The sequence below is a fragment of the Pongo pygmaeus genome, chromosome 15 (assembly GCF_028885625.2).
Source record: "Pongo pygmaeus isolate AG05252 chromosome 15, NHGRI_mPonPyg2-v2.0_pri, whole genome shotgun sequence".
Lineage (NCBI taxonomy): Eukaryota > Metazoa > Chordata > Mammalia > Primates > Hominidae > Pongo > Pongo pygmaeus.
In genome coordinates this window covers 104064698-104184649 of record NC_072388.2, presented here as the reverse complement: position 1 = coordinate 104184649, position 119952 = coordinate 104064698, and the positions used below count along the sequence as shown (strand labels likewise).

The 119952-nt window shown below is 54.3% G+C and overlaps 4 protein-coding genes across 15 annotated transcripts; 2 read left to right on the top strand and 2 right to left on the bottom strand.

The window, feature by feature from the left end:
* Positions 1 to 8246: 8246 nt before the first annotated feature.
* Positions 8247 to 19792, top strand: CDCA4 (cell division cycle associated 4). Its single transcript, XM_054447805.2, has 2 exons — positions 8247 to 8541; positions 17738 to 19792. The coding sequence occupies exon 2, from the start codon at positions 17744 to 17746 to the stop codon at positions 18467 to 18469; it is 726 nt and encodes a 241-aa protein (XP_054303780.1). The 5' UTR covers positions 8247 to 8541; positions 17738 to 17743; the 3' UTR covers positions 18470 to 19792.
* A 1319-nt stretch (positions 19793 to 21111) lies between these two features.
* CLBA1 (clathrin binding box of aftiphilin containing 1) lies at positions 21112 to 43966 on the bottom strand. 6 transcript variants are annotated; one of them, XM_063652094.1, is made up of 6 exons: positions 42835 to 43271; positions 40626 to 40771; positions 38124 to 38253; positions 36913 to 37029; positions 36012 to 36155; positions 34194 to 35108 (listed from the first exon to the last, which is right to left on the bottom strand). In XM_063652094.1, exons 1-6 carry the CDS (start codon positions 43255 to 43257, stop codon positions 34947 to 34949), a joined length of 1122 nt encoding a protein of 373 aa, XP_063508164.1. In that variant the 5' UTR covers positions 43258 to 43271; the 3' UTR covers positions 34194 to 34946. The 6 variants fall into 6 exon arrangements, with proteins under 6 accessions (XP_054303778.1, XP_054303779.1, XP_063508164.1 ...); XM_054447801.2 differs by having other exon boundaries at positions 36012 to 36062; XM_054447803.2 differs by lacking the exons at positions 34194 to 35108; positions 36012 to 36155 and adding an exon at positions 21112 to 21354.
* Positions 43967 to 51035: 7069 nt separating this feature from the next.
* Positions 51036 to 91628, top strand: AHNAK2 (AHNAK nucleoprotein 2). Of its 4 annotated transcripts, none has more exons than XM_054447795.2 (8): positions 58588 to 58952; positions 69349 to 69397; positions 71705 to 71763; positions 71869 to 71967; positions 72688 to 72789; positions 73746 to 73896; positions 74238 to 74422; positions 74580 to 91628. In XM_054447795.2, exons 1-8 carry the CDS (start codon positions 58791 to 58793, stop codon positions 90816 to 90818), a joined length of 17046 nt encoding a protein of 5681 aa, XP_054303770.2. In that variant the 5' UTR covers positions 58588 to 58790; the 3' UTR covers positions 90819 to 91628. The 4 variants fall into 4 exon arrangements, with proteins under 4 accessions (XP_054303768.2, XP_054303770.2, XP_054303769.2 ...); XM_063652092.1 differs by lacking the exon at positions 58588 to 58952 and adding an exon at positions 66904 to 66965; XM_054447793.2 differs by lacking the exons at positions 58588 to 58952; positions 69349 to 69397 and adding an exon at positions 51036 to 51276.
* On the bottom strand, positions 91585 to 104459 carry PLD4 (phospholipase D family member 4). 4 transcript variants are annotated; one of them, XM_054447800.2, is made up of 11 exons: positions 104348 to 104447; positions 102105 to 102194; positions 101465 to 101658; positions 100399 to 100582; positions 99904 to 100024; positions 99223 to 99350; positions 98388 to 98588; positions 97420 to 97559; positions 97130 to 97295; positions 96952 to 97048; positions 91585 to 91715 (listed from the first exon to the last, which is right to left on the bottom strand). In XM_054447800.2, exons 2-11 carry the CDS (start codon positions 102192 to 102194, stop codon positions 91669 to 91671), a joined length of 1368 nt encoding a protein of 455 aa, XP_054303775.1. In that variant the 5' UTR covers positions 104348 to 104447; the 3' UTR covers positions 91585 to 91668. The 4 variants fall into 4 exon arrangements, with proteins under 4 accessions (XP_054303775.1, XP_054303773.1, XP_054303774.1 ...); XM_054447798.2 differs by lacking the exon at positions 91585 to 91715 and adding an exon at positions 96070 to 96541 and having other exon boundaries at positions 104348 to 104459; XM_054447799.2 differs by lacking the exon at positions 91585 to 91715 and adding an exon at positions 96081 to 96541 and having other exon boundaries at positions 96952 to 97001.
* Between the last annotated feature and the right edge of the window lie 15493 nt (positions 104460 to 119952).

Sequence of the window (119952 nt, the reverse complement as noted above, 5' to 3'; positions counted from 1 at the left end):
AATGTTTGCTCATCTCATCTCACAACAGTGTGCCACTGTTGAATATACCCACCTCCAGTGTCCATTCTCTTGGGGACAGACATTTGGGTTGTTTTCAGGTTGGAGCTTTCACTGGGTGGAGTGGCTCGCGCCTGTAATCCCAGCACTTTGGGAGGCTGAGGTGGGTGGATCACAAGGTCAGGAATTCGAGACCAGCCTGGACAACATGGTGAAACCCCATCTCTACTAAAAATACAAAAAATTAGCTGGGTGTGGTGGTGCACGCCTGTAACCCCAGCTACTCAGGAGGCTGAGGCAGGAGAACCGCTTGAACCCGGGAGGTGGAGGTTGCAGTGAGCCGAGATTGCACTATTGTACTCCACCATGGGCGACATAGCGAGACTCTGTCCCCCCAAAAATAAAAGTTTAAAAAAAAACAGAGAGAGTTGAATCTCTAAGTTTAAATAAAAGGTTGTATTTGGGTGTAAGAAGTAGGACTGCAATCTGGGACATACATACAGACCATGGTGGTCTCTGGTATGTCCAGAGAACGAAGGGAAAAGGTTAGGGTTTTATTAGGGAAAGTGTAGGCTACACAAGTTATTTTGAAAGAAAGTATATTGGAGCTGGAAGCGTCTTATAAGAGCTGGTGAGTTTTTATTTTTCATAGTTTTAAATTAAATTCTTTTTTATAGAGACAGGGTCTCACTATGTTGCCCAGGCTGGTCTTGAACTCCTGGCCTCAAGTGATCCTCCCACTTAAACCTCTCAGAATGCTGGGATTACTGGCATGAGCCACTGCGCCTGGCCCTGAGCTGGTGAGTTCTGACTGGCAAGTGTTGGTAGTTGCTAGGTAGGACTTGTAATCTGGGAGTTGGCTAGGCTCTTGCAGTTTTGGATTGGGGTTGTGAGGCCACGTGTCAGGCAAGTGTTGTTGTATAAGCAGCTAGCTGTCCTTGTGTGACTTGTGTAGTGACCTGTGGTTTGGAAACATCTCATGATAGTTCTTGTAATCAGGCAAATCGTACATGGGAGACCTCCCTTCATGCCCTTCCCCAGCTCCATTTAGCCAGGGGATTGTCACAAGTGATTCCACTTTGAATCTGACAACTTTCACAAGGCTACTATGAATAACCCTGCTATACATTTTTATTGTATAAATCTTTTTGTGAACATATGCATGCCTTTCTACTGGGCAGGTCCTGACAAGCAGTGCTAAGTCAGAGGCTCGGCGTGTGCTCAGGTCTGGTAGATCCTGCCACATACATCTCCAGAGTGATTGTCCAGCTCACCACTTTCTTGTTTTTCAAGGTTGTTTTGGCTCTTTCTGGCACTTTGTATTGCCCTAAAAATGTGAGAATCAGTTTGTCAATTCCCATAAAAGGTTGGTATTTTGACTGAGATTGCTTTGAATCTGAAGATAAATTTTGAGATCTCTGATATCTTTACAGGAGTAAGTCTTCCAATCCATATGCCTGGTTTCTTCCTCCATTTATTTAGATTTCTCTCAGCAATGTTGTGTAGTATTCTGTGTAGAGGTCTTGCATATTCAATGTTAGATTTATCCCTAGGTGCTGATGTTTTTAGTGGTTTGCAAATGACATCATTAAAAAAGTATTTTATAATGGTTTCTGGCTTTTTTTTTTTTTTTTTTTTTTTTCTGAGATGGAGTCTCGCACTGTCGCCTGGGCTGGAGTGCAATGACATTATCTTGGCTCACTGCAACCTCCACCTCCTGGGTTTAAGCGATTTTCCTGCCTCAGCCTCCCAAGTAGCTGGGATTACAAGCACCCAACACCATGCCCAGCTGATTTTTTGTATTTTTAGTAGAGACGGGGTTTCACCATGTTGGCCAGGCTGGTCTGGAACTCCTGACCTCACGATCCGCCTGCCTCAGACTCCCAAAGTGCTGGGATTACAGGCGTGAGCCACCACGCCTGGCCAATGGTTTCTTATATATACAAATAGAATTGATTTTCCTGTATTGGCTATATTAAAAAATAAAAATCCAAGACAAGTTAAATATAACTGAGTTTAAGTAAGCAGAGAAAACATTCGTGTACCTGGGAAACAGTCCAGACTGAAAATGGTTTAGAATGCATCATCCAGCAATCTCTGCAGGCTATATTTATAGCCAGAGAAGAGGAAATGACATACAGAAATAACCTGATTGGTTGCATTTGGTGTTTGCCTTGTTTGGTCATGTTTTGGCAGCCTTCAGCCTCTGACTGGCTGGATATTCAGCTGCTATGATTGGCTGAGACTCAGCTGCTTATTACAAACCCATCCATCCTCTTAGGTTAGTATACAATTTGTTTACACATTAACTTTTTATTAATTTGAACAGTTTATCTGGGGATTCCCTCCCTCCCTTTCTTCCTCCTTCTCTCCTTCCTTCCTCCATCCCTCCCTTCCTCTCTCTCTTCTGAGACTCTTTCTTGACAGAGTCTTGCTCTGTCACCCAGAGTGACAGTGGTACAGTCATGGCTCACTATAGTCTCAACCTCCCAGGCTTAAGCAATCTTCTTGCTTCAGCCTCCTGAGTAACTGGGACTACAGATGTGCATCACTACACGTGACTAATTTTATTATTTTATTTTGTTTTTCTTTTTTTGAGACGGAGTCTTGCTCTGTCACCCAGGCTAGAGTGCAGTGGCACAATCTCCGCTCACTGCAACCTCCACCTCCCTGGTTCAAGTGATTCTTCTGCCTCAGCCTCCCAAGTAGCTGGGACTACAGTTGCGTGCCACCACACCTGGCTAATTTTTGTATTTTTAGTAGAGACGGGGTTTCACCGTATTGGCCAGTCTGGTCTTGAATTCCTGACCTCATGATCCGCTTGCCTTGGCCTCCCAAAGTGCTGGGATAACAGGCGTGAGCCACTGTGCCTGGCCCATGTGGCTAATTTTTAAAAATTTTTTGTAGAAACAAGGTCTCACTATGTTGCCTGGTCTGGTGTCAAACTCCTGGCCTCAAGTGAGCCTCCTGCCTTGGTCTCTCAAAGTGCTGGGATTAGAGGTGTGAGCCACCGCGCCCAGCATCGTTTGGATTTTCTACATTCAAATTCCAACTTTCTGAAATTAATGATAATTTTAGTTCATTTTCAAACCTTCATACCTTTTCTCTCTTTTTCTTGCCTTCTTACAATAGCTAGGTCCTAGAGTACAACGCTGGGTAGAAATGAGTCAGAGCGGAGATGAGTCAGGAGATGAAGAATCGTTGTCTCGTTACTGGTAATAGGAGAAACCTTTACCATTTTCACCATTTCACTATTCATTTTAGCATTTCCTGTGGATTCTTGTAGATAGAGATGATCTCTGACTTATGATTGTTTGACTTACGATTTTTTGACTTTACAATGGTGCAAAAGCAATACGCATTCAGTAGGAACCGTACTTCCAAGCACCCATCCAACCATTCTGTTTTCAGTTTCAGTGATGGTGAAAAAGTTGAAAGTAGGGTATTCAATACATTACATGAGATAGCCAATATTTTATTATAAAATAGGCTTTGCGTTACATGGTTTTACTCAACTGTAGGTTAAGCTAAGTGTTTTGAGATGTGTAAGATGGGCTAGGCTAAGGTATGTTTGGTAGGTTAGATGTATTAAATGCATTCTCAACTTATTTTTGATATTTTCAAATTACAAGGGGTTTTTGAAACATAATTTCATCCTAAGTGGAGGAGCATCTGTATATATTTGTTTAATTTTACTACAGTATACACCAATATCTGTCATTACTAAGTATATATTTAAGTTTACTTACAGTATGTTCAAGTATGTGGTAAGATGTAGTAGACTACAGTAACGTTTGGTTAGGTGTGGTGGTGTGTGCCGGTAGCCCAAGCTACTTGGGAGGCTGAGGCGAGAGAATCAGTTCAGCTGGGGGAGGTCAAGGCTGCGGTGAGCACCACTGCACTTCAGCCTGGGCCACAGAGCAAGACCTTGTCTCAAAATAATAATGATAATAGGCTGGGTGCAGTGGCTCACGCCTGTAATCTCAGCACTTTGGGAGGCTAAGGCGGGCGGATCACTTGAGGTCAGGAGTTTGAGACCAGCCTGGCCAACATGGCGAAACCCTGTCTCTACTAAAGATACAAAAATTAGCCAGGTATGGTGGCGGGTGCCTGTAATCCCAGCTACTAGGGAGGCTGAGGCAGGAGAATCGCTTGAACTCAGGAGGCAGAGGTTGCAGTGAGTTGAGAGCATCACACCATTGCACTCCAGCCTGGGCGACAGAGTGGGATTCTGTCTCAAAATAATAGTAACAATAATAAGGTCCTCCAGGGAATTGTCATGTCCACACTGGCCCTAGGCTTGGCCAGATGTGTTTTGGCCACCTGGACATTGGCACATGTGAGCAGAGCAGAGGAAAGTATAAAAAGAGCCCCTGTATTGGTGCCGCCGGCAGGTCTCCTGCCTGGGCTGGCCTTCCGGAGGATGACAGAGCAGAGATAAGTCAGTCATCTCTGCCAAGACCCAAACGCTTGAGTGAGCTCAGCTGATGCCTCATGAGACACAGGATGCTGACCCCAGCCGAAATGCCAACCGCAGAAATGCCAGCAAATAAAAGGCTGCCTTTTGAATCTACTAAGTTTGGGAAAGTGTGTCACACAGCAAAAGGTAACTAATATAGAGGTGGGTCTCCTCCTTAATACTTTTCTTTTTTCTTACTTTATCTATAGGCTAGGCTTCCACATGTATTTCTCTAGATTTTTATTTTATTTTTTATGTTTATTTATTTAGTTTTTGAGACAGAGTCTCGCTCTGTCGCCCAGGCTGGAATGCAGTGGCGCAATCTCAGCTCACTGCAACCTCCGCCTCCTGTGTTCAAGCAATTCTCATGCCTCAGCCTCCCGAGTAGCGGGATTACAGGCACATGCCACCACTCCTGGCTAATTTTTGTATTTTTAGTAGAGACGGGGTTTCACCATGTTGGCCAGGCTGGTCTCGAACTCCTGAACTCAGGTAATCTGCCCACCTCAGCCTCCCAAAGTGCTGGGATTACAGGCATGAGCCACTGTGCCCGGCCATTTCTCTGGATTTTTAATAGCATTTTGTGAGGTTTCAAAAATATCCTGGGATTTTGACTGGCAATAGAATAAATGTATATATTCATTTGGGAAATAAATGAACTCTGGACTCAGGCCCAGTGACACATTTTCCCCAGCAATACCACTATCTATGACTCCACTAAGAGGACAACTGGAGTCTCTGCATGGCCTCTCCTGGCCCCTGCCCCATGCACCTCTTCCCTTGGTTAATTTTAATGAGACTTTTCATGGTAATAAACCATCACCATGAGTACAATAGCTTCTAGGGAATTCTCTGAGTCCTTCTAATGAATTTCAAATTTGAGGGTGGTCTTGAGGCTGTCCCTAACTTTGTACTTGTATATTTAGTTTGCTAAAGATTATACCATGAAGGGGTGTTGAATTTTACTAGATGCTTCTACACTGAGATTTTCATACTTTTTTTCTCCTTCATTCTATTCTCATGAATCATGTTGAGCTTGCAATGTGAAATCAACTGTACTCCAGTTCCTGGAGTACACCCAACTTGGTTGTGATGAGTTACCTTTTTTACATTATCATTGGATCTGATTTGCTAATATGTGGTTTGGAATTTTAAACAATGTTCATGAGAGAATAGCCTGTGTGTTTTCTTCCATCATGTCCCTTTCGAGTTTTAGTATCAAATTTGTTAGCCCTGTAGAACAAATTGGTAAGAAGAGTTCCCCTTTATCATTTGGAAGACTCTGTGTAAGACTGATGCTATTTCTTCAATTTGAGTCTTTTTTTTAATGGATTCTAGTTCTCCTTGTCATCAATTTTCCTGAATACATTAGTTATTACTGAAAAATATGACTCCAATCCTGGTGTAACCATAGACTTCTTCTATGTTTTTTCTGGTCCTATGTCCTAGCAAGCCTGTTAATATTTTATGACTACAGTTAACAGTAACTTACTGCATATTTTCTAATAGGTAGAGGAGAGGATTTTGAATGTTCCCAACGCAAAAGAAATGATGTTTGAGGTGATGGATATGTTAACTGCCTTGATGGATCATTATACTTTGTATATATATGTCAAAATATCACACCAAATCTCATCTTGAATTGTAGCTCCTATAATTCCCATGTCGTGGGAGGGACCCGGCGGGAGGTAACTGAATCATGGGGCAGGTCTTTCCTGTTCTGTTCTCCGGATAGTGAATACATTTCCTGAGATCTGATGGTTTTATAAAGGGGAGCTCCCCGCACATGCTCTCTTGCCTGCCGCCGTGTAAGACATCCCTTCACTTTTCCTTTGCTTTCTGCCATGATTGCGAGTCCATTAAACCTCTTTTTCTTTATAAATTACCCAGTCTCAGGTATGTCTTTATTAGCAGCATGAGAATAGACTAATACGCTCTGGAAGATATTATCTTACTCCAGACATTATTTTAGATCTTTGCCAATTTGACCTGTGGCAAACAGCACTCCAGCATAGCTTTAATTTCCACTGCTCTTGTTCTGATTGGGGCTGAGCATCTATTCGCCTGTATAGGAGCATTTGTATTTTCTTTGCTCTGAACTGTGTTTATATTCTATGCCCACTTTTCTTTTCTTTTTTTAAGAGATGGGGTCTCACTCTGCTGCCCAGGCTGGAGTGCAGTGGTGCAATCATAGTTCACTGCAGCCTCCAACTCCTGGGCTCAAGGGATTATCTCACCCCAGCCACCGGAGTAGCTGGGATTACAGGTGGGTGCCACTATTTCCAAACCACTTTTCTTTGGTGATCTAGATTTCATTTGCATTTGCAGAATATCTGTATATTAAGGAATTTAACCTTTATGTGGGATACAGCCAGAAAAAACTTTTTTCCTCATTCGCCTTTTCACTTTGACATGCATAAACTTTAAATTCTCAGGCAGTCACTTTTATCAAGTTCCATTTTCTTTTACCTGGGCAGTAACCTAATGGGATTTTCTACTTCCAGCCTTCCTGCCACCTCCTCCAAATCTATTACCAACAGTGATTCTTAGTGGTTGTGGTGACTCATGCCTGTAATCCCAGAACTTTGGGACGCCAAGGTAGGAGGATCACTTAAGGCCAGGAGTTGGAGACCAGCTTGTGTAACAAGGCAATACCGTCTCTACAAAATTACCAAAAAAAAAAAAAAAAAAGTTAGCTTGGTGTAGTGGCACACTTCTGTAGTCCCAGCTACCTGGGAGGCTGAGGCGTGAGAACCACTCGAGCACAAGAGTTCGAGGATACAGTGAGCCATAATCACGCCACTGTTCTCCAGCCTGGGCGAAAGAGACTTTTTTTTTTTTTTTTTTTAAATAAGAACAGTGATTCTTTTCAAGCACAATTCAGTTCCCAGTTCCTTCTCTGCTGACCATGCTAGTAGTCTCCATCCCACTCCCAGAATAGCCCAAAAGTCCCTCCACCCCTCACACTTAAACTTTCCCACGAGATCACAGGGTTCTTTCTCACTGCACTGAGACGTGCTCCTGCCTCCTGCCCCCTGCCCCTGCCTCGGGCTTTGTCCCAGCCATTCCTCTCCTGGAATTCTCTTCCACTCTTCCTTTTGGTGCTTTAAGACGCCCCTTATCCTAGAGACCTATGTGAGCAGCGCCCCCACGTCACTCCTAGGTTTCCCGACAGCATTTCAGCATTTACCACCGACGCACCTGCGGATTCATCTGAGGATTTCCCCCCCCAACTACCAGCACTCGGTTCTCAGCTGCAGCCACGCCTGCCGGGCCTGCTGCAGGCGCTCAAAGAGTATTACTTAAGTCAATGATTGCAGGTTCTTGCATCCTATTTAAAACCTTTTCCACTAAGAGATTTAAAATACGTGTCCCCTGCTTTCTACTTTCACGTTACATTTCTTACGTGTAAACCCAGGAAGCCTTTAGAGATAACCCCGGTTTCTGGAGAGGCTTGGATAGACCTCGGAGCCCAGGCCGCCCGGGAACTGCCGTGCCCGGCTCCTCCCGACCCCGGCACGGATGCCTAGGCAGAGAAGTTGAGGCAGGAAGAAGCGAGAGAGTCCAAACCTCTGTTGGCCCCGCCACGCCCGCCCGAGGGCCCCACGTGGGCCCCAGGCGCAGGCGCGTTCAGTTCAGGGCCAGACGCGCGGAGACCTGGGAGCTGACGGAGGAGACCTGGGAGCTGGCGGAGACCTGGGAGCTGGCGGGGCGGGGCCGGACTGGGCGCGGGGAGACCTGGGAGCCGGCGGGGCGTGGGCGTGGCGGGGCCGGGCGCGGGGGCGGGGGCGGGGCAACCGAGGGCGCGCGCGAGCCCCAACGGCCGTAGCCGCAGCGCGGGAACACGCGCCACAGATGCCCCGCCCGCGTGGGTTTGAACAAGAGGCCCCGCCCCCGGCCCGCGAGTGGCCAATCAGCGGGCGCAGCGCGCGGAGAGCGCAGCGTCGACCCTTTGTGGACGCCGAGTGGCGGTCGCACGCCCCGCCCCGAGCCGGCGGGCGCTCCTCCCTCAGCGGCGGGAAGCTGGCGGCAGCGGCGGTGGCGGTGGCTGAGCAAAGGACCTGGCGGGCGGCCTCGCGGGTCAGGTGAGCGGGCCTGGCGGACCGCTAGGGCGTCTACGGCGGCGTGCACTTTTGTGCTGCAGGGCGCGGAGGAGCCTGGGGGCGGTGCGCGGAGTCCGTGGCTCCTGGCGCTGGGTCCGGGGCGGAGGCGGCGCCCGGGACTACCGCTGGGGCTGCCGCGGCGCCCTCGCCGCCCTCCTGGGCGCTGGTTCCCCCGCGGGGTGGTCGCTGCTGAGGGGGTCCGGGGAACAGAGGGGCCCGGGCCGCCGTCTGCGTTCCTTGCGGAGTGCGGAGCTGGGGCTTTGCCGAGGCCTCCGGGCGGCGCCACGCGGGAGCCGCTTCACGAGGGCCCGGCTGGGGTACGCAGCGGCGTTTGCCGTACCTCGGCTCTAGTTGCAGCGGAGGGAAAGCCAGGCGCGCCCCGCGACGGCCGCTCCCGCCCTGCCCTGGGCCAACCCCGCTAACCGGGCCGGGGCGCGCCGCAGCCCCCTCAATTGCAGCCCGGCCGCGGAGAGGGCCGAGGGTGTGGGAGGAGGCCCAGACCCCGGGCGGGTCGGCCAGCGCCGTCTTCCCTGGGCTCCTCCGGCGGTCCGAGGTGGGACTAGGGAAAGTCCCCGAGACACTGGCAGAGGTCAGAGGCAAGCTTCCCTCCGCGTTTCCAAACGCTTCTCGTCCCGCAGACAGGATCGTCGTAACAAAGGCTCCGCCAGCTTGCTGGAATAGAGGGTCTCCGCTGCCTCGTCTGTCCTGTGGCCTTCGTGGGGGACGCACGAGACGGCAGGACCCAGATAACCGTTCTCTCAAAGTGAACCACAGAAAAACATGGCCTGTTCACAAAACTTACGTTTTCTCAACTTTCTACGTACAACCACACTATTTTCAAGTGTCACCGTGTTTTATAATTAGGGTGGAAATCCAGAATACAAAGTGAGTTAACACCCTTTTTCTAGGAAGAGTAGTAGGCTTTATCTTGGAAAAGGGGCTAGGAAGTTTCCCTCAGCTTGCCATTGGAACATGTTTTCAGGGAAAAGAAGGGGTGTGTATCGTTCCAAGTAACAAAAGTACCTGCAATTGGCTGGGCGCGGTAGCTCACACCTCCCAGCACTTTGAGAGGAGGCCTAGGCGGGTGGATCACCTGAGGTCCCGAGTTCGAGACCAGCTGGCCAACATGGTGAAACCCCGTCTCTACTAAAAATACAAAAATTAGCTGGGCGTGATGGCGCATGCCTGTAATCGTAATCCTAGCTACACGGGAGGCTGAGGCAGGAGAATCGCTTGAACCCGAAAGGCAGAGGTCGCAGTGAGCCGAGATCATGCCATTGCACTCCATCCTGGGCGACAGAGCGAGACTCCATCTCAAAAAAAAAAAAAAACCAAATACCTGAAATTAACATATCAGTAATTGTTCATGAACAGCCTCCAGCAGACTGTAGTGGAAGGTGGAGCTCCCACTCAGTACTCAAGACTGCAGACATTGCTCCTCTTCTCCCTGTTTTTTCAATAAAGTATTTCAAAGCTTATCTGATGTGTGAGAAATGGAAATTGTTGATTTGCTTAAAAACCCGAAACTTCGAAGTGGCTGCAGGTCCAGCTGTGAAGGTGACAGGTTAGGTCAGAGTTGAGTCTGTCCCCAACCGTCCCAGCCCTACTGATCAGAATCCGGGAATCTGCATTTTCAGCCAGCCTTGTGGTATTGCTCAGCCACGAAGGCGTGGCCACTGTTGCTGTAGTGAAGGACCGGTCCCCGAGCTGTACTCTGCTTGCCTGAGCAGCACTGCGGGGCCGCTCCCTGCTGGCCTCTGCCTCGGTGGGCTTAGGTTGCTCTGTCCCTGGTGGCCTGTTGGCTCTTCCACCTGCCATGTCGGACATGTCCTCAGTCCGTCTGGCCCTCTTCGTTTTTCTCTGTCTGGTCGGTGCTTGCTTTAGAAGCCTGAGGGCAGTGCTGGGAGTTGACTGAGGGCTTGGCTCTCCTGGTGACACCCTGTGGAGTTGGTGGGATTTTAGGCATTTAACTAGATGTGTAGAAAGAGCTTCAAAACTGAGCAGGGGCCCAGACATGGTGGCTCACGCCTGTAATCCGGCACTTTGGGAGGCCGAGATGGGCGGATTGCCTGAGGTCAGGAGTTCGAGATCAGCCTGGCCAACATGATGAAACCCGGTCTCTACAAAAAATACAAAAATTAGCCGGGTGTGGTGGCGCGTGCCTGTAGTCCCAGCTACTCGGGAGGCTGAGGCAGGAGAATCGCTTGAACCTGGGAGGTGGAGGTTGCAGTGAACTGAGATTGCATCACTGCACTCCAGCCTGGGGGACAGAATGAGACTCTGTCTTAAAAAAAAAAAAAAACTGAGCAGGGAGCTAGGCTCCACAGCCCCACCGGTATGGTATAGGGCCTTTCCTCATTCCATATTAGAAGGAGTTAAGCAGCCTCAGGCCAGAGTCACACAGGAGGCCCTCAGGGAGCTGGGCCCAGCCCAGCCATCCCTCAGGGCTGGTTAAGACCATGCTCTTGCTGACTTTGTCTCAAACACAGATATAACCCAATTCAGGGTGATCCTCACAGGCTAGCTTCTCCAGGCCCAACCTTATCCTCTTCACTCCTCAACACGTGTTCTGGGTGAGGGCTCTTTGGGGTCATGCGACTGTAAAAAGCACCTGTGAGCTTTACTCTTTTTTGTATTAATAGTAATAAACTTGTCAGCATTTTAAAATACTGGGTACAACACAGAATTAACAGCTGCTGGAGATTTGGAACATTGGACAGGAATGATTTGAAGTGACTGAACAGGGATATTCTCATGGTACCAGAATGGGATCTGTGCATGGGATGGGATGCAGTGGAGGATGATGGGGATTCTCTCTCGTCCCTTGTAGGACTCGTGTAACCCAGGCACATCTATGCAGGTCTCTGGGTTACACAAGTCCTAGAAGGAGCGAGAGAGAATCTCCATCATCCTGGAGGATCCTTTCTGGCCCCTTGTAGCATTTCCCACCCCGAGGGTGGCTGCCCTCCTGTGTTTTCACAACTTGGATTAGCTTTGCCTGTCCTGAAGGTTCAGGTCAATAGAGTCCTACAGTACATATTTTTGTGTGTGTCTTCCTGCTTTTATTCAGCATAATGTTTTGAAATTTATCCATATTGCATAAATCATTGAGGTATGTTGCTGAGTTGCATTCCTTTGTCAGAATACACCAGATCGTATACGTTCAACTTGTTTTAAGTGGTTTTTTTTTTTTGAGACGGAGTCTCGCTCTGTCGTTCAGGCTGCAGTGCAGTGGTGCAATCTCTGCTCACTGCAACCTCCACCTTCCGGGTTCAAGCAGTTCTCCTGCCTCAGCCTCCCAGGTAGCTGGGACTACAGGCATGTGCCACCACACCCGGCTAATTTTTTGTATTTTTAGTAGAGACGGGGTTTCATTGTGTTGGCCAGGATGGTCTCAATCTCCTGACCTGGTGATCCGCCTGCCTTAGCCTCCCAAAGTGCTGGGATTACAGGTATGAGCCACTGTGCCCGGGCTGTTTAAGTCCTAAAAGAATGCTTGTGGCTGGGTGTGGTGGCTCACTCCTGTAATCCCAGCACTTTGGGAGGCTGAGGTGGGCCAATCACTTGAGGTCAGGAGTTCGAGACCAGCCTGGCCAACATGGCGAAACCCTGTCTCTATTAAAAATACAAAAAATTAGCTGGGCGTGGTAGTGCATGCCTATAATCCCAGCTACTTGGGAAGATGAGGCAGGAGAATCGCTTGAACCTGGGAGGTGGAGGTTGCAGTGAGCCGAGATTACACCACTGCACTCCAGCCTGGGTGACAGAGTGAGACTCCATCTAAAAAAAAAAGAATGCTTACAACTGAGAGTGATGAAACTAGGCCAAGGACTGTCCCCCCCCTCCCCAGGAGCCTTTCTGGAGGCTCACACTTGCTGGTCCTGTCCTTGAATAGACAGAAAAAAGGTTCCCCTTGTTCTCTGAATTTCCTTTCCGTGTGATAGATCTCATTGCCTGTGCATTTAACACTCCTAAATTTTATAAAATGATTATTTCTTTGGCATTTATCCAAGAGAAATGAAAAACCAATGTTCATGCAAAAACATGTTCTAGAATGTCCATAGCAGCTTTATGTGTAATAACTCCAAACTGGAAACAAGGAAAAAGTCCCCTTCAACTGGGGTGTGCTGACACTCTGCTCCATCTGTGCCTCCAAATCCTACTCCGTTGTGAACTATTGACACACAAGAGTTTGCAAGGATCTCAAGAGAATTATGCTGAGGGAGAAAAGCCAACCTCAGAAGGGTGCTTGCTGTGGGATCCCATTTATGCCACATTGTTGGGCTGACCCAGAGCTGAAGGGTGGCATGGCCAGAAAAGGACCTACACAGGGAGGCCGGGGTGTCTGGTCCTGGCAGAAGAGCAGCTGTGGAACAGGACAGGAACGCAGATGTGGAGCTCAGTGGAGGAGGGAAGGAATGCTTAGCTGTGGGGCTTAGAGACTTGGCAAAGCAAGAGGAAGCTTTACCAGCAAGTGTGCAGAAATTAGTGCAGGAGAAAGTTGGTGGAGCGTTCCACTTTCTTAGGATGCAGTTTAATAATGTTTATCAAGCCTCTTAAAAATGTACCTGTGCATCACCCCAGTAAGTGAAGAGTCGAGGTTAAGGAAGCCAAATGCTAGAAATACCAAAGCACCTAAAGTTAGAAACTGGTATCATTTGTGATTGGGAAAATTGTCAGTAGTGTGAAACTTCCCTCCCTTGTGCAGAGAGGAAAGTGCTGGGAGAAACGACTGGAAAGGAGGAACCCAGGTGGTGACTGTGTTTTTCTGAGTGGATGGGATCCTGGGAGAAAATTTGTTTTATGGTTTTTGATGCTCTTCCAGATTGTCTATGGTGAGCTGTGGAAATAAGCAACCAGGTGAGAACAGGCAGAAGCTGTTTATCCAGAGCTTCCCCTAGCAAGGGTGCGGCCCTCCTCTCTCATGATTGGCAGAAACTCATAGGCAGGCGAGGGAACAGGAGAGCTTTACAGTGGAAACCAGGGAAGCTCAGGGATGGCTGATGGAGGCTGCTGACTTGGGGGACTGGGATGGCCAATTAGAAGTGGGGCTCCTGGCCTGGCACGGTGGCTCACGCCTGTAATCCCAGCACTTCGGGAGGCCAAGGTGAGTGGATCACCTGAGGTCAGGAGTTTGAGACCAGCCTGGCCAACATGGTAAAACCCCTTCTCTACTGAAAATACAAAAATTAGCCAGGCCTGGTGGTACACCCTTGTAATCCCAGCTACTCAGGAGGCTGAGGCAGGAGAATCCCTTGAACCTGGGAGGCGGAGGTTGCAGTGAGCTGAGATCATGCCACTGCACTCCAGCCTGGGTGACACAACAACAAAAAAAAGAAGTGGGGCTCCTGTGAGATGGCTTAGAACACGTTTGGCTTTCTCTGGTTGGTCCTAAATTGGAAGCAGGGACAAAAACTGGAGAGGTTGTCAGTTACTAATCATGTCTTGGCCATTTTGGGCTGCTTGCTATGGAAATGATTGTTTAGCTTCCTGGATTGTTCCTAGAGAAAGCAGCCAGGCTTCCTGCAGGTCTGACTAGGGCAACCTGGCTTCCTGGCTGGTTACTGAAGGTAAAGGGCTGGTTTCGGACTGATTGCGGCAGATAATGGCTGAGAGTTCTGTTTTTGTGTGTAGTTCCTGGCCGGTTACTGTAGGTAAAGGGCTGGTTTCGGACTGATTGCCGCAGATGATGGCTGAGAGTTCTGTTTCTGTACGTGGTTCTGCCATCGTTTGTTCGTATATTCCCTCGCTTAGAGCAGATGTTATTAGGGTGATTTCCGATGGTCACGTATTGCTAGTGCTGCCCTTAGGCCTGCTGACAGCACCAGGCCAAGCACTGAATTCATCCTCTTAAGATCCCCAGTGGGAGGCTTCTAGTATCCATATCTGGCTTTCAGAAAAGGGCGGGAGGGTCTGTCGTTGGGTTTGGACTCATGACCTGGCATTTCTAAGGACTCAGAGGAAAGGAAAGTGGAACCTGGAGGGTCCTAGGAGCTTGGGACAGCTTCTTGAGCTGGTTCCCAGTGTGGTTGTGGGTCTTCTTGGTCTGTCCCATTGGTATTCTTGTTCCTTCTGTGAGTTGCCCTGATTGCCCTGGTCAGTCGTGCTGACCTCCTGTAGGCCCCACATTATGGGGGTTGTGCTGCTGGGTTTCCAGAGTCAGGGGAGGCAGCCAGGGGTTCTTCTGTCTGTCAACTTGGGCTTAATGCATGCTGTTCAAGAGGATTTGGTTTGGGTCCTAAATTAATCCATTGTTACGCAGGCTTGGGATTGAGATAGGTTGAAAGAGAAACTAAAAACCTAAAAGGTATATTGACTTCCCACAGAGGAACCCGTGGGACTTAATCTTTTCCCTAACGCAGAGTGTCCTTTGTAGTTTGACATAGCCTTATGCTAATTCTCAATATACTTAGCAGTTTTAAGCCAGTGATTTAAACAATGGATTGGGACGAAAACCTTTGAAAAGTTAAATTTGTGGCTGACACAAAGGACTTGAATATTTACCAAAAGTAATAGAAATGTTTAAATGTGTTTTGGTGGTAAACTGTCCTTCATTTAGAATTAGTTGAGAAGCTGGTGTATGTGGGTGTGAGAGGCGGTGCACAGCCTGAGGGTTGTGCCTGTGGTGACCTGCATGCTGCTCTGGGGAAATGGGTGCTGTAGGGGAAATAAGCTAGGGTTATATAAGTTTTCTTTTAATTTTAATTTTGAAATAATTGTAGAACCAGGGGAGGTTGCAGAGCAGTGTTCAGGAGGTGCCGTGTGTCCTTCCTCTGCTCCCCAGGGTTGGCATCCTCGTAGGATGCACAGCCAGGCCCCAGGTCCATGTGATCACACGGCTGCTGCAGGCGCATGTGTGCGTGTCTGGTGCTGTGCAGTCAGAGTAGAACCACCCCCACAGCCCAGGAGCAGAAGGGCCCCTCACCCCCGAGATCTCCCTGCGCAGGTTCCTTTCTAGCCGTGCCACCCCTCAGCTCTGGGTCAGCATGACAATGTGGCATAAATGGGATCCCACAGCAAGCACCCTTCTGAGGTTGGCTTTTCTCCCTCAGCCTGATTCCCCTGTAGAAGGATCCGTCCTGTGTATCAACAGTTCATTCCTTTCTATTGCAGAGTAGGATTTGGTGGCATGAATGGAGCAGAGTGTGTGTCACTGTGCCCAGGTGAAGGGTACATTTTCTTTGTTTCCGATTTGGAGTTATTACAAATAAAGCTGCTGTGGACATTCTGGAACATGTTTTTTGCATGAACATTGGTTTTTTCTCTGGGATAAATGCCCAAGAGGTCACTTAGTTTTATAAAATTTACGTGTGTTAAACGCACAGGGGATGAGATCTATGACACTGAAAGGAAATTCAGAGAACAGGGGGAACCTTTCTTCTGTTAATTCAAGGGGAGGACCAGCAGGTGGGAGCCTCACAGAGGGGTTCCTGGGAAGGGGTATGGTTGGCAGCCAGTTCTCCCGCACTGCAAAACTTCCCATCCTTGGTCTCCAGACCCTGAGCAGAGACAGCATATGCCTCCCATACCCCAGCTTTCCAAAAGCACCTGGGTATACCCTCGTCACAGGGAGCCATCAGACTGACTAAGAGAAAAAGAAGTTCCAAAGTTTGCATATTCAAAAGATTGTAACCCTATTTATGCATAACTTGAATTATTTGAAATAGTATTTCACTACATTACAAGCATGAGAAGAGAGAAACTTAATCATGCATGAGATGCTTGTCCTGTCAGACTCTGCCGGCCAGTGTGGCCCTGAGCCAGCTGTCATCCTCCCAGCTCCCCACAGGCGGCACTGGCAATGGCACCTGTCAAAAGCCAGAGCCCACCCTCCTGTCTGCTCTGCCTTTAATGCCCCAGAGATGTCCCAATTTAGAATCAGTTAAAAAAAAAAAAAAACCAGTTTGCACAGACTTGTACTTCTAAGAGTAGACATGGCTAATGTCCGTCTAGTGCATCCGTGCTGTGTGTCTTAGTGGAACCTGCCCAGCGAGGCTGAGCCTCAGGTGCCATCCCGGAGTTGCCCAGGTGTGGGGTAAGATCCAGGAATCTGCATCTTCAACCAACAGCGCCAATGCTGAGGCACACGCTGAGAAACGCTGCCTTGGCCAGCTCTGGGCTGCCACAACACACTGGTGGGGAACCCACGCCCCCTGCTCCAGACACGAACACACACACGCACCCTGCCATGTTTTGGTTCCTTTGAAGAGAAAGGAGTTGAGATGAGAGGGGAGGTGGCCCCTGAGGCCATGGTTGTACGAGCTCGTCAGCGCTCTCGAGTGGAGGGCATTGACCTGAGGGATGTCAAGTAGAAAGCAGCGAGGCAGAGCCTCTGCACCTTGGGAGAAATGAACTGGTAGGGGCGGGGGCGGGGGGGCCAAGGAATGGGTGTGATCCCTAAGGCAGGCAGCATGGGCGGGTGTGGGAGCAAGGGGCTGTCCAGGGCCACATGGGCTTGGCCAGGAGACCCTGTGTCCCTCGGAGAATATTGCACGAAACACAGCCCACTGGCTGCATGGGATGAGCATACAGCCCCGCAGTCCTTCCCCTGCACGTTCTTGGTAGCACAGCTTTCCAGCGCGGCTGTCTGCGACATATAGAGGCTTTTAGTGGAAGCATTGAGTGGGGAAGGCACTAACTCTTCTGAACGCAGAAGTGACTTTGTCCGAGGCAGGATCCTGAGGGAAGTCAGAATGGTATGTGTGTGTGCCCGGCCCTGTCCGTCCCCAGCCCTGTGCCCTCTGCGGGCTGGCACAGTTCACGTTAATCTCATGTTACCCCAGGGTCTCTTCTTTTGTACACACCACAATTAGATTTTTTGAAACAGATTTTCAGCCAAGCTCTCGAACACTTACATTTCTCTTATATATTTCTCCTATTTTTAGTTCATTTATCTTTTTTGCTGGAGAACACTGTTGTGGTACAGTTTAGAGGTTTGTCGTTTCTAACAACGTGACTGTGCCTGGATTAGGCAGGATGGCAGCTGATCTGGGGGTGGGGGTCTCCCACTGGGCTCCACGTCTCAGCTCTGTTACGGAGTTACAGCTCTGTTACGTCCCTGCCAGTTACGGAGTTGCTGCTCCTTGCGTACAGTCAGGGCAGCCAGACGAAATCCAAGGGGCGCTGTCCGCTAGAGAGTCTGCCGTGTGCTAAGTGGTATCTTCCTTGGTTTCTGCAGGACACAATGTTTGCACGAGGACTGAAGAGGAAATGTGTTGGCCACGAGGAAGACGTGGAGGGAGCCCTGGCCGGCTTGAAGACCGTGTCCTCATACAGCCTGCAGCGGCAGTCACTCCTGGACATGTCTCTGGTGAAGCTGCAGCTTTGCCACATGCTTGTGGAGCCCAACCTGTGCCGCTCAGTCCTCATTGCCAACACGGTCCGGCAGATCCAAGAGGAGATGACGCAGGATGGGACGTGGCGTGCAGTGGCACCCCAGGCTGCAGAGCGGGCGCCGCTCGACCGCTTGGTCTCCACGGAGATCCTGTGCCGTGCAGCGTGGGAGCAGGAGGGGGCACATCCTGCCTCTGGCTTGGGAGACAGCCACACACAGGGTCCAGTTTCTGACCTTTGCCCAGTCACCTCAGCACAGGCACCAAGGCACCCGCAGAGTGGCGCCTGGGAGATGGATGGTCCTCGAGAAAACAGAGGAAGCTTTCACAAGTCACTTGATCAGATATTTGAAACGCTGGAGACTAAAAACCCCAGCTGCATGGAAGAGCTGTTCTCAGACGTGGACAGCCCCTACTACGACCTAGACACAGTACTGACAGGCATGATGGGGGGTGCCAGGCCGGGCCCCTGTGAAGGGCTTGATGGCTTGGCTCCGGCCACCCCGGGCCCTAGCTCCAGCTGCAAGTCCGACCTGGGCGAGCTGGACCACGTGGTGGAGATCCTGGTGGAGACCTGAGCCAGGAGCCCTGAGCGCTCACAGCCGCCTCTGACGCATTGACACGTGAGCACTGGCTCCCACGGAGGGTGTGCCGGCCGCCAGCGGCGCAGCCTTGCTGCCCTGTCTGCTGATTCTGAGAAATCCCAGAACAGCCCATTACCAGTAGGGTCTGCAGCCCTAGTCCTGTCCCACTCACTTCCCCCCTTTGGAGGGCCAGGCAGAAGCTGTTCTCCTGGAAGGCTTCTCGTCTCTGGGCCAGTTCTGACGTCCCCACAGCCTTGGGCCCCTCGTGTCTCTTTGTGTCCCCCACTGTAGAGGACGGCGAGCCACAGCTGCATCAACCTCCTTTACATTTAGCTAGGTGAATTTTTACAATTCAGTTTTACGTGTTTTGGGCAGTATTTTGTCTTAAGATATATTTTTTAAACTTTTTATACCTTATCTCTTTAGATTTTTTCAGCTATTTTCTTAAAAGTATATTTTTTCTATAAACATCCTTTGCTGCTACATTAGAACTTTTATAGCCTAAACAATTGCAGTTGGTGTGTTTCATTTTTTCAAGGTTTAAATAAGGGTTTTTTTTTGTTTTTTTTGTTTTTTTTTTTTGGCAGTGAGCATCACTACAGTCTGAGTCAACAGTGTGAATGTATCATGTTTTACTTTAAATGTGTGTGTGATACTTCTTCATTATGTTCTGTGCTACAGTGAGACCTGGGTGAAAATCAAGAAGCGCACACAGCTACACTTTTGTCATTAGAAAATCTGTGGGAGCCACATCTTCCTAGACTTAAGCATAAATTATGGAGGATTTTATTTATGTCTATTTATATGTAAATGTCATTGAAGACAAAGGTCAAATATTTGTCTGTTTGGAGATCACCGGCACCAGTTGGTCTTCAGGGACCTCATAGCCCCTCGGTGGTGCCTTCTCAAGGCAGTGTTCCTGGAGGCTCCCGTCAGGGTCAGCCCAGGCACCTGCCCTGGGTGAGGAAATAGCATTGCTGCTGGATGAGAGACGCCTGCGCTGCTCTGTTAGACTGGTGCTAAAACAAAAGGTTAAGGCTAGGTTGAAGTCTAGAATGAAAGCAATCTGAATTCATGTCATTCATAGCCCCTTGATCTGTAGCGTCATGGGTGCTGCTGCAGGCAGGGAGTGAGCTGGGGGTGCCTGCAGCCTTGCACTCCTGCCCCGCCTCACCCCCCATGCTCCCTGTTTCTCATGCTTTCTCTAACTTCCTCACCCCTTAACCAAAAAGGCGTGTTTTCTTTTGTGCATATAGCCGTTCTTAAATATTGGTGATGTAAACCTCACTTTATTAAAAAATTATCCAGCAAACAAAATGGGAATGTGGTGTTAGTTACGACCACGGCCTGACCCTCCAGCAACCTTTCTGCAGGATCAGTTCTGCTGTATTATCTAATGGTGCTTTGTAAGGTGGTGAAAGGAATTTCACTTGGCTGCATTAAATGGACGCTGGGTTACTTTTATCCCCCCCCTCCCCACACACACACATAGGGTTGCAGAGCAAATTCTTTTTACATTGTTCAGCACCCAGCTGGGGCTGGGGGTGTCCACGACCTCTGACAGCCCCCGATGTCGAAAGTTAATCCTCATGGACCCTAGTTTAAAGGGTATGTGTTTTATAGGAATAAATCTAAAGCACTATTTTGTTTCTGTATAGCATTTTTATCTTTTAAAAACATCATTTGTTCAGCATTAGTAGTAGTTGTAGTGCCTGTTTTGGTAGCCTTCAAAATTACAAACTGCTCAGAGAATGTGACTTGAGAGCTTTAGGGAGCTTGGTCGGAAAACAGACTGGGTGTGTGGAAGGACCACAGGGGCAGGAGAGAACAGCTGCCATGACTTAGAAGTGTAGCCGGAGCCTCATTCCCTGGACTCGCACCGTGTTCACCTGTGACACTATACCAAAGCCTGCTTGTTTCCGCCGTGGTGTGCAGTGGCTGAGTAATCAGCTGTTTTCTAAGCATTTCTCTACAAGTTTAGTCCGTGTGTGTGGCTTTTGTTTTTTGTTTTTTGATGGAGTCTCGCTCTGTCTCCCAGGCTGGAGTGCAGTGGTGCAATCTTGGCTCACCGCAACCTCTGCCTCCCAGGTTCAAGCAATTCTCCTGCTTCAGCCTCCTGAGTAGCTGGGATTACAGGCGCCCACCACCATGCCCAGCTAATTTGTTGTATTTTTAGTAGACACGGGGTTTCACCATGTTGCTGGGATGGTCTCAAACTCCTGACCTCATGATTCACCTGCTTCAGCCTCCCAAAATGCTAGGATTACAGGCGTGAGCCACCGCGCGTGGCATTCTTGGTTTTTTGACAGAGTTTAACTCTTGCTGCCCAGGCTGGAGTGCAATGGCGTGACCTTGGCTCACTGCAACCTCTGCCTCCCAGGTTCAAGCGATTCTCCTGCCTCAGCCTCCCGAGTAGCTGGGATTACGGGCATGTGCCACCACGCCCAGCTAATTTTTATGTTTTTAGTAGAGATGGGGTTTCACCATGTTGGTGAGACTGGTCTCGAACTCCCGACCTCAGGTGATCCACCCGCCTCGGCCTCCCAAAGTGCTGGGAATACAGGCGTGAGCCACCGCACCTGGCCATGTATGTGGTATTTTTAAGTGTGTAGGTACAAATTGACTTTAATTGGGAACAAATTTTCCAAGTGTTTAATAATTTTGTTTACAAAATGTTTATTCAGAAACAGAAATACAAATTCCAGTCATCTAAACTTTTGGCACTGTTCTCTGCAGTTTGCTTCTGGCCAAACTGAGGGGAGCGGGCATGTTAGTTGACAGTTTCACAGGGGCGTTTCCTGACGTGTGGTGGGTGCCCCTCACGTGCAGCGTGCCTTGCACACAGCTTCGGAGCCCCTTCTGCCTCAGAAGTTCGGTTTCTAAGGTTATAAAGTAATGCACATTTATTTGAAGACATGGAACCAGTATGAAGATAGCAGACTCCTCCCAGGGAACCCATCTTCCTTTCATGGGTGACAGCGCACCTTGGAGAATGCTGCCTGCTCTGCCCACAGATGCCTGTGCAGGATTTCCTTGGGGGCGGGGCGGGGGGGGCGATCTCCACAGGGCTGAGCCCAGCCCTCTGGGCCTGGATCCCTGCTGGGCCACATCTGGGCCAGGCGCCTTCTCCCAGGTTCACTCCTTAGTGAAGTGGGCACGGCAGTGATGGAAGCAGGACGCAGCAGCAAACTGCAGAACAAGTGTCAGCGTGCTCACCCTGTGGAGTCCGCGTAGCCGGATGAGCAGGCTGGCGGAGCCACCGGAAAGGGCCTGGCTGGGGTGGGTGGGTGGGTGTCTGAGGTGCGAACGCTTGATGTGTTGCCTTGGTGTCTACCTAAAGACTGAGTGGTGGGATCACGTCCCTCATAAACTCTCACAGTTGGTTTCTGGGTTGCTAGAAGTTTCTATCTGCAACCAGCGAGCCACATCCTTAACTGGGATTTTGCTGTGACCTGAACCAAGCTTTCCATGTGGCAGTGCTGTGTGTGCTGGGTCGCTGCATTTACAGGAAGGCCATTGTTCCTTCTCATGCCCTGTGTGGAGGTGGCTGTGTCCTCAGTGCCTGCTCAGGGTTTGTAGTGGAGCCAAGCAGGGAGGGGAGTTGTGATGTGTGGATGCCTGAGGGTTCGAGGGTAACCTCCCTTTCTCAGTGATGAACCTTTGCAGTATTCTCAGGAGTGGCAATCGCCCGTCTGGGAAGATGTGACTGCCAAGTGCAGCCCTCAGTTGAGGTGACACATGCTGCTTGGTCACTCCAGCAGACTTGCTGCAGCTGGACACAGTTTAAGCCCTTGGGGCTGCTTGCTGCCCCTTGCAGGCGTACACTTCATTGGCCCATCCCTCACTCTGCTGTGCCCCTGGGAGATAAGCCCCGGCTTCTCAGATCCGCCCCCCCCTTGCCTCCCACACTAGGCCTGAATGAGCCTCTGCACTGAGCAGAGGAGCCTGGCAGGAGCCTTGCAGAGGAGGCTGGGAGCAGCTCCATGGACTGTTCCTGAAGCTGTCAGAACCAGCTGGATGAACTGGAGGTGCACTGAGGGCCTGCTTCTTGGGTGACAGTTTGGTCAATGCCAGAACAAGAGGTTTGGAAAACCTAGAGAGCTGGAGTGGAAGGTCCAGGAAAGGCCCTAAAAATGATACGCTCTGAGCAGCCTGTTTGCCACGGCCACTGTGCAGCGGTTCCTGTCGGCCTGTAGACGCCATGCTGGGTCTCACTGCCTGGCCCAGCCCTGCCACCTCTGGGGCCTTCAGGGACCCTTCAGCACCCTCATCTTTTTGTGAAAAAGCCCCAAATGTATAAACTACCCCCATCCCTGGGTTGGCCCGAGGCCCTGTGACCTTGCTGCCCCCACATTCCTGCAGACCATCGGACTGGAGGGTAGTTACACTGATCTGCTTGAAGGTTAGCAAGTTGCATGGAGCCGGGGGGGAGCGGGTGGGTGTCCACAGGCACCTGTTGGGTGGACGCCCAGAGTGGAGTCGAAAACCACCTCAGATTCAAAACAAAGCACCCTGGACAAGATGTTACAAACACGCAGCCTCTGCCTGATGAAAGCTCCTCTGTCCTGCACTCACACATGTGCCTCCCTGCAAGTGCCTCCATCGCAAGCTGCGGAGAAATCTGGCATGCCAGGCGAACCTGCCTGCCAGGCTGCCCGGTGATCCTCTTACTGGAGCTGATGCAGAGCACAGCCAGGCCCATGGGCTGCATTTGGTTGACAGGACTTTCATTACGGGTGGGTTCATTTCCCGCTGGGGTCAGAGAAGGGGCGTTCCAGGACCCTACAAAGAGCTGGGCAGGGCTGGGGACAGAGGGTACTGTGGTGCTGGGCCCCAGGAGGGGCTGCCCCACCATTGACCCCACCAGTGATGAAGCTGGGCAGCCTGCAGGGCAAGAGCCAGGTAGGGTGCTTGCTGCCCACAAGCTGAAGATCTGGTCCCAAGAAGCTCTCCCAGGGGTTCTGCCGTCTTCACCCTGTTCTTCCCACCTAGGCTGGTGGCCTGGCCTGTGACAGCTGTGCTGGACCCAGGCACCCAGCAGGACCAGCCACCCACTGAGGGGCAGGAGAACAAGAAGGGGCACTACCCAGCTCCGAGAGCTCCGTCGGGGCGGTGCCTCTGCCTCCCGACCCTGGCCAGAGGCCCAGCCTGTCCTGGGGACTGGCTGTACCGAGTCAGCCTAAGTCCAGTCCCACAGTGAGACGCAGGTGGAAAGGTGCTGCCTCCATCCTGGCTGCCTGCTGTGGGGACTGGCTGGGTGGTGTAGGAGGGTGTGCACGTGTGTGTGCAACTACATGTATGTGCATGTACAGCTGGAGGGGGTGCTGGGGGTGAGGGCCGGGGAAGTGGTCAGATCCCAGCCTGTTGGAGGATCCTGGTTTGTGATCCTGTCCCTGTGACCACGGGGCCACCACTCCTGCAGAGCTGCTCAGCCGTGGTCACACTGGGTGCGGCTGCCAGGAGCACGGGCCGTGCATTTTCCTCCTTGCCCGTGGGCCTGGCCAGTCTGGTGCCGAGGGTCACTGGGGACTGGGAGGGTCCCCAGGAGGCCACAACCCCTGCTACCACCCCAAACACTTGGTCCTCGACTGTGGCCTCATGGTTCCCCGTGCTTTGCCTTCTGGATGCAAGTTGAGGGCCAGGCAGAGCTCCCAGCCAGAGGTAGAGGTGCTGTCCCGAAGCAGGCAGGCTTGCTTGGGACAGTTCACACACCTGGAGCCCAGAGCTGGGAAGCAGGACACTGAGCCCCGGGTCTGCTGCCTGGGCTGACCAGGTATTAGCACTGTTCGTTCTTTTTTTTTTTTAAATTTGAGACAGAGTCTCTTACTCTGTCACCTAGGCTGGAGTGCAGTGGCGCAATCTTGGCTCACTCCTAGGTTCAAGCGATTCTCCTGCCTCAGCTTCAGCCTCCCGAGTAGCGTGGGTTATAGGTGCCCACCACCACGCCCGGCTAATTATTTTTAGTAGAGACGGGATTTCGCCATGTTGGCCAGACTGGTCTCAAACTCCTGACCTCAAGTGATCTGCCCGCCTTGGCCTCCCAAAGTGCTGGAATTAGAGTCATGAGCCACCGCACCCGGCCTTTTTGAGTTTCTGAAAGAATTTTAAAACAAATCCCAGATGTTGAGACATTTTGACCCTAAAAACACGTTAAACTTCTTTCCTTTTTTTTTTTTTTTTTGAGACTGAGTCTCCCTCCGTCACCCAGGCTGGAGTGCAGTGGCATGTGATCTCAACTCCTTGCAACCTCTGCCTCCCCGGTACGAGCAATTCTCCTGCCTCAGCCTCCCGAGTAGCTGGGACTACAGGCCTGTGCCACCACGCCCAGCTAATTTTTGTATTATTAGTACAGACAGGGTTTCACCATGTTGGCCAGGCTGGTCTTGAACTCCTACCTCGTGATCCGCTCGCCTCGGCCTCCCAAAGTGCTGGGATTACAGGTGTCAGCCACCACGCCCGGCCAGGTTAAACTTTTTTTAAAAGACTTTTATTTATTTATTTATTTTTTGAGGTGGAGTTTCGCTCGTCGCCCAGGCTGGAGTGCAGTGGCGCAATCTCAGCTCACTGCAACCTCTGTCTCCCGGGTTCAAGCAATTCTCCTTCCTCAGCCTCCCAAGTACCTGGGATTACAGGTGCCCGCTACCATGCCCAGCTAATTTTTTGTATTTTTAGTAGAGGCGGGGTTTCAACATGTTGGCTAGGCTTATCTCAAACTCCTGACCTCAGGTGATCCTCTTGCTTTGACCTCCCAAAGTGCTGGTATTACAGGTGTGAGCCAATGCGCCCGGCCAAAAAAAAACATTTTCTTACACAACCACAATACCATTGTGAAAGAAAAATACAATTTCAGGGCCCCCAAATTCACTATGCCAAAGGGAAAAATTAAGCTGGAAACTGACTCATTCAAGAAACCACCTTTCTTTTTGTTTCTGAGCAAACAGCTGCAGGTAGAAGGCCACAGGCCTCCACAGGCAGCTGTGCTTGTCTGCTGTATCTTACGAAAGCACAATTTGCTGAGCGAGAGACGACTGCGTGACGAACCTGGGAGGCAGAGGTTGCAGTGAGCCGAGATTGCGCCACTGCACTCCAGCCTGGGCAACAGGGCAAGATTCCGTCTCATAAAATATATGTATGTATTGAAGTCCCCAAATCTTGCTCTCTTTGGAAAAAGCACAGATCACAGACTGTTCCTGTGGTTTTGTGTTTCTTTTTCCTGGGCGCTGGCAAAATAAACCTCTGACTTGATTGAGAGCTGCCTCAGATGCTTTTTGGTTTATACAATATTGTAAGTGGAAAATTAGGGAGAATTCTTTAATATCTAACACCTGCTTCATAGTCAAATGTCTTTGATTTTCTCCCTAAATTGTCCTTTTCTTTTTTTTTTGGAGATGGAGTCTCGCTCTGTCGCCTAGGCTGGAGTGCAGTGGCACGATCTCCGCTCACTGCAAGCTCCGCCTCCCGGGTTCACGCCATTCTCCTGCCTCAGCCTCCCGAGTAGCTGGGACTACAGGCTCCCGCCACCATGCCCGGCTAATTCTTTGTATTTTTAGTAGAGACGGGGTTTCACCGTGTTAGCCAGGATGGTCTCGATCTCCTGACCTCGTGATCCGCATGCCTCGGCCACCCAAAGTGTTGGGATTACAGGCGTGAGCCACCGCACCCGGCCCCTTTATTTCCTTTTTAACTTTTAAAAATTGAGGTACATAGTAGAGTCCAGAACATGCCAGAATTGTCAGTGTCTGCTTGGCAACAGTTTACACGGGAAGACACCATGTAGCTGCTATGGGTTAAGGTAGGGGAGGTGCGTCCCCACTGAGCCAACAGGATTTGTGGGCCTGATGTGCTTGTGAATGGGCACCTGCAGGCCCTGGCCTTTACATGTCGTGACGTTTGCCCAGGTTGTGTGTGTTGCTGTTCTTTTTTAAAAAATTATTTTTTTTGGTCGGGCGCGGTGGCTCACGCCTGTAATCCCAGCACTTTGGGAGGCTGAGGTGGGTGGATCATGAGGTCAGGAGTTCAAGACCAGCCCGGCCAAGATGGTGAAACCCTGTCTCTACTAAAAATACAAAAATTAGCCAGGCGTGGTGGCGGGTGCCTGTAATCCCAGCTACTTGGGAAGCTGAAGCAGAGAATTGCTTGAACCCAGGAGGAGGAGGCTGCAGTGAGCCGAGATTGTGCCACTGCACTCCAGCCTGGGCAACAAAGCGACACTCCATCTCAAAAAAAAAACAATAAATAATAATAATAATAAATTTTTAGGCCGGGCGTGGTGGCTCATGCCTGTAATCCCAACACTTTGGGAGGCTAAGGCGGGCGGATCACGAGGCCAGGAGTTCGAGACCAGCCTGGCCAATATGGAGAAACTCCGTCTCTACTAAAAATACAAAAATTAGCCAGGCATGGTGGCCTGTAGTCACAGCTACTCGGGAGGCTAAGGCAGGAGAATCGCTTGAACCTGGGAGGCAGAGGTTGCAGTGAGCCGAGATGGCACCACTGCACTCCAGCCTGGGTGACAGAGTGAGACTCTGTCTCAAAAAAAAAAAAAAAAAAAATTAATTTTTAAATTGACAAATAAAAATTGCATGTTTATCATGTACAACATGTTTTGAAATATGTGTACACTGTGAAACAGCTAAGTCGAGCTAATTAATATGCACTGCCACATATACTCGTCACTTTTTGGGGTGAGAACACTTAAATCTACTCTCCTAGTGGTTTTATTATTTTTTTTGAGATGGAGTCTTGCTCTGCCGCCCAGGCTGGAGTGCAGTGGTGCAATCTCTGCTCACTGCAACCTCCACCTCCCAGGTTCAAGCGATTCTCCTGCCTCGGCCTCCTGAGTAGCTGGGACTACAGGCATGTGCCACCACACCAGGCTAATTTTTGTATTATTAGTAGAGATGGGGTTTCATCATGTTGGCCAGGCTGGTCTCAAACTCCTGACCTCGTGATCCGCCCGCCTCAGCCTCCCAAAGTACTGGGATTACAGGCGTGAGCCACCATACCCTGTCTCTCCTAGTGGTTTTCAATAATATAATCCATTGTTACTGATTACAGTCCTTGTGTACAAGAGATCCCCTGAGCTCATTCCTTCCAAATGAAATTTTGCGTCTTTTCACCACCATCTCCCCAGCCACCCTCCCTCAGCCCCTGGCAACCACCATTCTACTCTGCATCTATGAATTTCCCTCTTTTTTGAGACAGGGTCTTGCTCTTACCCACGCTGGAGTGCAGTAGCGCAAACGTGGCTCACTGCAGCCTCAACCTCTTGGGTTGAGTTTTGTTTTTTTTTTTTTTTTTTTTTTTTGAGACAGAGTCTCGCTCTGTCACCCAGACTGGAGTGCAGTGATTACGATCTTGGCTCAATGCAACCTCTGCCTCCCGGGTCCAAGTGATTCTCCTGCCTCAGCCTCCCGAGTAGTTGGGATTACAGGCACGCACCATCACGCCTGGCTAATTTTTGTATTTTAGTAGAGACGGGGTTTCACCATGTTGGTCAGGCTGGTCTCAAACTCCTGACGTCAAGTGATCTGCCCGGCTTGGCCTCCCAAAGTCCTGGGACTACAGCCATGAGCCACCATGCCCAGCCTTTATTTTATTTTATTTATTTATTTAGAGACAGAGTCTCGCTCTGTTGCCAGGCTGGACTGCAGTGGCCCGATCTTGGCTCACTGCAACCTATGCCTTTTGGGTTCAAGCAATTCTCCTGCCTCAGCCTCCCGAGTAGCTGGGACTACAGGCACACACCACCATGCCCAGCCAATTTTTGTTTTAGTAGAGACAGGGTTTCACCATGTTGGCCAGGAGGGTCTTGATCTATTGACTTGATCCACCTGCCTTGGCCTCCCAAAGTGCTTGGATTACAGGCGTGAGCCACCACGTCAGGCCCCGGCCTTTATTTTGTATTTGTGTAGAGATGAGTTATCACTCTGTTGCCCAGGCTGGTTTCAAACTCCTGGACTCACGTGATCCTCTTGCCTTGGCCTCCCAAAGTGCTGGGATTACAGGCATGAGCCACCAAGCCTGGCAAGTTTGACTTTTTGGGTTCCACATATGAGTGAGATCATGTGGGGTCTGTCTTTCCGTACCAGCTTATTTCGCTTAGCATAAATGCTTCAGGTTCATCTAGATAGTTGCAAATGAGAGGATTTCTTTTTTTTTTTTTTACAGCTGAATAGTATCCCATTGTGCGTATGTACCACATTTTCTTTATCCATTCATCTGTTGTTGGACACCTAGGTTGGTTCCATAGCTTGGCTATGGTGACTAGTGCTGCAGTAAACATGGAGGTGCGGGTATCTCTTCAACATACTGATTTCCTTTCCTTTGGATAAATACCCAGTAGTGGGATTGCTGGATGATATGGTAGTTCTATTTTTAACTTTTTCTGGCACCTCCATACTGTTTTCCATAACGGCAGTACTACTTTACACTCCCACCAACAGTGCACAAGCATTCCCATTTCTCTACACCATCACCGACATTTCATCTGTTTAGAATAGCCATCCTAACAGATGTGAGGGGGTATCTTATTGCAGTCTTGATTTGCATTTCCCTGATGATTACTGATATGGAGCACTGGTTTTGTATAGCTATTGGCCATTTGTGTGTGTGTATACATATATATATAAATAGATATATATATAAATAGATATATATATATTTTTGGAAAATGTCTGCTCGGCTGGGCGCGGTGGCTCACGCCTATAATCCCAGCACTTTGGGAGGCCGAGGGGGGTGGATCACCTGAGGTCAGGAGTTCGAGACCAGTCTGGCCAACATGGTGAAACCCTGTCTCTACTAAAAATACAAAAATTAGCTGGGCATGGTGGCGGCACCTGTAGTCCCAGCTACTCGGGAGGCTGAGGCAGGAGAATCACTTGAACTCAGGAGGCAGAGTTTGCAGTGAGCTAACATCGCACCACTGCACCCCAGCCTGGATGACAGAGAAAAAAAAGAAAAATGTCTGTTCAGGTCCTTTTCCTATTTTTTCAATCAGGTTACCTGGGTTTTCTTCCTGTTGTTTGAGTTCCTTATGTATTTTGGATATTAACCCCTTATCAGATATATGGTTTCCAAATATTTTCTCCGATTTCCGAGGCTGTCTCCTGGCTGTGTTGGGCAGAGGCTGCCTACTTTTCCTCGCTGTGTGTTATTGCAAGTTGTCTCTACATTTGGTTTGTTTGAATCAGGAGTCATGCGAGAGCCGCACATCACATGCTCTTACGTCTTCACTTAGGACCATCCCTTTTTCCTAGTATTCTGCCATTTTCCATTTTGTTGATTTTGGCTCTCAGTTTTATTTCCTTCTTTCTGCTTACTTTTGGTTTAATTTGCTCTTTTTCTTGCACATTAACATGAAATCTTAGGTGGTTTTGTACTTTTCTTACTTTCTAATATAAACATTTAAAGCTATAAATTTCCTTCTATGCACTGCTTTCACTCAGATTTTGATCAGTGCCATTTTCATTATTCAGTTTCAATTACTAAGTTTCCAGTGACCTCTATGGACCCACTGGTTATCTGGACATGTTCTCGTGACCTCCTGCTGTGTAGCCGCCATCACTAGCTTCACAGCGTGCAGCACCTACCATCTGTTACTGCCATGATCTCATGCCACGGCTTGGCTGGGCTCAGCCGGGTGGTTCTTGCTGGGATCTGTCAGGCCACTGCTGTCAGGCAGCGGCTGCAGCTGTATGCACCCCACCCTGAAGGCTTCCTTCCTCCCAGGGCTGGCATGCTGGCCGGAAGGCTCCAGCAGCTGGGTCCTTGGGCATCTGTCAGCATCTCTGTGGGATCGCTCCAGACATTTCTTCAGCATAGAGGCTTCAGGGTGGCCAGGTGTTTTGCATGATGGCCAAAGCCTCTGAAGGCCATGTCCCTGGCCTCTGATGTGGCTGACGGCTCAGCATCTCATCTGCTTGGAGAGAATTCCATGTCCGCTAGAAAGAATGAGCGCTTTGCAGTGTCACTCAGGTCAGGTGATGGTCACGTTCCTTCAGGGCCTCTAGGAATCAAAGGCCAGGATAGATTTACACATTCAAGAAGTTTATTTGGGGAAATACTTATGAAGGACAAAAAGGTTAGAAAGCAGGAGCAGGCAGACGAAAGCTGTCAGCCTCGATGCAAGCCTGGCATCTGCGGGAGGAAGGGCCTTTGCCACACCCATGGGCCCAGGACAGAGTGTCCATCTGAGGCTGAGGTGGGCAGAAACAGCTGGCTCTGCACCGGTCTATACTCAGCACTGACTGGGGACAGCTGGGAAGGGGCAGCAGCTGGCTGGGAGAGGGGGCTTCCCTCTTGGGTCTGGTCCTCTATCAGTATTATTTGGCACAGGAGCCCAGCATGGCACGATGGGCCCCAGCATGCCCCGTGTTTGCACTGGCTCTGCTCCTGAGCCACTCCAGTAGGGTGCTCCTGGGGGCACCTGTCCTGCCAGCTGTCCCTGCACACCAGCTCCAGCTCAGCTCCTTTGCCTAGGCCTGTTCCTATACAGTCACACTCACTGTGAAAGGCCTGCATCTCAGCCTGGGAGGGCAGGGGGCCTTGGCCAGGCCTTAATTCCTCACAGTACCTCACCGCCAACCCAGAGAAGCTGCTTTCCCACACCTGCTACTTCAGGGCCTATTAAGTAAGTCTTTATTGAAAAACGAAAAACAAAAGGCCAAGGCAGGAGGATTGCTTGAGTTCAGGAGTTCAAAACGAGCATGGGCAACGTCGCAAGACCCTATCTCTAACCCAAGCCAAACCAAACCAAGACCCTTTTAGTAGTTAACCAACTTTTACTACTTAATTCTTTTTTTTTTTTTTTTAAGAGATAGGGTCTTACTCTGTTGCCCAGGCTGGAGTGCAGTGGTGTGATCACAGCTCACTGCAGCCTCTAACTCCTGGGCTCAAGCAGTCCTCCCACCTCAGCCTCCTGAGTAGCTGGGACTGCAGGTGAGCGCCACCACACCAGGCTAATTTTTTTTTTTTTACTTTTTTGTAGAGATGGGGTCTCACTATGTTGCCCAGCCTGGTCTCAAACTCCCGGCCTCAAGCGTTCCCTCCACCTTGGCCTCTCAAAGTGCTGGGATTACAGGTGTGAACCACACACCGGGCCTAGTAATTCTTTATATTTTTTCCTCTTCAGATAACTGGTGTGGTTTCTGTATCCTGGCTGATAATGCCTTCATTTCTAAAGAATATTTTTTTTCTTTTTTTTTTTTTTTTTTTTTTTTGAGATAGAGTCTCGCTCTGTTGCCCAGACTGGAGTGCAATGGCGTGATCTCGGCTCACTGCAACCTTCCCCTCCCAGGTTCAAGTAACTCTCTTGTCTCAGCCTCCCAAGTAGCTGGGATTACAGGCATGCACCACCATGCCTGGCTAATTTTTGTACTTTTAGTAGAGATGGGGTTTCTCCATGTTGGCCAGGCTGGTCTCAAACTCCTGATCTCAGGTGATCCACCTGTCTCAGCCTCCCAAAGTGCTGGGATTACAGGTGAGAGCCCCTGTGACCAGCCTAAAGAATATTTCAATGTATGTGAACTTCTAAGTTGACCTTCCTTTTCCCTTCAGCACCACAGATGTGGGTGCGTGCGTGGCCTTCTGGTGGGAAGTGAGCCATTGTTCCTATCATTGCTTCTCTATATGAATCTCATGTTTCCACCCTAGCTGCCTTTAAGGCCTGTGGGATGTGTTCAGGTACGGTTTTCTCCACGTCACCTCCTTGCAGTTACAGAGATTCTTGGATTTGTGGATTATTTTCTTTCATGAATTTCAGAAAGTTCTTAGCGATTTGGTCTTGGAATATTTCTTCTTTATTCTCTCCTGTTCCTGCTCTGGGACTGCAGTTACACCCAGTTAGGCCATCTGACTTTGGCCCACAGATCTTGGACCCTCTGTCGTTTTCCCTCCCCTCTCTGTGTGTTTGGATCTTCTCTAGTGACCAATCTTCAAGTTAACTGATCCATTCCTCTGTGGTGTCCAGTCTGCTGTTAAACCCATCTAAAGATTATTCATTTATATACTGTATTTTTCATTTCTAGCATCTTCATTTTGTCCTTTACTGAAGTGTCCCTGTTTCTGCTGACCGTCTCTATCTCTTGGTGAATGTCACCCGCCATTTCCACAGGCCCTCCCCACCTCCCCAGAGTTCCTTCAAAGCCCTTGACTTCAGTTTTACCACTGGAGCTGTCTCTGCTTCTGCTGCTCACTGTAGCTCACGTTTTCTTGCCTTTTCATGTGTCTTGTAATGTAGGCTAGACAGTTCATATAAAAGAACAATCGAGGCTGAAGCAAACAATGTTTATTTCCAGAGAGGGGCACGTGCCTTCCATTGTGAGGTTGCCAGAGTGGGAACAGAGTTGTCCTTCCCTGTAATTGAGCTAGCTCTGGACTTCTCTGCAGCTGTAGTTAGGCCTTCAGACGCCCTGAGGGTGGCATCAGGGCACGGCTTCGGTGGGGTCTGAGCTCTGAGCACAGTGATTCTGGACATCAGCCTGTGTGTCGCAGCCAAGCCACTGGCTTTGGGGGCTGCACGACTTCTCCGTTCTTCGGCTGGACTGCCGTCCTTTTCGGCCACTGGAGGCTTCCTTTGCTCTCCATTCCAGCCCCTCGCCTTGTGCCTGGGGCGTCTTGCAGCCCTGCTGCCTCTTCCTCAGCCTTTGGGGGCTTGCCTTCTGCCCACTGTCCCAGCTCCCCTGCCGGGCCTCCAGACTTTGGGAACAAAAATTCCAGCATGTCTGTGAGAGGGGCGTTCTCAGGGGAGTGTCCGTCAGCTCCCTGCCCCCACTCCCAGCTTTTGGCACTTTCTTCCTGAGCACTCAGTGTGGACCTGAGGGAGTCCAGGGAGCTTTGGACTTGCCTGTTGCAGGGTCCTCCAGACCCTGGGGGCTTGGCAGCCGCACTAGTGGGCAAGCGGTTTGCATGTACACTGCCTGGTCCCTCCTTACCTGACTGTGAGGGGCCTCTTCCTCTCACTCCCCTCTGGGGACAAGAGCAGCAGGGCCTCTCTTCTCTACTGGGTGCCACAGAGAAGTCAGAAGAAAGGCTTGGCCTTCTGAGGTCTGTGGGTCACCAACGTCCAGCCAGGTGAGGAGGAAAGGCCACCACGGGTGACACCATGATGCCATGGCACAGTCTGAACCCGAATCTTGGAGTGGGAGGAGCAGGATGGAGTATTTTGGCTTGTTAAAAGTCTAACTTTTAAAGGTTAGGAAACCAGGGCATCTCCTGGAGGGGCTCTGCTGGCAGGGCCCAAAAGACAGTGCCTTTGAAGGAGGACAGTGCCTTTGAAGGAGGACAGTGCCTTTGAAGGAGAACAGTGCCTTTGAAGGAGGTGTGTTAGAAAAAGTCTCTAAATCCCCACTTTCACCTTGCTGAAAATGAAAATAAAGGCAGCTTTCCACAACATGTGATACCCAAAAACAAACAAACCAAAAGGAATGATCCTCATCACAGACCTAGAGCCACGTGCAACATGGTGCTGGCTGTGCAGCTGGGTGGCCGCGGCCAGGGTTTGTGCAGGGACATCCGCTTCCTCCTCCCTCACGATGGAATATCCTGCCCATCACTGCACACATCCCACTGATACCACGGTGACATGGAGGCTACGGTCCCCCGTGTGGCCTTGGCTGGAAAAGAGACAGCCAGGGTGGCTGCTTGCTTACACTTCAGGCCTCCCCTGGGGACAGGATTTCAGGTATCAGTCCCCCCAGATGAACCAGTGAGAACAGGCTTATCTAGGCGGTTTTATTTAATAAAATTTTACAAAAGTCAGGGCTGACTTCTTGGCTCTTCTCTTCAAAGAGCACAGTTTTCCTTAACAGATAATTAGGGGAAGCCACGGGCCCACCAGAAGCTCTCGCAGGCCAGTGGTGCGACCTCCTGTCCACAACCATGAGGGAGAAAGGCCCGTCCTTGAGGCTGCTGGGCAGGGGCCCAGGCAGTGAGGGCACCTGCGAGGCTTTGAGGGAACAGCACATCTGCACACCCTCATGGTGCCCTGACCACACAGCAGCCAGGGCAGAGTGTGACAGACAGAGGGCTTCTGAGCGGTCTCAACAGCTGTCTCTGGTGACTTTTCAGTGCCTTCCCCTTTTCCTCTGAACTCATGGATTTGACCACAAGTTGTTCCGCCTGGACTAAGCAGCCCAGAAGCCATCCATGCCCAGGGTCTATCCCTGGGCACCCCCCACCAGGTGCCAGCAGCATTCACATGGGGCAGGGGGCCCATGGGTGCCACCTGGACCCCGACAGCCTGCCATGGCACCCAGAAACCTCTGTCCCCCTTGGCTTTGCCAAGGACACATCCTCCATCTCCTGGTCAGACCTGAGACGAGCCCAGAGCACAGGACAGGTCCTGTTGGAGAGATCCCAGGAATGGGCCTGGGGTCTGGAAAACAGCTCCACAGACAGTTCTGGTTTCCACATGAACCCAGCCAGGAAGAAAATGAAAAATTCCTCATAAAGGTACAAAGTACTCCTGATTTTAGCAAACATCGCTATTAAAGAGTGTCAATTTGAGCTTGCGTGGAGTGAACATCTTTTTCCTTGGAATAGTGATGTGCTGGCCACCTCCGCATGAGGGGGTCTTCAGGAAGCGGCTGCATGTCATCAGCCTCCCCTGTCTGCTGCCAGGCCGCCCCGAGAGCTGAGATGAGAGGACAGCAGTCAGGCACGCGCACCCCGGGCAATGAGAAGCGCTCGCTTGGGCGTTTGCCCCTGGCCGCCCCCTGCCTCTCGGCCCCCTAGTGTTCTCTCCTTGGTTCTCCTCTTAGAAGCCTTCTCATCATGGGATGTCACCAGAGAGGTGCACAGGGAAAACATGCCGGGGCTTCCTCATGGTTCGGTCTATGGCTCTGGCCTGCAGCCAGCCCCGAAGACAGCAGTGGGCCCACATCTTAGGCGGGGTCTCTGGCCCTTGTGCTACGTGTCTGGCACTCCTTGGTGGAGGCTGCCACTACCTTCCACACTCACAGCCCTGCAGTGGCCACTCTTGGACTACACCACAGACTTCCCCCAAACAGCTGCAGCTGGACGTCTCCCCCATCGGCTGTTGTGAACAACACAGCCACGAACATTTCTTTACGGCCTGCTGCTCTAGGACAATCCTCCTGTGCTACGGTGTTTTTCAAAAAGATGGACAGCCTGTGAAGATGGCCAATGAGGGCCCTCTCCTGTTGCCCCATGGCACCTGTCACCGTCACCTGTGTGCTGACCATGCAGGGCACCCACCCCACGTCACCTGGGGACAGTGCCACATTCATGCCAAATTCCTGCCCAGAAGCTGACCCTGGCCGCCTCCTGTGCTATGCAACCTTCCTGCTGTCCCAGCTCAGTCTCAGGTCCTTGTCACCTCCTACCAGCCACAGGGCAGTACTTTACCCCTGCGCCTCCCTGCGTGTCACTCTTCATGCTGACGGCCGCCCTTGCGCCCCTCCCACCATCTTCTGGGTGTACACAATGAGCCCCGAGTGTTCCAGGGTCCCAGGTCTCCAGGGTGAGCAGGAAACCAGGTGAGCTAGGCCTGGCCATCTCACCCCTCCTGCAATACCTGGTCTGAGGGTGGGTTCCAGACTCCAGCCCAGAAAAGCTTTTCTTCCCCCTGATAAAAGAGAGAGCTGCAGGAAGAAGTCCCCTTCTCTGCCCATCCCCTCTTCCGCCTTGAGCCCGGCTGTGATGATGTGATGAAGTGACTCTGCGGCAAGAACGGCAGCTCATGAGAGAAAAGCTGTGGGCAGACCCTGTGTAAGGTAAGCGGCCTATGACTGAAGCCGCCAGTCAGATCCGTTCACGACAGCTGCCCAGGCGGAGTCAACATCCCCTGGCCCAACAGTCACAGCCTGGTCCTGCCTCATCCTTCCAGCCTCATCATCCACACCTGGAGTCTCAGCTTCCCCGCAGCTCTCTTCTCTGCCTGGCTTCTCCTGCCAGTTCTCCTGTGTGACCCACCCATATCCTGGGTCCTCTGGCCTAAGAGTCTTTCCGGATGATATTTATATTCCTTGGCACCCTGCAGTGGTGTTAACAATTTGCCTGTCTGCCCTAAATAGCAGAAATGTTTGTTTTCTGGAAATCCATAAGACTCAAAGGAAGAAAACAAGCAACTGACTCACATCAGAGAAAGCGGAGGGCTCCACATGTGTGGACACCACCAACGCAGTCCCCCGAGGCCTCTCCTTGCAGAGAAAGCGGAGGGCTCCACATGTGTGGACACCACCAACGCAGTCCCCCGAGGCCTCTCCTTGCAGAGAAAGCGGAGGGCTCCACATGTGTGGACACCACCAACGCAGTCCCCCGAGGCCTCTCCTTGCAGAGAAAGCGGAGGGCTCCACATGTGTGGACACCACCAACGCAGTCCCCCGAGGCCTCTCCTTGCAGAGAAAGCGGAGGGCTCCACATGTGTGGACACCGCCAGCGCGGTTCCCTGAGGCCTCTCCTTGGTGGCCACTCACCTTGGTCTGGATCAGGGCTTTGCAATGCTGGAGACAGAAGCTGCTGACAGTGAGGAGTCCTTCAGGCTCTTTGAGGTCACAATCTTCCATGATGTGGCCCTCGCCTGCAGAAAGGTTCTAAGGAGACAGACCCCATCAGACAGCCACTACAGTCACCATTTTGTCTCCTGTTTCCTTTTCCCCTGAGCCCCTCTACTAGTTTCACGCTAAAACTGCAAAGTTCTCTCAGGCCCCTCTGAAGGTCAGCTTACCAGTTTCCCCTGTGTAGCCCTGCCACTCGCTGCCTCATCCCCAGCTCACAGGCCTCGCTCCCCTTCAGGACCTCAGCGCCCCTCAACTGTTCAATGGGAATAATGTCTTCAGGGCCCCTTTCAGACACACCCTTCAGGCTGCTGCCACTCAGAGCTGGCCCGCATCTGAGGTTTCTATTCAGGCCTCCCCCATTTCCTAGCCTCCTGGTTCTCTGTTTTCCTCACACAATGACACAGTCAGGGCTGTTCTCACTGGGAGCCTCTCTGTTCCTTTCTGCCCTTCACTTCCTTCCTGGCCAGCCCAATGTGGCCCATGGGCCAAGAGGGCAACCATCTTCATGCCCGTCTTCACCAGGGCCAATCTGCCTGCCTGGCTGGCCCTTTTTGAGTTTTCCATGTTTGAAAATTTCCGTAATATTGAAGAATGAAGAAAGATCCTTGAAATCTAGATCGCTGAAAGGCGGCCCTCCCTATGACTGGCGTTTTCTGTGACAGCCCAGGAGCTTCAGCACATGCACGGCAGTCTGTGCGTGGCAGTGGTGCACGTGGCGGTGTGTGTGGTGTGTTGCGCGCGGCAGCAGTATGTGCACGTGGCGGTGTGTGCGCTCAGCAGCAGTGGCGTGTGCGTGGCAGTGTGTGCGCGCAGCAGTGTGTGGTGGCGTGTGTGCATCAGTGTGTGTGCACTGATGCACATCTCTGTATGCGTTGTCTGCTGCAGGCTCAGGCCTGTTTCTTCCAGAGCCTTTCCCTACCTCCTGCTCTAGGCTTTGCTGGCTCCTACCTCAAGCATTCAGGATTCATTCAATGGCCTTGACACGTTTATGGGGCCACCTAGTGGCTGTAACCCATCTGAACCCACACTTCTGCCTGCACCCACCCCTTGGGCGCAGCCAAGGGCCACTGGCTACAGTGAAATTCAACCACACTCCCAGGAGCCCTGTGTCAACCCAAACCGCCTACCTTCTGCGCAGCATCTATTCCGAGAACAAGAAAGAAGTTCTCCTGGCAACGGGACTCGCTCCAGAGGCACTGAGAAGTAGACGTGGTGTGTATGCTCTGAAGGGCTCTCCAGAGTTTTCTGGATTCGTTACTGGAAAACAGATGCAATTGTTAAAAGGTGACCTTGAAAGCCTTCTGAGGAGATCACGAGGCACGGCCTGAGGCACACAGTGGGGCGCCTGGCCTTTACCCGCAAGCTGAGAGGCACACAAGCCAAGAGGCGTATGGCTGTTAAGAACTCTAAAAACAGCGTTCCCGGGCTGGGCACAGTGGCTCACGCCTGTAATCCCAGCACTTTGGGAGGCTGAGGCAGACAGATCAGGAGGTCAGGAGTTCAAGATCTGCCTGGCCAACATAGTGAAACCCCATCTCTACTAAAAATACAAAAAATTAGCCAGGCGTGCTGATGGGCGCCTGTAATCCCAGCTACTGGGGAGGTTGAGGCAGGAGAATCGCTTGAACCCAGGAGGCGGAGGTTGCAGGGAGCGGAGATTGTGCCACTGCACTCCAGCCTGGGCAACAGAGTGAGACTCTGTCTCAAAAAAACAAACAAACAAACAAAAAAACAGCGTTCCCTGCAGGAGCACTGGGCTGTCTCATTTATTTGTTCATTTATACTTTTATTCAAACAACATGTGCCCCCTCTATCCCTCACAGCACCTGCCCTGGAGTAGCTTACTCACTGCAGTTACTATCTCCTCCAAGGAGTGGAAGCTCCATGATGGCAGATATTTTGCTGGTTTTGTTCACTCAAGTACCTAGAACTGTGCTGAGTACAAAATAGATGCTCACAAACTAAGAGTACCAGTGCATGCTTACGAGAACAAATGAACAAACCAACGATGAATGTCTACTATGTGCCACACGTCACTGCTACGTACTGTGAGGGACTGAGAAGGTCTGCCTGTAGGAAGTTCACGCTCTAGTAGGGAAGGGAAAATGAATGCAAGGGTAGGTGCAGCAGCTCACACCTGTAAAGCCAGCACTTTGGGAGACAGGAGGGCAAATCACTTGAGCTCAGGAGTTTGAGACCAGCCTGAGCAACATAGCAAAACCCTGTCTCTACAAGAAATACAAAAATTAGCTGGGTGTAGTGGCGGGTGCCTGTAGTCCCAGTACTCAGGAGGCTGAGGCGGGAAGATCGCTTAAGCCTAGGAGGCGGAGGTTGTAGTGAGCTGAGATCGCGCCACTGCACTCCAGATAAGTACAGAAGAAGAGCAGATGTGCTAAACACCAGACCATTTCCAAAAATACCCCAGTGTTTCAGAACACACAAACCACGCTCTACTCCACCCCCAAAGTACCATCCAGCCTTCTGTCCCACGAGTGTCCAGCCCTGCCAAGTCCTGACACCCAGGACTCCCCATGCCTCTGGGTCCGCGAGTCGTGCTGCTGGGGACAGAGATGTCAATACCGCCAGTACAGTGCCCACCCCACCGTCAGCTTGCTGGGACCACATTCTTGGCAGTTTTTCCCCAGGGATCATGCTTTGCAGAAGCACCACATACAGAGGGCACGCTGGCCATCTGGGCAACGCTGGTTGCGGCCTTCTGGGTTCCAGGCCTCTGTCCTCAAGCCCCTGTAGAGGGTACCCTGGGGCAGGCGCTGGGTTGGACCCCAGTAGAGGCCACAGTGGGCCAGGGCTGGAGCCCAGAATGGCCTGTCTGCAGAGCTCTCTGAAAGTCCAGGCCTGCTCAGAGACACAAAAAATCAGCAGGCTGACCTGGCTCTCCCCTGGCTGCTGGGAGACCCACTCCACAGACCACACCGAGGGACAGGGAAGCTAGCTCACCTCAACCTTCACTTCCCTCCTCCCTCTGGGGCCTTGGGCCAACTTACCTCGAGCTTCTCAACCACTGCTGCCTAATCCACTAGAGCACTGTTTGTCTTCAATGCTCAGTTGAAAGTGTGTCCCTGGAAAATGGCCATCTGCGAGTGACCACGGGTGCACTTTCCCCTAGGAGCCCGCGGCCCTGCAGGCAGCACCGGGAGCACCCCTGGGGCTGGGCCTGGGGCTGACAATGGGGCTCCAGAGTGTGGAATGTTTTCTAGAACTCTGTGGCTGAGGACCATGAGGCAGCCAGTGCCCACTCAGCCAAGTCCCCCAGAAGGCCCCTGCTCTGTGCCCACTGCCCAGGCCCACCAGCCACTCACACTGAATGCGAGGCCCCCACCCACTCCACCAGCACTGGCACTGAGACCCAAGAGGGGCTGGGCTCGGGTCCAGCTGCTCCAGGTGAACTGGGTGGGGAGGGGGATGAACAGGGCTCAGAGTGGAAGGCCACAGCTGGAGCATCAATCGTGCTGCCCGCTTCTCATAGGACCCCTATGACCCACAGATGGCAGGGACCTCAGGAGAGATGCTACTCTCTATAAAGGCAAAAACAAAGCCTCACACACCTACTTTTATCAAACAAAAGTACAAAAGCAGTTGCTGTAAGAAATATTTCTTAAGTTCATTACCACAATTTATGTACACATTCAAGGCCAGGTTTTTCTTCACTGCTTATTTCTAGGAAATGGTCTATGGTGGAAACGTCTTCAGCTGCCTGCTGGACTGTTATTTCTTGAAAAGCACACTTTAAAATGTTCTCATAGCTGAGAATGGGCTGAAAAGAAAAGAAGAAAAGCATACCAAAGTTAGGAGAAAGACGTACATAATGTTACCTTATTCCAAAGAAATAATTGTGATAGAAATGAAATTTGTAATTGATCATACCATTAGTGTTACTATCACTTGACATATTCATTCCTAAAAATCACCAAGTTAGCAAAATCACACAAAACCAGAGGACTCACGGGAAAGGTGGGGTTAGGGCAAAACATTCAAACTTCATCAGTGACACATGAAAAAAGATGGCCACCCAATAATGTTAGTGCTGTTTTCCATGTTTGGTTAAGAAATTACACATGCGGCCCGGCGCAGTGGCTCACGCCTGTAATCCTGGCACTTTGGGAGCCCCAGGTGGGCGGATCACGAGGTCAGCAGTTCGAGACCAGCCTGGCCAACATGGTGAAACCCCATCTCTACTAAAAATACAAAAATTAGCTGGGCATGGTGGTACGCGCCTACAATCCCAGCTACTTAGGAGGCTGAGGCAGGAGAATCGCTTGAACCCGGGGGGGTAGAGGTTGCAGTGAGCTCAGATTGCGCCCCTGCACTCCAGCCTGGGTGACAGAGCGAGACTCCGCCTCAAAAAAAAAAAAAAAAAAGAAATTATACATACTACAATAAGCACAGCACTTTACCCTGGAAAAGACGAAGGCTCGCAGGCTGAGTTAGTGTGAGGGGGTAGGAGGAGGGCGGTCTGAACCGGGCGAAGTCCTAACACCAGGTGTTGACAGGTGTGCTACATCGGGGCACTGAGCGCTGTGTGAAGGTGTGCGTGTGCGAGTCTCATGTATTCCAACGGGCCCCAGCTCAGCTGGGGGCAGTTTTCTGCATTTATCTACTCTTTCTTGTGAAATTTCAACTATGCTCAAATCGTTCCCTAATACATCAATCATGCTGGAAAACAAATCCTGTATTCAAAACAAGCATCACAGCAGACCTTACTCTATTAAGAGTGGATCTCATCAGGATTCCAGGGAAACTGCTTCAGAAAACAGTCTGGCCGGGCACGGTGGCTCATGCCTGTAATCCCAGCACTTTGAGAGGCCGAGGTGGGCGGATCACCTGAGGTCAGGAGTTCAAGACCAGCCTGGCCAACACGGTAAAACCCAGTCTCTACTAAATACATATATATATATATATATAAAAGTTAGCCAGGCGTGGTGTTGGGCACCTGTAATCCCAGCTACTCGGGAGGCTGAGGCAGGAGAACTGCTTGAACCCAGGAGACAGAGGTTGCAGTGAGCCGACACAGTGCCACTGCACTCCAGCCTCAGCCACAGCGTAAGACTCTGTCTCAAAAAAAAAAAAAGAAAAAGAAAACAGGCCAGCCCTGAGAACTGCAATATCTTTATTTCCTTCCTTAGTGGTTTTATTTCTTATCTCTCATAATGGGGCTTGGGATGAACCATTTGGGAAGAAGTGGCAGAGAAAAGAGGAACAATGGAAGCAAGAAGACAGGAAAAGAGAGGGAGCAGAAGTGTCACCAAACGGTAAACACCCGGCAGTCTGCTCTGAAAGAGAGCAGGGGGCAGGGGGCTGAAGGCTGGGACCCTGGCTCCTGGACAGGTCGGAATGGGCATCACCCGATTCATTACAAGCTCTCGGACAGGTTGGATCTGGCGTCACCCAATTCATTACAAGCAAGTTGAAATGTGATCACGTGATTTTAGAATCTCTGAGACTTCTGAACTTAGCAGATTCAGAATTCAGACAAAAAGCTCCTCCTCAAATGCCCTGAGCTGGGGCCAGTGCAGCCCCCGCCAATGGGGAGTGGACAGGCTGGGGGAGGAATGGTCAGAGAGAGCGACCCAGCTCAGGTGGCCCCCACCTGGCCTTGGTGTGACCCATTTCTGCAGCCTCCTCTGCCAACTCATTCCTTCCCTGGCCTCAGGATGGGACTGCCAACCACATGGCCAGGGACGAAGGCCAGGAGAGAAGCAGACGCTCTGAGGCTGTCAGCCCCCTCCCTGGCCAGCACGCCACAGCACTCGAGGGCTGCAGGCCTCTTGGTGTGTACACATCCCACTCAACATGGTGACCACAGCACAGTAGAAATACCTCAGAAGGTGAGACGGCAGAAGTTCCTGTCACCCAAGGTCCACCCTGGCATGGTTGGTGAGAACTGCACTCTTTTGGGGCAGAAGTGGTTTTCGGTGGCTGGGGTTCTGTGGGTCCCTCCAGGAGTTCAAGGGACTGTGAGAATTGTCCAGACTCGGCTGAAGATTCCCGAAAGCCTTCAAACTCCCCCCAAGTGCCGCTGTGTTCCCCAGGGTCAGGACATCGGGCAGCGCAGGTGGAACCGCCCTCACGGGGCATGGAGATGCTGGCTTTCCCATCCGACAGGAGAAGGTCGGGGCAGGTCCGTCTCCATTCCAAACTGTCATCACTCAGCCTCTCAGGTGCCACTCGGAGGGAAGCGCTGGCTGCTTCCTCCTGGAGGTCACTCAAAGGCTCTCCCCCCAGCTCCCGCCGGCCTTGCATCTTGGAGCCGCCAGGCCAGCAGAGGCCCGATGAGCAGCTGCTCAGGAGACATAAATGCCGGGGTGCTGGCCGCCCAGGACTGCCCAACCTTCCCCTGCCCTGGAGAGGGCCTGGGGACGCTGCAGGAGTGCCCCGGGCTGCCCAGTGGCTGACGGTGGAAAGTGCCCACGTGCTGCTGTGGAACTGACACAAACCACAGGCACGGCCCGGTCGCCCGGGAGTCCTGGCTTCCTCCCACGCGCGCGGGCGCGGAGTCCAACACAGGGGCGCGTACCAGACCCACGGCAGGTGTGAGAGGGGCGGCCCAAGGTGGGGCTCCTGCTCTGGAGAGAGCCGCGAGGGAGCCTGGGAGGCCCACGCTGGCCAGAGGAGCGTGAGCCGGGCGCCCGCGGGAGGCCCAAGTGGGAAGGAGTGGGTGCGGCGCCCCGGGGCCTCCCGAGAGTCCCTCTCGCACGCGGCCCGCAGGCAGCCCTGGACCGCCTGAGCCTGGACAGGGCCCGAGGTGGCCAGCTAAGCGCCTGGCCCACGGCTCCCGAGAGTCCCCGCGTGTCCTGGGCCTGGGCCCGGGCCCCGCACCCACCTTGGTCGCCGCCTCGGCGGGGCCGCGCTGGGCCAGGCCGAGAGAAACCTGCAACCAGCCGTTCCCTCCTGCCTGCGCCGCCCCGTTGCCTGGCAACGGCGTGCGCCAGCTCCGCTTCCGGCGTCCGCCGCCGTGGCGTCATCACGCATCCGGGGCGAGGCCAGCGCCGGCCCCCGCCCTCCAGGACCCGCCCCGGACCCGCCCTCCCTGCCCCGGGCCGCCTCCGCTGCGGGTGGGATCGGGCTTCCCCACTGGCCGAGCCCTGGGCGCCGGGCCGCTCGAGCTTTCTGTCCGTGCTCAGTTCGCCGCCCGAGTGGTTCTTTTTTTTTGAGACGGAGTCTCGCTCTGTCGCCCAGGCTGGAGTTCAGTGGCGCGATCTCGACTCACTGCAAGCTCCGCCTCCCGGGTTCACCCCATTCTTCTGCCTCAGCCTCCCGAGTAGCTGGGACTACAGGCGCCCGCCACCACGCCCAGCTGATTTTTTTGTATTTTAATAGAGACTGGGTTTCACCGTGTTAGCCAGGATGGTCTCGATCTCCTGACCTCGTGATCCACCCGCCTCGGCCTCCCAAATGCTGGGATTACAGGCTTGAGCCACTGTGCCTGGCCCTAGAGTGGTTCTTTCTTCCTCACGACGAACTCCCCAGGTCCGTCCCAGCGCACCCGTCACCCGCAGCCCCTTCTCCCGGCGCCCCGCAGCCTAACTTGCCGCGCCGCGGACCCCTCTGTGGTGCAGCTGAGCGACGGCCCCTCAGGACCCCACCTCTCCCTGGCGAGAGCCAAGTCTGTCTTGCTGACTCCTGAATCCCAAAACCTCACCCGCGCCTAACTCGTCCCCATTCCTGGGGGAAGGAGCGGCGGGGAGGCTCCACCCCTCCCTCGCAGGCCCCACGGAGTGCTCCTCTCCTTTGTCACCAGCCAGACCAGGGCAGAGCAGGGCTGGCGGAAAGCCCCTCTCCAGCCACTGGACGACCAAGGAGCTAGGCTGGCCTCTGCCAGCTCCCCTCCGGGCTTCCAGGCCTTCTGCCATCTGCCCTGACCCCCAAACTCAAGGAGTCAACCTTGACTCCATCTCCTCCCTGGCCTTCCCAGACTGGCCCCCATCACCGCCTCCTCTGGGTAAGGGGAGGGCCTGGCCCTGGTGAAGCCCTGAACCATGCCACCTGCTGTCCACCTCCTATCTACCTCAGGCTCGCTTTTCTCCCACCCTGGGGCCTGGGGCCCTGCCTGGACTCTGTCCTTGCTTGAATCACCCCTTCCCTCCCTGGTCCTTCTCAGCCAAGCTACAGAACAATTTAATTTTACAAATGACAAGATGACATCATTCTCTGCACCTTAGACCCAGCCTCCTGTCTCCGCTCCTTCCTGAGGGGCAGAGCAGCCAGGCCATGCAGTATGGAAGCTCTTTGGTCAGACCGTCCAGGACTGGACCTTGGCTTGGCCACCCCAGCACCGCAGTGACCCTAAGGATGGTGATCAGGAGCTGGCTGGGTTTGTAGACCAGGCCTGGGCCTGTCTTGCCAGCTTAAGGGCAGTGCCCGTTCCCACTGCTGCCCCTCATCCACTGCACAGTCCTTGCCGTCCTTGAGGCCCAGAGAGCTGGGAGGGGGGCAGGAGGAGTGTTGTTCTTGTGTACAGGTGGGGAAACTGAGGCCCCGCCCCAAAGGCCTGCATGAGAAGCAGAGCTGGGACAAGAGCTCCTCTCCTGGTTCTCTGCAATTCCCCACCCCCGTCTGGGCTTCAGCTTCCATGTGAAGTGCGTGGGGAGCATGGTACCCCCAGGATGGTTGGAGGATAAAAATGACCCATATGGGTTGAAGAGCTGGTGTGGCAGCTGGACAGGGCCCCACAGAGATGTCCACATCCTAATCCCTGGAACCTGTGGATATGTGACCTCACAGGGTCAAAGACACTTTCTAGATGGGCTTAAATTAAGGCTCTTGAGAGGAGGAGTGGAGCCTGGATGATGCGTGTAATCACAAAGGTCCTGAGAAGGAAGCAGGAAGGTCAGAGTCAGAGAGGAGACGCAAAGATGGAAGCACAGCCGGAGTGATACGAGACTGCAGATGCCTCTGGAGGCTGAAAGGACCAGGAAACAAACAGATCTCCCCTGAAGCCTCCAGAAGGCACACCGTCCTGCCCACACCTAGAACTGGAGTTGATAAATGCGCACATGCTGTTTTCAACCACTGTGCTGGTGGTATTTTGTTATGGCAGCAGCAGGGAACTAATATGCCTGAGTGACCCCTTGTAACCCACTGAGAAGTGCTGCCTCGGGGAAGCCAAGGTGCAGAGGAAATGGCAGTGGCAACCTTGACATCAGGTGCCCAACCCTGGTTGCAGGAGGAGGTGGGGGCAGCCCAGGTGGCTGCTAGGCCGCCGCTGGCTTCTTGGGCCAGCTTCTGGGCAGACCATCCTGCTTCATGGCACAGCCTGAAAGGCACGAGCTGAGGATAAGGCTTCCAGGTTGGCGATCGGAGCAGGCACTGCTCAAATTGAATTGGCCCAGCTGCTAGGGGAGACTGGGCCAGAGAGGGTGGGTTCCCATTAAAGCCTGGGTGTGAGGGACATTAGCCATGACTCCCGAGGGCCATGGAGGGGGCAGGTGGAGTGTGGTTGGGACGAGGAGCCCATGTGGCCCTCCCAGGACCTCTCCAGCCACCTCGGTCCACCCTGAGCCCCAGCCCTGCTCAATGGGTGTGTGGGGAGCACCTCCCCTTCTGCAGAGGAGCCAAGCTTTCCTACCCTAGTCTCAGGAGGAAGGGGCCAGCCTGGGTCCTGGGGCAAGTGCCACCTACGCACAGAGCCCCACAGTCACCTTGGGATCTCCCAGCATCACCTGATGAGCAAGGACTGGCTGGGGAGGGGTCCCCGGAAGCACCCAGGCATCCTGGTCCTCTGGGATCCTCAGCCCCAAGTCCCTAGGGCAAGTTGGGGAGTGTGCCTGTCCTCACCTCCGGCAGCAGGAATGGCAGGGCTTGCAGGCGGCAGCATGGGAACCTGCTGCTGCTCAGATCCCAGGCTAGCCCACATGGACTGCTGAGCCAGAGAGCCTGATGAAGACATGGGTTGAAAGAAACCCATCCGAGTGGAACGATGGCAGCACCCTGACATGCCCCACTACTGCCAATTTCCTGATCCCAGCTGTGTGGGTGCAGAGGAAGTGGACCTGGGGACAATACCCAGGCCTGAAATGGGCACCCGGCTTTGGGGGAGAGTGAGGCGGTTAGAGGTCAGGAGTCAGTGTGGTCAGGCAACAGTGGGAGGCAGGGTGGACAAGTGTCCCCCACCTGGTCACAGGGGTCTTCCCCCATCATCTCCGTATAAAAGACTGAGCAGGGGCAGGCGGCAGCTGAGACAGTCCTAGATGCTCCCACCTCACCCTGCACCCCTCCATCTGGGCACGAGGCTGGGCTGGATGCAAGGCTGTGGCTGGGGCGGGGCAGGGACCACAGCAGAGCTATTTTTGCTTATGTTGCTGCAGCTGCCGCAGCAAGCATCAATCATTGATGCTGTGGGCATCCCTGCCTGCAGAGGATGGAGGCAAGCAGCGCCAGTCAGGCTATGGGGGCAGGGCAGCGGCTTTGCTGATGGTCAGGGCCTGGGGAACCTCGGCTCCTCACCCAGGCCCCGCCAGGGCTTGCACCCCAGGCCCTGGCACCCAGCCTCAGGAAGGCTGTGGGCAACCAGTGGGCTGGGCCAGTGTCCCCATCTCAGTGGTCCAGGGAGGAGGTGGAGGCTGTGTGCACAGGACAGAGCATGCGACGCCCTCTCCCTGGGGGTGACACCTACAGCAGGTGTGGGGCCTTGTATGTGCTAGAGGTGGCTGTGAGTTGGGCTTGTGTCCAAGGATGCTGTGGGTGGGGGCATGAATTCCTCAGCCCAGGCCCGCTTCTGTGGTCCTCCCTAGCTGGGCATCTGTCCTCAGAGGGGCACATGGGGAGGAGACTGGAGCTGGGCGTGATGACAAGAGCACAGGCTTCAGCTGGCGGGGAGGGACCGGGATGGGGGCTGGCAGCCCCTCTCATCTTCTCCCCTGCTGCCACAGCTGTGACCCTGGAGCCCTGTTTCAGCTGCTGAGGCCCTGGTGGGCGGGAGGAGGGATTCTGGCTGGCCCCCGGGGAGCCAGTCCTCAACTGCACATAGCCGCAGCCTGCCTGTTTGTAGGGGTACACTGCCCAAGTTGCAGGCCCTCTCAGTGGCATCTGGAGTGAGATAGAGCTCTCAGGACCCCAGGTTCCCCGAGGTGGGGAAGCTCTCTGGACAGACACCCCAAGGTGTCTTACTCAGAACACTGTCAGCTTAACCCTCAAGCTAGGAGAAGACCCCCAGAAGGAGAGTGGGAGGGGCAGTCCCCCGCTCCCCGACAGTCACAATCAGACCGCGGCCCCAGCACTCAGGGCCACTGCAGAGAGACACCAGCCCTCTGTCTCAGAATGGGCAGGAGAAGGGAGGGACGGCCTCCGGGTGGAGCAGGCCCTGCCCAGACTCCATCCTGAATTCTGGGGCCACAGGGGAGCACGGCGCAGCTGCGTGTGTGTGTCTCTGCCTACCTTGGAAGTGGGCAGCCCCGTGCAGGGCAGAGGCGAAGTTCCTGGACCTGGGCAGCCATGGTTGGTTCTGGGACCATTTCTTAGCCAGGGGTGGACAGGCCCAGTGGACACAGCTAGGGGAAGATCTCAGCCACCCCATGCTGAGGGGCAGGACCAGGGCAAAGTCCTCCCAAGTGTGGGGTCCCCACACTCCCGTGACGCCACGCTGAACTTGCGCTCTCACTCGGCCCCCACCAAGATGGCCTGGAGAGTTCTCTCATCTTGCTGAAGGAAAACAGAGGCAGGGGCAGCAGGTAGTAGCCCAGGGACAGGAACATGTCGGGGGCAGCCCCGGCTTCCCCACCCAGGGCTCCATCCTCACCCATCCTGCAAAGCCAGGGGGAGTCCCCATAGCCCTGTGCAGATCATGCCAGACAATCAGGAGAGGGGCCAGTTCATTTGGATGGGGACGCAGGAGGCCACATGACTTTGTATGCACCCGGGCACCCTAGTGGCTCTCTCCCTGTGCCCAGGGAGTAACTGATTCCAGGTTAGCAGAGCAGGGTGGGCTCCTGGGGAGGGAGGTTAGTGCAGGGCCTCTGGACCCCAGGCAACACTGCTCAGCCCTGAAAGAAGGACACTGCGAGGGGGTGGGGTAAGACCTGCGCCAGGTCCCCACATGAGGGAAAAGGTTGTGCCCATCATGCCTGGGCTCATTGGCAGGAGGCTGCCAGGGCCTCTTCCCGGCAGTGGCTCTGGCGTCCGTCTGACCTGCTGCTGGATGGCTGCCCGGTGGCTGCAGCGCGGCTAACGGGAACTGTCTAGAGTGAGTCATCGTGCCCGGGTGGCTCACCTGGGCCCACTAGCTGTGCGTGGTCTCCAAATGAGCCCAGGAATGCGTGTGCCCCTGTGTGTATGTGTACACGTGCATGGGTCTGTATCCTGGTGTGGGTGTTCATGCATGCAGGCCTGAGTGTATCAAATATCCCAGGTGGCCTCTGTCTGTGTCTTGGTGAGTTTGTGATCTTGTCTATGAGTGTCTGTGTCTGCCTGGCCCTTCCGGTATAGCCTGGCCTCTTCCCACCCCAGGAAAAGGTGTCCGTGTGTGTGTGTGTGTGTGTATGACAGAGCATGTGTGTTTGTGTGTGTCTCTATGTGTGAGTATGTGTCTGTGTGTCTCTGTGTCTGTGTCTGTGTGTGAGTGTGCCTCTGTGTGTACCTGTGTATGTATCTGTGTGTCTGTGTCTCTGTCCATGTGTGTCTGTGTGTCTCTGTGTGTATGTATGTGTGTGCGTATCCGTATGTGTGTCCGTGTGTGTGTGTCGGTGTATGTGTGTGTGTGTGTCCCCGCATCTGACCCACACCACTGGACACTGCCAGGCAGCTCCTCATGGAGGTGGCGGTCCTCTCCTGGGTCTCTTCCAGCCCTGCCTCCCCCCACAATCCCTGCAGAACTCCACTCCTTCTGGGGTGTGCCCGGCTCGGGTCTACACCAGGCCAGGCGTCACCAAACTCTTAGAACTCCCTTGGGCCCCTGCCCTCCCTGTCCACACCCCCAGGTGTGCTGCCTCTGTGTGGTGCCCAAGCTAGATCCCAGGGAGGCTCCCACCCTCTGCACTCTGATCCTCACCAAGTCCCCTCTGCCTGAATATCTTTTCACTCTCTCCCACACCATGGCCCTGGTTCCACTGCTCCTGTTTCCAGCTGTGCCCCATGCCAACACCCCAGCCACCTGCGCAGTCTTTCCTCAGCTCTCACCACGCTCAGAGACCCTGCTTGGAGCCTTAGGTGACACCTCCTACCGACAAGACCCCCCCTCAGCCGCCTTGCTGCCCTGTCCCCGCCCACTGGGCCTGACTTTCAACCCCAGCCCTTTTGCCCCCATTCTCTGCACGCAGGCTACTCTGTCCCCTCTCTCCAGAACACTCTTCCTACACTGCCTGGCACATGCCTCACCCCTAAGGTCCCAGCTTACACTGTCAGGAGCCTTCCAGGACCCCCGTTCCCCCGCCCCCAGGGCAGTGCCGCCCTGCAGAACGCCTCATCCTTACAGGCTTGATTGTGTCTACACCAGACCTGGAGCCCCTGGGGCAGGGCCAGTGGGGTGCTGGTTGCCGCTGTGTCCTAGGCCCTAGGCTCTTGACAAGAATCAGCAGAAAGGATGACTCTGGGCGGGGTTCTGGCTCCAGGACGGCCCCTAGCGCTGGACGCTCCCGCACGCAGCGCCCACCCCACAGCCCTGCCCGGGGCGCCCTGTTCCCGCTGCACGCTCTCAGCCGCGTCCTCGTATCTGCCACCCACCAGCCCCTGCAGAATTCTATCTTGTCCTTATGCTGCCAGATCACCTCCTGCGGTGCCCGCGACCACTGTTGTCCCCGCAGGCTGCCCCCAACCCCAGCTTGTGACTAAAGTGTCTGTCTCCCCCGGAATGGGAGGTGAAGACAGCGGCAAGTCCAGGGGCCTCCGTGCGGGGATCCAGAGGTCGCTCCCTGGCGGGAGTCCAAAGTTAATTCTGCGGACGCGACAGGCGGGCCGGGGGCGCGGGGTGGGGCGGGGCCTGGCCGGGAGGGGCGGGGCCGCGGCGGCGGCAGCCAATGGGCTGAATGAGGCCGGCGGCACCGCCCGCGAGCGCGCTCCGCAGTGGCCCGGCAGGGCTGGGCGGAGCCGGGCGGGGTCCTCGCTGAGCGGCTGGGTAGTCTGGCGCGCGGTGTCCGCAGTCCGAGGTCGGCCGCCCGCGGCAGCGCAGAGCAGCCGGGCAGAGCGCGGCTCCCGCCCGCCCGCCCGGTGCGCCGGAGCCGGGACCAGCGACTGGACGCGACGGGCCGCCAGGCCTGCACCGCCTGGCCGCCGCGATGTGCGACTGCTTCCACATGGTGCTGCCCACCTGGCCCGGAACCCCCGGCAGCGGTGCGCCCCTCCCCGCCTGCAGCCCGCTCCCCTGGGGCGGGTGGGCTACGCGCGAGGGCGCGCGCCGGGGCGTGTCCAGGGGCGCGCAGTGCGGGCCTTGGGGGCGGGGGACTCGGGGACGCCTGCGGGACTCGCGCGTGGTTCTGGGCCTTCCCGGCCGCTGGAGTCTCTTCTCCCGTGCCTCGCGTTCTACCTGTCCGCGGCTGTAGGTCCCTGCTCCTCTCCCAGCCTCTGAGGCTGTCTCTGTCGCTCACTGTTTCTCGGTGGCTGACTCGTCTCTGTCGCTCACTCCCTCTGTCACTCGCGGTCCCTGTCTGTCTCTCCTTCTCGCTCCTGCCCCACTCCTGGGACGCTGTCTGGTCGAGAGGCGGCCTCCTGGGAGGTGCCACCGCGCTCTGGAGCAGGGCTGGTGTCTGCAAGGGGCGTGAAAGCCGGGGCCGCCGGGACCCGGGGCACCTGCACCAGGCTTGCCCTCTCACCTGCTTTGGGGGAGAGCAGCCAGGCTGGTACAGGAGTCTGGGCTCTCCACTTTGGTCCAGGGCTTCCAGGCAGGGCTGGGCTGCGTCTACTGTGTGGCTGTGTGGTGGGGTCGCTGGCTAAGTGGAGGCTGTGGCAGGGCTAGGCCTGAGGTCTGGGGCCTGGTGAGGGGCCTGAATGGGGTCAAAGTCAGGCCACAGGGTCCCACAGTGCTGGGCAAGGGAAAGTGGTTGCTACCTACTGGCATGCCCCCAGGGATGGTCAGTAGCCTCCCTCTGAGCCGCAGGCTACAGAATGTGTACCTGCTGCTTTTTGTGTGTCTGTCCCTGCACTGGGCCTGGTTCCAGGGCCTGGGTGTCTCAGCATCTTGGAGGGCAGGGCTGGGGCGGGGGGCAGTCCCTTGGGCACTGGGTCTGTGCTGCTGCAGCTGACCACACCCAGGGCATTGGCAGTTACCGGCCAGGGGGTTGAGCTGGCTGGCACTGGTGCAGGCTGGACCCCACTCCTTGGGGAAAACAGGTCAATGCTGATGGTGCCCACAACGCTGCAGGTGCAGAGGGGTGCCCTTGGCCTGGGCATGCCCCCCAGCTGCAGCAGGCACTACCAAGGCCCCTGCTGTGGCCTGTCTGGTGCACACTTAGGGTGGGAGGCTTGTCTGAGGGGCTCCAGAGCAGGGAGGCCCCTACAGCACCTGCTTCACGGTGTCGCAGATGGGAGCCCAAGGTGTCTGGGCACAGCAGCGGGAGGATGATGGCTCCGGTGGGCTGGAGGCCCCTGGCCCCCTCCTCTTTCACTATGACTGGCCCTGCCCACATGGCTGCAGGTCGACCTCCTCAGAGGGAGAAAGGCAGGGCCCCCAGGCATGGGACCACTACCCTGCCCCCAGCTTCCCTGCACAGCCCTTCTGCTCTGCTTCCTCCTCACTCACGGGCACCCAGAGACTCCCAAGCTGCAGGGTCCAGGACCATCTCATCCACCCCCTGCCTCCACAGAGGCTTGTGCTAGCTTCGTGGTTCCCAGCCCGTCTGGGGCAGTCCCTCCCTGTGTCCAGCCTACGGAACCATCCGCTCTTCGGGAATAAGGTCAGTGGCTCTTGCTGGAGCTTTGGTAGGAGACTTGCAAGATCAGAGCCCTTGGGAGTTCTGTCCAGCACACCGGTTCCCAGACCCTCCCCAACGCTGCAGCCCAGGAATGTGCATTCCTGACAAGCACCCTGCCATCTACTGCCTTTCCCAGCCTGGATTTGGTCCAGGCCTTTTCCACCTGCAGTCCCCTCTCAGCAGGCTGGAGATGGGCGGACTCTCCCCTGCTCTCGTCTTCCTGTCTAGTCCAAACCTGCCCTCTGCCAGCCACACCAGGCACCAGCCCGGCAGGGAGCCATCTCCTGGGCGGCTTTTGTGCCGAGGCTGCCCCCTGGTGGCCATGCTGGGACCACCCCACAGAGCGCTGCCGACTGTAACACCAGCCAGTTCACTCCCAGTGGGCTCTGGGTGTCACACCCTTGCCTACTCCACGGGCAGGTTGCCTCTTTCCCAGGGGCAGAGCTGGGCTCCTGATAACTGGGGAAACAGGGAACCCCCACCTGGCCCTGGCCCCAGCCCTGCACCTGCTGCCCCGGCGTGGTCTGAGCACCTCCCACGACCCCCCCAGGAAAGCACCACCGTGTTGGGAAGGCCGCAGGTGGTGGTACCATGCGAAGATGTGTGTGTGGTCTCTTCTCTAGGGTGGCAGTCATGAGATGACTGGGCCCTTTCCCAAGAAGAGTGCAAAGCAGGGCAGCTGTGGAGGTGGTCTCGCTGTTCTGTGCCTCGCTGGTGCCCTCTTCAGGGCCTCGGGCTGCAAATGTGGGTCAGGACCTCACATTCGGGGACAGGAGTGATGCAGCTGCCTGTGCTGCTAGCTCCATGCAGCCAGGGATGCCGAGTGACAGCGCGGGCGGGCCTGTTGCCACCCTGGTGTCTCCCTGACTGGGTCGTCCACACTGGGGGAGGGCTGTATTCCCATTCTGCAGACAAGGACACTGAGGCTGGGGACAGTGAGGCAGTGACTCCCTGGGCTCTTAGGGGCCAGAGCAGAATGTCGCACGCTTTGGTCGGTGACATGCTGTTCTGACAGGTGCTGGCTCTGCCCTGCCCCACCAGGCAGGGTGACCGCAGGCAAAGGAGCCCCTCTGTAGCCGCTAGTGGCAGGAATGGGCCTTGAGGAGGAGGCAGCAGAGGGCATCCTGGACTGCCCTCCAGTGAGGTGGCCTCTCAGAAGCCACCGACAGTGATGCTATAAGTGTGTTCCTAACAACAACCCCAGCTCTTTCCCTGGTGGGGAAACGGAAGCTGGGCTGCCTGCTGGCCTCTGGCTCCTGCCCCAAGCCTCAGGCAGTACCCACCTGGTACAGCTCAGGGAAGGGGATGAGGCTCAGAAGTGGACAGGAGGGTCAAGCCCGCAGAGCCTCCAGTTCCAATGCCCCAGGAGCCCGCTCCCTCCCGGCCTTCTCCATGCCCAGGAAGCTGAGTGCCCACTCCCATCTGGGCTCATCGTGGCTGGGCCTACAACAGGAATGCCCTCATTGCCTTCTCTCCATTTGGCCAAGCTCTGTCCTGGGCTGGGCTAGGAGCTGCCTCTTCTGGGAAGCCCCCTGGGTTGCTGGGCTCACTCCCAGCTCTCCCTTAGACTCTGGCCCGCTCTGTATCCTTCCTCTTGTGACACCTATGCGGAAGGCCTCTGTGTTTCAGGCTCAGCTAGGGGCTGGCTTGGCCAGATGTGGAGAAGTATAGGTGCTGGGGAGGAAAGGCCCCCAAGCCCCAGCAAGTGGGGGGCACTGGCCATCTGGGGGTCCCTGCCACCCACTTCAGGAGTAAAATGCCACACTCTCCCAGCTTGGTCTTCCGGCTGGCAGAGGCAGACCCTGCACTCAGGGATGGTGTGAGCTGTGGGGGTGCTTCCCTGTCTGTCTGGCTGCCTGTTCACCCATCCTTCTGGGTCTCAAAGCCACCCCGTGAGCCCTGGGACTTGGGAGGTCATAGCTCAGCAGAGCAAGGATCCACCCACTGTTCAGTCAACAAATGTGAATCCCATTTTTGTGGCCAGTGCAGCCTTAGGGGGCACAGAAGGGCCAGAGAGGAACCCCTGGAGGACAACTGGCCCAATGGAGACCGGGACTGGCCACGAAAAAGAAGCGGAGGCAGAGCAGGAGGAGCTTGCAGAGGCTGAGGGCGAAGTCAGGGACCTGCAAGGTGTTCAACCCAGTGCATCTGGGACGGGGTGGGGTGAGGATGGAGAGGTGGCAGCGCCAGCTGCTGGAGGGAGGGCTTTGTCCTGAGGGCACCGGGGAGCCCCATAGGTCTTAGGGCAGTTTTGGTGGGAAGGAAGCTGCTCCGTGGGGGACGTGGAGGCCAGGTTAGCTAAGAGAGCTTAGCGGAGTCTTAACTGGGCACACAAGGAGGACGGGGCATGCTCCTCTGCTCCCCTCCACCCCCTCTAAGGGTGATGGGATCCCCGGCCACGCTGTGAGCTTGAGGGTGTCTCCACCAGGCCCCACCTGCACTCAGCCTGGGCCTCCACATTTCCCTTTATTTTTCTTTTTTTGGAAGTCATAGGCTGGCCGGGAGTCAAGGCCTTCCTTGCTCGGATAAATATTTAATAGTCAGAAGCACTTTCTAAAATGGAAACATGGAGCTGGGCCCAGGAGGCAGGGGGTGGGGAGGGGCTGGGACGGGAGGCGGTACTCCCCCATCCCCGCACCCCACAGAGGCCCGCAGAGGTTTTTGCAGCCACCGCCCTCCCCTGCCCTGCCAGCTCTGCTGCGCAGACTCGGACTTGCTGACCCAGTGTGTGCTTGTGAGGGTGGGAGTGGCATCGGGGCCTGCTCTCTGCAGAGCTCTTGGGAGGGACTCCTTCCTGCAGGGGTGGCAGTGGTGGGAGGCTAGGCAATTGCACAGGCTGTTCCAGGCAGGAGTCCGGAAAGGGATCTCAAGCCACACCCCTGCCTGGACGCTGCTGAGGGTATAGCCAAGCAGGGGCAGCTAGGGGTGCCCGGGATGTGGCAGGGGCGGGACACTTGGGGGAGCCTCACTGGGCTATGTCCGTGTGAGCCCTGCCGGCTGGAGGGGCTGTCAGGTGAGGGCGTGTGGGTGGGCAGGAGGCCCCATGACTCAGCCCAACTGGGTGGAGTTAAGGCCCCTTTGTTTAGGGCTACAGCCTTCGGTCCTCGGCCTGCTCCTGCTGCCTGGCAGGCCTGGCTTCTGGGTGAGCCAGCACCGCGGGCTCCTTGGTGACACATGCCCTGAGAATGCCGAGCTTCACGCCTTGGCCTCCTCCCGGCTGATTCACCATCCACTGCCCTGCCTGACCCCCGCCAGCAGCCGAGTTCCCATGGCGACTCCTAGCTGCTCCTGGGTCCTAGCAGCTCTCAGCCAGGACTAGCTGTGCAGTGTGCATCATGGGACATGCCGGATGGCCTAGGTCTCAGGGTCTGTGATGTGGTGGCTTAGCAGATGCCCTGCTTGCCGTCCCTCCAGCTGATCAGACACCTGCCTGACCACTGAGTCCCACCACGTGGTGCCAGGGGTCCGGTAGGTGGGGCCCCCGGGAACCGAGGCAGGTGGGCAAGGCCCTGCCCAGCACCCGCCTGCTGGTGGTCAAGTGTGCCTCTTTTGGGACTGGGTAGCAACAGGGGCAGGGTGTGAAGCGTGGCTCTCCAGCTCTTACCCTTCCCAGTGAGTGGCCCTGAGCCAGAGCCCAGGGCCTCCAGCCTGACCCCATCCCTTGCTGTGTGTCTGCACCGTGCTGTGGGCACCCACCGCCCGGGGCTCTGGAGCCGAGGGCTCGGTGCTGACTGCCTGGCGGGGGAGCAAGTCCAGGATCTGAGCTGGGAGGGTGCCCCAGGCAGAGCAAGTGGCACGTGCTTAGAGTCTGGAGAGGGCCTGGGGCGGGGTGTGGTGCGTTCCCATGGCTGTCCGCGTTGGTGAGGGTGCCCCAGGAGGAGATCTCGGTCATGTGTTCCAGGGCTTGGCGGACCACACTCGCCGCACTGCAGGGAGGGTCTGGGAAGGGCTTGCGCGGCCGGCGCTGTGGCCAGCTCTGCAGGGCACCTCCCTCTGGCTGCTGTGAGGTGGGCGTAGCTGGGGTGGGGGCCCCAGCAAAGGCTCTTTCGGGGGTCAGTGCTGTGTCTGGCGTGATGGCCCCGCTCTGTGCCAGCGTCTCCTTCCTGTCCCACTCCAGCCGGGCTGGGCCTCTAGGTACGGCGCTGACTCAGCCAGCCCTGCCCTGCCCTGCCTGGCTGAGTGTGGGTGTCAGGTGGTAAACAGGTAAACAGCGTTCCCAGGTGAGAGCTGTCTGGGAGTGTCCCTGGAGCAGACGTGGCCAGCTTTCCTGCCTCCGTGTGAATAGAGTCGTTTTCTATCTTTGTGGCCGTTAGGTTCTTGTGTCGGCCTTTTTAGGGTATTGCAATGCGGGGAGGCCCAGAAGGGGCCTGGGATCAGGTCCCCGCCTTTCAGGACTGAGGAGCCCCTGAGGCCTCTCCCACCCCATTTGCCAGCCAGTGCCCCTACCCTGGGGCTGGGACAGAGCCTTCCCCGCCCTCGCAGTCCTCTGGCCTACTTGGGGACCCCTTCTCTCTGTGCCCACCTCAGGCCACCCTGGCATCCCGTGGCGGGGGCAGCCCTCCCAGCCGCACCTTCCCACCTCTTCCCATGCCGCTGGGGCCTGGTGCAGGTGCAAGCCGTTCCATTGCTGACCTCCCAGGCCGGGTCTGACCCCTCACTGCCCCTGAGGCCTGGGCTGGGCCTCGGCTGTGCGGGCCTGCTCCAGACTGCCTGTTGGAGGCAGGTCCACACCCAGGCTACGGGCACAGGGCTGTCACCCTGGGATCCCAAGGGGGCTACACATAGCACAGCTGGTTGAGTCCTGCTGGAGCCTCCTGGCTGCCCAGAGCAAAGAGGAGTGGGGGCTAAGGGCCCGGGGTGCAGCAGGGTGAGGTGACCAGGAGGTGGGCCAGGCAGCTGGAGCTCTGGATAGTGGGGGACTTGGGGTCATGGGACTCAGGTGTTTCTCAGCCACCACTTGCATTGAAATGACTGGGAAGGATGGGAGGCTTGTTAAAAAAAAAACGCTAGGCCAGTGCGGAGGCTCACACCTGTAATCCCAGCAGTTTGGGAGGCTGAGGCAGAAAGATCACTTGAGCCCAGGAGTTTGAGACTAGCCTGGGCAATACAGGGAGACCTTGTCTCTACAAAAAATTTAAAAATTAGCCAGGCGTGCTGGTGTGTGCCTGCAGCCCCAGCCACTTGGGAGGCCAAGGCGGGAGGATCACCTGAGCCCATGCGTATGAGATCAGCCTAGACAATATAGTAGGATCCTATCTCTACAAAAACTTTTTAAAATTAGCCAGGTGTGGTGGCGCCACCTGGAGCCCCAGCCACTTGAGAGGCTGACACGGGAGGATGGTTTGAGTCCAGGAGTTTGAGGCTGCAGTGAGCCATGATCGCACCACTGCACTCCAGCCTGGGTGAGAGAGAGACCCTGTTTCAAAAAATGCTGGTTCCTGAGCCCCACCACACCCTGCTTACCAGATACCCTGGTGCTTCGAGGTGTGGCGGCCGCTGTGAGTTTGGGCTGAGCGGGCTGAAGGGAGGCTAGGGTCGGCTACCCTGGGGGCTCAGGCAGGTGGCAGATGACCAGGCCCCAAGGTCACTGGCCCAGTGGGCTCAGCCCTGCCCTTAGGCTATGCCTCTCCTCCCTTCTGGGCCAGCCTCTGTCCTGGCCCCCATAGGGAAACTGAGACACAGGGCTTGTGCAGAGCCTGCCTGGGAGGGACCTGCCTCAGGCCTGTGTCTGTCCACACTGCAGGACCTGGCGCACACTAAGGCACTCACCAGACTGGGCTGGCTGTGTGACTCAGAGCGGTCTGTTCTTCTGCAGTCAGCTGCTCAGGCTTGGGGGGGCACTCAGGGTGGGGTCCCCAGCTCCAAGAAGCTGAGTGAGTGTTGGGGGCTGGCCAGGCTCCTGGCCCATCAGGGGACCCGCCTACTCCCTCTGGTGGGATGCGGGGGTCCTGGCAGGGTCCAGAGCCAGCCCTAGGAGCAGGCGGAGGCGGGACAATAGAGGGAGGAGCTGTGGAGGGAAGAACCGGGCGTGGCAGGGGGAGGTGGCCAGTTGGGATCTTCACTTTTGGGCCAGTTGGGAGAGCGTCTGTAGCTTCCTTGGTAAGTGGCTCCTGTGCCCATGCCCGGACACCTGCTTGCCTCACTCTTCCGCGGGTCTGTGGGGGCCCGCAGGCCACCAGCAAGGGGGGCTGGAGGAACAGAGCTGGGCTAGGCATCCCGCTGACCTGCAGCTGACGGACGGGCAGGGGTGTTAGTTCACCGTGGCTCCAGCCAGGGCCAGCGGGCTGGGCAGGGATGTCAGGGAGAAAGCCCCGGGGCCCCTTCTCCTGGGTCCTGGTCCCTGGGGTGCCGGCGGAGCCCAGGCCATGCAAGGTGTGTGGCAGGACACCGAGCTGTGGGCCCTGGGCAGGTAGGGGACAGTGGCTCTTGTTTCCAAGGAGCCTGGGTGTGGGGGGAGGTGAATGCCAAGCGCACCTGCACTCAGGGCAGCTGCAGGTCTGCAAGTCCCCAAGGTGGGCGTGGGGCCTGGGGAAGGGTCCTCAGATGACCCTGTGCTTGCTTGGTGCACAGGGGCCCTGGGTGGCTGTGGAGGGTGGTTGCTTCCAAAGGCCAGGTTTACTCTCCTGGGGGTGCCCGAGGTGGGCTGTGGGGGCCTGGGGCAATGGGTAGCCCCATCACAGGGTCACACTGCCCTGGACGTCTGTGGGGCCGGCCTTTCAGCCCAGGGAAACTGGCTCAGGCTAGCCCGCCTGGGATGGATGGGAGCATGGGGCTGTTCCTTTTGGCTGCCAAATCCCTTGGAGAGGTGGCTCATGTGCTACCCTGTGCCTCAGTTTCTCCAGGAGCAGAAGGAGATGAACTGGGCCCACCTGCTGCCCTCCCATCCCCATCAACTGGCTCCCACCCTCAGACTTTTCCAGGAGATCTGACAAGCTCCTTCCTTTTTCCCATGCACTGCCTGCACTAGCATTTATTATGCACCTACTGTGTGCCAGGCTCTGAGTGCTTGGTGAGCAAAGTGTTCTGGGGACCAGGGAGCAGGCAGTGTCCAGAAGCCATGGCAGGGTGGCCAAGCTCAGTCTGTGAATTTGCCCAGCAGAGAAGACAGCCTGGGAAAGCCCAGAGAAAGAGAGCCTGTGGCCCAGGCAGGCACAGTGAGGGCTGGAGAGGCTGGGGATGTCGGCTAGGGCTAGAGCAGGCACGGAGAGGCTGCCAGGCCAGTCTGACCGATGGACGGCACCAGGGAGCTACGGAAGGTTGTTTTGGGAGAGGGTGATGTGAATAGCCTCACGGGTGCAGCTGGGCTGCAGTGGGGAATGGCTGCTGGATGGGCAAGGAGCCCAGCTCCCAGGTCTAGGGGACTGAGTCTGGCTTCCCGGCCCTCCTGCAGCCTTGGAAGCAGACACAGGCAGGAGCGAGAGCCTGAGCTCATCCCGAGAAAGTTATCTCAAGAAGCATCGGGGAGGGGCGGGGGATGTTGCTCAGGAAAGTCTGAAGGTCTCATGACAGTCAGCCCGCTTGGCACTTTCTTCATGAAGTTCCACGACTGGGTGAGGCCCAAGTGCGGCCGGCTGTGTGCGCCTGTGTCTGGGTGGGCACCGGGCTTCCAGCCCGAGGGCAGTGACTCCCACAGGGCTGCCGCCTCCATGGCCTCACTCTGGGGTGTCCATGGGTGTTCAGAGGGAGGAGCCCAGGCCAGACACACAAGTGCACACACGCCCTAGCACCTGAGCACGTTCATCCTGTGAGCACACACGTGTGCACACACACCTGCAAACCTGGAGTGGGCCATTCATTCCTCCCACCCAGAATGGACTTTTCTGGCCACTGGAGAGCCAGTCTCCTCCCTGCCAGCCCCCAGGGGCCTGGTGACTTGCAAATGCACCCAACCATGCCCTCCCACCTGGAGGCCAGAGATGGGGCCCTGGGGCTGCCAGTTTAGATGCAAACTTGGATTTTTGTTTAAGCAAAATCCACCTCTTCCCCCCACGGACCTGTTCTGGACCCTCCAAGAACTCTCATTTAGCTGGTGGCTGGTGGGAGTCCTCAATTTGGACCCAGCTGTGGAGCAGGGGTGCTGGTAAGCCTCTGCCGCACTCCCCAGCCTGTGTTCCTTCTCCCCTCCTGCTCCGCCCCTCCCCACCCCCGCACCCCGCCTCCCGGCCAGGATCTGCTCCTCCCCCAAACACACTTCCTGAGGCCCCGCCTGCTCAGGCCCTGCCCCAGAATAGTCCAGTTCTCGGGGAGGCAGCTTTTCTGGGCCAGGGTGGGTGTCCTCTGCGGCTTTCACTGTGGTGCCACCCCCACCTGCCCTGGCATGCAAGGGACTGACCTGGGTCCTGGGGTCCCTCCCCAAGGTTCAAGTTTTCACCCGCAGGAATGTTAATGGTAGTGTTGAGGCCAGGGCGCTGGGGGCCCGGGGAGTGCGAGAAGGGCATTGGGGAAGGAACCAGGTGCCAACAGCCTGACCAGCTGGGTCTGGCTCAGGCAAGTCACCTCCACATTCTCCTCTGTGAAGTGGGGCTTTGGTGACCGTCAACAAGCAGTGTCATGATTCAGATGATGGGGCCACTTGCAGAGCCTGTCTGGGAGAACCGGAGGCGGGGCGGGGCCGAGGCGGCCTCCCCTGCACTCTGGGGCCGAGGCGGGGCTTCCTCAGGACCTCGGGCCTGGGAGGCGGTGCTCTTGGTGGGGGACTGGGATACTGGGGGACTTCCTCTCTCTCCCCACTGGTGCGGGTCCGAGGCCGGTAGCCTGGCTGGGCAGCCTTATCCCGAGGCGGGCAGGATTTCCCCCTTCCTGTTTGTGTTCCTGGGCCAGGCTCCTGCCAGCCCAGCGGCTCGAGGGGTCCCCACTCCGCAGCTCTGTGGCCAGAGGCGGGTCTGCCGCTCGCTGAGCCTCTGCACTCCATCCCCACCACAGGCAGCGTAGGAACAGCCGCTCCCAGTGCAGTGGCTGAGGGTGGGGCTGGGGACTGTCCCGCGTGGGCCAGCGGCAGGACCAGGCATGAGGGCCAGCAGGAGCAGGGCTGGTCACGTCTCCTCCTCCTTCCCCCACGCAGGTTCCCAGCACAGGGTGTGCCCAGGGCTTGCTGTCGACACCCTCCCTCACTGGCCCCAACACCCACAAGACTACCCTGGAGAGATTTGGGAGTGCAGCCGGCTGTGCCCAGCTTAGGGGCCCTTGACCGTGGTGCCCACCCCCAGCCCAGCAGACCTGTGTTTCCCTGCCTGGCGAGTCCCTTCTCCGAGGAGTTGCCCTTCTGACCCTTTCTTGGGCCTCACGGCAGCTGCCCCCCACCCCCAACCCATCCAGGCTCCTGCCTGCTGGGTGGGGCTTTTTGGCTGGGGAGGCTGCGGAGGGAGCGGGAGGCGGCTGGGTTTCTGGGCAGCCTCAGAACACCTGCCCCACCCTGAGTGCTGGGCAGGGCCTGGGACACCCGGTCTCCGAGGCAGTGGAGCCCCTCCCCACTCATGACCCCAGCTCCACCTGCTGGCAGGGGAGCAGCTGTGGGCCAAGTGACCCAGGGACCCTCCTCTGCCCCCAGCCCTGCTAGGTAGTTGCCCCAGCTCCACACCTACTGGCTGGGTCCCCTTGGGTAAGTGGCTCCCCTCTCCCAGCCTCAGTTTTCACATATGTTACCCATCTTGGGGATTGAGGGGCAGGGTCTGGGCAGAGCAGGAAGGGAAACTGAGGCCAGAGAGTGGCTTACCTGCCATTGCCCTTGGCTTAGCGGTGGGCAGGCTCTGGCCAGATTCTTGTCCCTTTCCTTGGCACCGCCCCGTCCCACGAATTTGCTGTGGGTTTGGTGTGGCTGGAGCTCCAGGCAGCTCCAGAGGGGTCGGGGTGGCCCCAGCTGGTGGTCCCTCAGGGTTGTGGGGTGCACTGGGGAGCCCTGGCAGGGCCGTGTGGAGGGAGTGGCAGGGGCAGGCGGGCAAGGAGTGGAGGGTTTGGCAGCCATCTGGGAGGCAGAGCGGTGGGGCTGGCCAAGGTCTGTCTGTGCAGGTTGGGGGTGCGTCAGGTGGTGGGGCAGTGTCTGAATGCCAAGGTGAGTGAGATGGGTCCAGGTGGCCAGGACAGAGCTGTGCAGAAGGGAGACAGGGCCTTGCCCCTTCACTGCCTGGTTAGGGAGAAGGGGCCTGTGGAGGAGATCGCGCCATGGGGTTGCCAGGGGTACAATTCTTGGGCTGACACCTTGCGCAAGGCTGGTCTGGCAGGTGGGGGAAACGGAAGTTGTGGCTCTGCTGGGAGGTCATGGAGGCCTGGGGTCTGGGGCTGGCCACCTGAGCAGTAGGAAGGTGGCGGGGGCGGGATGATGTGGGGATGAGTGTTGATGCCTCCTGGCACTGACCCAGCCCTGCCTGCCCTCACCTCCTGCCCTTCTCTTCCTTCGCTTGAGAGAACCTCCTCCAGGAGACGCCATCCTCCAGCCCTGCCAGGCCTGAGACCAGAGCCAGAGGGGACCTGGGCTGTAGGGCAAGGAAAGGCCTGTGAAGCAGCGAGGGAGCGGCAGGGGCCTGCGCAGGCAGAGGTGGTCTCGGGATGAGCAGGCATGGCCCTGGGGGTGCCTCTGCGGGAGCAGTGTCTGTAGCCCAGCAACCTCCAGTCAGGGCAGGCAGGGTGGTCCACGTATCCATGAGGGAATGAAAGCTCAGAGAGGGGATGAGCTTGCTCAGGGCCACACGGCACATTGGCCAGAGCAGCAGCCAGACCTAGACTACTGCCGGGACTGGGCCTCCCCATCTCTCTTCATGGGACAGTCCCCAAGGCCAGGACACCTACTGCAGGGGACAGGGAGCAGCTGGTCCCGGAGGCCAGAACACCACCCCAAAGGATAGGGACATGCTCCTTCCCAATCAGTGTCCTACCAGCAACTGGGTCTGGGGCAGAGATGGGGGCCTTAGGTCTGAGACCCTCCTCGTCACTGCAGGAGGGAGGCCCTGGAGCCCAGGCCAGGGCGCCAGAGTTGGTGTAAGATTGGTACTGTTTCTTCTTGGAATATTTAGAGTATAATTCGGAGTGGGGAATATTTAGAGTATAATTCGGAGTTCTTTTTGTGGGATGGTTTTAAATAAGGGATTTGATTTTTTCTTTTTCTTTATTTTTTTTTGAGACAGAGTTTTGCTTTTGTTGCCCAGGCTGGAGTGCAATGGCGTGATCTTGGCTCACTGCAACCTCTGCCTTCTGGGTTCAAGTGATTCTCCTGCCTCAGCCTCCCGAGTAGCTGGGATTGCAGGTGCCCGCCACCATGCCCAGCTAATTTTTGTATTTTTAGTAGAGATGGGGTTTCACCATGTTGATTTTTAAATCGTTACAAAACTACTTGGATTATCCATCAGGGGCGTCCTATCTTTTGGCCTCCCTGGGCCTCATTGGAAGAAGAAGAATTGTCTTGGGTCACACATAAAATACACTAATGATAGCTGATGAGCTAAAAGAAACAATTGCAAAGAATATAATAAAGTTTTAGGAAGTTTATGAATTTGTGTCAAGCCGTATTCAAAGCTGTCCTGGGCCACATGCGGCCTATGGGCCCTGGGTTGGACGAGTTTGGTTCTTCTTGTGGGTTTTCTAGGAATATATGCAATCAATCTAAATTTTCAGATTTATTAGTGTAAAGTTTATAATTGTGTTTGATTTTATATAGAATTCTAAAATTTTTTATGGAGAAAGGGTACAAACCATGGCACACCCAAGTAATTAGTCCTCTCCAGGAGACCCTGTCTGCCCGCTCCCCCTGGCGACTTCAGCCCTAGGTGTCCTGAGCCTGACTGTGAGCTGGATGTGACGGGCTCCCCCGGTACGAGCGCTTTTTATATCTAGCTTCTTTATTTCAACCTTGTGTTTGTGAACTTCATCCACGCTGCACGTAGGCACAGTTTATACCATATACTGTTCCATTGGACAAATACCTCACTTTTTTTTTTTATTCTACTGTTGATGGACATTTGAATCTCTAGTTTCTGGGTGCTGCAAATTATACTGAGATGGATGTTCCTGCAACCATCTTTTGAGGGACATATGTGTGCATATTTCTTGGCTCTGCCCCTGGCTATGAGTTGCTGGGCCACAGGGTAAGGCGTGTCAGGCTTTGATAGACTCTACCAGGCTGTTTCCAAGTGGTTGTGCCAGCTCACCCCCAACCCACACCAGGACGGAGTTCCGGCTTCCCCAGGTCTTGTCTCCAGGTGGTCCCCCTCGACTTTTCCATTTCAGCCATTCTCCTGGGAGGATATGGCACCTCGTAGTTTTGTTGGCATTGCCCAGATGACTAGAAATGCTGGCCATCTTTCCATATACTAATCGGCTGGTTGAATATCCTCTTCTATGAGCTAACTTTCCAGTGTTTTCTTGCCCATGTTTCTATCAGGTTGTTTGTCTTTTGGTTTGCAAGGATTCTTTGTGCATTCTGGGTTGGAGGCCTTTGCTTGGTAAATGTATTGCAGGTGTCTTCGCCCAATCTGTGTTTTGGGCAAAGATAGCTGCAATTTATCGATTTCATTTCCTTTGGATATATACCCAGTAGTGGGACTGCTGGATCAAATGGTAGTTCTATTTTTAATTTTTTGAGGAACCATCCATAGTGTTTTCTATCATGGCTATACTAAGTTACATTTCATGCCTTTAGTGGTGTTTTTTGATGAACAGAAGCTCTAATTCTTTTTTCTTTTCTTTCTTTTTTTTTTTTTGAGATGGAGTCTCGCTGTGTTGCCCAGGCTGGAGTTCAGTGGCATAATCTCGGCTCACTGCATGCTCCGCCTCCCGGGTTCACACCATTCTCCTGCCTCAGCCTCCCGAGTAGCTGGGACTACAGGCACCTGCCACTACGCCCGGCTAATTTTTTGTATTTTTAGTAGAGACAGGGTTTCACTGTGTTAGCCAGGATGGTCTCGATCTCCTGACCTCATGATCCACCCGCCTCGGCCTCCCAAAGTGTTGGGATTACAGGCGTGAGCCACTGCGCCCGGCCAGAAGCTCTTAATTTTAATATAGACCAATATCTGTCATTTTTTGGTGTGTTCTGTTTAAGAATTTTTCCCCTACTCCAAAAGTAATTTCTATTTATTTTCTAGAAGTTTTATTGTTAAGCCTTTAATTTTGGATCTGTAATCCACATGAAATTAATTTTCTCTGGCTGAGGTGGGGCGAAGATTAATGTTTTTCATATGGATATCCAATGGATCCCAGGCCATTTATTGAACAGGTCATCACAGCTTTGTGTATGTGTGTCTGTTTCTGGGATCTCTGTTCTGTTCCATTGGTCTTGATTTGCATTTTCCTGATGACTGAAAATGTTGAGCATCTTTTCTTGTACTTATTGAACACTCGTACATCTTCTTTTGTGAAATGTCTGTTCAAATCTTCTGCCCATTTTTAGTTGAGCTTTTTGTCTTCTGTTGAGTTGTACACGGGCTCCATGCAAGTCCTTTGCCAGATCCATTCACTGCCTTTTCATTTTCTGAGGAAAATGAAAGCTCTTAAGGCTAGTGTTTTAAATTATGAGAACTTAAATATATCAGTTTTCGTTCTATGATCCTTACCTTCTGTGTCCTAAGAAAACTTTGCTGCTCTCAAGGTGGTAAAGAAGTTATCCTATATTTTCTTCTAGAAGTTTTATAGTTTTTGGTTTTACATTTCCCTCTATGATTCATTTCGAATTCATTTTCATGAGTGATGGTATGGAAGGGTCCAGGTTTATTGGTTTCCCAGTAAATACCCAGCTGTTTCAGGACCATTCGGTGAAAAGACTTTGCTTTCTATTGGAATAACTGGGCTGCTTTGACAAGAATTTGGCCGGGCATGGTGGCTCACGCCTGTACTTTGGGAGGCCAAGGCAGGTGGATCACTTGAGGCCAGGAGTTCAAGACAAGCCTGGGCAACATGGTGAAACCCCATCTGTACTAAAAGTACCAAAAAAAAAAAATTAGTGAGGCATGATGGCGCATGCCTGTAATCCCAGCTACTCGGGAGGATGAGGCACCAGAAACGCTTGAACCCAGGAGGCAGAAGTTGCTGTGAGCTGAGATTGTGCCACTGCATTCCAGCCTGAGCGACAGAGTGAGACCCTGTCTCAAAACAAAACAAACAAACAAACAAGAATTAATTGGCCATGTAAGTGTGGGGCTGTTCTGGACTTTGTTTTCTGTTCACTGATTTGTGTTTCTGCCACACTGTCTTGATTCCACTGGGGGTCAGAGAAGAGAACTAGGATGACTGAAGTTATTTTAAATTTGTCGAGACAGGTTTCTGAGCCAGCATGGGGCCTGTCTCAGTGACTGTCCCCTGTGCACCTGAGAGCAGCATGCACCGGCTGCTGTCAGGAGTGTTCTCCCAGTGCCAGTTTGGTCTCGTTGGTTGATGGGTGCTTCAAGTGTTTTGTATCTTCCCCTATTCTACTTTGTATGGTTATCATTTCCTAAGAGTGCTAAAATCTCCTATTGTATAATAATTGTGGATTTGTTTATTTCTCCTTTCAGTTTTGCCAGTTTTTACTGCAGTGTTTCAAAAAAGAGATCTGGGTGTTTTTTGGTTTGTTTGTTTTTTGAGACAGGGTCTTGCTCTGCTGCCCCGGCTGGAGTGCAGTGGCACGAGCTCGGCTCACTGCAGCCTTAACTTCCTGGGCTCAAGTGATCCTCCCACTTCAGCCTCCCGAGTAGCTGGGACTACAGATGTGCACCACCATGCATGGCTAATTTTTAAATATTTTCTAGAGATGAGGTCTCACTGTGTTGCCCAGGCTAGTCTCAAACTCCTGGCCTCAAGTGATCCTCCTGCCTCGGTCTCCTAAAGTGCTGGGATTACGGCACAAGCCACTGTGCCCAGCCTAGTATTCCATTTTGGTTCCACTATTGGCTTATTACCTATACATCTTTTTATTTTTTTAATGGTTGCATTATGGTTTATACTCTGAATATTTAACTTATTACAGTATAATTTCAAGTAAGATTGTCCTACTTTAAGTATAATGTAAGATCTTCACAACAGCAACTTTTTTTTTTTTTGAGACGGAGTCTTGTTGTCGCCCAGGCTGGAGTGCAGTGGCGCGATCTCACCCCACTGCCGGCTCCACCCCCCGGGGTTCACGCCATTCTCCTGCCTCAGCCTCCCGAGTAGCTGGGACTACAGGCGCCCACCACCTCGCCCGGCTACTTTTTTGTATTTTTAGTAGAGATGGGGTTTCACCGTGTTAGCCAGGATGGTCTTGGTCTCCTGACCTCATGATCCGCCTGCCTCGGCCTTCCAAAGTGCTGGGATTACAGGCGTGAGCCACCGCGCCTGGCCCACAACAGCAACTTTTGCACTCCATCCCTATCCTGTCATATGCTTTACTTCTATATTTGTAAAATTCTAAGATACATTTTATTTTTTTTTGTTATTTTTTTTTTGAAGACAGAGTCTTGGTCTGTTGCCGAGGCTGGAGTGCAGTGGAACAATCTCGGCTCACTGCAACCTCCACCTCCTGGGTTCAAGTGATTCTCCTGCCTCTGCTTCTTGAGTAGCTGGGATTACAGACGTGCACCACCATGCCCAGCTAATGTTTGTATTTTTAGTAGAGACAGCATTTCACCATGTTGGTCAGGCTGGTCTCAAACTCCTGGCCTCAAGTGATCTGCCCTCCTTGGCCTCCCAAAGTGCTGGGATTACAGGCGTGAGCCACCATGCTGACTTATTTTTGTTTTATACAGTTAATTACCTTTTTCTTTTACAGTTCCATTGAGGTACAGTTTATAAACCATAGAACCCACCCATTGCAAATGTACAATTCAATCATTTTACTAACCTTATAGAGTTGTGCAATCCACAATCCAGTTCTGGAACACCTCCATCACCTTCCAAATTTTCTCAACCCCATTTACAATCAATCTCCCTTCCCACTCCCAGCCCCAGGCAATGCCAGCTTAATTCTGGTAAATTATAGAAACTTTGGTCCAGGTACCCTTGTGCCTCAGCATCCATGAGGGATTGCTTCTAGGACCTCCCTCAGATACCAAAATTCATGGATGCTCAAGTCCCTTCTATAAAGCAGTGTAGTATTTGCAAATAACCTACATACATCTTCCCTCCCCTATACTTTAAATCATCTCTAGATTACTTATAATACCTAATACAATGTAAATGCTATGTAAATAGCTGGTATACCATATTGTTTAGGGAATAATGACAAGAAAAAAAAGTCTATACATGTTCAGTACAGATGCAATTTTTGGGAGAACATTTTTGACCCAAGTTTCATTGAACTCAGGATACAGAAACCACTGATGTGAAAGGCTGACTGTATACCCTCTCCTCCTACTCCTTTTTGCTATTATTGTCACATATATACTGCATCTATGTATGTTATAATCCTAACAATACAGTGTTGGAATTGTTGCCTTATATAAGTGGTTCACAGACTATTGCCTGTCTTCTAAATCCAGCCTCCTTTTTGTTTTACAAGTAAAGTTTTGTTGAAACAGTTTTGCTCATTTATTTACATATTATCTGTAATCTATAGCTGCTTCTGTGCTATGGCTGCAGAGTTGCAACAGAGATCACCTGGCCTGGTAAGCTTAAAATAGCCACTATATTGCCTTTTTCAAGAAAAGTTTGTCAATCTTTGCTTTATACAATCCTCTGTTTTTGAAAGAAGTTAAGAAATAAAACGAGGACAATATATATCCGTAGATTCTTTTATATTTGCCTACATAGTTACCATTTTCTGCATTCTTCATTTCTTCCTGTGCATTTGACTTAGTGTCTGGTATTAGTTCCTTTCAGTCCGAAGGACTTCTTTAGTGTATCTTGTAAGGCAGATTTGCTAGCAATGACATTTCCAAGTCTTTGTTCATTTGGGAATGCCTTTATTTTTCCTTTTTTTAAATTTAAATTTTTATTTTTTTGAGACAGAGTCTTGCTCTGTCTGACTGGAGTGAAGTGGTGCAATCACAGCTCACTGCAGCCTCAACCTCTCAGGCTTAAGCTATCCTCCCGCCTCAGCCTCCTGAGCAGCTGGGACTATAGGCATGCACCACCATGCCCCGCTAATTTTTTAAAAAAATTTTGGGCCGGACACGGTAGCTCACGCCTGTAATCCCAGCACTTTGGGAGACTGAGGCAGGTGGATCATGAGGTCAAGAGTTCGAGACCAGCCTGGCCAACATGGTGAAACCCCGTCTCTACTAAAAATATGAAAATTAGCCGGGCATGGTAGCGTGTGTCTGTAGTCCCAGCTACTCGGGAGGCTGAGGCAGAAGAATCACTTGAACCTGGGAGGCGGAGGTTGCAGTGAGCCAAGATCGTGCCACTGCACTTCATCCTGGGTGACAGAGTGAGACTCCGTCTCAAAAAAAAAAAAAAAAAAAAAATTTTTTTGTAGGGATGAGATCTTACTATATTGCTCAGGCTGGCCTTGAGTTTCTGGGCTCAAGCAATCCTCCCACTTCAGCCTCCCAAAGTGCTGGGATTACAGGCATAAGCCAGCATGCCCAGACTGTTTTGCCTTTATTTTTGAAGGATAGGTTGCTTGATATCAAATTCTTCGTTGACAACAGTTTCTTTCAGCCCTTTGAATATATTGTTCCATTTTCTTGTAGCTTCTATGGTTTTGATGTGATTCAGGTATTAGTTGTATTTTTGTGCCCTTATTATGTGATGGGGCCCTTTCTCTTAAGCATTTTGACTATGACGTGTCTAGGTGTGGATCTCTGTGTTTCTCCTGCTTAGGTTTGGTCGCGCTTCTTGGATTCTGCAGATTGTTTTCAGCTATCACTTCTTCAACTCTCTCTTCTGCCTCTTTATCTTCTGGTTAATGCTCTGAGACTCTGTTTTTCTTCAAACAATCTTCCCCCTGACCCCCATTCTTCAAATTGGTTAATTTATATTAATCTACAAGTTGATAATTCTTCTGGTATCTCAAATCTGTTGGTGAACCCCAGTAGTAAATTTTCAACTCCAGAATTTTTGCTTGCCTTTTAAAAAATAAGTTTTATTTCTTTATGAGATTCTCTCTTCATTGAGCCATTGTTAACATATTTTCCATTAATTTTTTTAAACATGATTTGTTTTTGTGTTTTCAACAAACTTTTTTTTCTTTTTGAGACGGAGTTTCACTCTTGTTGCCCAGGCTGGAGTACAATGGCGCAATCTCGGCTCACCACAACCTCCGCCTCCTGGGTTCAAGCGATTCTCCTCCCTCAGCTTCCCGAGTAGCTGGGATTACAGGCATGTGCCACCATGCCTGGCTAATTTTGTATTTTTAGTAGAGATGGGGTTTCTCCATGTTGGTCAGGCTGGTCTCGAACTCCCGACCTCAGGTGATCCACCCGCCTCAGCCTCCCAAAGTCCTGGGATTACAGGCGTGAGCCACCGTGCCCGGCCTGAACAAACTTTTAATAGTTTCTTTGAAGTCTGTATTAAACCCAGCATTAGTGGACATTTAGAGACACTTTCCATTCACTGCTTTGTTTCTCAGTATGGACCATACATTCTTGTTTCTTTGCATAACTTGTAATTTTTTGGTGGCTGCTGGACACTTTAGATAATATATTCTAGCAGCTCTGGATTCTGATCCTCCCAGGGTGTGGTTATACAATAACAAACACCTTGTGTTTGTTTAGTAACTTTCTCGGACTAAATCTGTTCCAACTTGGAATAAGTCCAGTCTCAATTCACTGCTACCTGACCTGATGCCACAGCGTCTCCAGCCCAGTGGCTATAAATCTTCCCCCAGCCCCTGAATTTGCTCTGAGATCCATTGTCCAGGAAAGGACTATGACACCTCCACAGTGTACATACACTCCTGGCTCCCTCCCCCGGGCCACGATCTGCTCCCCCAGCCTGCTTGTCTCCACTGACAGCCACTCTCTCTGCAGTGTCCGGCCGACAGCTGCAGCCTGGGGAGCCAGATGCAGAAACTGAAGATGAGCACTCTGTAAGTGAGAGCAGGAGGAAGTGTGTCCTCCTCATACCCTGCCCCCATTCTCCCTGGGCCCTGGGAGAACCGAGTGGCAAAAGTAACTGGATTCTCTCCCATCAGGTGACTGAAGGGCCTGCGGATGAAGTCATTCGACCACGGCCACAGGGGTCTTCACCTGTCTACGAATACACGACTGAGGCTGCTGACTTTGGACTCCAGGTGAGCCTGCTGTGCAGAGCCCCATAGGCACCCAGGTCTCCTCCTGCATCGCCCTGTGTGGGCAACTCACGCATGTCTGTGCAGCCTTGCTGCCCTGCCCTGCTGCCCACTGGGCAGTGCCCACTCAGATGTCCTCTCAGACTCCTCTGTGCCCTTGGGTCCCTCCCTGTGGCTGGCCAGGGCACAGTGGGATGGAGGTGCCCTGCAGCTCTTGTGAGCATGCGTATGGGCTGATGGGGACAGGCCTCGTGTTACTGTGTTTGTGTTTCAGGGGCACAGGGTGTGTGCATCCCTGCACCTGTGTAACACACTCATGCTGTCTTTGGGGACAGGGCCCCATGGCTACCTCTGGAGACAAGGACTCAGGGAAGGGATCAGAGGAGCCATGTCTATGAAAGGATTCATTTTTGTACAATTTGAATTTCTTATCTCCCTCCATACAAAACTCCAGTTGCTGTGGGGCTTCCCTATGGGCGCTGTGGGCTGTAGGGTGGGTGCTGTGGGCTGTAGGCTGGGCCCTGTCGGAAACCACGAAGGCCAAGAGTTGCCTTTTCTCTGTGGATGTGCCTGGAGGAGCTCGGCTCTCTCTGCACGCAGCTGCGTGTTGGAAGTTCTGGGCCCCTCTGAAGGGAGGGCTCCTGGTCTGGCACCAGCTTACCTGTGCCCCTCCCTGTCCCTGAGCTGGGGCAGGTGCCTAACTCCCAACACTTGTGGCTGCAGGAAGACGCCCCCGGCAGGCAAGGTTCTGCTGGGAGACGGAGATCCTGGTGGAAGCGAGATTCAGGGGACTCACGGACATTTTTCAGGATGAGTCGTCCAGAGGTGGGTACAGCAAGAGCTGAGGGTCACAGAGGTGTGTCCGTCCTCAAGGGATCCAGCCAGAGAGTCCGAGGTCAGGGCAGACAGGGGAGCAGCAAAGAGGCTGGCAGTGTGCCCCGTGACCTAGGGAGGAGGGGTGTTCTTGTCCCCCTTGTCAGGCCTGGGGAAGGGCAGGGGCTCCAGAAGGCTAAATGTGGTCCTGACCCTCTCCACCCGTCCCTGGTGTGGAGTTTGATGCATAGCCAAGCTCCTGGCCGGGTAGACCTGGCTGTACAGACCTCAATTTTCTCCTCTGTGCAATGGGGCAGTGCTGGTGTCCGTTGCATATTCAAGCCGTGGGGCTGAAAGGGCCAGTCAGCACCCAGGCCATGTAACTATGGAAGGTGCTAGACTCTGCTAGCACCCAATGATGAGGGCACTCTGCCTCTCAAGCAACTGGTGTTATTCCTTGGAGGCCCCAGCAGTCCAAGAGCTCTGCAGGACACAGGCCCCATCCTGTCCCAGGTCTGGCAGACTGCACCCAATGTCCCGTATTTTCCTTGGCGTTGCTGTTCTTCCTTGTCTTGAGCATCAGGTGCCCTGCACACCACTGGTGCGTCACGTGTTTGTGAAGAATGCATGAAGGAGCTGGAAAAGGGAAACTTTGGCCACAGGGAAAGCAGAATCTGTTCTGCGCTGCTCCTGGTGCCCTGCTGGGCCTGGTGGCATGGACAGGCTGTGCCTAAGTCCTGGCAGGTTGGGGTGGGGACAAGAGTTCTGGCAGGTTCCAGCTGGCTTCCTCCAGAGCTCAGAGACAGCTACCTGAGCCCACCTGGTGGGTACCCTACCCTGCTCTGTGTTGTCTGGGCTGATGGGAAGGATGGTGGGGTGCTCATCCTCTGGAGACACAGGCCCCAGCAGGGATGCTTATGGTGGGACTGGCACATGCTCACCATGGCCCTGACATGCTTCTGCTCCAGGCCGCCCAGGAGGCAACAGAGGTGACGCTGAAGACAGAGGTGGAGGCAGGAGCCAGTGGCTACAGTGTCACAGGTGGTGGGGACCAGGGGATCTTCGTCAAGCAAGTGCTGAAGGACTCCTCAGCCGCCAAGCTTTTTAACTTGAGAGAAGGTGCCATGGCAGTTCCATCCCTGGGGTCACCATTCTCCCCACCAGGATGGGAGGGACCTGAAGGGGGTATTGAGGGGGACAGGAGCCACACCTGGAGCTTAGGATGACCTCCTCACATCTCTGCTCAACAGCTTGAGGCTGGGATCACCCACTGCATCTAGTAAAATGGGGGACCCCATCCACCTTCCCTGTGCCTGAGGCACTCAGTGGGGGACTGGTGGGGCAGACTCAGTGGGATTCCCCCTATTCATGCCCCGGGGCCCTCCTCGCCAGCCAAGGCAAGACAGCAGACCCCGTCTCATTCACACACCCGGCCCTGGGGCTGCTCTTTCTTGGTCTAGGGGATCAGCTGCTCAGTGCAACCGTGTTCTTCGACAACATAAAATATGAAGATGCTCTCAAAATCCTTCAATACTCAGAGCCATACAAGGTTCAGTTCAAAATCCGACGGCAGCTCCCTGCCCCACAGGATGAAGAGTGGGCTTCCAGCGATGCCCAGCACGGCCCACAGGATAAGGAGAAGGAGGTGAGACCACTATGCCCGCGAGGCAGGGCCCCAGCTGGCTTCACTATCCTGCTGGCTGAGCCTGGGAGGGGATAGCACTCCCACCCCATCTGTCCCTGGGCCAGGGCCTCAGGCTTCTTGGACTGGCACTAACAGATTCCCTCTCCCTATGTTTCAGGACACAGATGTTGCTGATGGGTGCAGAGAGACCCCCACGAAAACTCTGGAAGGAGATGGGGACCAAGAGAGACTCATCCCCCAACCCAGGGTGGGTAGAGGCAGGCAGACCCAGAGGGAGAGGCTCTCTTGGCCAAAATTTCAATCCATAAAGAGCAAGCGGGGGCCAGGACCCCAGAGGTCACACAGCTCGTCAGAGGCCTACGAGCCCAGGGATACACATGACGTGTCCCCTACAAGTACAGACACAGAGGCCCAGCTCACGGTGGAGCGCCAAGAGCAGAAGGCAGGGCCGGGCAGCCAGAGGAGGCGGAAGTTCCTCAACCTGAGATTCAGGACAGGCTCGGGACAGGGCCCTTCATCGACAGGACAGCCAGGCAGGGGGTCCCAGAGTGGGGTGGGCCGTGCTGGGGTCCTGGAAGAGTTGGGGCCCTGGGGTGATGGCCTCGAGGACACTGGGGCTGCCAGAGGCAGCAGGAGAGAGGACAGAGCAGAACAGGATCGAGAAGTGATGCCTGCTCAGAGCATGCAGTTGCCCACAGAGCTCGGTGACCCTAGACTTTGCGAGGGAACCCCTCAGGAAGGGGGACTCAGGGCAGCCAGGCTCCACGGAAAGACCCTGGAGGGGCAGGCACAGGAGACAGCACTGGCCCAGAGGAAGCCCAGGGCCCAGCCAGCTCCTGGAATCAGCCGGGAGGGTGAAGGCGAAGGACTGCAGAGCCTGGAAATCGGGATCGCCAGACTGTCCTTGAGAGACAGAACCGAAGGAGGCACACAGATCAGCCCACCAGAAATTAGGGTGCGAATACACGATTTAAAGACACCAAAATTTGCATTTTCCACAGAAAAAGAGCCAGAAAGAGAAAGGCGCCTTAGTACCCCACAGCGAGGGAAGAGACAGGATGCGTCCTCAAAAGCGGCTACTGGCCTGAAGGGTGAGGAGGTGGAAGGAGCAGGGTGGGTGCCGGGTAGTGAACCAACCACACATGCAGAAGCACAGGAGGGTGAAGGAGATGGAGAGGAAGGACTACAGAGGACAAGGATCACTGAGGAACAGGACAAGGACGGGGAAGACACAGAAGGACAGATGAGAATGCCCAAGTTCAAGATACCCTCCTTAGGATGGTCGCCAAGCAGGCACACAAAGACAGGCAGAGAAAAAGCCACACAAGACACACAGCAGCGAAGGGCAGGACAGGCCATAGAAACAGCCGACAGAAGAGAACAGAGAACAGAGGAAGGATTAAAAGACAAAGAAGACAGTGACTCAATGACAAACACAACAAAAATACAACTAACACACGACGAAAAACGCTTAAAAAAGGAAGAAATTATGAAAGAAAAGGACGTGGCCGCCAAAGACAGCAGGTTCAAAATGCCCAAATTCAAGATGCCGTCGTTCGGGGTATCGGCCCCAGGGAAGTCCATCGAGGCCTCGGTGGATGTGTCTGCACCCAAGGTGGAGGCCGACGTGAGCCTCCCCTCCATGCAGGAGGAACGCAAGACCACTGACCTCAGCATTCAGCCCCCTTCTGCCGACCTGAAGGTCCAGGCTGGCGAGGTGGATGTGAAGCTCCCGGAGGGCCCTGTGCCCGATGGAGCCAGCCTCAAAGGGCACATGCCCAAGGTGGAGATGCCCAGTTTCAAGATGCCCAAAGTGGACCTCAAGGGCCCCAAGGTGGACGACAAGGGCCCCAAGCTGGACCTGAAAGGCCCCAAGGCAGAGGTGACGGCCCCCAACGTGGAGGTGTCTCTGCCCAGCGTGGAGGTGGACGTCGAGGCCCCGAAAGCCAAGCTGGACAGTGCGCGGCTGGAGGGTGACCTGTCCCTGGCCGACAAGGATGTGACTGCCAAAGACAGCAAGTTCAAAATGCCCAAGTTCAAGATGCCATCGTTCGGGCTGTCGACCTCAGGCAAGTCCATCGAGGCCTCGGTGGATGTGTCTGCTCTGAAGGTGGAGGCCGATGTGAGCCTCCCCTCCATGCAGGGGGACCTCAAGGCCACTCACCTCAGCATTCAGCCCCCTTCCGCTGACCTGGAGGTTCAGGCTGGCCAGGTGGACGTGAAGCTCCCAGAGGGCCCCGTGCCCGACAGAGCCGGCCTCAAAGGGCACCTGCCCAAGGTGCAGGTGCCCAGTTTCAAGATGCCCAAAGTGGACCTCAAGGGCCCCCAGATAGATGTTAAGGGCCCCAAGCTGGACCTGAAAGGCCCCAAGGTGGAAGTGACAGCCCCCGATATCGAGGTGTCTCTGCCCAGCATGGAGGTGGATGTCCAAGCCCCTAAGGCCAAGCTGGATGGTGCAGGGCTGGAGGGAGATCTGTCCCTGGCTGACAAGGACGTGACTGCCAAAGACAGCAAGTTCAAAATGCCCAAATTCAAGATGCCGTCGTTCGGGGTATCGGCCCCAGGGAAGTCCATCGAGGCCTCGGTGGATGTGTCTGCACCCAAGGTGGAGGCCGACATGAGCCTCCCCTCCATGCAGGGGGACCTGAAGACCGCTGACCTCAGCATTCAGCCCCCTTCTGCCGAACTGAAGGTCCAGGCTGGCCAGGTGGATGTGAAACTCCCAGAGGGCCACATGCCCGAGGGAGCCGGCCTCAAAGGGCACCTGCCCAAGGTGGAGATGCCCAGTTCGAAGATGCCCAAAGTGGACCTCAAGGTCCCCAAGGTGGACGACAAGGGCCCCAAGCTGGACCTAAAAGACTCCAAGGTGGAAGTGAGAGTCCCCGATGTTGAGGTGTCTCTGCCCAGCGTGGAGGTGGACGTCCAGGCCTCGAAGGCCAAGCTGGATAGTGCGCAGCTGGAGGGGGATGTGTCCCTGGTCGACAAGGACGTGACTGCCAAAGACAGCAAGTTCAAAATGCCCAAGTTCAAGATGCCGTCCTTCGGGGTGTCTGCCCCAGACAAGTCCATCGAGGCCTCGGTGGACATGTCTGCACCCAAGGTGGAGGGCGACGTGAGCCTCCCCTCCATGCAGGGGGACCTGAAGACCACTCACCTCAGCATTCAGACCCCTTCCGCCGACCTGGAGGTTCGGGCTGGCCAGGTGGAGGTGAAGCTCCCGGAGGGCCACTTGCCCGAGGGAGCCGGCCTTAAAGGGCACCTGCCCAAGGTGCAGATGCCCAGTTTCAAGATGCCCAAAGTGGACCTCAAGGGTCCCCAGATAGATGTTAAGGGCCCCAAGCTGGACCTGAAAGGCCCCAAGGCGGAAGTGACAGCCCCCGATATCGAGGTCTCTCTGCCCAGCATGGAGGTGGATGTCCAGGCCCCGAAGGCCAAGCTGGATGGTGCAGGGCTGGAGGGAGACCTGTCCCTGGCTGACAAGGACGTGACTGCCAGAGACAGCAAGTTCAAAATGCCCAAATTCAAGATGCCGTCGTTCGGGGTATCGGCCCCAGGGAAGTCCATCGAGGCCCCAGTGGATGTGTCTGCACCCAAGGTGGAGGCCGACGTGAGTCTCCCCTCCATGCAGGGGGACCTGAAGACCGCTGACCTCAGCATTCAGCCCCCTTCTGCCGACCTGAAGGTCCAGGCTGGCCAGGTGGATGTGAAGCTCCCGGAGGGCCATGTGCCCGAGGGAGCCGGCCTCAAAGGACACCTGCCCAAGGTGCAGGTGCCCAGTTTGAAGATGCCCAAAGTGGACCTCAGGGGCCCCCAGCTGGACGTCAAGGGCCCCAAGCTGGACCTGAAAGGCCCCAAGGCGGAAGTCACAGCCTCTGATGTGGAGGTGTCTCTGCCCAGCGTGGAGGTAGACATGCAGGCCCCAGGAGCTGAGCTGGGTGGTACGTGGCTGGAGGAGGACCTGTCCCTGGCCGACAAGGACGTGACTGCCAAAGACAGCAAGTTCAAAATGCCCAAGTTCAAGATGCCGTCCTTCGGGGTGTCCGCCCCAGGCAAGTCCATCGAGGCCTTGGTGGATGTGTCTGTGCCGAAGGTGGAGGCCGATGTGAGCCTCCCCTCCATGCAGGAGGAACGCAAGACCACTGACCTCAGCATTCAGCCCCCTTCCGCCGACCTGAAGGTCCAAGCTGGCCAGGTGGATGTGAAGCTCCCAGAGGGCCACATGCCCAAAGGAACTGGCCTCAAAGGGCACCTGCCCAAGGTGCAGGTGCCCAGTTTCAAGATGCCCAAAGTGGATCTCAAGGGCCCCCAGATGGACGTCAAGGGCCCCAAGCTGGACCTGAAAGGCCCCAAGGCGGAGGTGACGGCCCCCGACATGGAGGTGTCTCTGCCCAGCGTGGAGGTGGACGTCGAGGCCCCGGTAGCCAAGCTGGACAGTGCGCGGCTGGAGGGTGACCTGTCCGTGGCCGACAAGGACGTGACTGCCAAAGACAGCAAGTTCAAAATGCCCAAGTTCAAGATGCCATCGTTCGGGGTGTCGGTCCCAGGCAAGTCCATCGAGACCTCGGTGGATGTGTCTGGGCCAAAGGTGGAGGCCGACGTGAGCCTCCCCTCCATGCAGGGGGACCTCAAGACCACTGACCTCAGCATTCAGCCCCCTTCCGCTGACCTGGAGGTTCAGGCTGGCCAGGTGACCGTGAAGCTCCCGGAGGGCCCCGTGTCCGAGGGAGCTGGCCTCAAAGGACGCCTGCCAAAGGTGGAGATGCCCGGTTTCAAGATGCCCAAAGTGGACCTCAAGGGCCCCCAGGTGGATCTGAAGGATCCCAAGGCAGAGGTCACGGCCCACGACGTGGATGTGTCTCTACCCAGCATGGAGGCGGACATCCAGGCCCCAGCAGCGAAGCTGGATGGCGTGCGGCTGGACGGGGACCTGTCCCTGGCCGACAAGGACGTGACGGCCAAAGACAGCAAGTTCAAAATGCCCAAGTTCAAGATGCCGTCCTTCGGGGTGTCTTCCCCAGGCAAGTCCATTGAGGCCTCAGAGGATGTGTCTGCACCGAAGGTGGAGGCCGACGTGAGCCTCCCGTCCATGCAGGGAGAACTCAAGGCCACTGACCTAAGGGTTCAGCCCCATTCCGCTGACCTGGAGGTCCAGGCTGGCCAAGTGGTCCTGAAACTCCCAGAGGGCCCCGTGCCCGAGGGAGCAGGACTCAAAGGACACCTGCCCAAGGTGCAGATGCCCAGTTTCAAGATGCCCAAAGTGGACCTCAAGGGCCCCCATATAGATGTTAAGGGCCCCAAGCTGGACCTGAAAGGCCCCAAGGCGGAAGTGACAGCCCCCAATGTTGAGGTGTCTCTGCCCAGCACGGAGGTGGATGTCCAGGCCCCGAAGGCCAAGCTGGATGGTGCAGAGCTGCAGGGAGACCTGTCCCTGGCTGACAAGGACGTGACTGCCAAAGACAGCAAGTTCAAAATGCCCAAGTTCAAGATGCCGTCATTTGGGGTGTCTGCCCCAGGGAAGTCCATCGAGGCCTCGGTGGATGTGTCTGCACCCAAGGTGGAGGCCGACGTGAGTCTCCCCTCCATGCAGGGGGACCTGAAGACCACTCACCTCAGCATTCAGCCCCCTTCCGCCGACCTGGAGGTTCAGGCTGGCCAGGTGGACGTGAAGCTCCCGGAAGGCCACTTGCCCGAGGGAGCCAGCCTTAAGGGGCACCTGCCCAAGGTGCAGATGCCAAGTTTCAAGATGCCCAAAGTGGACCTCAAGGGTCCCCAGATAGATGTTAAGGGCCCCAAGCTGGACCTGAAAGGCCCCAAGGTCGAAGTCACAGCCTCTGATATGGAGGTGTCTCTGCCCAGCGTGGAGGTAGACATGCAGGCCCCAGGAGCTGAGCTGGGTGGTGCGCGGCTGGAGGGGGACCTGTCCCTGGCTGACAAGGACGTGACTGCCAAAGACAGCAAGTTCAAAATGCCCAAGTTCAAGATGCCGTCCTTTGGGGTGTCCGCCCCAGGCAAGTCCATCGAGGCCTCGGTGGACGTGTCTGCACCCAAGGTGGAGGCCGATGTGAGTCTCCCCTCCATGCAGGGGGACCTGAAGACCACTGACCTCAGCATTCAGCCCCCTTCCGTCGACCTGAAGGTCCAGGCTGGCCAGGTGGACGTGAAGCTCCCGGAGGGCCACATGCCTAAAGGAACTGGTCTCAAAGGGCACCTGCCCAAGGTGCAGATGCCCAGTTTCAAGATGCCCAAAGTGGATCTCAAGGGCCCCCAGATAGATGTCAAGGGCCCCAAGCTGGACCTGAAAGGCCCCAAGGCGGAGGTGACGGCCCCCGACGTGGAGGTGTCTCTGCCCAGCATGGAGGTGGACGTCGAGGCCCCGGGAGCCAAGCTGGACAGTGCGCGGCTGGAGGGTGACCTGTCCGTGGCCGACAAGGATGTGACTGCCAAAGACAGCAAGTTCAAAATGCCCAAGTTCAAGATGCCATCATTCGGGGTGTCGGCCCCAGGCAAGTCCATCGAGGCCTCAGTGGATGTGTCTGTCCCGAAGGTGGAGGCCGACGTGAGTCTCCTTTCCATGCAGGGGGACCTCAAGACCACTGACCTCAGCATTCAGCCCCCTTCCGCTGACCTGGAGGTCCAGGCTGGCCAGGTGGACTTGAAGCTTCCAGAAGGCCACATGCCCGAGGGAGCCGGCCTCAAAGGGCACCTGCCCAAGGTGGAGATGCCCAGTTTCAAGATGCCCAAAGTGGACCTCAAGGGTCCCCAGGTGGACGTCAGGGGCCCCAAGCTGGACCTGAAAGGTCCCAAGGTAGAGGTCACGGCCCACGACGTGGACGTGTCTCTGCCCAGCGTGGAGGTGGACATCCAGGCCCCGGGAGCGAAGCTGGATGGCGTGCAGCTGGAGGGGGATCTGTCCCTGGCCGACAAGGACGTGACGGCCAAGGACAGCAAGTTCAAAATGCCCAAGTTCAAGATGCCGTCATTTGGGGTGTCGGCCCCAGGGAAGTCCATCGAGGCCTCCGTGGACCTGTCTGCACCCAAGGTGGAGGCCGACGTGAGCCTCCCCTCCATGCAGGGGGACCTGAAGACCACTGACCTCAGCATTCAGCCCCCTTCCGCTGACCTGGAGCTCCAGGCTGGCCAGGTGGACGTGAAACTCCCGGAGGGCCCCGTGCACGAGGGAGCCGGCCTCAAAGGGCACCTGCCCAAGCTGCAGATGCCCAGTTTCAAGGTGCCCAAAGTGGACCTCAAGGGCCCCCAAATAGACATCAAGGGCCCCAAGCTGGACCTAGAAGACCCCAAGGTGGAAGTGACAGCCCCCGATGTGGAGGTGTCTCTGCCCAGCATGGAGGTGGACGTTGAGGCCCCAAAAGCCAAGCTGGATGGTGCGCGGCTGGAGGGGGACCTGTCCCTGGCCGACAAGGATGTGACTGCCAAAGACAGCAAGTTCAAAATGCCCAAGGTCAAGATGCCATCGTTCGGGGTGTCGGCCCCAGGCAAGTCCATCGAGGCCTCGGTGGACATGTCTGCACCCAAGGTGGAGGCCGATGTGAGCCTCCCCTCCATGCAGGGGGACCTGAAGACCACTCACCTCAGCATTCAGCCCCCTTCTGCCGACCTGGAGGTTCAGGCTGGCCAGGTGGACGTGAAGCTCCCAGAGGGCCACTTGCCCGAGGGAGCTGGCCTTAAAGGGCACCTGCCCAAGGTGCAGATGCCCAGTTTCAAGATGTCTAAAGTGGACCTCAAGGGTCCCCAGATAGATGTTAAGGGCCCCAAGCTGGACCTGAAAGGCCCCAAGGCGGAAGTGACAGCCCCCGATATCGAGGTGTCTCTGCCCAGCATGGAGGTGGATGTCCAGGTCCCGAAGGCCAAGCTGGATGGTGCAGGGCTGGAGGGAGACCTGTCCCTGGCTGACAAGGACGTGACTGCCAAAGACAGCAAGTTCAAAATGCCCAAATTCAAGATGCCGTCGTTCAGGGTATCGGCCCCAGGGAAGTCCATCGAGGCCTCGGTGGATGTGTCTGCACCTAAGGTGGAGGCCGACGTGAGTCTCCCCTCCATGCAGGGGGACCTGAAGACCACTGACCTCAGCATTCAGCCCCCTTCCGTCGACCTGAAGGTCCAAGCTGGCCAGGTGGACGTGAAGCTCCAGGAGGGCCACATGCCCAAAGGAACTGGTCTCAAAGGGCACCTGCCCAAGGTGCAGATGCCCAGTTTCAAGATGCCCAAAGTGGATCTCAAGGGCCCCCAGATAGATGTCAAGGGCCCCAAGCTGGACCTGAAAGGCCCCAAGGCGGAGGTGACGGCCCCCGACGTGGAGGTGTCTCTGCCCAGCGTGGAGGTGGACGTCGAGGCCCCGGGAGCCATGCTGGACAGTGCGCGGCTGGAGGGTGACCTGTCCCTGGCCGACAAGGACGTGACTGCCAAAGACAGCAAGTTCAAAATGCCCAAGTTCAAGATGCCATCATTTGGGGTGTCGGCCCCAGGCAAGTCCATCGAGGCCTCGGTGGATGTGTCTGCGCCGAAGGTGGAGGCCGACGTGAGTCTCCTTTCCATGCAGGGGGACCTGAAGACCACTGACCTCAGCATTCAGCCCCCTTCCGCTGACCTGGAGGTCCAGGCTGGCCAGGTGGACTTGAAGCTTCCAGAAGGCCACATGCCCGAGGGAGCCGGCCTCAAAGGGCACCTGCCCAAAGTGGAGATGCCCAGTTTCAAGATGCCCAAAGTGGACCTCAAGAGCCCCCAGGTGGACGTCAGGGGCCCCAAGCTGGACCTGAAAGGTCCCAAGGTAGAGGTCACAGCCCACGACGTGGATATGTCTCTGCCCAGCGTGGAGGTGGACATCCAGGCCCCGGGAGCGAAGCTGGATGGCGCGCAGCTGGAGGGTGACCTGTCCCTGGCCGACAAGGACGTGACGGCCAAGGACAGCAAGTTCAAAATGCCCAAGTTCAAGATGCCGTCATTTGGGGTGTCGGCCCCAGGGAAGTCCATCGAGGCCTCCGTGGACCTGTCTGCACCCAAGGTGGAGGCCGACGTGAGCCTCCCCTCCATGCAGGGGGACCTGAAGACCACTGACCTCAGCATTCAGCCCCCTTCCGCTGACCTGGAGCTCCAGGCTGGCCAGGTGGACGTGAAACTCCCGGAGGGCCCCGTGCACGAGGGAGCCGGCCTCAAAGGGCACCTGCCCAAGCTGCAGATGCCCAGTTTCAAGGTGTCCAAAGTGGACCTCAAGGGCCCCCAAATAGACATCAAGGGCCCCAAGCTGGACCTAGAAGACCCCAAGGTGGAAGTGACAGCCCCCGATGTGGAGGTGTCTCTGCCCAGCATGGAGGTGGACGTCGAGGCCCCAAAAGCCAAGCTGGATGGTGCGCGGCTGGAGGGGGACCTGTCCCTGGCCGACAAGGATGTGACTGCCAAAGACAGCAAGTTCAAAATGCCCAAGGTCAAGATGCCATCATTCGGGGTGTCGGCCCCAGGCAAGTGCATCGAGGCCTCGGTGGACATGTCTGCACCCAAGGTGGAGGCCGATGTGAGCCTCCCCTCCATGCAGGGGGACCTGAAGACCACTCACCTCAGCATTCAGCCCCCTTCTGCCGACCTGGAGGTTCAGGCTGGCCAGGTGGACGTGAAGCTCCCAGAGGGCCACTTGCCCGAGGGAGCCGGCCTTAAAGGGCACCTGCCCAAGGTGCAGATGCCCAGTTTCAAGATGTCCAAAGTGGACCTCAAGGGTCCCCAGATAGATGTTAAGGGCCCCAAGCTGGACCTGAAAGGCCCCAAGGCAGAAGTGACAGCCCCCGATATCGAGGTGTCTCTGCCCAGCATGGAGGTGGATGTCCAGGTCCCGAAGGCCAAGCTGGATGGTGCAGGGCTGGAGGGAGACCTGTCCCTGGCTGACAAGGATGTGACTGCCAAAGACAGCAAGTTCAAAATGCCCAAATTCAAGATGCCGTCGTTCAGGGTATCGGCCCCAGGGAAGTCCATCGAGGCCTCGGTGGATGTGTCTGCACCTAAGGTGGAGGCCGACGTGAGCCTCCCCTTCATGCAGGGGGACCTGAAGACCACTGACCTCAGCATTCAGCCCCCTTCCGTCGACCTGAAGGTCCAAGCTGGCCAGGTGGACGTGAAGCTCCAGGAGGGCCACATGCCCAAAGGAACTGGTCTCAAAGGGCACCTGCCCAAGGTGCAGATGCCCAGTTTCAAGATGCCCAAAGTGGATCTCAAGGGCCCCCAGATAGATGTCAAGGGCCCCAAGCTGGACCTGAAAGGCCCCAAGGCGGAGGTGACGGCCCCCGACGTGGAGGTGTCTCTGCCCAGCGTGGAGGTGGACGTCGAGGCCCCGGGAGCCATGCTGGACAGTGCGCGGCTGGAGGGTGACCTGTCCCTGGCCGACAAGGATGTGACTGCCAAAGATAGCAAGTTCAAAATGCCCAAGTTCAAGATGCCATCATTCGGGGTGTCGGCCCCAGGCAAGTCCATCGAGGCCTCGGTGGATGTGTCTGTGCCGAAGGTGGAGGCCGACGTGAGTCTCCCTTCCATGCAGGGGGACCTCAAGACCACTGACCTCAGCATTCAGCCCCCTTCTGCTGACCTGGAGGTCCAGGCTGGCCAGGTGGACTTGAAGCTTCCAGAAGGCCACATGCCCGAGGGAGCCGGCCTCAAAGGGCACCTGCCCAAGGTGGAGATGCCCAGTTTCAAGATGCCCAAAGTGGACCTCAAGGGCCCCCAGGTGGACGTCAGGGGCCCCAAGCTGGACCTGAAAGGTCCCAAGGTAGAGGTCACAGCCCACGACGTGGATATGTCTCTGCCCAGCGTGGAGGTGGACATCCAGGCCCCGGGAGCGAAGCTGGATGGCGCGCGGCTGGAGGGTGACCTGTCCCTGGCCGACAAGGACGTGACGGCCAAGGACAGCAAGTTCAAAATGCCCAAGTTCAAGATGCCGTCATTTGGGGTGTCGGCCCCAGGGAAGTCCATCGAGGCCTCCGTGGACCTGTCTGCACCCAAGGTGGAGGCCGACGTGAGCCTCCCCTCCATGCAGGGGGACCTGAAGACCACTGACCTCAGCATTCAGCCCCCTTCCGCTGACCTGGAGCTCCAGGCTGGCCAGGTGGATGTGAAACTCCTGGAGGGCCCCGTGCACGAGGGAGCCGGCCTCAAAGGGCACCTGCCCAAGCTGCAGATGCCCAGTTTCAAGGTGCCCAAAGTGGACCTCAAGGGCCCCCAAATAGACATCAAGGGCCCCAAGCTGGACCTAGAAGACCCCAAGGTGGAAGTGACAGCCCCCGATGTGGAGGTGTCTCTGCCCAGCGTGGAGGTGGATGTCGCGGCCCCGAAAGCCAAGCTGGATGGTGCGCGGCTGGAGGGGGACCTGTCCCTGGCCGACAAGGATGTGACTGCCAAAGACAGCAAGTTCAAAATGCCCAAGTTCAAGATGCCATCGTTCGGGGTGTCGGCCCCAGGCAAGTCCATCGAGGCCTCGGTGGATATGTCTGCACCCAAGGTGGAGGCCGATGTGAGCCTCCCCTCCATGCAAGGGGACCTGAAGACCACTCACCTCAGCATTCAGACCCCTTCCGCCGACCTGGAGGTTCAGGCTGGCCAGGTGGACGTGAAGCTCCCAGAGGGCCAATTGCCCGAGGGAGCCGGCCTCAAAGGGCACCTGCCCAAGGTGCAGATGCCCAGTTTCAAGATGCCCAAAGTGGACCTCAAGGGTCCCCAGATAGATGTTAAGGGCCCCAAGCTGGACCTGAAAGGCCCCAAGGCGGAAGTGACAGCCCCCAATATCGAGGTGTCTCTGCCCAGCATGGAGGTGGATGTCCAGGTCCCGAAGGCCAAGCTGGATGGTGCAGGGCTGGAGGGAGACCTGTCCCTGGCTGACAAGGACGTGACTGCCAAAGACAGCAAGTTCAAAATGCCCAAATTCAAGATGCCGTCGTTCGGGGTATCGGCCCCAGGGAAGTCCACCGAGGCCTCGGTGGATGTGTCTGCACCCAAGGTGGAGGCCGACGTGAGCCTCCCCTCCATGCAGGGGGACCTGAAGACCGCTGACCTCAGCATTCAGCCCCCTTCTGCCGACCTGAAGGTCCAGGCTGGCCAGGTGGATGTGAAGCTCCCGGAAGGCCACGTGCTCGAGGGAGCCGGCCTCAAAGGACATCTGCCCAAGGTGCAGATGCCCAGTTTGAAGATGCCCAAAGTGGACCTCAAGGGCCCCCAGGTGGACGTCAAGGGTCCCAAGCTGGACCTGAAAGGCCCCAAGGCAGAAGTCACAGCCTCTGATGTGGAGGTGTCTCTGCCCAGCGTGGAGGTAGACATGCAGGCCCCAGGAGCTGAGCTGGGTGGTGCGCGGCTGGAGGGGGATGTGTCCCTGGCCGACAAGGACGTGACTGCCAAAGACAGCAAGTTCAAAATGCCCAAGTTCAAGATGCGGTCCTTTGGGGTGTCCGCCGCAGGCAAGTCCATTGAGGCCTCGGTGGATGTGTCTGTGCCGAAGGTGGAGGCCGATGTGAGCCTCCCCTCCATGCAGGAGGATCTCAAGACCAGTGACCTCAGCATTCAGCCCCCTTTGGCTGACCTGAAGGTCCAAGCTGGCCAGGTGGATGTGAAGCTCCCGGAGGGCCACATGCCCAAAGGAACTGGCCTCAAAGGGCACCTGCCCAAGGTGCAGATGCCCAGTTTAAAGATGCCCAAAGTGGACCTCAAGGGCCCCCAGGTGGACGTCAAGGGCCCCAAGCTGCACCTGAAAGGCCCAAAGGCAGAGGTGACGGCCCCCGACGTGGAGGTGTCTCTGCCCAGCGTGGAGATGGATGTCCAGGCCCCTGGATCCATGGTGGACGGCGCGCAGCTTGAGGGGGACCTGTCCCTGGCCCACGAGGATGTAGCTGCGAAAGACAGTAAGTTTCAAGGGCCAAAACTGAGCACCTCTGGTTTTGAATGGTCGTCAAAGAAAGTTTCCATGTCTTCCTCTGAAATCGAAGGACATGTTACATTCCATGAGAAGACTTCCGCATTTCCCATTGTGGAATCTGTTGTTTGTGAAGGTGATCTTCATGATGCATCTCGCGATGGTAACTTGGGGCTTGCTGTTGGAGAAGTTGGAGTGGATTCGAAGTATAAGAAACTGCATTTGAAAATGCCCAAAGTTTCATTTTCTTCTACCAAAACTCCTAAAGATAGTTTAGTCTCAGGTGCAAAGTCTAGCATAGGTGTTTCCACGATTCCCTTATCATCTTCAGAATCCTCAAGTTTTGAATTACAACAGGTTTCAGCTGGTTCAGAGCCATCCATGCAGATGCCTAAGGTTGGTTTGGCTGGGTTTCCATCATCCCGGCTTGATCTCACTGGTCCTCACTTTGAATCTTCTATTCTCTCTCCCTGTGAGGATGTTACACTTACAAAATACAAGGTGACTGTTCCCAGAGCTGCCTTGGCCCCTGAGCTTGCTCTGGAAATTCCTTCTGGGTCTCAGGCTGATATTCCTCTTCGCAAGACAGAGTGCTCCGCTGACCTGCAGCCTCCAGAGGGAGTTCCAACATCTCAAACTGAGAGTCACTCTGGCCCACTGAATTCCATGATTCCTGTTTCTCTTGGTCAGGTGTCTTTTCCTAAATTCTATAAACCAAAGTTTGTGTTTTCAGTCCCCCAAATGGCAGTTCCTGAGGGAGACCTACATGCAGCAGTGGGTGCCCCAGTCATGTCTCCTCTTGGCCCTGGAGAAGGAGTGCAGTGCCCCTTGCCAAGCACCCAGCTGCCATCCCCAGGCACCTCTGTGTCCCAGGGCCCGGAAGAGCTTGTGGCCTCCTTGCAGACATCAGTAGTGGCCCCTGGAGAAGCCCCTTCTGAAGATGCTGACCACGAAGGGAAAGGGAGTCCCTTGAAAATGCCTAAGATTAAGCTTCCATCATTTAGGTGGTCCCCGAAGAAGGAAGCAGGGCCAAAGATGGACCCAGAATGCAGCATGGAGGACTCAAAACTCAGCCTGGTTTTAGACAAGGATGAAGTGGCACCGCAGTCTGCCATCCACATGGATCTGCCTCCTGAGAGGGATGGAGAGAAGGGAAAGAGCACAAAGCCTGGCTTTGCCATGCCAAAACTTGCACGTCCCAAAATGAAGGCTTCTAAGAGTGGGGTCAGCCTGCCACAGAGAGACATGGATCCTTCTCTTTCTAGTGCCACAGCAGGGGGTAGCTTTCAAGACACAGAAAAGGCCAGCAGTGATGGTGGTAGGGGAGGACTTGGTGCAACAGCAAGTGCCACAGGAGGTGAGGGTGTGAACCTCCACCGGCCACAGGTCCACATTCCCAGTTTGGGCTTTGCCAAACCTGATCTCAGATCCTCCAAGGCCAAGGTGGAGGTGAGCCAGCCTGAAGCTGACCTGCCTCTTCCTAAACATGATCCGTCTACCGAAGGTGACAGCAGAGGATGTGGGCTCGGGGATGTCCCAGCAAGCCAGCCTTGTGGGGAGGGGATAGCCCCCACACCTGAAGACCCCCTCCAGCCATCCTGTAGAAAACCAGATGCTGAAGTCCCCACAGTGGAAAGCCCAGAGGAGGAAGCCACGACCAGGGACTCGCAGGAAAGCTGGTTTAAAATGCCCAAGTTCCGCATGCCCAGCCTTAGGCGCTCTTCCAGGGACAGAGGCGGGGCGGGAAAGCCGGAAGTGGCTCAGACACAGGCACCGGCAGCAACAGGGGGTGAAGCAGCAGCTAAAGTCAAACAGTTCCTTGTTTCTGGGTCAAACGTGGAGGCAAGTATGTCCCTACAGCTCCCAGAGGCAGATGCAGAAGTGACAGCTTCTGAGAGCAAATCATTCACAGATATTCTAAGCTGTGATCTTGACAGCACAGGCTTGAAGCTGCACCTCTCCACTGCTGGGATGACTGGGGATGAGCTTTCCACTTCTGAGGTCAGGATCCATCCATCCAAAGGACCTCTCCCTTTTCAGATACCTGGGATGAGGCTTCCAGAAACCCAGGTTCTTCCAGGAGAAATCGATGAGACTCCTCTTTCCAAGCCAGGACATGACCTTGCCAGCATGGAGGATAAAACAGAGAAATGGTCTTCCCAGCCTGAAGGTCCACTTAAATTGAAAGCTTCAAGTACTGATATGCCGTCCCAGATTTCTGTGGTTAATGTGGATCAACTGTGGGAAGATTCTGTCCTAACTGTCAAATTCCCCAAATTAATGGTACCCAGGTTCTCCTTCCCTGCCCCCAGCTCAGAGGATGATGTGTTCATCCCCACTGTGAGGGAAGTGCAGTGTCCAGAGGCCAATATTGATACAGCCCTTTGTAAGGAAAGTCCGGGGCTCTGGGGAGCCAGCATCCTGAAGGCAGGTGCTGGGGTCCCCGGGGAGCAGCCTGTGGACCTTAACCTGCCTTTGGAAGCTCCCCCAATTTCAAAGGTCAGAGTGCATATTCAGGGTGCTCAGGTTGAAAGTCAAGAGGTCACTATACACAGCATAGTGACACCAGAGTTTGTAGATCTCTCAGCACCCAGGACTTTTTCCACTCAGATTGTGCGGGAATCAGAGATCCCCACATCTGAGATTCAAACACCTTCGTATGGATTTTCCTTATTAAAAGTGAAAATCCCAGAGCCCCACACGCAGGCTAGAGTGTACACAACAATGACTCAACACTCTAGGACTCAGGAGGGTGCAGAAGAGGCTCCCATACAAGCCACCCCAGGAGTAGACTCCGTTTCTGGAGATCTCCAGCCTGACACTGGAGAACCATTTGAGATGATCTCTTCCAGCATCAATGTACTGGGACAGCAAACACTCACATTTGAAGTTCCTTCTGGCCACCAGCTTGCAGACAGCTGTTCAGATGAGGAGCCAGCAGAAATTCTTGAGTTTCCCCCTGATGATAGCCAAGAGGCAACCACACCACTGGCAGATGAAGGCAGGGCTCCAAAAGACAAATCAGAAAGTAAAAAATCTGGTCTGCTCTGGTTTTGGCTTCCAAACATTGGGTTTTCCTCTTCTGTTGATGAGACAGGTGTTGATTCCAAAAATGATGTCCAGAGATCTGCTCCCATTCAAACACAGCCTGAGGCACGACCAGAGGCAGAACTGCCTAAAAAACAGGAGAAGGCAGGCTGGTTCCGATTTCCCAAATTAGGATTCTCCTCATCTCCTACCAAGAAAAGCAAAAACACCGAAGATGAGGCAGAGCTGGAAGAACAAAAACTTCAAGAAGAAACAATCACCTTTTTTGATGCCCGAGAAAGTTTCTCCCCCGAAGAGAAGGAAGAGGGTGAACTGGTCGGGCCTGTGGGCACTGGGTTGGACTCCAGAGAGATGGTGACATCCGCGGCAAGAACAGAGTTAATCCTGCTAGAGCAGGACAGAAAAGCTGATGATGAAGGCAAAGGCTCAGGCCTGGGACCAAATGAAGGCTGAGAGGTATGGCTCGTCAGTACAAGAGAGATGCAAACAACTAAGTTGGAAAGTAAAGCCTACACACACATATGGAGCACCCCATCCCACAGCACATTACATCCACCTCACTTCACAGAACTGAGAACAGGGCAGAAATGACCAGAACATCTTTGTCACCATCACACAGCCCTCCTAAAATGGAACCAAAGCTTCCCAGCTCCCTCAAAGCTTTGGATGCAAAGAAGGCACCCTGACTTCCACAAGACACCAGAATTCACACGGTACTCAGAGGCACTGCTGGGGAAGTTTGTTGGTCTTTATTAGATAAATTTCCAGAGACCTGTCCATAATACCCAACAGAACATGACTGTTTCTTTGAGGAAAGGATTATAATGTCTGTGGTGGACAAGTAGTTTTTGGTATAACTTCTTTCCTGCTGCTGCTGCTTCCCGGCAAACATAGTTTTCCTATTTCAGGCAGAGTGTGGTATATTCCAGGAAACACTGTTTCCTACTCACTTAGCTTACTTCTTTGTTGAATGCCTCACTAATGGCAAGCTTCAAGATGTTTTGGGTGACAATGCACACATGCTGGGCAAAAGGGTGATGGCCAGTGGCTGGCAGCCGGGCCAGCAGAAGCTAGGACATCTGTGAGTTGTCATTCTCATCTATCCATGTCCACTAGCCTGCCAGCATCCGCCAGTGCCTTGCCAGCGTGCACGGTCCCACACTGTGGCCCCTGAGTCCCCTAATGTACACACTGCAGCCAGAATGCAGATGGAGCTGGCTTGGCTGTTCCCTGGATGGGCAATAAAGAAAGTGCTGCATCCCATGGTGAAGGCTGCTGAGGTCTTCTGTCTCAGGGTCGAAGTTTACCAGTGCTTTCCTCCCACACACTCCCGGTCTCTACTAAGCAGCTCTAGAGAACAGTCAATGAGGAACATTAGAGTGGTTGCCTACATATCATCCATTTGTCCAGGTCCTCCTCTGAGCCAGAGGCTGTGAGGAAGACAAGGAAGATAGGGCTGAGTTCACAGTGTGGCAGGGACACAGACGCACAACCCTCCCTCCCTCCCTCCCTGTGGAGGCAGTGTGGGATGGGAGATGGAGTGCAGAGTGGGGACAGCACAGAAAGGTGTCCTTGGCCATCTTTAATGGCCCATCCTCAGAAGCTTCCTTCCCCACAGAGGCTCTCTTGGGCAGCCCACAGGAAGCAAATCCACATGGGGTAGCGGAGTGAGGTTCAAGGGGTTCCCTACAGTCTTTCAGTGGTCAGATCTCTTCCCAGCTGCCCTCAGATGCTCCTGCCAGGTTCATGGGTACGCAGTGTTCAAGGGGGCAGTTGGAACTTGCCCCCAGCTCCCTCCTGGCCTAGGTGGGCTCCTGGTGAGAAGTGCTCATGGCCCCCTGGGGAGGTGGCTGCTTTCATGGCTGTGGGTATGGGAGAAGAGCTGGGCTGTGAGCCAGTCTGGAGGACTGCAGTGCCTGGAGGGTGAAGGCCATTCCGAGGCTACCACTCGTGCTGCCCTGAGAGGTTCCAGAGGGGTGACAGCTGTGGGGTGCAGGAGCCTCGGCAGGGGAGAGGCTGGGTTCTTTCCCCATGCCACCATGGGCATATGTTCCCTGTGCTGAGTTGGGGAGGCCCGTGGGTGTCATCCAAGTCAGGGCACATAGAAGCCTCTAGAAAGTGAACTGACGCAGGTCCCCTGGGAGCTCATGAGCAGCGGAAGGGGGAAGGGAAATTTGGTGGACACTCATCCCAGTTAAGCAAGGCTGTCACCCTCTCCCTTCCCAGGGCTTCTTGCCTCCTCTACTCCAACTTGTGTGTGCCAGACAAGCTAGGTGAGTGCAGCCCAGGGGGAGGAGTCTGCTTGGCTCCATGGGGCTTTTGTCCCTCTCTGATCCAAGAGTCAAGGCCTGGGATAGTGGGGACCTTGGTGCTAGAGGCAGAGAGACAGCTGTCCCAGCATGTGAGGAGTGGCTGAGCAGCAGGGGCCCCCACAGGGTTCTCGCGTGGCCTTAGTTCTCTGTGTATGAGTTATCTATGCTGCATAAGAACATCACTACAAATTAGCAACTTAAAACAACACACATTTATGATCTCCCAGTTTCTGTGGATCAGGAGCCCAAGGCTTTGTTGGGTTCTCTGCTCAAGGTCCCATTAGGCTACAATCAAGATGTCAGCTGGGGCTGTGGTCTCCCCTTCAGGTATGTCCAGGAAAGGAGCCACTTCTGAAGCTCACGTTGTTGCTAGCCGCACTCAACTCCTTGTGGATGGGATGATTGAGGGCCCCAGTTTCTTGCTAGTTGGGGGCTGGAGGCGACCCCAGTACCCTGCTGCATGGGCCTCTTCATAGGACAGCTCATAGCCTAGCAGCTCACTTTTTAAAGCTAGCAAGGGATAGACTGCTATTCCTTGATAATGGTATAATCTTATGTCACATGATCACAGGGTGTCACAGGAGTGATATCCCATTACCTCTGTATTCTATTGGTTACAACAAGGCACAGGTCCTGCACACACTCAAGGTGAGATCACACAAGGGCATGCATACCAGGAGGTGGGGGTCAAGGGAGTCATTCTAGAGTCTGTCTGCTATAGCCCAGAAGAGGCCACATTGTGGCACCCTCCTGGGGTCTCCCAAGCCTTGTCAAGCTGGATTTCCTTTGGAATAGGCATCTGCCTTGAAGCAGGCCTCTGACAGTGCCACTGAGGTGTGACTGCCAGTCCCCAGGTGTGTGGAAAGAGGCCTTTCACTGGCTGAGGGCCACCAGCCAGTTGTCCAAATCACAGCCTGGAGCACAGAGCCCTCCTAGAACATAGTTGGCAGGCCAAGTGCTCGGAGACACATTCAGGTATAAGGCCAAGAACCAGGGAGCAAACCCACATGTGCAACCCTGAAGGGCAGAGCTTAGTCTGGGATGATATCGGCTTCTGAGCCAGGTGTTGCCACGCAGCTTTTTGCCAGATGGTTGCTGAGGAGATATGGAGCATGAATGAGGGATAGGAAGCCACAGGGAGCAGCCACTGCAACTGTCAGAGCTTGGCTTGGCCAAGTGCAGCTCACATACAAAGCAGCCCCCAGAGGCTCCTGAAGGCCTTGCAGGGCTGTGTGGATCCCCATCCCCCTGCAGCATCTGCAGCAAGCTTTTCACAAGCTTGGGCAGGGAGGCAGGATGGGTGTAGGAGACTTTCTGCACAGACAGAATGCTGAAGTCTAAGGTGTCCTTTAGATGGGGGAAGTATGAGGTCACCAATCGAACAGAAAAGTAACTTGTACTGTATCTGAGATGAACTTTGCTAGCTTTCCCCAAAGCAAAGAGGGAAGAGGAAGATACGGCTGAGTTCAGTGTGGCAGGGACACAAATGTAGGAAAGAAAAAACTAGAGAAGGGTAGGAAAAGAAAGTGGTGCCTCAAGACCGCGAGAGCATTCGGGGCACCCTGGGGTCCATTCAGCATCCAGTGCTCCTTCATACGGCTGAGCCATCCCTGAACTCCAGCCTAGTGTGGCCCCATGGACCTCCACCAGGGGAGGGTACCCTGTGGTCTTGGTCAGGAACCATCAGGTGAGATAAGCCAGGGTGCTTTGAGAAGCCTTCTGACCCAGCATTCATAGCAGAAGAGTGAGAACTGAGTTGCCAAACCTGGGTTCAAATCCTGCATCTGCAGGACAGGTGCCCAGGTGGCTCCCAGGATAGGGTGAGTTCCAGTGGAGCTGCATCCAAGTCCTCGTCTCAGACTGGAGTCACCTTCCTGCCCTCCAGCTCAAATGCTGGTCCTCTCAGCCCCATCCACCAATCCTGGGCACTGCATCCCCAGGACAACCCTGCCCCCACATTCTTGGACCCACCCTGCACAACAGCCCACAAACCACACAGCCCTGTGCACCCCTATCCTCGCCCGCCTGTCTCCCCAGCCCGCACGCAGGACCTGTCCCCTCAGCGGCGGGTCCCCTCCCACCCTCCCCTCACTCAGCCCCGGGTCGCCTCACGTCCTCCCTGTCCCCTCAGTCGCAGGTTCCCTCCCGCCCTCCCCGTCCCCTCAGCCCCGGGTCCCCTCCCGCCCTCCCCGTCCCCTCAGCCGCGGGTCCCCTCCGGCCCTCTCTGCCCCTTCAGCCGCGGGTCCCCTCCCGCCCTCCCCGTCCCCTCAGCCCCGGGTCCCCTCCCGCCCTCCCCGTCCCCTCAGTCCCGGGTCCCCTCCCGCCCTCCCCGTCCCCTCAGTCGTAGGTTCCCTCCCGCCCTCCCCGTCCCCCAGCCCCGGGTCCCCTCCCGCCCTCCCCGTCCCCCAGCCCCGGGTCCCCTCCCGCCCTCCCCGTCCCTTCAGCCGCGGGTCCCCTCCCGCCCTCCCCGTCCCCCCGGCCCCGGGTCCCCTCCCGCCCTCCCCGTCCCCTCGGCCGCGGGTCCCCTCCCGCCCTCCCTGTCCCCTCAGCCGCGGGTCCCCTCCCGCCCTCTCTGCCCCTTCAGCCGCGGGTCCCCTACCGCCCTCCCTGTCCCCCAGCCCCGGGTCCCCTCCCGCCCTCCCCGTCCCCCAGCCCCGGGTCCCCTCCCGCCCTCCCCGTCCCCTCGGCCGCGGGTCCCCTCCCGCCCTCCCCGTCCCCTCAGCCGCGGGTCCCCTCCCGCCCTCTCTGCCCCTTCAGCCGCGGGTCCCCTACCGCCCTCCCTGTCCCCCAGCCCCGGGTCCCCTCCCGCCCTCCCCGTCCCCTCAGTCGCGGGTCCCCTCCCGCCCTCCCCGTCCCCTCAGTCGCGGGTCCCCTCCCGCCCTCCCCGTCCCCTCAGTCGCGGGTCCCCTCCCGCCCTCCCTGTCCCCTCAGTCGCGGGTCCCCTCCCGCCCTCCCTGTCCCCTCAGCCGCGGGTCCCCTCCCGCCCTCTCTGTCCCCTCAACCCGGCTCCCCTCCCGCGCCGCGCCTGTCCGGCGCCGTAGGAGCTGCCCCCTGGCGGTGGGTGCGCGGCGCTGCGCCTTGGTCTGCGTTCCCTCCGCTGGAGTTCCAGGCGTGGGCTCCGCGCCTCTCGCTTCCCCCGGCAGCCTCGGGGCGGGAATTTCGGTTCCGGAGCGCGGCAGCCCGGCGCGGGGTGGGCGGTGGAGGGTTCGCTCCGCCTGGGAGGCCCGTCTGGTCCCCGCCCCGCCCCGCCCCGGGTTCTCGCGGACCCGGGACTAGCTGAGGCGCTGCCACGGCGGTCGCGCGGCGCAGTTTCGCAGGGGCGGGCGCGTGGAGGCGGGCCCTTGGCAAGAGGATGAAGGGCCGCCCGCGCTGGACTCACACAGAGGCACCGGGAAGCCACGAGTGTTTTTTAGGCCTGGCCTGTGGGCCAGGAGTCAGGGAAGGGGCTTCCTGAAGGGCTCCCTGGAGGAGGTGGGGCTTGGGGGGGGCTGGACTCGGAAATCAGAGAGCAGGCGGGCGGTTTGCGGCGCCCGGGCGGTCGCAGGCGGATCCTGGCGCAGTGCGGACCCGGGCTGCTTGCGGGAGGAAGCGGCTGAAGCCCAGGCCGGGGTCAGAGGGGAGGGCGGGTGCGGGGCGGGGTCGCCGAGAGAAAAAGGGGCCCCCCTCAGCCCTGCCAAACGCAGTCCTGGCCCGGAGCCTGTCCGTCCAGGCCGACGGCGTAGCGCGAACTCCAGTCCCGCTCAAAGAGCTGCCGCAGCTGCTCCTGCACCGTGGCCCCCGCGGGCTGCGCGCCAGGGCTCTGGGTGACCACCAAGCCCACCCCCGCCGTGCTGCTGAAGTAATCCTCCGACCAGTTGGAGGTGCCTGCGGGGAGGACGGAGGAGACACTGGGGCGCCGGCTCCCCCAGGCCCCTCTGCAGCCCGCTCAGCGCCAGGCCCGGCCACGGGTTTGGGGACTGTTGGCAGCTGGCCCTTCCGCTGTCATCAGACTCCAGCCGGGGAAGCCCCTCGCTTAGGTGCGGGAGGCACAGCTGGTCGCGGTAGAACTCCACCCTCATCACTCGGGGACAGGCGTCCTGACTCAGTGTTCTGGGGCCCTGTGGGGCCAGGTGACAGGCGGGTGGCCTGGTCCCCGGAACTCCAATGGAGACCCCGTCCCCCTTCAGCAGCAGCCCCTCTGTCCTGAGGTGTCCACGCCGGTCACAAAGCCAGTGCCTCCCTCGCCCATGCCTGGCCACCACCTCGCCCGTGCCTGGCCATCTGTTCGCGCTCACCTATGTAGGCTGCTTTCTCCGTAACCATGAACTTGCTGTGGTTCACCCTGCTGAAGGGGATGTTGGAATGATTCCCCACCGGCACGATGAAGACTTTCTTAGGGGAGCAGAGGCAGCGCGTCAGGAAGGGTGGCAGGAGGGCCGCCTTCCCCACGCCCGGCCGGGAGCGCGCCCTCACCACGTCCACAGAGACGTTGGCCGCGGGGTTGCTGAGCGCCTGCAGGGACCGCAGGTAGGGGAACATGGTGGGGTCCGTGTTGAGTCCGCAGCTGACCAGCAGGCGCACGCGCACGCCCTTGCTGAAGGCTGCCGCCCGCAGCGCGTTGTCCAGCACCGGCCAGTACCTTGGGGTGGGGAGGGACGGGGCTCTGCTTACAAGCCGGGCCCGACAGGGGTCCCAGCAGGAGGGGACGTGCCCAGGAGCTGCCCGTCAGCAGAGCAGGCCGCCCGCCTCCCACTCAGACCTACCTGGGGGGGTGGCTGAAGCGCGTGGTGGGGAAATACTCCATCACGCAGGCATAGATGAACTCCTGGGCGCTCCCCATCACCGCCAGCAGCGCCTCCAGGTCCCGGGTGCGGCCCTGGGGACAGAGTGCTGGTGGCGACGCCTGTGACGGGAGAGGGACCCCTGAAAGCTCTGCCAGCCCAGCCCATTCTGGACTTGTGACCCCACCATGCACCACCGAAGAGGCCCCATGTGGTGGTGGAGGGAGGGGGCCCAGATGCCTGGAAATGTGAGGAAAGAAGGGGTCGGCTCAACAAGGGTCCTGGGGACTGGCTCTGAGGCCTGGCAGAGAGAGTGGGGAAGCAGCTGGACTGCCCTGGGCTCTAGGCTGGATTGACCTCCCAGAAACAGTTCCTGGCCACAGGGAAGCTTCTCCACTCCCTTCAGGGTGCCACCCCCATCCCCATCTAGGGAGGCTTCCCTTGTTCTGATACAGCCTCTACTACAGACCAGTCCCTAGGCTGGCTGGAGGGCTGTCCACTCCCACCCCCGTGGGCTGATAAAGGAGGATCTGCCTACCCCTCACTCTTCCATTCCTTCCCCACAGAGCAAGTGGGGTTCCCCTCACTCTCCAGTGCCCAGCTAAGCCGCTTGGCCTCGCCCAGGAGTCTGGAGACTCCCAGGGCCCCGGGTCCTCCCACCACCTCCCAGGCAGCCTGTTTCCCAGGGATGGTGCTGACCAGCTGTCCTCCTGGAGCTAAGCCTGCCTCCAGGCACAGCCCAGAGCCTGCTGATGCCAGCCTGCTGCTCACCCCAGGGTCACAGCCCCACCCATGGTGCTGGCTACCTGAGGACCCAGCTGATGCTGGCTACCTGAGGACCCAGCTGATGCTGCTGGTGTCTGCAGGGCCAGCCCAGAGGGCTCCCTGTGGATCTGGCCAGCCAGGGGAGAACAGGGGCCTCTGATGGGCTCCTTCTCAACCTGTCTTACTGAGAAGTAGGCAGTGGTGGGCACCCCATCAAAGAGGCCGTGGAAGGGCTGGAAACGGTTGATGTGAGATGAGAAGTTCTGAGGCCAGGTTTTGGGGAGGACAGCCTTGGGCACCCCCAGCACCCAGTAGGTCTGGAAGGTCTTCTCCAGGTCTTGGGCCAGGTGGCTGCAGTTATAGATGACAGCGCCAAGCTCCTTCACCTGCAGGGACCAAAGTCAGGCGCTGTGGGAGAAAAACCCCTCTATGGGGCCTCCACCCCACTCCACCCAGGCCGGGGATGCTGGGGCAGGTGCAGCCCCTGCCCGACTGGTCCGCACTTGCGGGAAGCATTGCATGTAGGAATCCGTAACAGAGTGTGCTGGTGGGAGGAGTGCCCAGCAGGTGCCTGTGTTTTTGAACATTGTATTCCAATGATCAAAGCAATACATGTTTATTACAAAAACAATTCTTAATGCATCAAGGCATTAAGAATGGGATCATTCTTAATCCCACTGTCAAGCGATAACCATGGTTGCCTTTGCCATGACCATTCTGACACGTTTTTCATGCACTGCTCTTCCTAAAAAGGCTTGTTTTGTAATCTGCATGCTTCCCTGGGTAATGTGACTAGAACATCTTTCCATGTCATTCAATGTGATTCCACAGCATGAGTTCAGTGGCTGTGTAGAATTCCATCATTTATTAGACCAGTCTCCGATTGTTTCTACCATGGTGAATTGTAAACAGGACTACACGACTTTCTCCAGATGCACTGAGATGTCAGGCCAAGTCCCCAGGAGTGCAGGAGGGGAAAAGCTTCAGGCAGGCCTTCTGTGTTAGGACCCTGGCACTCACCTGCGTCAGAGACCGCCAGTCCATGTTGGCACTGCCCATGTATATGTGCCGTCCATCCACAACCCAGAATTTGGAGTGCAAAACGCCCCCGGTGAGCCGCCCCATGGGCACCTGTCGTACATGGGCACCTGGTGGAGAGTTCAGGCAATGGGATGAACTAAGTCTTGCTAAGTGCCAGCTTCATGGTGAGCCTGACCCCAAGAACTTGACAGTGGGGTTCACTCAGATGTCCTCACAACAGTCCTACTAAGCTGCTGCTGCTATCCTCATCCCCATTTGATAGGTGAGGACACTGAGGGATAGACTGGCCCAGGATCCCTCTGGGCAGCTCAGCTCCAGAGCCTGCCTTTGTGGTGACTGCCCATGGCCTCTCGCTCCCCAGCCAGAGGTCTCAGCCTGAGCCTTCACCCACAGGTCAGCTGCTGGGCTCAGCAGGGCTCCGAGGCCACCCATGCTCTGCCCTGTGGAAAATGGCACTTTTGGTTCCTTGGAACCAGCCCTGTGCCCAGGTGAAGCTGACTCAAAGGACCTCAGAGCCCTGGGTCCTGCCCTCCTGGGGTGTCCTAGGGAAGTCCAGGACACCTTTCCCACTCCCACTTCTTTTCCTTGTCCCATGGTGCCAGCCAGACAGCCCATGCCTGACACTAGGGCAGTGGGGCCCAGCATGGTGCAGGTACCCACCTTGGGCAGCCAGGACCTGCAGGTCAGTGGACTTCCTGGCCAGTGTTGGGCTGCTGGTGGCCACAGCCAGGGAAATGTTCCTGCCCAGCAGCTGCTGCAGCTTCTGCAGAAGGGCCTCTCCCTGCAAGGCCAGGCCAGCCATGAGAGCTGATCTCAGGCTGCCCTCTCCTCCGCACCCCCACTAGGACCCATGCCCTCCTCAGGAGGCCCACCTATGACTGCCCACAGCTCAAGGTCAGGTCAAGTATCTGGATGACCCTTGGTGAGAGCCAAACTGCACCAGGCACAGTCTGAGTGTTTAGTCACCCAGAGGCCCAGCTCCTTGACACCTCTGCCCTTAGAGCCCCCAAAGGAGCGGCCTAATCCCTGTTCCATGCTAGACCCCACCACCAAGCTGAGCCCCCGGGCCTGGTGCCCGAGACGCCTGCATAGATGGGCAGCCTGACTTGCTGTGTTTCCAGCACCAGGATGTGGTGGGGCCAGGGCGGAGCGCACCAGCTGGGAAGATGAGTCGTTGACCCCGATGTCGGGCCCTGTGAGGGACCAGTAGTATGAAGCCACGTGGACGCTCTCCTGGGCAGTGTCCAGCAGCTGCAGCCAGGCCTGGCCCAGAGGCTGGGCAGAGGGGCTGCCGGCTGCAGATGGCAGGTCCTGGGGGATGCTTTCCACAAGGACAAGCCTGTGGAGAGAGCCACACTGGGCTCAGTATGGGTGCGGGAGCCCCCAGCCCGCCTCACATCACCTGCCCCATCCCGCTGCCAAGCCAGAGCAACTGCCACTCAGGTGGCCCCCGGGATGAGCCCAGGCCAAGAGTGCAGGGTAAGGGTTTAAGGTATAGGCAACAAAACAGACTGGGCAGGGTGGGCCTGAGCCCAGCATGCTGCTGGGGTGGGGACACCCAGGAGCAAGTTGGGAAGGAGCCTGAGAGGGGCTGCCTGGTCCAGAGCAGGCTAGACTGGGGGGTCCTGGCCCCACCAAGCCCTGAGGCACTGCCCACAAGGAGCAGCTGCTCCTGAAGCTGGGCCGAGTAGAGCAGAGCTGTGGAGTCTGGGGTCTGGGGTGGCCTCCTGGTGTGGAAGCCCTTGGTAGTGGCCAGAGCTGGCTTGGAAGGGAAAGATTGGGCCAGGGGCAGGTGAGCTCCCATTTCCAGGGGATGTGTGCAGGATGGCCCAACAGGTTCCTCCAGGGCAGTCCTGGGATTCCAGGACCCCAACAGCAGGGAAAGAAGGGTGGGAAGGAAGGCTGAGGGGCTGGAGGGGACAGTGACATTACCCCCAGGGGTGGAAGGACTGAGGGGGTGAGCCTCAGCACAGGCAGTGTTCTCCAGCCTGTCAGAGCCCCCAGGTGGCAGCCTCTGTTTGCTGCAAAAAGCACCACACGCCTGCCCCGTCCCCAGCCCCCACTCCAGCTCATATGGTTGTGGCCCTTCCTGGTGACCTGCACCTTCCTAGAGGAGCTGGTAGAGGGCCGCCCTTATCTCATGGGCAGATCCAAGGGCAGAAACACAGGCAGCAGCCCCAAACTGAGACCTGCCCCCGCAGGCCTCCATGGGCTCACTTACTGGCAGGAGTCCCTCTGCTGCCTGGCCTCCGCTTCCAGGGGCTCCCAAGCTGGGCTGGAACCATGCCCCCAGGACCTGGGCACGTCCTTGGGCTGCACCTGGCCCCAGGTGGGAGAACGGGGCACTTGCCACAAGAGGTAGATAAGAGCCACGGAGCCCAGCCACAGCACAGCCAGCACTCCCAGGACCTGCAACTGGATGGGGCAGCACCCGCAGGGTCACCAGACAGGTGGGGGCTTGACTTCTGGCTGGGCCATGATGGCCCCTCCAGTGCTGAGACAGAGACCATCTTGACTTCCTGGACCTGGGCTGCCACTGGGGTGGGACTACGGTGGACAAGGGAGAGGGGAGGGTGATACAGAGAAGGCCCCCAGCCCAGGGTGGTGGCGGGGGTCAGGGGGCCTGCAGCCCACTCTGCAATGCTGTGGCTCGTGGCAACTGGCTGTCCCCAGCACCTCCAGCAGGGGGATAAAGGGAAGGTCTGGAGCAGCCCAGGGAGGCTTCCCTTGCCCACTGGTCAGGGCACCTCTGCTTGGAGGCCCCTTGACTCAAGGCTGCTTGTGTCCTCTCCACTCTGGCTCAGAGCTCTTGAAAGGCCATTGATCCCAGCCACCTCCTCCCTGGGCCCCCCCAGTCCTACCGTGCCAGCCTCTCTGTCCCACGGGCGGTGGGGCGTCATGGAGCATGGCCACGTGGGGGCCCCTGCTGCTCTCCGAAGAGGCTTCAGCATCTGCACAGGGCAGCCTGGCATCACCAGCAGCTCCAGCTCTGCCCAGAACTGCCCCTCAGTGCCTGGGCAGCTGGGCACTGGGGACACCCCTGCACAGACACCCACATAAGCCCCCAAAAGCCCCCCACTCATGCCCGAGGTCACACCCTGGATGTTGGGGATGTGCTTTCCACAAGGACAAGCCGTGTGGGTGTTGGAGCCCGCAGCCGGCCACATGTCACCTGCCCTGTCCCCCGGCCAAGCCGGAGGGACTACTGCTAAGGCAGTCCCCAGGGCTGAGCCTGGGCCAAGCATGAGGGGCAGGGTGGGCGTCTGTGCCTGGCCACATAACCCAGCTTTCTGTGTCTCCCCTTTCAGGGTCTCCCACTCAGTGAGTATCTAGGTATTTGCATCTCAGTTCCCTGTTTCAACCACAACTGAAACTGCGTCTGAAAGGGCCGTTTCTGCTTTTGTTGCTTGGTCTTCTTATTGCTGGCCTATAAATAACTGCTTCCCTCCTGGGCTGGGCTCCTGTCTTGGCCCCACGGCAGCCCCTCCTGAGAGCCACAGGTCAGAGGGGGCAGCTGGGCAGCACCCTGGCTGGAGACGCTAGGCGTGGAGAGGGCAGAGATGGCGGCGGAGTGGGACCCCTGCACTGCTGGGAGAGGGGGTTGTCCTCTGCTGCAGGGACTTGCCTTGTCTCCTCAGAGTGGTCACCCCACAAGGAGCTGGGAGCCAGGCCATCTGGGCCCCATGAGATGTGGGCTCCCACCCCCACTCCTACCCCCAAAGCAAGCAGTCAGGCTGCCCCTGGTGCCACTATGGGGGAAAGGTGCCTCACAAGCACAGAGGCACCCTCCCTGGGTGCAGGGAGGGGTCTGTGCCCAGCATGGTCACCTGGCTGGCCAGCCTCTGACTGAGACATCCACCAGGGCAGGAGCTGGCTGGCCCCTGGCTGGGATGGGGAGGTCTCCGAGGTTTGGGGCCTGGGCCTGGGCAGTGCTGAGTGCCAGTGTCTGCAGCCAGGCTGGGAGCTGGGACCCAGGGGCTCTGTGGGTCGGCTGTCCACCCAGGAGCAGCCAGCTCAGCCTCCAGGCCTCTGGGGTTCGTCTGGGCTGTCCTCCCACGGGTCATGGCTGAGGGCTTTGAGAACATGGCCTGCCTCAGCATGGGGTGGAAACACCAGGAACACCATAGGAGTTGGGCCTGGGCTGTGTCTGCCCTGGAAACCAAGCGTTATGGGGGATTGGGGGTAGGAGCATAAACCAAGTGTGGGGACAGGGGACTCAGGCCAAGTCACTGCGGCCCAACTCCCCCCACACTAGGGGGTCCTGCAGAGGTGGGTCGGGTGCCGCCCCCACCCCAGAGCTGAACTCTGGGGGATGCTACCCCCACCCCACAGAGGAGACCTCAGGGTGCCCACCGTGTCCCCACTGTCCCCGGGGATTCAGGGCCCAGCATCAGGCCTTTGCCCTCCCCCACTAACTCTCAGGAGAGAAAACATGGAATCCTGGGCTGTGGCTGGTCAATGAGAGGAAACATGGAATCCTGGGCTGTGGCTGGGCAACGAGGTGCCAGGACTGTTCTTGAACAGCTGCTCCCCACCCTCCCTGCCCTCACCAGAGAGGGCCCTTGCTCCCTTAAATGCTCCAGGTAGATGGGCAGCTCAGAGCACAGAGGCCCTGCCTCTTGCAGGCCCCATCTCAGACTTGGAGCCTGTCCAAGGCCCCTCCCAGGACTACAGACCCCAGAGCGCCTCACCACCTCCTCCTGCAATGGAACCTGGGAGGCCCGCCAGCCAGGTTGGCTCAAGCTGAGAGACCCCTGCAGAGTAGGGCTGTAGCCCCCGGTCCCATGGTAGATAGCATAAGACCCTGCAGGCATCAGAGGTCATGGCTGAAGGTGCCAGATTTCCTGCCCTGCAGGACATTAGGCATGGCTGCCAGTCCCAGGCTGAGGTAGATGGCCCAGCTGTCACCTGGCTGGAGAGCCAGGGCCCTGCTTATCCCAGCTGCACAGGCTGGGGAAGGAGTGAGTCATCTACAGGACTAGCTGGAGGCTGTGTGACTCTCTGGACATGGGGTTGCTGGGAGGCTGAGGCCACAGGGAGGCAGACAGCAGCCGCTTCCCCAGGCCTGGCTTTTCTCAGCTGTCCTGGCCTCATTGGCACATACCTCTGGGGGTCCTGCCTTGGTGTCCCTCCTGATTCCAGCCACAGACTGCAGGCCCTCAGCTCACAGGGCAGGCTCGGTGCTGCCTGTGCTCCACGCCAACCTCCTCTTCTCTGCAGCTCACCTCCTCCTCTCTGCAGCTCACCTCCTCCTCTCTGCAGCTGGCTCCTTCCCCTTCCAGCTACTTCCTCTTTGTCCTGAGAGGCACCCTCTCATCCGAGACAGAAACAGATGGCTGGAGCTGGGTGGGTGGGCTAGAGGGTAGGGCTGAGAACCTTCACCTCCAGGAAAAATCTACACCCCACTCCCTCGAGGTAGAGGCCCTCCAGTTGCGGGCCTACGAATCAGAGTCAAGCTCAGCTGCAGGCCACAGACACCTAAGGAACAGTGGCTTCAGCAAGGTTGTTCATTACTCTCGAACACTAAGCAGGTTCAGGGGCTGGCAGGCTAGAGACGGCCTTGCTAGAGATGATGGCATTGCTCCACTGCCACTGGGAGCCAGGCTCTCAGATCCTAGTCCCTAGGATCCCTGGCTTCATGGCCTCACAGTGGCTGCTGGAGCTCAGTCATTGCCTCTGTGTTCTTAGCAGAGAATAAGGGACATCCCAGAGGAGACTTCCCGGAAGCCCCACAGGGCACTTCCACTTATCTGTGATCTGGAACTTGATCTAGAACTTAGTCACATGGCTACACTTAGCTACAAGGGAGGCTGAGCAGTGGAGGTAACTAGGGTCTTTATCTTGGAGAACAAAGCTGGGGCTGCTCACTGGCATATCTGAAAAGGTAGGCCTGGCTAGAAGCTCCTAGCAAGGGGCTCTGCCTCCCACTCTCCACCCCTGACTGGGGTCCCTGAGTAAGGTCTGGGACCTTGAGAACACCCCTACTTTCAATGAGGTCTGGGTGTCCACCCTGGCTCCTCCTTGTAAGGCCTATGTAGGGCAGGGGTCCAGGATGATGGCCTCAGGGTGCCTGCAGGACACCAGTCAGGAGGGTGCAGTTCCTAAGGGTGGGGCCTGTCAGCTGCACCCCTGGGGCCAGTCTGGGTGGGCCACGAAGTGAATGGGGAAGAGATCCAGCCTCTCCCTAGCCCCTCCCAGATCTCTCTTCACCTTCTTGATGCTCTGATTTGGCCTTGGGGTCAGCCCTTAACTCCCGGCCATGGTTGGGGAGCCCCAGCCCTCTGGATGGGTTGCTGGATGCCTGAATGCAGCTGGGCCCCAGGCATGCCCCCGAGGATTGGGTCCTCCAGGGACTCTGGGTGAGGGTTACTCTGGGTATGGGGAGGGGCAGCCAGGTGGGTCCTGCTGTGACATTTGCAGGGCTGGGACATGAGTATGAAGGGAGGCTGCCTTCCCCGCACTCAAGCGAAAGGCAGTTAGACAGAACAGGTTCTCTTCTGTCTTTTTTTTGGTTTCTTTTTCCTTTGAGAGAAGTCTCGCTCTTGTACCCCAGGTTTGAGTGCAATGGCTTTATTTCAGCTCACTGCAACTTCTGCCTCCCGGGTGCAAACGATTCTCCTGCCTCTGCCTCCCAAGTAGCTGGGATTAAGGCACCTGCCACCACGCCTGGCTAATTTTTGTATTTTTTATTAGAGACGGGGTTTCACCATGTTGGCCAGGCTGGTCTCAAACTCCTGAACTCAGATGATCCACCCGCCTCGGCCTCCCAAAGTGCTGGGATTACAGGCGTGAACCACAGCGCCCAGTCTCTTCTGTCTTGACAACAATGGTGTGTGAGGGCCTGGAAGGCCAGGGGCAAGTGGAGGACCCCAGGGCTCCTTGGGGCACTCTCAGAAGTCCTTGCAGGAGAGCCAGCCCCAGCCAGCCCCCTCTCCGATTTCCCCACATTGTGAGGGGCCTCAATGAGCCCACATGCTACACCCAGCCCGTGGGTCCGAGCTCATTGCAGCCCCAGAAAACCACCACGCCACCTCCCCTGGCTGCTCCTCAGGCCAGCGGGACTGGGTACAGCTCCTGCAGCTCTACCTCGGGAGGATGGATCCAGGCTTGGGGACGTTTAAGCAAGGAATCCTGGGCCTTGGGCTCAGGGTTCGGTGGACTGTCCTCTTGGCCTCTCAGGCTGCTTACCCTGGAAGAAAGATTGAGGCTGGAAGGGGCCTCTAGACTCAGGGCCCAGGGCAGGCCCCTCAGTGGCTCTGAGGCTGGCTGTGTGGCCAGGAACCACCTGAGGGCAGCTCCTTGCCGGCTCTGCTCCCTGCGCTGCAGGCCCCACCCTGAGGTCTAGGGCCCTTTGGTCCCATGGGGTGTGGGGAGGGACTTTGGGGATTTCCCATGAAGCAAAACTTTTTTTGTTTTGTTTTGTTTTGAGATGGAGTCTCGCTCTGTCGCCCAGGCTGGAGTGCAGTGGTGCCATCTCGGCTCACTGCAAGCTCTGCCTCCTGGGTTCACGCCATTCTCCTGCCTCAGCCTCCTGAGTAGCTGGGACTACAGGCGCCTGCCACTGCGCCCAGCTAATTTTTTGTATTTTTAGTAGAGACGGGGTTTCACTGTGTTAGCCAGGATGGTCTCGATCTCCTGACCTCGTGATCCACCCGCCTCGGCCTCCCAAAGTGCTGGGATTACAGGCGTGAGCCACCGTGCCCAGCCAAAACATTTTTTCTTTAATTTCCTTTGTTATTTCAAAAATTATCTTTGTGGGAAAATATGACTCATTATTTGTCAGCAGAGCTAAGGTTTTTTGTTTTTGTTTTTGTTTTTACCCCAAATAAGTACAGACTGTCAGAGCAGGCTTGTGGGAGCACTTAAACCCCACCGTAAGCACATCAGACACACCTCCTCACCTCATGGTGGAGCTATGTCCTGATAAGCCCATCATAAATGGAAGCTGAAAATATTCTAAGTTGATAATGAAGAAAAAAAGAGAGACAACCCAAATAACCAAAACCAGAAACAAAAAAGAGACATTACAACTGATATCACAGAAATACAAAAGATCACCAGAGACTACATGAGAAATTATACACTCACAAACTGGAAACCTGGAGGAAATGGAGACATCCCTGGACACACGTAGCTGCCGAGATTGAATCAGGAAGAAACAAAAAACCCAAACAGATCAATAAGGAGTGATGAGATTGGAACAGTAATAAAAAGCTCCCAACAACAACACAAAATGCCTATAGACCAGATGGCTTTACTACTAAATTCTACCAAACTTACAAAAAAGAACTAATACCATTTCTCCTTAAACTGTTCCAAAAAACTGAAGAGGAGGGAATTCTCTCTAACCCATTCTATGAGGCCAGCATTACCCTGATACTCAAACCAGGCAGGGACACAACAACAAAAAAGAAAACTACAGGTCAATATTCCTGATGAACAGATAAACAAAAATCCTCAACAACATACTAGCAAATTGAATCTAATAGCACATTGAAAGATAATACATTATGACTAAGTGGGATTTATCCTGGGGATGGTTCAACATACGCAAATCAATACATGCAATACGTCAAATCACAGATTAAAGGACAAAAACCGTATGATCATCTCAATAGATGCAGAGAAAGCATGTGATAAAATTCGACACCCCTTCTTCATGATAAAAACTCCCAGTAGGCTGGGCAAGGTGACTCACGCCTGCAATCCCAGAGTTTTGGGAGGCCAAGGTGAGAGAATCACTCCAGACCAGGAGTTTGAGACCAGCCTGCACAATGCAGTGAGACCCTGTTGCTAAAAAAAATTTTTTTTAAATGTGACCAGGTGCAGTAGCTCATAATCCCAACACTTTGGAAGGCTGAAGTGAGCAGATCACTTGAGTCTAGGAGTTTGAGACTAGCCTGGCCAACTTGATGAAACCCTGTCTCTACTAAAAATACAAAATTAGCTAGGCATGGTGGCGCATGCCTGTAGTCCCAGCTACTTGAGAGACTGATGCAGAAGAATCACTTGAACCCGGGAGGCAGAGGTTGCAGTGAACCAATATGATGCCACTGCACTCCAGTCTGGGTGACAGAACAAGACACTGTTTAAAAAATAAATAGGCCGGGCATGGTGGCTCATGCCTGTAATCCCAGCACTTTGGGAGGCCAAGGCGGGCGGATCACTTGAGGTCAGGAGTTTGAGAACAGCCTGGCCAACATGGCAAAACCCTGTCTCTACTAAAAATACAAAAAATTAGCTGGGCATGGTGGCAGGCGCCTGTAATCCCAGCTACTCGGGAGGCTGAGGCAGGAGAATCGCTTGAACTTGGGAGGCTGTGGTTGCAGTGAGCCGAGATTGTGCCATTGCACTCCAGCTTGGGCAACAAGAGCGAAACTCAGTCTTGAAAAAACAAATCAGGCAAAAGATCTGAATAGACATTTCTCAAGAGACATACAAATGGCCAACAGGCATATGAGAAAAATCTCAGTATCACTAGTCATCAGGGAAATGCAGATCAAAACCACAATGAGATATCATCTCACCCCAGTTAGAATTGGTGTTATCAAGAAGACAAAAAATAAATGCTGGCAAGGATGCGAAGAAAAGGGAACTCTTATGCTTTGTTGGTGGGAATGTAAATTAGTGAAGCCATTGTGGAGAACTGTATGGAAGTTTCTCAAAAAACTAAAAATAGAACTACCATACAATCCAGCAATCCCACTACTGAGTATTTATCCAAAGGAAAGGAAATCAGTATATGAGAGGGATTATTGTACTCCCATGCTTACTGCAGCACTACTCACGGTAGCCAAGATATGGAATCAACCGGTCTATCAATGGATGAATGGATAAAGAAAATGTGATATATATATATATACACACACACACACAATGGAATACTGTTTGGTCATAAAAAGAATGAAATCCTGTCATTTGCAGCAACATGGATGGAACTGGAAGTCATTATGCTAAGAGAAATAGGCCAGGCACAGAAAGACAAACATCACATGTTCTCACTCACATGTGGGAGCAAAAAAAGTTGACCTCTGGAGGTAGAGAATAGAACGATAGATCCCAGAGTCTAGGAAGGGTGCGTGGGTATGTGAGAAACAAACTCACCCATCCAAACCCAAAGAATGGACTTAGAGACCCGGAGAACAGCCAAAGTGAGACTTTTAATGACAGTCTTGCAAGATTGGGTGTCTGATGAGCTGGCACACCCAGCACAGTTTCAACAAGCAATTTATCCCCTCGTGTGCAGGTCCCTCCCCCGGTTCCTCATAGGCAGAGTACTATGGGGTCACAACCTTCCTAGACATCACTTATTGGTTGTTGGGTAGGGGCTTTAAGTGTTTTCTTTAGGGTTGTCTTGTTGCATTCTGTTGCAGCCCACAATGCATTGCAATCCTAGTTAGCTCAGGGGCTCTTCAAGTATTTGACTTACGACCTAAGTAGCTGGGCAGGCTGATAAGAACAGACGAAGCGAGCTATTTTACAGGCTAGTAAACTTTTATCTTAGACCAAACTTCTTTGGTTTGGGTGAGGGCAATTTAAGTAGGTGGTGGGGGGGTGGGCGACAAGCAGGCATTGGCTATCCAATCAGGGGCCTAGTATATCCTGTTTCTTCTGCAGTTTGCTGACCTAAGCCGATATAAGGCACTTTGTCTTGAAAATGGACCACTGTATACATTATTTCCTTCCAGTGGAGGGGGAGGACAAAAAGAGGATGCTTAATGAGTACAAATACACAGTGAGATGGAAGGAATAAGTCTAATGTTTGATAGCAGAGTAGGGTAGCTATAGTTGACAGCAATGTATTGTTTATTTCAAAATAGCTGGAAGAGAGGACTTGGAATATTCCCAACACATAGAAATGACAAATACTTGAAGTGATGGACACCCTAAATACTGAGTTAAGCATTAAACATCCTATGCCTGTAATAAAATCTTACATGTACCCCGTGAATATGTATAAAAATTATGTATCAATTAAGAATATATCATGTCAAAAATGCAGCCTGGGTGAGGTGGCTCACGCCTGTAATCCCAACAGTTTGGGGGGCTGAAGTGGGCAGATCACTTGAGCCCAGGAGTTCAAGACCAGCCTGGGCAATATGGCAAAACCCTGTGTCTACAAAAAATACAAAACTTAGCTGGACATGTTGGCGTATGCCTGTGGTCCCAGCTACTCCGTAGGCTGAGGCATGAGAATCCCTTGAATCCGGGAGGCAGAGGTTGCAATGAGCCAAGATTGCATCATTGAACTCCAGCCTGGGCAACAGAACAAGACTCTGTCTCAAAAGAAAATGCATTATGCATTTAATACCCCTAACTTACTGAACATCATAGCATAGCCTGACCTTAAATGTGATCAGAACACTTGCAGACATTTATTTTTGTTGTCGTTGTTGTTGAGACCGAGTCTTGCTCTGTTGCCCAGGGTGGAGTTTGGTGATGCAATCTTGGCTCACTGCAACCTCTTCCTCCCAGATTCAAGGGATTATCGTGCCTCAGCATACGGAGTAGCTGGGACCACAGGCACGCGCCACCACGCCTGGCTAAGTTTTGTATTTTTAGTAGACATGGGGTTTCACCATGTTTGTCAGGCTGGTCTCGAACTCCTGACATTGAGATCTGCCCTCCCTGGCCTCCCAAAGTGCTGGGATTACAGGAGTGAGCCATGGCACCTGGCCAACTTACAGACATTTCTGAGAAGAAGATACACAAAGGCCGGGCTTGGTAGCTCATGCCTGTAATCCCAGCACTTTGGGAGGCCAGGGCGGATGGATCACCTGAGGTCAGGAGTTTGAGACCAGCCTGACCAATATGGTGTACCCCTGTTTCTACTAAAAATACAAAAATTAGCCGGGCATGGTGGCAGGTGCCTCTAGTCCCAGCTACTCAGGAAGCTGAGGCAGGAGAATCGCTTGAACCTGGGAGGCGGAGGTTATAGTGAGCTGAGATGGCACCACTGCACTCCAGCCTGGGCAACAGAGCGAGACTCCGTCTCAAAAAAAACAAAAACCAAAAAAACATGGCCAACAGGCATATGATTTCACCCTAGAGTTGGGCAAAATCACCTAACAAACACAAAGCCCACTTTATAATAAAGTATTAATATCTTGTGTTAACTTATTGAATACTACACTGAAAGTGAAAAACAGAATGGTTGTGTGGGTGCTCAAAGCATGGTTTCTACTGAAGGTCTATCACTTTTGCACCATCATAAAGTTGAAAGATCATTAAGTTGAATTGTCCTAAGATGGGACCATCTATACTTGAATTGTGGGGAGTGCAGCTTTCACGAAAGGAAGAGTCCACTGATGCGGCAAACTTCATTGTTGTCTTATTTAAGAAACTGCCACAGCCACTCCAGCCTTCAGCAAGCACCACCCTATCAGTCAGCAGCCATCAACACTGAGGCGAGACCCTCACTGGCAAAAAGATTACAACTCCCCGAAGGCTCAGATGATTATTAGCATTTTTTAGCAATAAGATATTTTAAAATTAAGGTACGTACAGTTTTTTTTCAACTTAATGGTATTGTACACTTACTAGACTACGGTAAAGTGTAAAGATAACTTTTGTACACACTGGAAAGCTAAAACATTTATGTGACATTGCAGCAGCCTGGAATTGAGTCGGCAATACTTGCAACATATGTGTAGTTCTTGCTGGCGAGGCAGGAGAAAAGCTTGAATCTTTCTCTCTAATTACCAATTTTCAGGGTAAGGGGTTTGTGCAGTGGGCTGTCTCTGATGGTGGCAGATGAGTTTTTGTTTGCTTTTTGCTTTAGTTTTCTTTCTTTGACTTTTTGATGTATCATTATGGACTCATGGATTATTATATATTTAATGTGTTTTGATCCAGTTCAGTCATCATTCTTTGGTCAGTGGGAGCTCTTTCATCATTTTTGCTGGAAAATTTAAAAGTAATGGGCAGAGATAAATGATATTTTACCTCTAAATACTTGAGTATGCATTTCTGAATAAAGAAGGAAAGCTTCCTGCATAATCACAGCTTCATTACCCCACTAACAAAATCCATCATTCTGGCCACTATATTCTTTTTTCATATTTCCAATAATCTATGCATCTTAATTCAGCTGCTTTCTGCCACAACAAGATGTTCCGGCCTTATCTTATTACACATTTCCCACACCAGACCTGGACTCAGCTACTTACTGAGGAGTCCATAGATCTTTAAAGTGGGGAATTGGCATTTAGAAACCCAGGTTAAATCATGAGTTCCTATTGATAGTTCCAATTCAAATTTAACATTAAAAGTTTTCCTTAGGCTGGGAACAGTGGCTCACACCTGTAATCCCAGCACTTTAGGAGGCCAAGGTGGGTAGATCACTTGAGCTCAGGAGTTTGAGAGCAGCCTGGGAAACATAGCAAAACCTCATTTCTACAAAAAATACAAAAAATTAGCCGGGTGTGATGGTGCACGCCTGTAGTCCCACCTATGTGGGATTTTGAGGCAGGAGGATTGCTTGAGCCCAGGAGGTCTAGGCTGCAGTGAGTCGAGATGGCACCACTGCACTCCAGCCTTGGTGACAGAGCAGAGACCCTGTCTCAAAAAAAAAAAGAGTTTTTCTTAATTTCTTTGGTTTTGTGCTTGTATTTCATTTCTCTTATATGGAAAATTTTGGCTCCTAACAACTTTAATGTAATTACTAGCTTTAGCTTACCCTATATTTAACATATTTTCAAAATAACAATTCCAATATCTCTACAGCCAATAATACTAGTAAGAGAAATTTAAGATTTCTTTGCAAGTATTTTTTTTCTTTTGCTATTATCTAAGGGTGTAAAGTCAAATACTCTGCTCTAAAGGCCCCCCTTTTTTTCACATTGAGGTGTTGTCTACACCTGGAACTGATTGTTTTGGAAGGCTGGAGGTAGGGTTCCATTTCACTTCTCTTCCTCATGGGTATTTAGGACTATTCCGTCTTCCTCCAACGGATGTGTTGGGCCAGCTCTGATGAACTCAAGTCGCCACATGTGCGGGTCTTTGTCCCGGTTCTCTTTCCCATTCCGTTGATCCGTTTATCTCCGTGCTGTGTTGTTCTATATTCATTATCATGGCTTTGTTCTGAAGTGTGAGGTCTGATAAGCAAGTCTCTCCCTTCTTTAGAAGCACCATGTGCTTTTGGGGTAACTATTGAGATGACAATATGGTTTTTCTCCTTTAATATGTGAATGGAGTGACTTAGAAATTTTCTAAAATTAAATTAACCTTGGATTCCTGGAATAATCCCAACTGAACCAAAATATCATACACATTTTGATCCTTGGACAACACAGGTTTGACTTGCATGGGTCCACTTACATGCAAACTTTCTTCCGCCTCTGCCATTCCTAGCATAGCAAGACCAAGCCCTCCTCTTCCTGCTCCTCCTCAGACTACTCATTGTGAACACGAGAATGGAGACCTTTAGGATGATCCACTTCCACTTAATGAAGTGCAAATATATTTTCTCTTTCTTATGATTTTCTTAATAATATCTTCTTTCTTCTAGCTTACTTTCTTGTAAGAATATAGCGTATAATACAGATAACATATAAAATACGTGTTAATCAACTGTTTGTGTTATCTGTAAGGCTTCTGGTCAACAGTAGGCTATTAGTCATCAAGTTTGGGGGGAGTCAAAAGTCATACATAGATTTTTGACTGTGTGTTGGGGGTGCAGTGGTCAACGGTACTTTTTATACATTTTGAGATTGGATAGGGCAATAATTATATAGGATTTTTCATCTGTGCCCAAGAGTGTGCTTTTTCTTTCATGGTACACACTTGTCCTGTCTTTGTATTGAGATTATGATGGAGTCCTACAGTGAACTAGAACATGTGCCCACTTTTCCCTACATTTTGAAGTTTGTAAAATGGGATAAAATATTCTTTTTAATTTTGGCAGAACATGTAAAACTGTCTTAGATTTTTGACATCTTTGTGGGAAGATTTTAACTTCTTAATTTCTTCTAGGATTATAGGACTCTTCGGGCTTTCTGTTTCTCTATGAATCAAACTTGGCAAATAATATTTTTCTAGAAATGGTCCATTTTGTGTAATTTTCCAAGTTGCCTTGCTGTGAGATCGCTCATGTTTCCCTCTGCTGCATTGTAGAGCAGCCCTCCTCTCATTTCTCAGTAGGGTTTTGTGCCTCTTGCTGGTCTTTCCCTTCAGAGATCTTGTGGCCGTTTTATTAATTTTTTCAAGAAATCAAATTTATATATGTTAGTTCTGTTTTTAGTTCTAATTTAGTTTTAGATATTTTTAGTTCTAGTTTTGTTTTGTTTTTCATTTATTTATGTTTTACCTTTATCTTCATCCTTCTACTTTCTTAGTATATTCCTATTGGCATTTTTAGACTTCCTTCAGTTGGATGCTTACCATTTTTGTTTGTTTGTTTTGTTTGTTTTTGAGACAGAGTCTCACTGTGTGGCCCAGGCTGGAGTGAAGTGGCACGATCTTGGCTCACTGCAGCCTGCAACCTTTGCCTCCTGGGTTCAAGCAATTCTCCTGCCTCAGCCTCCTGAGTAGTTGGGATTACAGAAGCGCGCCACCATGCCTGGCTAATTGTTGTGTTTTAGTAGAGACAGGATTTCACCATGTTGGCCAGGCTGGTGTCGAACTCCTGAACTCATGATCCGCCCACCTCGGCCTCCCAAAGTGCTGGGATTACAGGCATGAGCCACCGTGTCCGGCCGGATGCTTAACTTTTTAATTTTCAACTGCTCTTCTTTACTAATGTAAGTGTGTCAGGGATACATTATTATTTAGTTCTAAATATTTTACGTTTTCTTTCATTCATGAATGATTTAGAAATCTGTTGTAAGGTTTCCAGATGTATTTTAACATTCTTCCTCAGTGAGTGATTGAGAGTTGAATTACGTTTGGCTGAGAGAGCGAAGTCATATGACACTGGGTTTTGAAGTGTGTTAAGCCCTGCCTTGTGTCTAAGCGTGTGCTCATCATTGTAAGTGGGTTTTGAAGTGTGTTAAGCCCTGCCTTATGTCTAAGCGTGTGCTCATCGTTGTAAGTGGGTTTTGAAGTGTGTTAAGCCCTGCCTTATGTCTAAGCATGTGCTCATCGTTGTAAGTGGGTTTTGAAGTGTGTTAAGCCCTGCCTTATGTCCAAGCGTGTGCTCATTGTTGTAAGTGCTCCACACGTACTGGAGCATAATGTGTCCTCTCTAACAGTCACGTCTAGATATGGCTTTAAATCCAGCTCACGAAATGTGCTGTTGGAATCTTATTCACCTTTTATTAATGTTTTATCTGCTTGACCTGGCAGTCACTGAGAGAGTTGTGTTGAAATCTTCTTTTATGATAGAATTATCAATTTCTACTTGCAGTCTTGTTCATTTTTTCCCCATACTTATGGCTGTTTTCAGGTACATACATGTTTTGAATCTTTACATCCTCTGAACAATACTATTCATCATTATATACTGGCCTTCTTTTCCCTAATTATGGTTTTTGTCTTAAAATATATTTTTTTGAAAATCAATTTAGTGCTGGGCACGGTGGCTCACGCCTGTAATCCCAGAACTTTGGGAGGCCAAGGCAGGTGGATCACCTGAGGTTGGGAGTTCGAGGCCAGCCTGACCAACATGGAGAAACCCCCGTCTCTACTAAAAATACAAAATTAGCCCAGCGTGGTGCCACATGCCTGTAATCACAGCTACTCGGGAGGCTGAGGCAGGAGAATCGCTTGAATCCAGGAGGCGGAGGTTGCGGTGAGCCTAGATTGCACCATTGCACTCCCCAGCCTGGGCAACAAGAGCAAAACTCCGTCTCAAAAAAAAAAAAGAGAATATTAGTTTAGCCACACCAGCTTTCTTTTTATTAATACTTGCCTGACCATAGCACTTGTAATATTATTATTTTAAACTCCATAAATTAAATGTTTATAAGGATGATATATTTATCTAACTACTATAATTATATATTTGTCTAACTAGATATTATTTATCTAGTGACAGTGTGTTTAGAATTATCCACTTTTAATTATTTCCTTTTTAAAAAATTTTTATTTATTTTTATTTTTTTGAGACAGAGTCTCACTCTGTAGCCCAAGCTGGAGTGCAGTGGCATAACTCAGCTCATTGTAATCTCTGCCTCCTGAGCTCAAGCAATTCTCATGCCTCAGCCTCCTGAGTAGTTGGGACTACAGGTGCACGCCACCACGCCTAGCTATTTTTTTTGTATTTTAGTAGGGGTGGGGCTTCACCATGTTGCCCAGGGTGGTCTCGAATTCCTGAGCTGAGGTGATCCACCCATCTTGGCCTCCGAAAGTGCTGGGATTACAGGCGTGAGCCACCATGCCCGGCCACTTTTAGCAATTTCTTTATTCACTATTCCTTCTTTGATTTCAGCCTCTCCCTCTGTGATCATTGTCCTTCTTCCTGAAATATATCCTTTAAAATCTACTTGAATAGTAGTTTAGCTGGGTATAAAATTTTGGGTTGTCAATTGTTTTCCTTGAGTCGAGGTGTGTTGGTAAACTCTTAGTTGTTATGTAACATAAAAATATTTCTAATTTTCCTTTATTATTGAAAGATCATTTTTCTGGGTATAGAATTACAGATTGACAATTATTTTCTCTGGAAACTTTGAGGTCTTTAGGGTCCCATTGTTGTTAAGAAATCCACCACCATTCTTTTTCATTTTGGAAACAGAGTCTCGCTCTGTCGCCCAGGCTGGAGTACAAATGTCATGATCTTGGCTCATTGCAACCTCCACCTCCCAGGTTCAAGTGATTCTTCCACCTCAGCCTCCCAAATAGCTGGGTTTACAGGTGCACACTACCACACCCAGCTAATTTTTGTATTTTTACTAGAGACGGGGTTTTGCCATGTTGGCCAGGCTGGTCTCAAACTCCTGACCTCAGGTGATCCACCCACCTCTGCTTCCCAAAGTGCTGGGATTACAGGTGTGAGCCACCATGCCTGGCCACCACCATTCTTTTGTAGAGAATCTTTATTTACTATTGTGGCTGTTTTAAACAAATTTTATTATCTACAGTATTCCTCAATGTTACTGTGATGTAACTGTGTAGTTTTACTTTCATTTATTCTGTTTGGCATATCTTATGTTTTTGTATCTTCTGTGGATACATGTTGTATTCATTTCTAGGGTTGCTGTAGTGAAGTTCACCAACTGAGTAGTTTATGCAACAGAAATGTATTGTCTCACAGTTCCAGAGGCTGGAAGTCCAAACTCAAGGTGTCAGCAAGGTTAATTCCTTCTGAGGCTGTGAGGGAGGAGCCTGTGGCTCTCTCATAATTTCTGGTAGCCCCAGGTGTTCTTTAGCTTATAGATGAAATTCTCCCTGTGTCTTCATGCTTTCCCTCTGTATATGTCTGTCTCAAATTTCCCCTACCATAAGGCATCAGTCACATTGGATTAGGGTTGTCAATAAAAAGAGTCAAATTCTGTAAAATATTTGAAGAGATTTATTCTGAGCCAAATATGAGTGCCTAATGGCCTGTGACACAGCCCCAGCACATCCTGAGACATGTTTCCAAGGTGGTCGGGCTACAGCTTGGTTTTATACATTTTAGGGAGGCATAAGACATCAATCAATACATGTAAGATGTACATCGGTTTGGTCTGGAAAGGTGGGACAACTTGAAGTGGGGGCTTCGAGGTCAGAGATGGATTCAAGGATTTTCTTGTTGCCAGTTGGTTGAAAGAGTTATATAGGCCAGGCATGGTGGCTCGCACCTGTAATCCCAGCACTTTTGGAGGCCAAGGTTGGAGGATCACCTGAGGTTAGGAGTTCAAGACCAGCCTGGCCAACATCATGAAACCCCGTTTCTACTAAAAATACAAAAATTAGCCAGGCATGGTGGCATATGCCTGTAATCCCAGCTACTCCAGAAGCTAAGGTGGGAGAATCGCTGGAACCTGGGAGGTGGAGGTTGCAGTGGGCCAAGATCGCGCCACTGCACTCCAGGCTGGGCAACAGAGCAAGACTCTGTCTCAAAAAAAAAAGAAAAAAAAGAGTTATCTAAAGACCTGGAATTAATAGACGGGGGTGTCTAGGTTAAGATAATGGGTTGTAGAGACCAAGGTTCTTACTATGCAGATGAAGCTTTCCAGGTAGCAGACTTCAGAGAGAATGGATTGCAGATGTTTCTTATCAGACTTCAAGAGTCTGTTCTATCAGTCTCAAATTTTAATCTTTCTGTTAAATGTTAACGCTGGTCAGCTGTGCCAGAATTCCAACGGGAAGAGGGTATAATGAAGCATCTGACCTCTAATTCCCATCATGGCCTGAGCTAGTCTTTTAGGTTAACTTTGGAATGCCCTTTGCTGAGGGGAGGATCCATCAGTCAGTTGGGAGCTTAGATTTTTATTTTTGGTTTACAGGATCTACCCCAATTCTTCATCTTACCTTGATCATCTGCAAAGGCCCTATTTCCAATAAGACCACATTCACAGGCACTGGGTATCAGGACTTTAACATCTTTTGAGAGACAGTTTCACCCATGGCATGTGTCTTTCCCAGTTCTGGAAAATTCTGGCCTGATCTCTTTGAATATCTCCTCTATCTCATCCTTTCTACTCCCTCATTCAGAAACTCCAGATAGATGTATGTTATATGTTGTCATGCAGTCTTCTATGCCTATAACATGTCTTTCACATTTTCTATTCCCACCATGTTCCTGTGTATTGCATTTTGGGCAATTTCTTCTCATCTTTCTTACAGTTGACTAATTCTTGTTTTAACTGTGTCTAATCTGCTGTTTAACTCTTTCATTGAGGTTTTGAAAGATCTTTATTTTCAATCATTATAGTTTTCCATGTGATGCTTTTCTGACTCTGGCTGTATTCCATGCTCTTTTGTTCTTTTCGCATCTTCCAGTACTATGTCCATCTGTCATTTTTTGCTGGTGTTGCTGCTTGATAACTTTTGGGCTGGGCACAGTGACTCACACCTGTAATCCCAGCACTTTGGGAGGCCGAGGCGGGCAGATCACGAGGTCAGGAGATCGAGACCATCCTGGCTAACACGGTGAAACCCTGTCTCTACTAAAAATACAAAAAATTAGCTGGGCATGGTGGCAGGTGCCTGTAGTCCCAGCTACTCGGGAGGCTGAGGCAGGAGAATGGCGTGAACCTGGGAGGCAGAGCTTGCAGTGAGCCGAGATGGCACCACTGCACTCCAGCCTGCGCGACACAGCAAGACTCCGTCTCAAAAAAAAAAAAAAAAAAAAAAAAACAACTACTGATGTGAGCTCATATTTGCCAGGCTTTGCTGCATGGGAGATTGAGGGCCCTGGATTGGAGATGCTTGCCTTTCTGCTTCTGCAGGGGTCACCATCAACACACAAAACTTTGAATGAATTTCTCTAATTTTTTACTTAGAGATTCTAATTTTTTTTTTTTTTTTTTTTTTTTTTTTTTTGAGACAGGGTCTCACTCTGTCACCCAGACTGGAGTGCAATGGCATGATCACGGCTCACTGCAGCCTCAACCTCCCAGGCTCAAGTGATCCTCCTGTCTCAGCCTCCTGTGTCACTGGGGCCACAGGTGTGTGCCACCACAGCCAGGTAATTTTTATATTTTTTGGTAGAGGCAAGGTTTTGTCATGTCACCCAGGCTGGTCTCAAACTCCTGGGCTCAAGCAATCTGCCTGCTTCAGCCTCCCAAAGTGCTGGGATGACAGGTGTGAGCCATTGCACTCGGCCTACTTAGAGATTCTTTAATG

Coding starts and splice junctions, on each gene's coding strand:
- CDCA4 (XM_054447805.2), top strand. CDS start 17,744: ATGTTTGCACGAGGACTGAAGAGGAAATGTGTTGGCCACGAGGAAGAC.
- CLBA1 (XM_063652093.1), bottom strand. CDS start 43,257: ATGCAAGGCCGGCGGGAGCTGGGGGGAGAGCCTTTGAGTGACCTCCAG. Junction 38,254..40,625: donor GAATGTGTACATAAATTGTG/GTAATGAACTTA, acceptor TCTGTTTTCCAG/TAACGAATCCAGAAAACTCT. Junction 37,030..38,123: donor GAATAGATGCTGCGCAGAAG/GTAGGCGGTTTG, acceptor CTGTCTCCTTAG/AACCTTTCTGCAGGCGAGGG.
- AHNAK2 (XM_054447795.2), top strand. CDS start 58,791: ATGCGGGGGTCCTGGCAGGGTCCAGAGCCAGCCCTAGGAGCAGGCGGA. Junction 71,968..72,687: donor CTGCTGACTTTGGACTCCAG/GTGAGCCTGCTG, acceptor TTGTGGCTGCAG/GAAGACGCCCCCGGCAGGCA. Junction 74,423..74,579: donor CACAGGATAAGGAGAAGGAG/GTGAGACCACTA, acceptor CCTATGTTTCAG/GACACAGATGTTGCTGATGG.
- PLD4 (XM_054447796.1), bottom strand. CDS start 102,215: ATGCCAGGCTGCCCTGTGCAGATGCTGAAGCCTCTTCGGAGAGCAGCA. Junction 97,296..97,419: donor CGCTTCAGCCACCCCCCCAG/GTAGGTCTGAGT, acceptor CCCCACCCCAAG/GTACTGGCCGGTGCTGGACA. Junction 96,542..96,951: donor GGAGAAAGCAGCCTACATAG/GTGAGCGCGAAC, acceptor TCCTCCCCGCAG/GCACCTCCAACTGGTCGGAG.